General features: G+C 35.4%; 7 protein-coding genes and 1 pseudogene across 10 annotated transcripts; 3 read left to right on the top strand and 5 right to left on the bottom strand.

Moving 5' to 3' along the window:
- Window positions 1–15,952: 15,952 nt before the first annotated feature.
- LOC100117951 (crustapain) lies at window positions 15,953–58,525 on the bottom strand. 4 transcript variants are annotated; one of them, XR_004344407.1, is made up of 7 exons: window positions 58,390–58,525; window positions 57,973–58,060; window positions 57,746–57,898; window positions 57,604–57,654; window positions 57,234–57,374; window positions 25,115–25,543; window positions 15,953–16,005 (listed from the first exon to the last, which is right to left on the bottom strand). XR_004344407.1 is itself a non-coding variant. In XM_031923345.1 (5 exons), exons 2-5 carry the CDS (start codon window positions 58,051–58,053, stop codon window positions 57,324–57,326), a joined length of 336 nt encoding a protein of 111 aa, XP_031779205.1. In that variant the 5' UTR covers window positions 58,054–58,060; window positions 58,390–58,525; the 3' UTR covers window positions 56,893–57,323. The 4 variants fall into 4 exon arrangements, 2 of the variants coding, with proteins under 2 accessions (XP_031779205.1, XP_032451666.1); XR_004226678.2 differs by lacking the exon at window positions 25,115–25,543; XM_031923345.1 differs by lacking the exons at window positions 15,953–16,005; window positions 25,115–25,543 and having other exon boundaries at window positions 56,893–57,374.
- Window positions 21,472–23,208, top strand: LOC100116511 (cyclin-dependent kinase 9-like). Its single transcript, XM_031923325.1, has 4 exons — window positions 21,472–21,815; window positions 21,910–22,151; window positions 22,239–22,386; window positions 22,488–23,208. The coding sequence occupies exons 1-4, from the start codon at window positions 21,501–21,503 to the stop codon at window positions 22,764–22,766; spliced, it is 984 nt and encodes a 327-aa protein (XP_031779185.1). The 5' UTR covers window positions 21,472–21,500; the 3' UTR covers window positions 22,767–23,208.
- On the bottom strand, window positions 33,147–39,328 carry LOC100679273. Its single transcript, XM_031924903.1, has 8 exons — window positions 39,070–39,328; window positions 38,709–38,827; window positions 38,360–38,627; window positions 37,782–37,964; window positions 34,144–34,963; window positions 33,918–34,054; window positions 33,475–33,687; window positions 33,147–33,403 (listed from the first exon to the last, which is right to left on the bottom strand). Exons 1-5 carry the CDS (start codon window positions 39,326–39,328, stop codon window positions 34,731–34,733), a joined length of 1,062 nt encoding a protein of 353 aa, XP_031780763.1. The 3' UTR covers window positions 33,147–33,403; window positions 33,475–33,687; window positions 33,918–34,054; window positions 34,144–34,730.
- LOC107981965 lies at window positions 39,525–44,725 on the top strand. Its single transcript, XM_016988940.3, has 3 exons — window positions 39,525–40,283; window positions 40,382–40,477; window positions 42,344–44,725. The coding sequence occupies exon 3, from the start codon at window positions 42,564–42,566 to the stop codon at window positions 43,575–43,577; it is 1,014 nt and encodes a 337-aa protein (XP_016844429.1). The 5' UTR covers window positions 39,525–40,283; window positions 40,382–40,477; window positions 42,344–42,563; the 3' UTR covers window positions 43,578–44,725.
- Window positions 58,526–67,674: 9,149 nt separating the features above from the next.
- Window positions 67,675–69,583, top strand: LOC103315823 (venom metalloproteinase 3-like). Its single transcript, XM_008206499.1, has 11 exons — window positions 67,675–67,830; window positions 67,914–67,958; window positions 68,026–68,138; window positions 68,219–68,348; window positions 68,412–68,554; window positions 68,621–68,673; window positions 68,761–68,869; window positions 68,939–69,082; window positions 69,155–69,281; window positions 69,362–69,466; window positions 69,548–69,583. The coding sequence occupies exons 1-11, from the start codon at window positions 67,675–67,677 to the stop codon at window positions 69,581–69,583; spliced, it is 1,161 nt and encodes a 386-aa protein (XP_008204721.1).
- A 12,474-nt stretch (window positions 69,584–82,057) lies between these two features.
- On the bottom strand, window positions 82,058–89,649 carry LOC100114991 (annotated as a pseudogene).
- Window positions 89,650–102,669: 13,020 nt separating this feature from the next.
- CYP6AS33 (cytochrome P450 6AS33) lies at window positions 102,670–105,327 on the bottom strand. Its single transcript, NM_001172468.1, has 5 exons — window positions 105,221–105,327; window positions 103,603–104,560; window positions 103,296–103,517; window positions 102,942–103,193; window positions 102,670–102,858 (listed from the first exon to the last, which is right to left on the bottom strand). The coding sequence occupies exons 2-5, from the start codon at window positions 104,462–104,464 to the stop codon at window positions 102,695–102,697; spliced, it is 1,500 nt and encodes a 499-aa protein (NP_001165939.1). The 5' UTR covers window positions 104,465–104,560; window positions 105,221–105,327; the 3' UTR covers window positions 102,670–102,694.
- A 559-nt stretch (window positions 105,328–105,886) lies between these two features.
- LOC100119813 (cytochrome P450 6B1) lies at window positions 105,887–110,884 on the bottom strand. The gene is made up of 5 exons (XM_001603479.5): window positions 110,656–110,884; window positions 109,222–110,087; window positions 106,570–106,791; window positions 106,224–106,475; window positions 105,887–106,153 (listed from the first exon to the last, which is right to left on the bottom strand). Exons 1-5 carry the CDS (start codon window positions 110,706–110,708, stop codon window positions 105,987–105,989), a joined length of 1,560 nt encoding a protein of 519 aa, XP_001603529.3. The 5' UTR covers window positions 110,709–110,884; the 3' UTR covers window positions 105,887–105,986.
- Window positions 110,885–115,383: the final 4,499 nt, after the last annotated feature.

The raw sequence follows: 115,383 nt of genomic DNA, 5'->3' as shown, positions 1-115,383 counted from the left end.
TAGTATTATAATGCCAAATAAATAACAAAATTCATTTAAATTATAAAATTAACAAAAATCAAGGGGCCCGGTAGCGCCCCGATGGCAAGTATATGTTTTATACACTATGCCGTCAGGAACGCGCTACGATACTTTGAATTTGCTAATAACCTATTTGCGTTTTACGAATTCTGTATATATTTTATTCTATCTCCTGTTGATGTTTTTGTATGAGTATACAATTTCAAAGAATTTCATAACATCTTTCTAATTACCATATTATTTTGTTAAGAAAATCGCCCGTTTGTAAAATAATTAAGTTTGAAAACTAATTTTTCGCCTCTGCGATTCTCTTTTTTTTCTTTCAGTTAGTCATAGCTATAGATATACATACGATTCTTCAATTATTACAAAGGCTACTTGATAGATATTACAAATATAAAAGAATTTAAATCATATGTCCTGTTGACTCATCAGTTGTATTATAGACTTAAAGAAGCTTGATTGCTGTACACCCAACGGTAATAATTTTAAATGAAAAAACGGCTGCGCCATGTCTTATCAGGTTAGGTTAATTGATCAGCTAATGCGAGTAAACACTCTGAGCGGAGCGCAAGTGCTTTTTCATCTCACGGCTTGCAGTCATTTCTTTATCGCTGTAAGGGTCAAAAATGCGTATGGTATGCAGTTACTTGCAATTTTTGAAGCCCATGTTTAGTATCCGACACTGGCAGAAAACCACCTGTAGTTCCAAAATCTTTGAAAAAAATTAACTTTTGAAAAAGTAAAAGGTTAGGCGAGTTTGATATATTCTGGAACGAAATCACAAATAGAAAAGAACTGAGATCAATCAAACAAAGTCAAGTTTAATATATTTAATCGTAATAAAGCGAGGAACAACTCTCAAGATAATTACTACGTAACTTGCCATGCCCGTTTTATTGTACTTATGGTGTTTGTATGACGTTCTAATACATAAAAAGAAAATTTTAGTTGTTCTCCAATTAGGCAAGTTACGTAGTAATTATCTTGAGAGTTGTTCCTCGCTTTATTACGATTAAATATATTAAACTTGACTTTGTTTGATTGATCTCAGTTCTTTTGTATTTGTGATTTCGTTGCGAAATATATCAAACTCGCCTAACCTTTTACTTTTTCAAAAGTTAATTTTTTTCAGAGATTTCAATCCTTTTTAGTAAATTTTTTTGAGTATTTCATATTCGACGCCGTAAAAATAAAATACAAGTATCTTTAGCATCTTTCGACCACAGCTTTTTTCGTAACATTATTATCACTAACATGAAATCACTGATTGTTCTGATATACACCACCCTCGAATTATTTCTACACCCAGACACCAAAAACCACGGTGCGAACTACCCAGACCTCGTCATCGGCCACCCTGTACACCTAGACACCGCCCTTGAATGATTTGTATACCTAGACACCAAAAACCATGAGCGCTCCACCTAGACTTCGTCATCGGCCACCCTGTACACCTACACGGAAAAAAATGGTTGGTAACATTAACAAACCGCTTGGCAAAATACGCACCAACTATTTTTTTGGTTAACCTTACCAAGTTCTTAGTAAGTATAATAAAATAATTGGTAAGTTACCTGCTTTTCTGGTAACATTTATAAAGTTATTGGTAAGGTTAACCAAAAAAATAGTTGGTGCGTATTTTGCCAAGCGGTTTGTTACTGTAACTAACAATTTTTTTCCATGTAGACACCGCTCTCGAATGATGTATTTACCTAGACATAAAAAATCACGGAGTGCACCACCTAGACCTCAAAAACATAACCTTACATTCAAGCAGAGAATGTAAACACATTTGCTCTGCGGGAAAGCGATACCCAACTGTATTACACATATAGCTTACCGTGGGAAAGCGATACCCAACTGTGTTACACATAATAGCTTGTGCGGCCAACTTCACGCTCCTACCACTTTTCAGCTAGAAAGCCAACTTCACGGTCCTACTACCACACTGGAGAAAACTGTAGAGAAACTGTTCCGAGCATTCGCGATATATAGACTCGTTTATTATTAATAAAAACGGCTTATTTACACAAATTTTCGTTGGAAATCATAGTTCAGCTTAGTAAAGATACTAAAAGCCAAAAAAACTCACGAACATTAACGATAAGCATTTTTGTCTGTATCCTGAAAAATCCGAACATCAATATGGAAGTAAATAGTGTCACAAGCGCTGCGGCTCCGTCTGCTTCTCAAACTCGCCTTCGCGGCGCTACCACGCCACTTGATATTCTTATATTTCAGGAAGATAACCATTTAGCGCAAGCCCAGCTGAACTAATCGAGCAGCAGAATAGTCAATATCCCAACCGGGATTTGGCAGATATAGATAGAGAAGTCTTACTTATATACTAATTCAGACGCCAGCTTTAGTCTAGGCGCTGAGCACTTTTCGTCGGACTTGAATGGCCAGTAGATCACCAAGGTTATTTCTATGTATTTTTTCCTCCTGAACACGAATTTCGAGGGTGGAATGCCCAAAAGTGGTCAGGTAATTTGTTATTAAGGTGGGATTCTGGTGTTTTTCGACCAAAAAATCGAAAAAATGTTTATTTCTTTAAAGTGTTCTAAAGAATGCGTAGAATCTAGTATCAAGTTCCTTTTATGGGGATAAATTTTATATACATGAAAAGTAAGCTTAAATGTGTGAATTCTAGTGCATAAATTGCTACACATTTAATTTTAATATTGATTTTTAAACGACGAATAGGTAGTTTGAATGTAAAACGAAAACGTAAGTATCATTTTATCCAATCGGCCCAGTCTGTGAACCCTTCGATAGATGGCGGCACAAACGTTTATACGGTACAAATTTTTCTGCTGTGCGAGTCTATGTTTGTTACGTACTTATATACCATACATGTAAACAAAATATATGTATATGCTAAAGTTGTAGTTGCATAATTTATAATTTATTAATTTATAAATTGCAACAATGGATGCTATACATTCAAAATGGCGTAAACCGAAGCCAAAAAAAATCGTAAAAGTGCTACGAGTGCAGCTAACCTAATAAAAGCTCGAGCAAATATAAACAAGACTGATCAAAATAAAAATGCAACAAAAACTAGTGTTCCAAATCGTAATTCTCTCCGTGAAAAACCTTGCACTAGAAGTGTTTCTAACAATACAGTAAATGCTGTGCAAGCTAAACTGCAAGAGTTAGCAACAACAAGAAAATTGGCGTTTACTGATATGTTAAAAAGTTCAAGTGATGTTGTTGATGAGGAAGAAAACATGTTTATTAACATAAATGTTAATAAACATGGCGAAGATCTGTGAGTGATTGTGAAATGAGATATATGACAATGCTATCCGATGATGACGCTAAGATATTCAATTATTTATCCTCACTTAATATTTATTCGGATCCATTAGCGAAAGAAGAGTGCATCAATCATGTGGCTAAACGCTTGTCTACAGCTTTAAGAGAAATAGTAAAAAGTGCTAAAGCAAAGGGGATAACACTTGGTGGAAAGTCAGCTGGAGTGCTGACCAACAAAGTGATTGGCACGCTTGCTGGATATTATAGGAATGCTATTGTTCGCAATAAAAACAATGTACGGGACATGCAAAAACAAATTATGGCTACTTTATATCATTGTAGTTCCACAGATAAAAAGCACAATCATTCACTGTGTCCTCAAGGAAAGCAGTCTTAGTGCTTTTACAAGCGTGCTGTAGCAGAAAAAAAAGCCGCATAGTCATACAAGTATGCAAGTGTTTTTGAATCAGGTTGTTGTAGAAAATATTCTACCAATATATGAAAGATTGTCAAATGAAGAATTATTAGCTCGGCGCACCCAAAGACTTACTTAAAATGCCAACGAGGCTATACATTCAGTGCTGTGGAGAAAGTGCACCAAAAATAATTCTTCATCAAAAACTAGAGTAGAAATTGCTGCAGCTCATGCAGTTTCTGAGTACAACCTGGGTTTTTAAAGAAGTGCTGAGATACTTGCATCAATTACAAAGAGTAAGATGACAAGTCACGCAGAAAAAATTACGACTCAGAAGGATAAAAAAAGGAAACTCTCAAGTGACAAGAAACATGAACCAGAGTCTAAAGCTGCAAGAATTTCAAAAAAATATGGCAGTAAACGACAAGAGTCATTAAAAGTACAATCAGAAGGTGTTACATATGGTGCCGGATGTTTCTAAGTGAGTTCTAAAATTTCATATAAATTTTATGATAAGAGTATAAATATTAATCAAGAGAATTAATAATTTTATATAGTTTTACAGAATTACCGGATTTGAGATTATTATTATCTGATGACTGAGATCAGACTGATGCTTAGTGAGGTTATGTAAATATAAAATAAGAAGATATTAATGTTAACATTAAAAACCAAAGTATGGATGATTATGAAATCATTTTGTAAAGATTTATGTACAGTGAAATAGATTATTTATAAAATATTATGAATAACAGTACTTTTTTACAAAAACCTCATTTTCTCAGTCTCTATAAGTTTTGAAATATTCAAAATGCATCCTGCGCAATGCATTTCCATTTCATGATTCCAGCAAACTACGGTGAATTCTTTATTATTTTAACAGCAAATCATAGTGATTACATTTGTATTATAGCCCATATGATATTAATGGCAAATCCAGGTACATCAAAATTTATTGTAATTTAACTCACTTTATTATTAATTTTATGCATTCAAATGACTTTAAAATGATTTTAAAAATAAAAAAATTTATTTGAAAATCTAATCACTATAATTCTTTCACATCGGCTTAAAGATTACACTCAAATGTTCTGGAATCATGAGATGCAAATGGGTTGCGCAGGATACCTTAGCAATACAGCTAAATTATAATAAAAAATTCTGCTTCATTTGCATTATCCAACTAAATATTAGATAAATTGGGCTGAAAATTTACATAAAATCATATTTTTTTATATACATAATTACGTCAAAATCTTAGCTGACTAGATCTAACGGGGGAAAAAAGTGAAAACACCAGAACCCCACCTTAACAAATTAATTGTTAATATTCAACAAAATTATGTTATTTTCCAAAAATTTCAACCCAAAAACAGTTTTTTAGATTCTTTATATGATTCTAAATCGAAAATGTTCTTATAAGATTTTCTGAAAAAGGCTTTGTTTTTGAGTAAAAAATTGATTAAGTTTGATAAAATTGAGAAAAAAATCGCAATTTTGACCGGATTTTTTTGGTAATATGATTTATACAATATATTCAACAATAGTGTACCTAAAAAAGCATAAAATTGCCTATTTTTTCCGCAAGATTTTCCTGATTGACTGTTCCGTTCAATTTATATGATAAAAAAGGTGATTTAAAAAAAAATCATATCACTAAAAATAAATCGTTAAACGTTTTGAAAAAATTCATGACAATAAAAATCGACGAATACGATAAATAATTTACGGCTACTTGATGCACGAAAATGCGTGCTCCAGAATGCCTCGCATTCATGAAAAAAATAGTAAGTGCTACTCGTATGGGGTTGCACAATCTACTATTATATTTAAAACAAAATAACAAAAAGCGAAACAGGAGGAAGCTAACTGCCAAGGACTTAGCAGCGGTTTTCTAATAAAAGCGTAACATACAAAATTTTTTTCTTTTTTTTATTACTATTACAAAGTTTCCTCTAGAAGAAAACAAAAAAAATAATTACCTAATAAATAAATTCAAAATTATAGAAATTAAGTCTAGCAGCATAGATATATAGGAACATGAAAAGTAAAATATTTTAAAAAATGTTAGTTTATTTATTTATTTGAAAAATTGTTAATAGATCATTTTTTAAATATTAACTCCGTTATGTCCATTTTCTCTTTTACTACAAGCACAACATCTACATAAATCTCTTAATTTTATGAAAAATTCAAGATAACTTGAAAAAAAGTATTTAATATTTAAATTATTTATGTATAGTATTATTTAAAAAAAAACCGCTGCTAATTCTTTGGCACGTAGCTTCCTCCAACAAAATTTATAATTCCAATAGATACAATCTTGTTCAAATTTACAGTATATTAATGATTTTTGAAACACTTTCAATCTTAATTCTTTTACTGAAGGAGCACCCGTCACAATATCAAATCATATAATTTTCATGAAAAAATGTAAATCTCAATATTTTAAATACCATAGGGTCCTCATAACCTTATAAAATCATAAATTTTCTTAAAACATTCTAAACTTTAGTTAGCGGGTTAGAAGGTTTAACAAAAATAGTAATTTTCGGTTTCACAGGGTAGACAGGGTGAGAGACAAAGAATTTGAATCCTAATATATTTTGAACTATATAGTGTCATAAGCTGCCAAAGGAAACTAGCTGGAGTGATCAGAAGATCGATATTTTCCCAAAATTTCAACTTAAATAAAGCTTTTTTTCTTCCGAAATCGTACGACATAAAAAACCCATTTTTTAGTTTTCGATTTTTAGCTCGAAAACTAGTCATTAAAGAGGTTTAAACTTTTTACATCAAACATATATCGATTTTTATTGTCATAAATATTTTTAAAAGGTTTAACGATTTAGTTTTGAAATTTTATTTTATTTTTTTAAATCATCTTTTCTATCATAAAAATTGAACAGAACGGTCAATCTGGAAAATCTTGCGGGAAAAAATAGGCAATTTTATGCTTTTTTAGATACACTATTGTTGAATATATTGTATAAATCATATCACCAAAAAAGCTAAAATATTTTTTCAAAAATCAAAAAATGGTTATAATACGGCCGTATAATGGTGAGAATCATAAAAAAAAAATTTGCTCGAATTCAGAATTAAAAAACATATATTCATGATAAATTTTATAACGATCGATCACGTGGTTCTAGAATCATAACTGTATACGTACATACACATACATCCATCCGCACGGACATTTCCTAAAAATGCATGATTTGAACTCTAAACACCTCTAAATGCGTTTCTACGGAGTTTTAGCAAAACTGAAAATTTTACTATTACAAAGCTTCCTCTAGAAGAAAGCAATACTCAGGCACATCGCCGGAAGACGAGCAAAAGCGAGCAACAAATCTAAAACCGTGATGTGTAAACCCCACACTACGAATGGCGAGTTTAATAATAAAATACGGCAGCAAATAAGAGGAAGGCGAGCAAAAGCAAGAAGAAAATTGACATTGAAATAAAGGTTATGTTCAAAGCTTCAGGGGACAGATACACTTTAAATTGTCAAAAAATGAAAAGGTTATTGCTTCCTCCTAGAGGAATATTTATTTTCTTAGGATATCGCTCAAACTTTGTTTACATGATCAATAAAGTGTCCTCCACAACGTGTTTTTTTTTACCCCGCAAGCGACATTATTTATAGAGATATTGAACCTTGAAATTTTGTATTTTAACATGGAAAGCCTATACCGAGTATACCGAGTCCGAATTTTGAGGACGTTTAGTTTAATTGCAAAGCGAATTTTCTTAAAATATTTTTAAAAAACTAGCTTATGGTGTAAAATAGCAATACAAATTATAGAAAAAAAGTTGGATAGGGCAAACGAGGTTTTTTTTTAAGATACAATCATTCAAAGTTTTTATCCCATGCTACAGTATATCTATATAGGTGCGCAGTGTTTCTCCCTCTTACAAGTTTTGAGAGTATTTTGTACTCTAAACAATTTGTATCACCATTCTAATGTTTGATACTATGAATTATAAGGTTTTGGCATTAGATAACTCTAGCTCTGACATTAGATAATATCTTTTCTCATAAAAATCCTGATTGAGCACCACTGCAGCTGGTGAACTACCTTAATTACCTTCAGGTATATCCTGATGCAATTATAACGGTAGTCTATATTGCGTCGCTGTTCCGGTTTATCGTGTGAGCAGAGAAACGATAAGTAGGTTATAGGATTCGTGTAGTTTATTTTTCAATTTTACAACCTAAAATAGTTTTACTAAAGTGATAAAAATGACGCCGCTCGCGGCTCCCTTCAGATACCTGGGCCCTGCAGGCACCTGGCGCTCGCAAGCGGGAGCCGAAGGCACCTGTTGCAGGCTCACCAACCCGAACCATCTCGCGCACTGTGAACTCCTATTTCCGCCTATGCGATTGACCCGCGCTTCCAGCACCCAACGCTTTAACTCTTCTCGCTTAGAAAGAATCTTATTTATTATAGTCGCAATACATGTTTACATTTTTACATCAATGTATTCATTCGTACATTTCCTTGTATAAGTCTCATATACTTCATACATCGTAATTAGTCGCGACGATTTGTAAAATTTTCCGTCGGGCTGTCGGGTCGTCGAGACATTTTATACGGTACAGTAAAACCGAACGCTTCACAGTACATAGGCGGAGAGGATTAGAGCTGGTCCTTCTAAATAACGCATACCTGTGCCAGTGCTCCGCCCTCTTCAGTCTTGCCGTCGCGTCCCATTGTCTGCACTCTACGTACTATTCCTAAGCATTTTCTCGATTTTCCTGGAATCTAACCTTCGCTACCTAATCATATCCACAACAGTCACAGACATATAATGAAATTAAATTGAATACACAGGACATATATGAATTTTTTCCAAATATCAATAGTGGTCTGGTGCAATTTTAAATTATAATAAAGATTTTCTTCGTATAATTAAACTTGTCGAGACACAATCGCGCTAAAAGTCAAAAACATACACGACTTCAATCTCATCAGATGGAAGTGAATATAGATTCATAAATGCAGGTTTTGTAAAATTTTTAACAAAATTCGTCGAATGGACGTGTGCGTGTGTGTATGCATATGTGCGTGAGTATACGTGTGTATTCGTGTGTGAGTGTGTGTGTGTGTGTGTACGACACTGTTATGATTCTGGAATCCCGCGACTGATCCTAATAAAATTTAACTTGCATACATGTTTTCTGATTATGAATTCCAAAAATTTTGCTTCTTCCTAGAGGAAGCTTTGTAATAGTAAAATTTCGAGTTTCTTCAGAACTTCTAGAAAATACTTTTTGGTGTGTTAGAAGTTCAAATCAAGTGTTTTTAAAAAATGTGTCGATATTCTATAATAAAAAAACAGAGTGGTCAGCAAACTTTTGGACAATAAACCATCCAAAACTTATATTAAATTATGTATCAAAAACCGCCTCATACATTAGCAAGCAGATATATAGATATATTAAAACAATAACTACGAAGCTAGGTGCCAATTCATTGGCAGCGATTTTTTTTTTTTTGATTCTGACAATTTTATGGACATGTAGCCATTTTTTGATTTTTGAATATATATTTTTGCTTTTTTTTGATGATATGATTTATACAATATATTCAACAATAGTATATCTAAAAGAGCAAGAAATTGTGCTAGACAAAAATTAGGAATAGTACGTAGAGTGCAGACAATGGGACGCGACGGCAAGACTGAAGAGGGTGGAGCACTGGCATAGGTATGAGGTATTTAGAAGGGCCAGCTCTAATCCTCTCCGCCTATGTACGGTGAAGCGTTCGGTTTTACTGCACCGTATAAAATGTCTCGACGACCGACAGCCCGACGGAAAATTTTACAAATCGTCGCGACTAATTATGATGTATGAATAGTATATGAGACTTATACAAGGAAATGTACGAATGAATATATTGATGTAAAAATGTAAACATGTATTGCGACTATAATAAATAAGATTCTTTCTAAGCGAGAAGAGTTAAATCGTTGGGTGCCGGAAGCGCGGGTCGATCGCATAGGCGGAAATAGAATTGCACCAAACCTCTATGATATTTGGGAAAAATCCATGTATGTCCTGTGCATTCAATTTAATTTCATCATATGTCTGTGACTGTTGTGGATATGATTAGGTAGCGAATGTTAGATTCCAGGAAAATCAAGAAAATGCTTAGGAATAGTACGTAGAGTGCAGACAATGGGACGCGACGGCAAGACTGAAGAGGGTGGAGCACTGGCACAGGTATGAGTTATTTAGAAGGGCCAGCTCTAATCCTCTCCGCCTATGTACTGTGAAGCGTTCGGTTTTACTGTACCGTATAAAATGTCTCGACGACCGACAGCCCGACGGAAAATTTTACAAACCGTCGCGACTAATTACGATGTATGAATAGTATATGAGACTTATACAAGGAAATGTACGAATGAATACATTGATGTAAAAATGTAAACATGTATTGCGACTATAATAAATAAGATTCTTTCTAAGCGAGAAGAGTTAAATCGTTGGGTGCCGGAAGCGCGGGTCGATCGCATAGGCGGAAATAGAATTGCACCAAACCTCTATGATATTTGGGAAAAATCCATGTATGTCCTGTGCATTCAATTTAATTTCATCATATGTCTGTGACTGTTGTGGATATGATTAGGTAGCGAATGTTAGATTCCAGGAAAATCAAGAAAATGCTTAGGAATAGTACGTAGAGTGCAGACAATGGGACGCGACGGCAAGACTGAAGAGGGTGGAGCACTGGCACAGGTATGAGTTATTTAGAAGGGCCAGCTCTAATCCTCTCCGCCTATGTACTGTGAAGCGTTCGGTTTTACTGTACCGTATAAAATGTCTCGACGACCGACAGCCCGACGGAAAATTTTACAAACCGTCGCGACTAATTACGATGTATGAATAGTATATGAGACTTATACAAGGAAATGTACGAATGAATACATTGATGTAAAAATGTAAACATGTATTGCGACTATAATAAATAAGATTCTTTCTAAGCGAGAAGAGTTAAATCGTTGGGTGCTGGAAGCGTGGGTCGATCGCATAGGCGGAAATAGAATTGCACCAAACCTCTATTGATATTTGGGAAAAATCCATGTATGTCCTGTGCATTCAATTTAATTTCATCATATGTCTGTGACTGTTGTGGATATGATTAGGTAGCGAATGTTAGATTCCAGGAAAATCGAAAAAATGCTTAGGAATAGTACGTAGAGTGCAGACAATGGGACGCGACGGCAAGACTGAAGAGGGTGGAGCACTGGCACAGCTATGAGTTATTTAGAAGGGCCAGCTCTAATCCTCTCCGCCTATGTACTGTGAAGCGTTCGGTTTTACTGTACCGTATAAAATGTCTCGACGACCGACAGCCCGACGGAAAATTTTACAAACCGTCGCGACTAATTACGATGTATGAATAGTATATGAGACTTATACAAGGAAATGTACGAATGAATACATTGATGTAAAAATGTAAACATGTATTGCGACTATAATAAATAAGATTCTTTCTAAGCGAGAAGAGTTAAATCGTTGGGTGCTGGAAGCGTGGGTCGATCGCATAGGCGGAAATAGAATTGCACCAAACCTCTATTGATATTTGGGAAAAATCCATGTATGTCCTGTGCATTCAATTTAATTTCATCATATGTCTGTGACTGTTGTGGATATGATTAGGTAGCGAATGTTAGATTCCAGGAAAATCGAAAAAATGCTTAGGAATAGTACGTAGAGTGCAGACAATGGGACGCGACGGCAAGACTGAAGAGGGTGGAGCACTGGCACAGCTATGAGTTATTTAGAAGGGCCAGCTCTAATCCTCTCGCGTGGCTTCTCCAGGCTAATGGTCTCTCTACCGGAGGAACTCGTAACTATCCTCCCCACCCTTTCTACCGCTTTGATTGTTGATAGGAACGACTAGGTATAAAATACGTCGTCGCAACTCATCACTATCAGTTTCGACCTCGACGCAGAAACATCTCTGATTCAGGAAGTTCTGAACGCAAGTTCTCGTGAAGTGCTGTTCGTGAATAAATGTATATATGGGATCAGTCACGAATACCAAGATGTCTAAGGAGAAAAAACGCAAAATTTTCAAACCATACGATTTTGAAAATTGTAATTCGATTGGAAAATACCAAAAAATCGCAAAAGTAGGCCAAGGAACATATGGGTAATTATTACATTTTTATCTTTTAATTTTTTTAATTTTAGTTTTAGTTTTGTAAGCATAAAATGTGTGAGATGAAATTTTAGAAGGTGCGTGTGCAAACTCGAACTTTGCGCACGTAAGTAGATAAAAACTATTTTATTTCCATCTCGATCCTCTACGTTCTTTTAAAAATAGGGCACAATTTGTTTAATTTTTACGTGTATTTTTGGAAAAAATGTTGGTGTTACGATTATCCTTGAAAAACTTAGATCATTTTGGCAAAAAAAATTTGTGTGTAAACATCCCTTATCACTAGCACCTCGTGGTTCTATTTTGAGCTTAATTCCGGACATATACTCAGAATGAGATCACCTCGAACAATCGCTCAAAACGTGTTTTTGGCTCTAACACAAATTCTAAGCATTCTACAAAAAAAAAGTTTAATGAAAAGTTGTAGATACTTGAAAAGTACAACTTTATTTTCTGGTATCAAATCATGAAAACGCTTATTACTTAAGGGGCTGTCGGAGGAGCAGCCGAACAATGCCGCCGCAACGTCCAAGTGACGCTGCGGTCAGGTGGCAAAATTCCGATTGAACAATAAATACAACAGAACTGCGTATTTAAGAAAAAAATCGCTCTTTACCGCCCTTCCTTTTATCCTAAAGTAATAGTAACCCGTGCAAAACATCATATTAAGTGAATTTTTTCGATGTAGTATTGGAATTACGTTACAGCAACAGAGCAGCCGAACAAGCGGCCATCTTGAATTTATATACAGTTACCGTGCCTTGGTAGGTCATATCGTAATTCTAATACTACATCGAAAATATGCACTCAATTCCATATTTTGTACCAGTTACTATTACTTTAGGCTAAAAGAAAGGGCGGTAAAATGCGATTTTTTTTCTTAAGTACGCGGTTCTGTTGTATTTGTTGTTCAATTGGGATTTTGCCACCTGACCGCAGCGTGATTGACTTACTTTATCATCATAAATGGAGTTTCAGCACTTGCAATAAGTATAAGGGAATGTTTGAAAAAAAAATTAACCAATTAAAATTAAATAATAACGACGTATTTCGTCGGAAATAGAAAAATTGTAGTTGGAAAAATGGCCACTGCTTCTTAAAATTTGTCCGACGGAATAAAATGTTAATTTAAGCTTTTAGTTAAGAAACTTAATTCTGTAATATTCCTTGATACATACTACACGTGCTGAAATTCACTAACACCCCATTTTTTACTGTTAGGTTTGTTTAAATTATTAATGATTATTAAGACGTAACGTGGGGGCACTGCTAAAAATTCAAACTTCTAGCATAAACGTGAAGCACTCTTAAGGGGTCCGGCCTGGGTTATATCCTGCAAAAAAACAACAAAATATTTGTCCCACAAACATTTTTTCTTTTTACGTAAATTAAAAACAAAAAATATCTACTGTAAATATTTACACTATATACTATTTCTACTAAAAAATATAATTTATATACCATACAAAATCACTGACCAAAATTCATGACATTTTACTATATAAATAAGTGTTTTTAGTCTCTTGCCACGGTTTTGTGAAAGATCCGGATCGTCTTCATACTCTACCCGGGCTTAAAACGTACCTTAAACATGCCTCCCCAGACCTAATAAAAGACATTTCTAAAAAATATTAATTAAATTTATTAGCTACGTATACAACGAATGGATAATAATATTTAATTGATATTTTTTATAGCACTGCGTGACCTAAGTCCGCGTTTAAGTCACGGATAGTTGTGACATAGCGGACTTAGGGCAGGCAGATGCTATAAAATAGGATACGATACTTGTGACTCAAATCGACCCATTATTACACGGCGTGTAAATCGTCGTGTAATATACTATTAGAAATGTCTTTCATTAGGTCTGCGGAGGCATCTTTAAGGTACATTTTAAGCCCGGGTAAAGTAAAGAAGACGGTCCAGATCTTTTACAAAGCAGTGGCAAGTGACCAAAAACACTTATTTATATAGTAAATTGTCATGAATTTTGGTCAGTGATTTTGTATTGTATATATATGATATTTCTCGGTAGAAATAGTGCATAGTGTCAATATTTACAGTAGATATTTTTTGTTTTTTAATTTAGGTAAAAAGAAAAAATATTTATCGGACGTATATTTTGTTGTTTTTTTTTGTAGGATTTAACCCAGGCTGGACCCCTTAAGTTAACTGCCTAAAATCGTTTTCAAACAGCAAAAAATAAACTATTTACCATGAAGCTTTGCGGCTGTATGTTTTACATGAATATGTTAAATGTGAAAGTTGTAGATATTTTCAAAACAAAACTTTCTCTGACAAGTGCCTGTAAAGACCCGTTTTTATGCGAATCGAGTAAATGGTCAGTTGCGCATTTTGAGTCGTAAGCCACTCGCTTTAAAAAATTTTAGAAATTTTTTAAAATTTTAAAAAAATTATATTTATTTTGAGTGTTACGACAGAAAAATATTTCTTTGAAACGCTTTAACAAAGGACATGCGTAGCGAGGGTGATATGCACGGTGCAATAAAGGATTACTTATGCCACGTATAGGCGTGACATAAATGCGGATTTATTCCACGCAGTGCTATAAATTAATATTATTGTGTATACTAGCATGATAATAGTGCAAAGCGTCTTGCTTAACAAAAATAAACCTAAAATGAATTCATTCGAAGATTCATTTTGACTTCGAGTACATGAGATAAAAAGGAGGATGCTCATGAATATACATGATTCGTGCCCCCTTCGGGTAACCTATGAAACTTGTGTCATCGTGTAAAGCACAAAAAAACATGCATTAAAAAAAATTAACCCCCGTACCCCTGGGGAAGCTGAGATATTCAATAATCAAGTTGGCATCCCTTTTATCACTTAAAAAATTCAAATTTTACTTTAAAACGGATGAAAGGCATGCTTTGCAAAATTTGTTTGAGTGTCCTTTGGAGCTTCCAGCGCGCGTGACTTATGTGTCACTTACCGATAGCGCTGCCCGCTCTGTGGGTTTCCCTTTTATTGCACGTGCATCGCCTTCTGGTATGCGCGGTCCATGATGTACAGTAGACTTCTTATTTTTCTATCTACTTGTGCTGTGCTGTATTCGTTATATTTTGTAGCGGCTCGGTTTTAGTATCGGTGTGTTCTGCTTAGTCTCCTGCCGTAGAGTCGTAATGTATGCGTGCATATCGGTGTGCTTCGCTTGGTCTCTTGTCTCTGCTGTAGAACCGCAATGTGTGCGTGCGTATCGGTGTGCTTCGCTTGGTCTCTTGCATAGAGGTACTACTAGTAGTGCCTCGCTTGATCTTGTGCCTCTGCTGTAGAACCGCAATGTGTGTGTCTTTACATTATTATGTTTTTGCTCTAATTTATCATTATTGTCTTACGTGAGTCTACTATTATTATTGATTTCTTAACTGATTTTACTTGTCAACATTCGAATTTAATTTTGTTTTTTTCTTACTTTGCCTTACGTTGTCGTTCCTTGTTCTTATCTATTTCATTAATTATTAAATGTGTCGATTACTATCGGTTTCGTATTTAGGGTCTGTTTAATGATAATTTGATAGTATCCCGATGCCAAGTATAGTGTTATACTTTGTGCTATCAAGAGCGTATTTTACTATACGCTGCATTCTAGTGGGAAGGGTATCGATTGATTTGCTTATAATAACTAACCTTACTTGTTTTCAATATATCAAAATGCGAAAGAAAGTGAGCATTTCACATATTGAACAAGATACTTTCACTAAATTGTAATTTATTTATTTATTTTTATTTATTTATTAGAAAAATAAATAAATGTAATTTATGCATTGTATACATTAATTAAATTGTAACTAGATTATACATAGCAAATTATAACAATCATAAATAACAATTATTATTGCATTGAAAAATTAATAATAATAATAATAACAAAAATTAAAATAAGAACAATATTTTAATCATAATTTCAATTGTAAACAAATTTTGATGCAATTTGTGACTATAATGAAATATCAATGACATTATACTTTGCAATAAAATGCAACAAAATCATTTATATACAAGATAAATAATAATTTTAATAAATTAAAAATAATATACTTTACTAGTCAAGAGGTTGATAGAAAAATCCATCTGCTACAAACATCATAAACATTGAAGAACCTGCAACAATAAAATAAATTCCACAAAGTAAATGCTTAATAGAAAAAGTTTGAATCAATAATTTTTTTTTTAATTTATAATAAATCACTTGTCTAATAATTCTATTGAAGTACTTTATTGAAGGCAGGATACGCATACATGGAACACTTGTGCAATTCAACAAATTATATACATATACGCACATATATCACTAATAATTAGAGAGAAACAATAACTATCAAACAATATTGTTATGCACCAACAATATATGCAATATAATTTACAATTTAAAATTGAAAAGTCAAAACAAACTAAAATCTAAAATACTAACTAAATATGGAGTATAAACTTCAATATTAAAATTGGACAAACGATTCGAATCATAAACTAAATAAATATAACTATAGAATAACACTATTAGTAATTAAAGGCAACTTCACTCCTTACATAATTTGCTAGCATGACTCCATAGCTTTTACGGGAAATCTGAAAATTATTAATTTGCTAAAATACATTAGCTTATACTTTTAACGCACAGAATGATATAATTTGCTCCATAAATATAAATCTCATTTAACCTTATAGTAACAAAATAAAAATTATTTACATAAGAATACATCTATTTAAGAGAGAGCACACAGTGGCGCCGTCGTCGTTCAACAAGTCCAAAACTATAGGCCGCAACACCACGACATAAAACGTCATAAGTGTCATACAACATGTCGTAGATGGCGGGACTGTCGTACGTTGCAGTGTCGTACTGCCATTCTGGCTCCGGCATAGCCGTAGTCGCTAGACAGTTGGAAGTGCTGCCACTGTCGTGACTGAAGATTAGTTAGGCCCGTTACACGCAAAAAGGAACAGAAACAAATAAATACTGACCCACCATGTTAAATAAGTATTATCCCGTAGTGCAGCATTTATCAGGAATAGTTTAGTCTGTTTCCTTAGCTGAAATAATGCTATTGCGAAAAGGTCTCGTTGATTATTATTTTTTAATCGTATTATTAACTTATAAATTTTATATGTTATTATCATTACAATTCCTAAAATCTTTTATACATAAATCAATAGTCGTTAAAATTCAACATTACTTTTTGATGCAACAGATAAATATAAGTATTCAAATGAAACTAAGTAGTTTTATTTAGATTATGCAATTGACGAATCTGAAAAATTGATCTGTTTCATAAGAATACGAATTTCTTCTATAAAGCATGGTCAGTATATTGAAAATACGATCCGATAACACAACCGGTAATTAGAACAGGAAAAAAGACGATGTTTCCTCTCATCGTCAAGTCTTACCCCATTACAGTTTAATGAATTTATCAATATTTGAATATCTGCATACTTTGTGTGCGTGCATGTATGTGTGTTCATCAGCGAACCTTTAAATATCGGCGAATGCCTTATATGAAAAGCAAAGCGTTTCGCTTTTAGCGATGTTTTACATTTTACTTAGCCAGTTTTTGTCTGTGCGGCCATTTTAAATGGGTGCTTTTCTACCAGGGGTATACTAAAACTTAATATGAGTCTAGTTTGTCTTCTCATATACACAGTATAGTAATTTTTCATGAAAATTGTAATAATATTTAATGATACATTTCTCTCCGTGTAATCTTATTTTATTCATAATTTATTATGCATAGGTAAATTTATATTTATTGATTAAAATATTAACCTTCAGCAGAAATTTACAAACAAGGCGTTGATATTTACTTTCGAGGTTAGGTAAGAAGATGCTGTATGCTAGTTACGCGATCACTCTTTTCATAAGTGATTTGTCACCCCAAACCGATAGGTTCTATTTTTTCCGGACAATAGGAGTGATTTTTCACTCGATTCGAGTGATAAATCACCCCAACATATTTAGAGAGAAGATTTAACGAATATAGTAATTTTCAGTTATATAGGATATACAGGGTGAGAGACAAAGAATTTGAATCATAATATCTTTTAAACTAAACAGTCTCATAAGCTGCAAAAATAACTTAGCCGAGATAAGCAAGATCTATTTTTTCCAAAGTTTCAACTTAATTAAAGCGTTCATTCCTCACTCGACAGAAAAACATACCTTTCGCCCCTGATTAGAGGGCGAAAGTAGCATATTTTTCCCGTAAACTAGTTTTGCGAGGCGAAAGTAAATTTAGCGAGGCAAAAGTTGATTTTTTTCAAAAAAGTTTCTAAAAATCAAAAGGGGAATCGACTTATAATATTCATTACATACTATTAATGATATGTTAAAAAATTGAATTTACAAAATAAATTATCTTTATTTTAATTCTTTTCATTAAATTACATTTAGTGTACATAATGTATAGAAAATACTTTTTGGTGTGTTAGAAGTTCAAATCAAGTGTTTTTAGAAAATGTCTCTATGAATGTGTGTGTGTGTGTGTGTATGTATACCGTAATATTTCTGGAACTTCTCCGTCAATATCAATAAAATTTGACATGCATATATATTTTTGGATTCTGAATTCAGGAAAAACAGTTATTTTTTATTATCTCAACTATTTTTTTATGGCCATTTTTTTATTTTTGAAAAACACTATTTCGCGTTTTTTTTTAATTGTCCCATTGTTACAAACAATTTAGCTATAATGCATTTGAAAGAGAATAAAATTACCTACTTTTCCTTGTTTGGTCCTCGGGATCGACCGCTTTGTTCGTCAAATAAAATGAAAAAGGTGATTTTTTTTTAATTCATACCTCTGAAACTAAACATCATCACGAGAAAAATTATGTCGATGGGTCCAATGTCAAACTATATCTCATTAAAATTTCAAGTGATTTGACTACTTATTTTTTCAGTAATAAATCGAAAGCTGAAAAAAATGAGTTTTTTTCTGTGCCTTGATTACGGACGTAAAAAGGCCTAATTGCACTTGAGGTTTTGGAAAGAAGTAGATATTTTATTTGTTTCAGCTAAGTTCATTGCGTAGCTTTTAAACCTGTATGGTTCTTAAGCTATCAAGGTTTTAATTTTTTTGAAAATTCTTTGATTTCTTATATCTCTAAAACGATTTAGTCCAACGCTTCAAAATTTTATTTGGTAATTCACCTTAAAAAAAGCTATCTATAAAATATTTTGCTTCCTCTTATAGAGGTGTCGTTGCACGTTGTTAAAGTCCCTCCCAATGAATTCATGTCATACTGATATATTCTGTGAAAAAATGTGTCTGTCTCGGGGACAGCCGATAGAAGTGAATACTTAAATAGATGGTGTGAAATTTTGGAAAATTTTGAATAGTTTTGTTACCAGAGAATCAAACGTATACGAAGTGAGATGTACTAGTCTTCGCAGTGGGACTTCAAATGTACTCTGCAGTCTTCGACGCAAGAGTTCAAAATATATATACTACAGTCTTCGCGGCAAAACTAAAATGAATTAGTTTTCGACGCAAATTCAAATGCGTCTTCGTTGAGTGCCAGTAGTAATCTACAAGGATAAATTTAATTGTAACTTTTTTGATAAATTTTTATAATTTTTTGATTTAGTGATTTTGATGCGTAAATCGCCGCCATTTTCTTATTTTTCCAACCTAATCGCAACTTTGACAGAGGTGTAAAAAATCTTAGGTGAAGTAATCATTGATCAACTAGTAAATATAGGTTCGGCAATATATAATACGAATAAAGAAAATATAATAAGAATAATAGTATCGTACGATATTTTATGACACAACGTGTGTAAACCGAGATTTAGCGAGTGCATTTTTGCACAAGCATGCGGTAAATCGAGGTTTACGCCACGGCGTGTCATAAAGTAATGTTTACCGCAAGTCAATAATGTTTACCTGCAAACGTTTCGCGCATATTAAAAAAGTCACGTCGTCTAGTTGACGCAAAAAAAATGAAGCGCCATGAAAGGCACCGCTATACTAGCACGTCGAGGAGCCAGAAATCCGGCGGGAAGAATCGAGAAAACCCGATAATTGCTTGCAGCATGCACTCTAAACCCAAAGTTAAAAATCTGGAAGTAGAAAGTTTATAACCTACATTTTAAACTTTACAAAAGATTAAAAGCAAGAGATTAATTTATAATGCATTTTAATCTTTGTAAAAAGATTGGAATCAGGCAATTAAATCATGCAAAGTTTAAAATCTATAAATTAATTTCTTAGTAGTTAAAGTTTAAAGTTTGGCTTTTAATCTTTTATAAAGTTTAAAATGTAGGTTTTAAACTTTCTACTTCCAGATTTTCAACTTTGGGTTTAGAGTGTGTGTAAATAAGTGCGGCTGATATATAAGGGGAGAGCTGAGCTGTGTGAGCACGCCAATATGCACGGCGAAGAGGCGTTGTAAGGGGAGAGAGCTGACGCTGCTCTCGTGACGATCGGTCTGTCGCTCCGCCGTGACGGTCGTCGCTCGCCGATTCACTCCCCAGTAAAATGTGTACCCAGTGAGCCTATAGAAGTATTCACTAAAAAAAATGGCGGCAGCGTTCGTATTCTATAATAAAAAAACAGAGAGGTCTGCAAGCTATTGGACAATGAACCATCTAAAACTTCTACTTCTACTATCTACTTCTACTTCTATCTACTATTATATTAAAGTGCTTAATGTCCCCGTGTCCCGTGAAGCCTTTCACATCTTTTCCCAATAACTTAACAGCTAGGATATAATTTTGGGCCTTAAACAAATTTTTCCTGTTAACATCAAATCATAAATACGCTTATATTCCAAGCAAATATCCGAAAACAGTTTTTTGCAGCAAAAAATTAATTGTTTACCATAAAACTTTGCGGCTATACACGGAGAGAACGAACTAGCAATAGAAGCATGGACGCAGTGCATATAAAAATCGCAAGCGGCCCATCGGAAAATCCTATGAGCCTCATGCGTAGTCGCCATTATCATGTATATTTTGCAGGAGGTTCATCGGATTTTCCGATGGGTCGCTTGCGATTTTGTATAATGAGCGCTCAGACGTTTTCGTATATCTCACTTGCCTTAAACCTGTCTATTTCGTTCAAAAAAACCATGCGTTTGAGTTCAGGTATTATTTCTTAGTGCGGTTTCTCCGTGTACGTATTACATGAAAATGTTAAATATATAAGTTGTGAATATTTTCAAAACGCAAATTTTTTGTAACAATTATTTTTTTCAAAACGCATTAACAAAAAATAAATCCTCGTTTTTTAAAGTAAGTAACTAACACAAATGTGAGATAGTGAATAGGCAGCGCGAGCATCAGCGTGAAGCATTTTGCGTGCATTGCACTTCACTACATTTACTAACGTTCATTTTTAAACATAGAGGTAAACTTTTGTAAACTGCTAAAGCAGCATTAAAACAGATCAAATTATGTAATAGGAAAAATTCGAAAAACATTGTTAGGTTATCTAGCAGCATTAATTAGATTTTATAATTAATTTTTCGATTATATTTGCAGAGAGGTGTTCAAGGCCCAAGAAAAATCTGATCGAAGCATCATTGTGGCCTTGAAAAAAATTCTGATGGACAACGAAGTTGAAGGAGTAAGTTGATAACCTATATTCTTTTGTTCAATGTATATTCGTTTAAAACTTGAAGTTAACCACTGTATTTTTTTGCAGATGCCAGTGACGGCGTTCCGTGAAGTTACGATTTTAAAATATTTAAAGCATGAAAATATCGTTCGCCTCATCGAGGTGGTTAGATCACCTCCCATGCCAGGCAATAATAATAAGAGCATTCATCGATGCTTTTATTTAGCATTGGAGTATTGCGAGCACGATTTAGCTGGCTTGCTAAGCGCCAAGCATGTACGATTTCAAGTTGGAGACATAAAGAAAGTGCTCTACCAACTGCTTGACGGGGTACATTATTTGCATGTAAACAAGGTATGTACGTTAGCTTCTTGAAATACAAAACTTATATGCACTTTATTATAGAATAGTAGCAAACAGGAGCTAAAATTTAATGTATTTTTTACAGCTTATGCATCGGGACCTAAAACCGGCGAACATACTTATCAATAAAAAAGGAGTTCTGAAGATCACCGATTTTGGTCTAGCTCGGCCTTACAGGGTAAAGGATAACGGTGAGCCAAATACATACACCAATCGAGTGGTCACATTATGGTACCGGCCGCCGGAACTTCTACTCGGTGAGAGGAATTACGGACCAGAAATAGATATGTGGAGCATTGGTTGCATATTGGCAGAAATGTGGACAAGGTAAATCATTGTTTGTTAAATTGCTAATTATTATTTCATTGGTAACAGTGGCATATTTATGACACCATAATATACTTAACTTCACAGAACACCGATTCTCCCAGGCAAATCAGAACAGGCGCAGCTTAACTTCATCAGTTACCTCTGCGGAGCAATCACTCCTGTGGTCTGGCCTGGAGTCAGTAATCTGCCACTTTATGACAGCATAGAATTGTCAAAAATTCACAGAAGAAGGGTAAGAATAATGACAATGTCATCTCAGGATATTGTAAAATAATGTTACTGTATTAGTAGTAATAATTATATCATAATTTGTAATTTGTGTAATTTTTACAGGTTGTCGAACGTTTACAACCCTACATAAAGGATCGCTACGCCTGCGACATGCTAGACAAGTTGTTGGTTCTAGATCCAAAAAAACGCATCGACGCCAATGAAGCTCTGGACCACGACTTCTTCTGGAGAGGTGAAGAGCTCTCCGATTTGAAGTTGCTGATGTCCAAGTTTAACCAGAGCTTGTTTCAGTGGACGGCACTGCAGCGTCATCAGATACTTCAAAAGGCCCAGCTGACTGCAGTGCCTAAAAAGGATTGCTACGAAGAACGAATTTATTGAAGCGCTTATTAGAAAGCATTTCGTAGCACGGGAGAACAGTTATAAAATTTGATTTTTGCTCCAATTTTTAGGTAAGCTTTCACTCCCCTTGATCATTTATTATTCTAATATTTGTTATTTTATTTGTTGCAACACTGCCATTCGAGTCTTAGACGTGATCATCCAGAGTGAACAGGTGGGTACCCGCCACTACTACACAACGCGTCTTCACCCAGTTAAAAAAAAACTTGTGTTTTTAGTATATGTTATTAACATATACTAGAAACACATGATTTTAACATATGTTTTTGTATTTTTTATTAATTATAAAATTATGTATTTGCTTTATAATTTGAAATATAGAATACATTATATCGTCGCTCCCTACAAAGAATAGCACTGTTCAAATTTCCCGTCATAAGTAGCACAACTCATTTCACGCACGCTAGACTAGCACTACTCAAAATTTCCCGCGAAGACTAGCACAACTCACGATTTTTTAAACTTTAAACAACCAATTTCTATAAAAATTGCACGATTTTTGCGAAACTATCCCTAATGAACATTTTTAAATGTTCACAATTTAAAACTTTTTATCGAATTTAAAATTGTTTTCACAAATACAATAATTTTTTACAAACATTTTTTGAAATTATTCACTTTTTTTAGAAACCTTGTAATTTTTCCGAAACCTTTTTAAACTTTGAGGTTTGTCTGTCTTTGTCCAAGGTTTTCATGAACTCTATATTACTTAAAATGTGAGTATTTTACGTTTTTTTAGGTTTTTTTGTTGGTTGAGTTGCGAGTTGTGCTACTCTTGACCGAATTTCTGAACTGTGCTACTCTTCGCGGCAAATAGTGAGTTGTACTAGTTTTCGTTTGAAAATTTGAACTGTGCTAGTCTTTGTACGGAGCGACGATATAATGGATTTAAATAATATTTTTATTCAATAATATTTAATAATATTTCATTCCCAGTAGAGAAAAAAAGTAAAACATGTGTTTTTAGTATATTTTTGTAACGTATGTTTTTAATATATGATTTTACACATATGTTTAGCGCGACAACTTTTAATTATGAATTTTTTTTATTAATATTATGTTATACTTCATTTGGAATTACATAAAAGTAGAATACCTTGAATAGATTGTAATCAATTTTTTATTGATCATTGTTTTTTTATATTTGTAACGAGGAACAACGTCCCTTGCCACGCCGGTAATCGAGGCAGGATAGAGAGTGACGAAATAGGGCAGCGTTGGCTCAGTGGTAGCACGCGCGCCCAGAGATCTTGGAAGCGCCGGATCGATTCTTGGTCCCGGCGTCTCCTTTTGTGATCTTCTCCTCTCATCGTCATGTGTCACCCCGTTACATGGCGCCCAACTGAATCACCCACAGGCGTGGATAAGGAAAATTTCCACAGTTATCCAGGAGTTCCACGAAGGAGGAGGAGGAGACGAGGAAGAAACCCCCACCTACGAACCTGACTCTCCTAGGCGGCGGCCTTTTATAGGATGCAAGAGGGGTCGAGCAGATCAGCATTATAAACGACATTATAAACGAAATTTGATTAATCAAATATCACTTATTAAATAAACTTCATTTTTTAAACGTTATAAAATACGTTTCTTAGATAGCAAACGCTATTAATGATTGCATACAAAAATATTTATCAGTCTCAATAGAACGTAATTAATTATTACATAATAATCGTTTTCATAAAACCGTTTTTAAACTGAGATCATAAGCTTTGAAAGCTTGTAGATGTAATCACTACATCTTATTTTAGTCACTAGAAGTATTCTTTGTAGAAGATGCTGATAATGAACTAGAGGTGGAAGTCAATTTTCTGCTCTTAGCTGTTCTCATTAAATAGTTAATATAAAATCCTAAATCAATCCAATTATTTTTGAAATTTCTTTGATCATTTTCATCTTGGAGCTTTTCATTAATGAAGGTAATACAATAATACAATTCTAAAATACAAATATGGGAATCAGTAAAATAATACAGAAATGTGCAACAAAGTAAAAATAATTTACTTGAAATAAACGAAATCAAAAATTTCTTTACTTATTCCTTAACACAACTTTTTTAACTGGTGTCAGCGGTTTTTATGGAGAGCGTTTTAGAATAGACGAAGTACATTTTTTTTATATCGAATGCCCTATTAGCTAGATGATGATTGCTACATATAGTTTTACCGAGTTTCTTTAAAAATCTTATTGGTCTTTTTTCTTTTTTAACCAATTTCCAGTCTGAATAAGTAATAGATACGCCAAAACGTAAATGAATCATCTTGACCAGCAAGAAATACAAATTCAATGCTTTACACATTTTTATGTAATAATAAAATAGTAAAATTTACCTTTTGAGATCCAGTTTCTTTGACCCAAGTTGTCATATCTTCCATTTCTGTTTGATCAGCATACTTATCAGATTCATATTTCAAATCACTTTTTTGAAACTTTTTGTTTTTTCCTTTTTTCGATTTCTTATGTTTTTTTAGTCTTTTCCGCTTGTTTTGTGTTGTTCTCTTTTTGTATTTCCTCGTTTGTATGTTTATTTTCCTTCCTTTTATTTACATTGTATTTTTTATTTGACTTCTTGATATGACCTTTCTGAGCAGTTTTAGTATAAATAATACAATTTTTATCAATGTTTCTTTTCATTGCCGAAAGCATCGATGTTTTTGATGTTGAAGGTTGAGGACAAAAAGACTCTGGCTCTTCGAGTGGCGAAGATGCATCTTGTAGAGGTGATAGTAATTTTTCATCATTATACTCTAGCCGTTTCCCTATAACAACAGATTTTTATACAAATTAATATAGTCTTATCAGACAATGTTTAAACCTACTAGGAGGGTCCCCCCTGCTCGCTTCGCTCGCCAACCCCCCAAGTGCAAATTTTGAGTGATAATCGAAATTTTCTATGTAATTTGAAAATTAAGCTATAATGTTGATAAAATTTTAAATATAATATATAATATTGATGTCAAAATTCAAGCTTACAACTATTATATAAAATTTTTTAAATATTTTAAATTTTATATTTAAAATTTTTTTTAAATTTACATCATTAACTTCAACTCAATCAGTATCTCCATCTGTAACTTCATATTTGAATTACTTGTACCTTTATTCTGATGTCGGACTCAGACCTAATTCTGATTTTTATTAGCTATTACGCCTTATAATATTTGTATTCGTCTTTATCGCTGTCTCTATCACTGATCTCATTGCTATCATTATCTGTATCACCATCTCTATTCTTTCGTTAATATTAATCTGAATTTATATTATTTTTATGTCTAACTCTATCCAGATCATCGATCTCTATCCTAAATTTTATTTATATCTATCCTTTTATTAATCCTCTATCTCTATTTTAAACTTTAACTATGTATCTACCTCTTTATTAGTATTTTACTTCTTCGTTCATCTCTCTGACTATCCATTAACAACTCCAAAATCTATCCCATTCTTTTTCTTTATCCTTCTATTGTACTTTATATCTAAATTTCATATTTTACACTTATAATCTACACCAACTCTGTTCCTATCTTTATTGCTATCTCTACTTTTATCTCCGAGTCTTTCACGAATGCCATCGTTATCCCAAATTCTTATTGTATTTCTATCTTGAGCTTTTCATTTGATCTTTTCGCTTTATCATCCCTATTTCTTTCTCTATCTTTCTGTTCACAGATTGCATCTTCATTCTCGATTTTGTTTCTTTACCTATGTTGATCTCTATCACGATTTCTATTTCTGCTTGCTATACATTTTCAAACTAATTTGTCGCTCAGGGATAATCTATCGTTACCTTTATCTCTAGTTTAATTTCTAATGCCGTATCTATTGCGTTTCCAATTGTCTCTCTGTCTTTCTTTAACTTATCATGTAGATCTACATTTTTATAACTTTTAGCGACTTACCTGTATCTCTATCTTGAACTTTGCCTATGTACTTCTGTATCCGTCCTCTTTTTCATACGTATTTCTAATGTTATCATTATTTCTGACTACATCGATATCCCTATAAATTTAACTACAATTATGGATCTATCACGAATTTCATCGTTATCCTGATTTCTCTCGTAATCTTCTTATTCTCAGATTTCCCATCCATCTCCGATCATCTCTACCCATATTTGCGTCTTTACCCATATTCCCGTCCTCCCTTTTTTTTATGATGAATTATTCTTATCTTTAATATAATTCTAACATTTCTAGCTTGAACTTCATGTATATTGAAATCTATATTTTTATTATTTTGTTATCTTTTGAGACTTCTTCTCTATTACTATCTCTATGTAAATTCCAATTTTCGTCTTTATTTATTTATCTTCTTTTTTTTGACACCCGGTCCATTGCCTCTACATTTTTTAAAACTTTCTCTGTGGATCAACACGGAGAATTTCTGATCGCAGCTGTACCTACAACGTCATAAGTACGGAAGTGCAATGCTCTTCGTAGAGAGGGAGGAGCATAGGGCTCAGTGCCAGGTACAGCAGTTACCCCTGTATATGGCAGCTACGGACATTGATGGCAGGGAACGCTGCGGCCCGTAACGGGACGCTGCGGTCTAATAAAAGTTGATGCGTATAAGTCGAGTTGCTGGCTGCCACTAAGAAACAGACATCACCGTTTCCTGAGACTACGCTGCGTATCTTGTGAAACAGGAACTGCAGCCGTATCTTAAACGTAAGAGGTGCTCTGTCCTTGCTCAAAGACGGCTGATGTCAGAAATTTTTCTCGTGTATATTTCTACCCTTTTAGAAACCTAGCGATAAAGATAGCACTACATATGTAGCTCTATCTTTATTGCTACTCAAACCTCTGATTGGTCTAATTTATCTCTATCTGTAACCTAAACTTTTACGCGCACCTTCAGAAATATGGACGCCTTTTGTATTTCTTACTTTATAAGGACGCCTTTTGTATTTCTTACTTTATAAGGACGCCTTTTGTATTTCTTACTTTATAAGGACGCCTTTTGTATTTCTTACTTTATAAGGACGCCTTTTGTATTTCTTACTTTATAAGGACGCCTTTTGTATTGCATACTTTGTCCCTATTAATCATCTCCATCTCTACTTTTATCTCTGAGTCTATGACAAAAGCCATCGATATCCCGAAATCTGATTGTAATTCTATCTCAAACTTTTAATCTGATTCTTTTTCTTCATCTCTAATTATTTTCTTTATCACCATCTTGATCCCGAATTACATATCTATCTTTCTTTTCAGGTTTCATTTCAATATCCGATCTCTGAATTAGACAACGTGACACCGAGGCATACAGGTTATTGAGACGGCCAATTTAAACGCACACTACACACTCTATGAGATAAAATTACTTCTTAGTGTAATTATTCAAAGGATCATTTTGAACTAGTATGCAAACTTTGGAAGCTATCAGTGCTATAGTTTTATAAAAAAAATGCTCAAATCGGTGTCACATTGAAAATCTTTCAGCATTGAACAAGATTTTTCAATGTGAAACCTATTCAAGCATTTTTTTATAAAACTATAGCACTGACAGCTTATAAAATTTGCATACTAGTCTAAAATCACCTGCTCTAGCAGTATATGCATAACAATTAATGCAATTAAGGTTACTTTGTGTTTTGGTCATAAATAATTGGTGCGAGCTTAAACTTTTCTTCCAGCGTTAAACAAGATTTTTCAGTGTGATACTTATTAAGGGGACACAACACCTTTAACCTTCGGAAAAATCAATTGTTTTTTTATTGCTTATTTTGACAGAAAATTTTCCGTAGAATACGCTCCTGAAACCCGCTTGTCAAAAACAAATTTCCCGTAAAGTTATAAGCAAAATACTAAAACAAAATTTTTATCGCTTTTTCGTAAAATTGCGTATTTTTCATTTTTTGTCTAATACGACTAATAATTTTAATTTTAAGTTTGATAAATTCAATCTGGATAAAATTTTTACTGTGAATGTTGAAAATACTATTTTTTACCGTAGTATATACGTATATTATGTTCCACGTACACATTTCAGTAAATAAATTTTGAGCGTATTGATAACATTTTTTTGTGAAGAACAGAGAGACCGTTCTGCTGTTCTGCTAGCAGACAGCAAATATTTCAAAACACACCTGATATAGTCCCGAAATGTGTTTTATACTGAGTAAACACAGCTGATGTTTTAATACATAAAAAAACTGATATTTTTTAAAAGTGTGTTTAAATTAATCTTAGTAGTGTTTGTAGTGTTTTGGAGGTTATAGCTTATAGCTTATAACCTTAAAAAGTAAAAAAAAGTGAAGTGTTAGTCTAAAAGCAGAACAGTGAAGTTATTTAAAGAAGTGTGAAGTGTAGTGATTTTAAAAATATGTGTGAAAATCGAGATGCCAAGGGAAGGTTTGCGAGTACCCATCCAGAGAAGAAGTACTAGAGAGAGAGAGAGGCAAGAAGATTTCTAGGAGTCGTTACTCCTTAGTGAGGATGAACCTGCCAACAAGTCAAGACCTTCAAGATCAGCAAGAAAGATGCAAACTCCAACAGCGGAAGAAACCTCTGAGGTCAGGAATAGATTGAATGATATCAACATTCTATTTCCAGCGCTCGAGGAACTTTTGATTTGTTATCAATGCCATGAAAAAGTTCAACTTGGCGAATCAGAAGCTCAAGGATTAGGATTCAAGATTAAAGTAGCGCATTGAGTGTGGTCAGCTGGCAGCTATCAACTCATGCAGAAAAGTTAGCGTCAAGAACCATGCTTGGGAGAACAACAGAAGAACAGTGGTTACATTTCATGCTCTTGGACTTGGACACGCTGGTCTATCAACATTTTGTGGGTTGATGGACTGCTTAAAACCCATGGCTCAGTCTGCATATGTTTCAATCAATGAACAATTCAGTAAAGTGTGTAAAGAAATGGCCAAGGACACCATAAAGAATGCAGTGATAGAAGAAAAAGACGCTACAGAGACTGGAGCACCGGATGAAACATTTGGAGGTTAGACTGGTAATTTTCTATCAGTTTCAACTTGAATGTTCAGCACAGTAACCAAAAGAAAAGATAAGTATAAAGTGTTATCATTATCAAGGATAAAATAACCTTTTATCACATTTTTATAAAAATTCATGAAATGCCTTTTTTTGGTTGCAGGTAAGAAAAGCCGTACAGAACTCAGAGGTATAAGTGAATATACCTCATAATTGCTGAGAGTCAAGTTCTATGTGTGTGGAACATAGAAAACTTGGTTCCAAAGGTTTTGGTAAGCACTAATTTAAGTTACACTTTCAACAATTTTCATAAATTTTAAAGTTGATTTTCTCTAAATGTTCTTTTTACTGATTTCAGCTTACTGCCCGTAGGATTCCAAGTGAACGAATGTTTCTTTCGGGCTCAAACTTAAGGAGGATACTTTGTACACCTGTAGTTCTGGTATAAATGCAGGGATTTTGATTAGAATGTTTAGAAAATGTTTTATACATAAAAAGGTGCCAGAATAAGCAAAAATAAAAAAAATTTAGTTTTTTCATCGCCAAATCATTTCTAAACATTTAAATTAAAAACCCTGCATTCATACCAAAACTACAGGTGTACAAAGTATCCTCCTTGAGTTTGAGTCCAAAAGAATTATTCGTTCACTTGGAATCCTACAGACAGTGAAAAATCTCACAAATTCTTGCACCGAGTGCCACAACGGGCCAGCAGGGATAATGAAGGTTTTAGCATGGTAAAATTGAAGGTATTTATGCTAAATATTATTATAACAAATTTAAAATGATTTACTTTAATTTTGTCGTTTTTACTTATAATTCTTTTTTCAGGGTTTAAAGATGTTGTGTCCCCTTAAGGGGCTGTCGGAGGAGCAGCCGAAAAGCGTCGCCGCAACGTCCGAGTGGCGCTGCGATCAGGTGGCCAAATCCCAATTGAACAACAAATACAAAAGAACCGCGTACTTAAGAAAAAAAATCGCTTTTTACCGCCCTTCCTTTTATCTTTGAGTGATAGTAACTCGTGCAAAACATGGTATTAAGTGCATATTTTCGACATTGTATTAGAATTACGATATGACCTACCAAGGCACGGTGACTGTATATAATTTCAAGATGGCCGCTTGTTCGGCTGCTCTGTTGCTATAACGTAATTCCAATACTACGTCGAAAAGATGTACTTAATGCGATGTTTTGCACGAGTTACTATTACTTTAGGATAAAAGGAAGGGCGGTAAAGAGCGTTTTTTTTTCTAAAGTACGCGGTTTTGTTGTATTTATTGTTTAATCGGGATTTTGCCACCTGACCGCAGCGCCACTTGGACTTTGCGGCGGCACCGTTCGACTGCTGCTCCAACAGCCCCTTAAGGGGCGATCGGAGGTGTTAGTTCGGAGGGCGCTGCAGTCAGGTGACGAATTCATGGTTAATTTCATTACCCAAAAAAAAAACTTTTCAAAAATGAAAATCATATATTATCATATAAAATTAAAGTTAAAATTATGTTTTCCCAAAAAATGATTTTAATGCGTAAAGCAAAAAAACATTTACTTGACATTTTTATATTTAGAGATTTCACTACGTTTATTAGTCTTTTTCTTGCCAAGATTTTCACTTTTGAAAAAAGTTTTTTTTTGGGATATTCCACATCTTATACAAAGCATATTCTTCTTGCTATTGCACTTCATTAAATCTTGATCTATTCGATAGACAACAAGCTACTATTGGTTCAGACATTGACCGCATCGCGCATATAATCGTATAGCAATATATGCATATATATATATATATATATATATATATATATATATATATATATATATATATATATATATATATATTGTAATAAATTTGAGGTTTAGTAGTAATATTATTTATTTCTTTATTATTTATAATTGTAAGAGTCACTAACTCGCGGATCTTGGCCGTGTGACGCGTATGGCACTATTTCGCTAAAATTAATAATAAATTCGGGGTGCGATCGCGGGACCCCTAGTCACAATAAATTACTCACACACACTTCCAATCACTCATCCACTCGCTCATACACTCGATGCTTTCTTCGCTCGAAACCTTTTCTATAATTTTTTCACCGCGAGGCTTACTTTCTTTGGCCATTATCTCGCCGTGTAGTGTTCCGTTGTTGGGGCTGTCCTTTTTTCGAATGAGCGGCGTATTGATGCTCGGAGCCGGGAGGTCGCCTTCTTTCGCTGGTGATGATTTTCAAAGCGTTGCGTAGATTTTACTCCCTCAATCGAAGATATTGCGTGATGTCGCGTCCGACCTTCCTCTCCCTAGGTCTCCGCGCTCTCGATCGTCCGCAGCCCAACAAATAAACTGGATAGTCTTCGATTAGATTCTCCGCGGCTGTACAATTACAACTTCAAATTTTCGGTAACTTACCCCTTTTGGGATTGTGTCTACGCTCGCCGGCAGATATACAATATGCGCAGGAGCCTACTTGTCGCTTGGTCTCCTCGCCTCTATCTCACCGCACACCGCGATCTCGTCAGCTCATCACCTCGCCTCACTCACACTCTCACATCCATACTCTCACGCATTCTTACTCACGCATCTCACGCATCACTCTCCTTCGCTCGCGAAATGACGATTTGGCGACTCATACTCGCTCGGGATTTTCGACTTACTTTCGCCATTCGCCCGATCCGTTACAACGTATAGCATTACATGCATATTATAATCGCGTGTCGCCGAGTTGCAGACGAATGTCGGTAAAGTAGATTAACTACTGTAACCATTGATGTATAATACCAAATATACTCACCGGAAGTTACGTGACCGGAGGAGACGAAAAATATCGGGAGAGGATGGAAACTCTGAACGAAATGAAATAGAACCGAGAAAATTTTCAACTTGCAATATTAAGTTAATAACTTAATATTTTTGAATGAACTTTTTATACATGAAAAATTAGGATAATATACCCTACTGATAAAACTCACTTGAGAATCAAGTGAGAATCATCGAAAATCTCAAGTGATTCTCAAGTGATTCTCAAGTGACTCTCAAGTGATTCTCAAGTGATTCTCAAGTGATTCTCAAGTGACTATCAAGTTGAATTGTAAATAAAAATGTATTTTATAAATCTTCAGTATCCTGAATTAAAAAAATTTTCTAAATGCATCGCGACATGCTGTAACATTTATTTTAAGTTTTGACTGGCTGTTTTTTCGCGCACGACCTCTACGAATACATGAATATCTAACAAATAAGCAAGTATTTTATTTTATAAAACGTTTTGTTCCCATGAAAATGAATTACACGCATCACGTTCTACTATTTGTTTATAGTGCTTTGACATTCGTCGCATGAAAAGGAAAAATTAAAAATTCTAGGGCAATAAAAACGGGTTAAGCTTACCTGAAGTCGCTAGTTTTATAGACAAAGAAGAATAACTGCAAAAAATTAAGCAAGTAGAAAAATATGTATTTTATTGAAGTTTTATATAACAAGTAATTTTAACTGAATTTTTTGATTTATAGATCAGTTTTACATTAAGTACAACATAATATCAAATTATGCATCTGGTGGAGTTTGATTTTTTCTCTCATCTCTAGAATGAAAGCTCAAACTTTCGGTGGAATTGTATATAAAAATATCCTTTGTTTCTTGCGGTAACTCTTTGTATCTATTAGATTCATCCAAGTAATCGCTGTACAAATCTGCATTAAAGATACGTATTAAATATTGTAAATGCGATAGAATGAATATGGAGTATATCTATTTAGCTTACTTAGATACAGATTTAATTTTCTTGGAGAATATAATTGGATGGGTTGTGTTCCAAATGTTTGGTTCTTCAATTTCGATAAATCTAAACATCTCAAAGCTAAGATTTTCTTCGTCCGTAAAACCGTCGCAAATCTCTCAAAAATCCACTTCTACGATTATATTTTATAATTCGCCATGATTTTTGCCCTACAGTCGATTTTTCACCCAAATATACCTTTAAAATCAAAAAATTTCGTTAAAAATATTTATTAGTAATTATTTGGAAATGGAAGATGATCTTCATAGAACAAATGGATACATTTTTTATCCAAATTTGTTGTAAATTCTTAAAAATATTAACAAATATGGAATTAGCTCCAAGCTTCAATATATTTGTTATAACTAAGCAGAGCTCGTAAACCATTTGTTATATGAAATAAAGAAGCATTACAGTTTTGTATATACCTTGTTTTTAACAATCTCGTATCGGTTGTGTCTGTCAGGAATCACAGATTCTAAATCATAATTTAATTTTCTATATTTTCGGTATAATTTTGGTTTATATTGCTCGAGCATCGGGACAGCAGAGGAATCTGATTCTTCTGATAAAAATTATACATTTTTCATAGCATACATTTTTTTTATTTAGTTAACACAATAATTAGAATCATTAATTACAAAATTGCTTTACCACCACTAGCTGCAGGTACTTCAGAACTTTGATTGGCATCTTCTTGAAAACTAGTACGTTCATCTCGCTGGCTCGATGAAGTGCCAGTTGACGACACTTGTTGGGTCCGAGAACGTGGACCTGGCCGTCTTGATGGTTTTTGAGTAGACGGTACTTGTTGCGATTCTGAAAGTTGACCGGCTGTCTCTCTGACAGTGAAATGACCGAGTTTGGTTGTGTTAAAGAACGTGAACCTGGCTTTTTCGTTTGACAATTTTTAGCGAATTGTTTTTGAATAGTTTTATCGTGCCCCAAACCTCCTGAAGACGTTACTGGTGAACGCGACAGATTTCTCAAGTGCGACAGGTTTTGTGGAATTGAACCTCCTGGAGATGATAGGGGCGAATTTAAAGGAGTTCTCAAAGGCAACCGATTTCTCGAGAGCAACTGACTTTTCGAACGCGAACCTTCTTCTGGAGATTCTCGTGGCAAATTGAAAGAAGTTCTCGAACGCGACCGATTTCTACAAATCGACTGGTTTATCGAATCCCCTGGAGACCCCAGTGGTAAATCCAAAGTAGTCTTCGAACGTGATTTCCTTCCAGACCTTAGTGAAGAAGGCGAAGAAGAACTCGCGAACTACGAATTTCTGAATCTACCGAAATTTGTAAATCAGAACGTCGCGTTGTCTGGTATTCTGATCTCCGTAGTCTTTGGGATTGCATTAGTTGAGACCCTGCTATTACCGGCGATAGCTGCGAGATGGCTAAATCTAAATTTGTATCTCTTGCTACCAATGAAATATGCTGACGGTCTTTCAGTTTCTGTGGTCTTGAGATCTCTGAAAATGGTTTTAGGTAATTGATGAATATAACAGAATATGAAAGAAAATGAAACTCGCTCCGTGCAAGCTCAGACTTACATCGTACATTAATAGTTCGTGTGCATGTGTATTTACATGTGCATATACGTCTTACTTGAAATTTCCATATATAATATGTCACGTAACATTATGACACCTAATGTCGCCGCAAATAAAAGTTGTAGCAACAAAAAAGAATGTTAACGCGTGATATAGTACAAAAGTCTATCACATGATATATTGGAGCAAAAATAAAATGATTTTAGATATATATATATATATATATATATATATATATTTTTTAAAGATTTATAGTTATATATAAAGTGGTACCCTGGCGCGAAAAATCACGTGATTTATCACACGATTAATAATGCGATGAATCGCTTGAATTCTCACGTGAGTAATCACGCTAAATAGTCACGTGATTTATGACGTGAGAATTACAGTGATCTATTACGTGATTAATTATGTGATAAATCAAGTGGTTTTTCGCGCAAAAGTGCATGACTTTTCTGTAGGTAATATACACAGTAAAAGACAACATATTATGGATATATCATGACGTAAATTACTTTTTTATTGATTGAACGTACGGCTAAAACAGCCACGTGATGAGCCATTACATAATGGGCCACCAAACTGAATACGGAAGTGTCTTTTATGACATGTGGCAAAATATAACGTGAAATATCACATACACGCACACACACCCTAATAACACGAAGATCTAGACTAATTAAAATGAATAACAACAATTAAAACGAAGCAAATTAGGAAAAAGACATGATATTGAAAACGCTCTTGATTTTTTTCCATATTGTAGTTTATCGCTAAATAAAGTATTTTGTGATAAAATGATGATTATTTCATGTTTCTACGATTTTTATAATCAATTTAGACCATTAAGTCTCAAATGTCCTTGATTTTCACGTAATATTCAAACTCTATTTTCTCATATTATTAACAAAAATAAAAAAATTTATCATCATAATATCCGAGGTAGAATTTAATGCTCTTTAAAAATTCAGCTAGTATTGATTGTTAACAAGTTATAAACAATTTGTTTGATAAAATGCATTATTTTTAACTCAAAAAAATCTTAAATTGAAAATTTTTTATGAAAACAGTAATATACACATACGTTTATTAATAAAAAAGTTTCCTTGATTTCTGTACTTAAAGATAGGTAGGATGCGGAATACAAATTTCAATATGGCGGTCCCCGAAATGTTCCCTACTAAAAAAATCACGTGATTATTACGGAATTATGACGTGATTATCACATGATTATCGCTTGATTAATAATAACATTCTGAAATGTTATTAAAAATACTAAAAACGTATCAATTAATTAACGAAATGGACTAATTTTGACAATAAATAAAGGGTTACATTAAAAAAAATTTCTCCTACTAAAATTTGAACTTAGAACCTTCATTTTTATCATCATTCTTTCACGTACAAATAAATTTTCTTTCTGAAATATAAATAATAGTAAAAAATAAATTTATTGTTATTAAAAACGTAATTGGTTTTAATTTCATTAATTGATTTCATGATTGGATTTTGTGTATTTTCAAACTGATCAATATAAGCAATTATGATTTTAATAACAATAAATTTATTTTTTATCCTTTATTTCTTTTTCAAAAAGAAAATTTATTTATATTTACTTCGTTAATTAATAGATTACGATTTTTACAATTTTTAATAACATTTTAATATTTCAATAGTTATCACCCAAAATTCACAAAATAATCACGTGATAATCACGTGATTTTATCGGTAGGAATGTCTAAAATGAAAAATTTTTATTTTAACGTTAAGACGCTGTAGCTAAAAATGTATAAGCTTTTTTGAGAAAGTGCAGAGTACAAAATTCTTAGAATTTATCGTTAAATACACTAGAATTTAAAAAAAAATCTTTTGGGGATATTTTGAATAATTTGTTATTTAATTTTTTAGACAATGTGAAAAAATGTGGAAAAATTTATAAAAAAATTATATTTTATATTCTTTGGTAAATTCAAAAACATTTTTTGTTTTCTGAATTTTTTCTTAAAATTTCAAAGTTTCAGAAAATTTATTGCATAAACTGTAATTCAAGATAAACATTTATTAATATAAAATTTCAACTTTTTTACTTGAAGTCAGTCCCTTAACTTCTGAGAAAAATTGCAAATAACAAAAAATGCTTTGAATTCACCAAAGAATGATAGAATTTTTTCTAAATCTTTTAAATAAATAATTATTCAAAAATTTATTTGACGAATAAATATTAAATTTCAAAACCTCAGAATAAATAATAAATCTTAATACACAAAATATACTAAACCATTTTGCAATAAAATATTGGCCAAACTACAGTTATAACAAATAATATGATTTTAAATAAAGAAATTGAACTATTTATATTAACAAAATTTCAATACAGACATCATTTAATTTTTTTTTTTTTTGAGGTTAATGCATATATTTTTAATTAGAATAATTAATAATGTTTAGTGGTGACTTATTGAGTGTAGCAATATAACAAATGTTATGGTCTTACTATACTTTGACATAATTCTAGAGCTTGAACAGCACTCTAACTTAAAAAGCTTATAGACTTCCTGATTTAGACGCATGTGCACTATATGAGCCAATCATATAACGTCTATCTTGGCTTCACAATATCTGGTCATGACTTTTTATATGCGGAAAGTTATGTTTAATTAGATCTTTGAAAGGTATTTATTTCCTTTAATTACTTACACGGAGCGAATTTTAAGCATATATTAATTTATGAAGTAACCTGCTTGCAAAGTCCGATGCATGTAAGGATAGGAGTGACGTAAGAAATTTATAGAATGATGTTCTTGAAATGAATAAAACTTTTCCATTTTACGTTTTGGGGTCGAACAAGCAGGTAATGACATGCAATATTCTAAATTATGTTTGGTTTCGTCTATGATCTTAACATTAAGATATCGCATTTCTGTAAAATTTTGAATGAGAAAGATTTAAAATGTTTGTTTTGAATTATTTACTTTTGGCAGTAATAAAAAGTACTACTTTTTTTATCCCCACTGAAAAAAAAATGTATTTTTTATTTTTATCTTTTAAATGATCGTATTAATTTAATGTTAAATACAGATAACAGTTTTAAATAACCTAATTCTGATATTATTATCCGCACGATACTTCTATTAATAGCCAAAATATAAATTAATTAATACATTTTAAATAAAGTTCAAGTTTTTAATACGTATTTAGATAAATGCAAATAAAATACATATTTATTGTCAACAAGGAAATCGTAAAATGTGATGTAGCAGGCTTCTCAAAATCATAAAATTAAAGGCATTATTTAAATAGAAAAAAATAACAAACCTCTATTTTCTTTTTCTTTTAAACAATCTTGTAAAACCACTCTTCGTTCTCGTTGGCTAGTTATTTGCATTGTTTGCATCTTTTTTGCATTGTTATCAACTGTAGAATCATTTTCAATATCCTGTGCATCATCTTCACTCATACAGTCATTCCTAAGGCTATCAAGACTTTCTTCTCTATTCTTCAGGAGAGTTGACTGTTTAAACTTGTCAATCGTTCTCTGAGAATTAACTCTTTGTACGATATTTTTGATGATTTTATTAGTTTGCTGCAGAAAATAAAAACATTTATTATTACGTTAAAAATTGAAACGAAGTAAAAAAATATTCAATAAATAAAATAGACTCACAGGCTTAACTTTATTAGTTTCAGATTCATGTTCATTAGAATCGCTAGAAGTTAATAATTTTGGTACAACTAATCTCTTTGGTTTGTTTATTGCTCTTATCCTGGCATCATTTTCTGATACTAATAGACGATAAAAAAAAATTTTAAAATATTAACTCTGTAGAAAATTCCCTGTGAAAAATAGTCGATAGACATCAATTAAATTTCTAATCGACTTGTAAGTTTCATATCAATTCTACTTTCTAATGAACTTTTTATACAAAAATTAAGATTAAGATATTCAATTAATAATTGAATCGATTGCTATTGACCTTTTCAGCAGGATGATTATTTAAAAATTGTTATTATTAATAATAACTTACCTCCTAGACATACTATATATCCTGGATAAAATACTGGTTGTTTGTTCTCTATTTTACTACGAGTAGATAGTACTTGAACTTTATATATTGGTTGCCATAAAACATAATATTTATGGTTCTTTTCAAAATTAGATAAATCTTTTGGCCTGATATGACTCTTGTCATTCTTTTTATAAAATATTGATTCTATCGGCTCATAGTAGTATCTAATCTGATCATCTAAATATTTAAAGCATGCATAAGACACTGCTTTTGCCATTTCTTTTTTAAATTTAATAATAATAGAGTATGTTTTACACGTCTTTTAAGTTACTTTTAAATACTTTTAAGTACGTTGAACTTTTTATTATATGTACTTGTGTCAAAGAATCTTTGCGTTATTTTAAACTAATAAACTTATACAAGTATATCATTTGGTGTAATCACAAACAGTTATAATTTTACTATACCCACTACATTATAAACTAAATACAATAGTCGAATATTTAACTATCCCATTGTGTCTTGAAGCTTTTTGGTTCTTTGTAAATTTGAATATAAATGAAGATGTACGTATGCCCCGATAACCACACATTAGATTGAACCCAGTTAACATTCACATACTACAGTGACCTAACTCACGCGTTCGTGAGCACATATATATATATATATATATATATGTCAACATTCGAAAGTTTTCCCCACCGTTCCTTGGTCTACTTTACAGATGTGTGACAAAGGAACGATATATATAGCTTAGAACGCACATGTCAAACAACGGCAATAATGCTATTCTATAACGTAAATATAACCTATACAAAAAATCTTGTACATTGTATATTTACAGTTTACATTGTAATTTAAAAAGCTATTAAAAATAAGAAGATTGAAAAAAGTTTTATTATTTTCAAAACAAATGTGAAAAGTAGATAAATTTTATCCTCAGAAACAGTAATTTTATAATAAAGATTTTGTAAATATATAAAAAAAAATCGCATGAGATAAATAAGAATAAATTGAAAACGTATTTTATATAGTTAATATGAAAAATAAATAGATGATAATTATTGTTGGGATATGAGCGATTATTATCACAGGATATTGTGATAAAGTTTTTGAGAAGATTTATAAAATGAACAGATACAAAAGAAATTTAGAGATTGGAGATGACGAAGCAATAACAAAAAGAACAGCGAAAAGATATAAGGCTACCATTAATCAAGAATTTAGACGAGGTAAAACATGAATAATATTAATCAATGTAATTACAATTTGTAAAGTGAATTATATTTTATAATAAAACGTTATTTAACCAATGTTATATTGTTTATAGGTTCAAAGTAGCGAAAGTTCATTTTTCGAGGATGTGGTGGATGCACATATGACAAATAAAGAAATCTTATGTGCAGAAAACAGTAATGATGTTACGGTCAGTATAATACAACAATTAAAATATTTTTTGTAATAGGGGAACATTATTTTATGCAAACTATGTTTACTGACTCGCATTTATGCTAATTTACTAATTAATTCATTAGCACGCAGCTTTGATCAATGTGTTAGGTATAAACTACGCATACAAATTATGTTACTTAATTGATGTCATTTTTATAAGTCTGTATTATGATTAAGCAATAAGACTAACAAAATTGATATGCGTGGCTTATATTTAGCTTTAATACTGAAAAATGCTGACAAATGACTAGTAACATTAATTAATTTTCTGACCTATAGCCATGTTCATTAAATAGTTGAAAAATGCGAAAAGTAAGTTCAGAAAATTAATTAATGGTACAATTAACTATTAACCGTCAAAGAAAGCGAATAGCTTAAATGGTAGAGCAATGGAGTTTCACGCCAACGTTTTGGATCTAAATCTCGATCAAAGAAAATTTTTATTATTTTGATTCTTATTTATTGCTAATTATTCATTTTCCTAATTTATAAATAGAAATTTTTTCGAAATATTCACGTGATTTTCTCAACATTTTCCCGTGGTTATCACATGGTTTTTTAGTAGGGCATAAAGTAGCCATAAAACGGCCAAAATTATAAAAAACAATTTTCCCGAATTTAGAATCAGAAAACATATATGCATGACAAATTCTACTACGATTGGTCACGTAATTCCAGAATTATGATTGTGTACGTACATACACTCGACCTATCAAACACCTGGGAAGACCGATTTGAAAATGTGCAAGTGTAATGCGGTCTTTGCGTAAATTAGGTTAGGCTGCAATCGGTTCCTGTTAGCGTAACTTTCGACAGTCTAACCTAATCTGCGCAAAGGCCGCATTACCCTTACAAATTTGCAAATCGTTCTTCCCAGATGTTTTTTCCGTTGATTGTACATACACACACACACACAACCATCCGTACGGACATTTTCTAAAACACGTAATTTAAGGTGGTTAGTTCCCCTTAATGTATCATTTATTCCGCATTTACATGCAGACCACATACATGACATTCAAGACAGGTACTCCCTACTAAAAAACTCACGTGAGTACTCACGTGATTACTTAAGATTAATCACATTATTAATCTTGAGATAAATTGTTTTATTACATAATCACGTGAATACTTACGTGATTCTTTACGCGATAACTCACGTGACTTTTGTCAGTAAGTATGCCATTTTGAATGAAATGACAAATCTAATGAAACCTCACATGATTAATTATCTGATTTTTTTATTTTTGGCTGGGATTAATTTCTTGATTATATAATTGCATGATATTTTTGTAGAGTAAGGCTACCTTCTAACAGCTGCAGAATATAAGTGATTAAAATAATTAAAATGATCAAATGAAACAATTAAAATTGCCGATTAAAATAGATTAATTATTCCACTTTCATCGGGAATTTCGCTTCACGTTAATAATTTTTAATCGACTTTAATCTCCAAGTGTTATTAGAGTAATGTAATTTTTCATGCGAGTTATTCACATGATTTATCTATGGATAATGTTGGCCATTAATTACGCAATTATTCTAGTAGGATGGGCGTACAAGACCAATTAAAGGGCTATTTTCGCGTGTAGGTGGACATGTCTTAGAATGTCTGCGTTTGTGTGGGCGCGCGTGTTTTTGTGTGTGTATAAGTGGATATATATAAATTGAAGCTAGGTGCCTATGAATTAATAGCAGTAGTTGTATTTAAAAGTAATGTGTTGCGTGATTTTTAAAATCGCGTATGATGTACTTCAGACATACTATTCATCTATATGTAAATTTGTTCACATAATATCTATAATTAAATGAAATCAACATATTTTAATTGGTTTTTCAGAATCGCATGACCTAGATTTGAGTAGTTACCTACGCAGTTCTTTATTAGAAGATGATAACGAATATCTTCACCAATCATACAGTAACCCTAAAAATTTGGATGAGATGTTACATAATGTAGATTTTCTTCAATCCATTACGACTCCTGTTGATGTTAAGAAAGGAGAATTATTTTTAATGATACTTAAATTTGTGTTACGAATAAGTTAGCAGTTTCGGCTATGACCAATCTTTTTAAGTTATTTAATGTTATTTTTAAGTCACCAGTTATGCCTGATTCGCGATATTGTGTGGATAAATTGTTGAACCCAAAAGAGAGTGCCGAATTTCATGCGGTATATCATAATTGTTCAGCGTATATAGGTAAATTAGGCGAAATAGCGTCTGTCAAAGTTTGCCAAATATGTCAAGAAGAGCTAAAAGACCACCCAAGTAACACAAGTTTTTTTGTTATTATTGATCCATCGACACAAATAAAAGATTTAGTTAATTTCTATGAAGATCATTATGACTATGTGATCAGTAAAAGGATTTCGAAACCTGGCTTTATAGAAGATGTATATGATGGAAAGGAGTATCGCGCATTTGTTAATTCACTACCGCAGGAAGATAAGTATAGTTACTTAACTGCTGTTTTTAACACAGATGGAGCTCCAAAATTCAAAAGTTCGCAGTATTCTATTTGGCCTCTGTACCTTATGTTAAACGAATTGCCTAAACAAGAGCGAATGAATAAGTTAATCACATGTGGACTATGGTTTAACAAGAAAAAGCCTGATATGAGTGTGTTTTTATCGACGTTTGTTGATGCTATGAATAAATTAACGAATGAAGGAATTTCATGTAATGTAAAAAATGAAAACAAACTTGTAAAACTCTGCGTAGTCACATGCTGTGTTGATTCTGTAGCCCGTGCTCCTATTCAGGGTCTTAAACAATTTAATGGTAAATGCGCATGCAATTGGTGTTTGCATCCAGGAGAATGGGCTGAAGGTAGTATGAGGTACCCTTTATTAACATATTCTGTAGATTGTCGAGAACATGAAAAAACTGTTAGTGATATGATGATTGCAACTCCTGATAACCCAATTGATGGTATTAAATATCCATCACCTCTTATAAATTTGGCAAACTTTAATATTATATCAGGTTTCATAGTTGACTACCTTCATTGTTCCTTAGAAGGTGTTGCAAGTCAATTTACAGAATATCACTTGATGTCAATGATCACTTGATCTAAAAATAAATAAGATTACTGCTCCTCATCAAATTTCATGTTTAAGCCGACCTTTAAGCTCCAGAAACGATTGGAAAGCACGCGAATGGGAAAACTATGTCTTGTTTTATAGTGTTCCAGTTTTGGTGGATCACTTAAGCAGAAATCATCTTTTTCATTGGATTCTCTTTGTTGAAAGTATGTATATACTATTATAAAGTAGTATTGATATTAAGGATTTAGATCGAGACGATCAGATGTTGCACGAATTTGTTACTAACTCGGAAGAATATTACGGAATAAAATCAATGACGTATAATGTCCACCAGCTACTACATATCTCTAAAAGCGTATTAAATTGGGGACCCTTGTGGTGTAATTCCACATTTTCTTTTGAATCAGCCAACTACAATTTATTAAAAGCCATCCAATGTTCAAAGGGAGTCACGTTACAAATCGTAAGATTTATTAATATTAACCATTTAATTTCTGTTGTACAAGAATATGTATATCCACATGCGGATGTTTTAGTCAAAATGTACTGTGATGATTTTCTCAATTCAAAAGTACAAAATTACTGCAAAATAACAAATATTACATACTTTGGCCTAGGCAATTACGTACCGAATAATTTATTAGAAAAATTACAGTTGTCTGTAAATTCTGCGAAGCTCTTTTTGAAAATGGTTAAAAGTGGATGCTTGTACGAATCTTCTATTAGAAGTAAAAGAAGATCAAATAATTCATATGCACAATTAAAGGATACAAGATTTGTGCAAATTGTTAGTTTTATTGCTGATGACGAAACTAAGCAAGAATTTACTATTTGTAATATCATAAGTACAAGACATCGCTTCAGTAATCTTTACAAAAACCTCAGAGTGATAGAGAATATTAACACGGAATCAATAATTATTAAAACTGATGAAATCATGATTATTTGTATTTTCATGCAAGTTCTTGAAGTCATGTATATTTGCCCTTTACCTAATCTACTTCATTATTAAATATAGAAGCTATTTTCAAAGTGTGCATAAGCAATTAAATTAATGTGTCTACTGTAAATTAATATCATATTATATTGTTAATTAACGTATTTGATAACATTAAACTTGATCTGTATTATTACAATTGTAATTTGTATATTATTTACACTTTCGTAATAAGTTACTTTTAATATGTATTATGTTGTAGCTATTAGCCGGTAGGCAATTCTGCTTCTTACAGGGATTTATATGTAAATTTAAATTTATTACGGTTAACAATGAATAAATAAATATTTTAACAAACAAAAGCCTGTCTTTCTGTAATATTCTAAAAAATATTTTTATCATTAGAATTAATAATAATAATGATATTTGCATTTTCACTAATGATTCAACTTGAGAATCACTTGAGAATCACTTGAGAATCACTTGAGAATCACTTGAGATCTCACTTGATTCTCAAGTGAGTTTTATCAGTAGGGTATTTAAGTAGATACCAACAGATTGCGCATACGCGCAATAATGATGATTTAAATGCAATCGAGATTTTTTTAGGGTTAGGAACACCTAATTTCAAAGTATATAGGGTCGCGCCGTTGACAAATCGTACTTCGTACTTTTTCTTACCAAAGCGGCGCTATCGCGCCCCTTGAATACAAAAAATGTTTGGACTTTTTGGCTAAAAACGCTCTTTACCGCTCTATAGCTATGACTTTAAGCTAGTGGGCGAGCATGGTCAGGTGATCATTAAAAGTGTATATTTTGTACTAGATTGGAATTACAAACATGACGTAGCAGAAGAATTTTTCAGCTATTGATGGTTGCATGTTGCGTGGTACGTCGTGTTTGTAATTCCAATCTAGTACAAAATATACACTTTTAATGATCACCTGACCATGCTCGCCCACTAGCTTAAAGTCATAGCTATAGAGCGGTAAAGAGCGTTTTTAGCCAAAAAGTTCAAACATTTTTTGTAATAATGAAATTAACTATGAATTCTTCACTTGCCTGCAGCGCTAACGGTTACACTAGGAACTATCAGCTCCGACCGCCCCTTAAGGGGACCTCACCATCTTAAATTAAAAAACTGCTGCCAATTCATTGGCATGTAGCTTCCTCCTATTGAAAAAAAAAAGTGGTCAAATCACTTGAAATTTTATTGGGATATAGTTTGACATATGACCCATCGACATGATTTTTTCGTAAGGTTATCATGTTTAGTTTGAAATTTGAATTAATAAAAAACACCTTTTTCATTTTATCTGCCGAACAAAGCGGTCGATCCCGAGGACCGCACGAGGAAAAGTAGATAATTTTATTCTCTATCAAATGAATTTAGCTGAATTGTTTGTAACAATGGGATGATTGAAAAAAACGCAAAATAGTGTTTTTCAAAAATCAAAAAATGGCCATAAAAAAGTAATTGAGAAAATAAAAAATAACTGTTTTTCCCGAATTCAGAATCCAAAAATAGATATACATGTCAAATTTTATTGATATTAACGGAGTAGTTCCAGAAATATTACGGTATACACACACATCTACACGGATATTTTCTAAAAACACTTGATTTGAACTTCTAACACGCCAAAAAGTATTTTCTAGAAGTTTTGACGAAACTCAAAATTTTACTATTACAAAGCTTCTCCTAGGAGGAAGCAAAAAAATATTGATTTTTTGTGTAAAAGTACCTTAAATTGTTTAAATAATCAATTGAACAATTATAATAACTCAGGCATACTGTAAAAATTATCAAACAATGTTTATAAATACCATATGTCAGGTACAATAGGTTTTCGAAGGCCAAAAATCACAATTTTCATTATTTCAGCTACCGCAGACTTCAAAGGGCACTTTTTTCTTAATGGATCTACTTTAAACACATATGTTTATGGAATGAATGTGGGAATTAAAAAAAAAATTTAATTTAAAAAAGTTGTCTACTGGTTAAGCATAATTTTTGTCATTTTCTAAATATTTGAACAAATTTTTTTATCAAATTGTAATTTCTCTTTTCTGTGGGTTCGTAAATAATTATAAAGTCCTTTATTATGAAGAACACCATCATAAAGCAATCTTGAAATTTTTTACTTCTAGTATGCGATAAATCACCTACTCAACACTGGTTGAATTTATGTTAAGGATCACAATATCATTATCAATAATCACCAGTTTTGTTTATTTGGATTTTATAGCACTGCGTTGCTTAAATTTACGTTTAGGACACGCTTATCCGTGACGTAAGTATTTTTTTTTGGCATCGTGTTTATCACCCTCACTGCGCTCGGGTGTTAACTTCACCATACCAGAAAGAAGTAATTACGCCAAGGATAAGTGTGTCTTAACGGATTTAAGGCAGTCAATGCTATAAAATATTTTACGATATACGCATGTCTACAGTGACATTTTCTGGCGTAGTAAGGGTGCTCAACTCGGCATGCCAGAAAGCGTCACTTACGCCTTTTGTATCGTAATTTACGGTTTCATTTATTTATTTGCCAGAGTACACGACATGTAAATTTACATCAAATCATACATAATATGTAATCAGTAAAACCTACATCTTAAAGAGGTAATCAAAGTTAGATGTACATAGGTCTGGCCTTATAAACTAAAATTTATTTGAAACCTCAATTATGCGTACGAACTTATCTATACAAAAATTCACTTTTACAAAGTAAAAGGTTTGGTGAGTTTGATGCATTCTGTACTACCGTACATGCCAATAACATAGTTTCGTTTAGAACGCAATTACGCATTAAAAAAACTGAGATCAATCAAAAAGTGAAGTTTATTGCTATTTTCTTTTAATCATAATATAGCAAACACAAAATAATATAGTAAATTATGTTATTAAACTTAAACGAAATTATGTTTATACCACTCTAACCTCAAAATCACAACTTAAAATATCATATGCAACCCTAGTGGAAAAAAATGTAATAAATTGTAATAAAACGTAAAAAAATGTAAGAAACTGTACTTTTTTGTTGGATTTCGGACCTTTTTTCTCATACGTTTTTGTACACTTTCTTACATTTTCAGATTTGTTAACTTTTTTTTATATTTTATTACATGTTATTACATATGTTATTTTACCGCCTAATATAGTCAATATATTTTTTTTAATATTAATTTTATAATAAAAAAGGATGTAAGCAGAAGTAAGAAAATAAAAAAGTCGCCATTTTCTTATATAATATTACGCTTACAGACGATTTTTTAACTTTTTGTTATACTTTCTTACATATTGTTACATTTGTCGTTTCAAAGAAGAGACCCCCATGAAATCTTGAATCGATGGATTTGTAATAAATTGTAATAAAATGTAACAAAATGTAATAAAATGTAGCAAACTGTAATAAAACGTAAAAAAGGTCCGAAATCCAACAAAAACGTACAAAATTGTACGATTTGTTACATTTTCTTATATTTTATTACACCTTATTACATTTTTTATTTCCACTAAGGAACGTGTGCATAAAGACTGCATTCTCAAAACGAGAGTTTACAGCACAGCCGAAGGCTCGTGCTGTAAACTCTCGTTTTGGAAATGCAGTCTCTCTGTAACTGTTGCATAATATACTATGTTTACATGTACAGTAGTTCAGAATGCATCAAACACGCCAAACCTTTTACTTTGTAAGAGTGAGTTTTTTTATAGATTTTGTAATACTCACGCAATCGAAGAAAGGCTGTTAGATACGTAGCAAGCGTTTTCCCGAACCAACAGGACCGATCATCGTTCATCAGCCGTAAGTTTATCATCGACCGCTACCGCCTTCGCCTTGTTACTTTTTCCTCGAAGAATTCGCGGAGGCACGAAACGCGCGTATTGGCCGCGCTCCAATTACAACCGATGAAAGTCGTAAAGCCGCGATTTATGCATCTTATACCGCCCGAGGGCGAGATTGATCTATACATCTTCTTATATCTTCGTATAATGATGATATGGCAGATCTTAAGCTCTTTGTGGGAGCAACGAGCTTTTTCGTTGCTATTTAATGCAACAGCTTTTTTATTTCGAGTCCGACTTGGAACAAAAGGAATGAAAATTTGTGTTGCTGAAGACAGTTAATCTATGGAAGGATTGAGACAATAAATTTTTGTCGGCTGACCTACTGTCAAATAAGCAATGAGATTCCATTTTCCAAAATTTCTCGAAATGACGATATACCAGTTTGCATTTTAACTTCTTATAACGTTGGCGCAGATATTATGAGTGATATTAAAATTAAGTTCAATTAGGTGTACTTGATTGGATTTGTAACAAGGTTCAGTAATCTTCAAACTTTAAAAATATATAGTGTGTTTTCAGATGCGATTCACCTAGAATTAAAAATCACATCACGTTTTTCAATACCCAACGATACGCAGAGCTACCAATATTTATGTAAAATTTCAATTTCACATTACGTCGCCATACCCACGGAGCTGATGCACCTCATACGAAATAATACCACACCGTCCCATTGCTCCTCTGCCATTTAATTCGAACAATACACGCCCGCGTCCGAAAAGTCGTAAAGCAGTCTGAGGATTTACAAGTTCGAGCGGAAGCCCCGCGCGTGTGTCTTTTTCGCACGCGAAGAAAGTGTGTCTATACGTACGCGACCGTTACGTGCTCACCTTAGCCCGCGGTAGCTTTCGGCTGCTTTCGAGAGAAAACGCTGGGCGAGACGAAGTTTTACATACGCGAGAGGGATTTCGGAGAACAAGCTGCGTTGTTTTCCACTGCTTTATGGCAGTTTTTACGGCGCTGCATCGGTGCGGTGTACAGTACGATTAATCAAGCGCCGAAATAGGGATATTTGTTCCGCGCGAAAGGACTTTTATTCGGTCTCGATTTGGCCTCGTGTACGAAATGGCGAATCGAAATTTCAGTCACCAAAAAGAAATGATTATCTCTTTTGGGAGGAAGAGAAGCGAATGAAGTGATATACCTTTACGACCGCAAATATCTGCTGCACCTTAACTCCGGGAGCGTAAATTTTGAATATTATTTTCGATGCTCGCATTGACGTCATCGATTAGCACTTAACACCCCAAATATTCAACGGAGTAGAATATGCCCGACGGTTTATACGTCTTTAGGAAGCCATTTGAGATAATGGTCGCATGATTTCAATAAGCGAGAAACAAATACTCGAGCATAACTGCGCACAGCATGACTTGTAATGAGAAACATGTTAATTCTTTCAAACGGAAATTAAATTTTTTTCAATCGTATTATTATTTTTACAAGTTAAAAACATAAATTCAACATCGATTTTCCCGTGTACATGAGTTATTAAAAAAAAATTAACTTACGCAATTTTAACACTTTCGAAGTAAATCGTTTTCGGTGATAAATCAATTATATAGTAATTACAGAGCTCGAAATTTCATCGACATGTAAATATGCCTGCTCAGCGCATATACCCACGAGTATAAACGCGAAATTCACGGAGCATTTACATATCGAATTTTCGGAAACGCCGCGCGGCGACCGGGTTATTTTTAATTCGCGACGAGCGCAAAAATAACCACGTATAGCATACATCGGCTAAGTGTATTTACGAGGCGTCACGCGCCCGAAGAATCGTTTAAAGACGGCGGAGGTTATGCAGATGAGGCTCCATATATCAGGAGATAATCACGCGAGTGTAAATGCGCGCAACAATTATTTCGCGTGAAAAAAGTGCAATTACGCATCGGCGGTGGCACGAAATTTCGCGCGGCGGCTCGTTTAATCGCTTAAAAATTGAATCGCAGCGCGGCGGCTATCTCGCCTGTGCGCGCAAGAGGATTTTTTTTCGGCCGACTTCGTGCGCATAAGCGTGAGTGCGCGAATTGATAAAATTGTAAATAAGGGAAGAGGCGCCGCGCTGCTTATCAATGCAAATAAAACCGCTTATTTTAGGCTTTTTCGAATATTTATTGCGCTTATGCGGGAATTTTATATAGAGATGCGAGTGTGGCTTGAATAAATATAGGTGCATAACGAGAAGAAAAAATCACCCGTGGTGTCGTACGTTACAGAATCAGCATCAGGACCTGCAGTGCAAGTAATTTGTAAAGTATATTCAAAACACGAAGAGAAAATTTAAAAAAGCCACATTCCATCTTCCTGTCAATTTTCTGCAAGCTGCATGACAGAGATCACTTGTATATGATCTATTATCGTTTGGCAATGAAAAATATAATGCATAGTAAAGCCTCACAAGGGATCATAAAGGCATAATTATTTACTATACGTTCCTCTCCGAAAAATGCACGAAACACATCAAGTGAGCGCGACCTTTCAAAACGATACATTGCAATAAATCTATAAATCAATCAAGCCGTGCAAAAATCAAATCCAATTTAGCATCAATTATCACCCGACCACTTTCACTCCAGCGGAATGCTAATCAATCCGGAAACGCTCCGCACAAGAATTCAAGTTCAAGCTCGAGGATAGGTCGAGGCCGCGCGTATTCAGCTGTCCTACACTTCAGGTGCACGTATACATATACGTTCGTTCGTCGAACCTTCCAGTCCACGCTCAAAAGGACGATCAATCTTCCGCGGCGCACGCGTAATCGCTGACGTTTCATTAGGGAGACGCGCAATCGCTCTTTCTCTTTAAAATATACGCGCACCTATAGATATATGTATACGTGTATACGTATATAAGAGTTGCTATTGAGACGCGCGCGCGCGATAGAGAGAAAAAAGGGGGGCTCGAGTTTCGGGAAGGCGCGCGAATCAAGTTGATTTTGCACAGATACGATGAGCCATTAACGCGGTTTCCATTAGCCTTTTACGCTCGGATGATCTTTGCTCGATGGAGTAATGAATTTTTTTGATTCGTGTTGAATGGAGCCATGTGGAAGAGATTCAATGACGCGGTTGTAAGAACAGACAGCGATTCCGGGTGTAATTTATCGGAAGAAAAAATCGACTTCCAAGAATTTCAAGGAATCTTAAGATCAACTTCTAGCGATACAAATGAAATTATTGTACAGGTGCTTCTCTAACGAATTTTCGCCCAGGACCTCACCCCCCACTCGAAAAACCCCCTCGAATACCAATAATCATCGCAGCGCCGGCGTAATATCTCTCCAAAAGCGTATCACTCATCCGAAAATTCCGGCCACCTTCGTATTATATATACACATCCTCTTTGCCTCTTAGCTCGCTCTCTCCCCTCGGCTGCAATTACCCCTCCGCGAACCTACCCACTTCCTCAGCCGCGCAACGCCCGAGGTAATAATCGCACTCGCAAATGAAAGAGCAGAAGCAGCCTCGTACCGGGCGCGAGGAGCAACCTGTTGCTTCTGCCGCCGCCCCAGCGGTGTATGATTTGTCGGTTATTGATGGGGTCGCGGGTCAAAGCGATCGTTCGCTTCGGGTGTTGCTGCCGTTGCTGCTTTTGCCGTGTATACACGCGTGCATCTAGCTATATGGGGAAAATACTCGAGAGAGATTTTAATGCTCGTGTGCAGGAGTGTACTCGCCGTGGCAGGTTCGAGCGCAGGCACGATATTTCGCCGAGGGGCAGGCGGGCACGTGGCAGAGGATGAACCTCGTGCCGCACATGCACCAGCTTCTAGCTCCAAAGTATTGGGAGTTTCATGAGTGTTGAGGCACGAGTTTTTCTGTGCTAATTTTTTGAGCGTGGATGGTAAGTGAATACCACAAAATAGGTGTGTAGAATGCATCGATTAATGATTCCTCCCTGATATGCCGAGAACGCGTTAATAACTATTAGAAATATAGCAACCCAACGCAGGCGAGCAATTGCCAGTCATTAGCAATTATAGCATATTACGCCTAATAGACCCTCAATCGTGTGAGAGCACACACAGAGCGCAACGGTAGCAACGCGCATAAACATCGGGCATACTTTCTCGCTAGTGATAAGTGAATATACTTAAAGGGCGTATATGCAAAATGAGTTGCGAGATTCACGCTCGCGCATACAGCGTAGCTTCGGGGCGCGGTGCTTTTCTATACTGATCAGCCGGCAATTTAACGTACACGTGAGCGCATCGCAACGATGCATTCGTGATTCGCGTGACTAATGACTATTGATTTGCGCCACGTTCTTCTTACGAGGCTGCTACTCGATGATTGGAGAGAGCAATTATTCGGTGCAGCGGTGTAAATTACTCATTAACATATTTGCTTTATGCGCAAAGTTTTTGTTTTGCGAAGTATTCCTTTTTTTGTAAGTAATTTGCGAATTGAAAGATTTTATAATTCTTACATATACAAATCGTTTAATAATTCTCATTCGTAATACCAAAGAATCTAAAAGTCTGATTGACAATTTTTTTCGGTTGAATTATTCATTTTTAACGGTATTGTCAGAAGCTTTGGCTTACGTATGGCATATTTTGTGAATCTTCACAGTAACTTTTCAAGTACAAAAAAATAATCACTCAAGTTACAACTTAATTTATAACTTAATAGTTATAATTTTAATTTAAAAATTTTAAGTATTAACTCAAGTCATAATTTGGGTAGTAACTCTTTTTTAAATAATATTTAAGTCATGACTTAAGTTGCAACTTAAGGGGATGTCGACTCAAAAGATTCGCAAATCCGCCACGGGGTATTTTGTATTTCCAAACCTCTAGACCAAGACCTCGATTTTTCGAACGTAAAGTTTCCGACTCTGTTACAATGCCGCTACCCTAAGCAGGTCTTGGGCGTTGTCGTCCAGATCGGACGGGTGGGTGCCTATCACCACTACACAGCGCGTCCTTAGGTTGCGAATAGAGGAACAGCCCCTGAGAAAGCTGCGAATAAATTGAATAAGCAGCCGCGGACAGCCGATAGGAACAGGCGTGGGTGTGATGAGCCCACACTGTCGAACGCATTCATCTAGAAACACTACGCAAGCACCACAACAAAAAAAAACACTTCACATTATCTCTTATCTCTCAATCTATCTCTTTCATCAAATATTACAAAAATGGGCAAAAATCCTGCTGCCGAGGAGGATGCGGGAGCGATGACAACTGCCCCGAAAGGGGATGTGTAGAATGATTCGTCACCTGGTCTTACGCGGTAACGATGCCAGCGAAGGCGCGCTGCCTTGCAGGGGGGCGTTAGGATGCGAGAATGAAACCGTAGTGTGTCTGACGACGAGTTGACACTGTCCTTGTCAAAGTCGGAAAGCTCTCATACTTAGTTCTAGAGAGGTATGGGGGTTATCACCTCTAGAACGGTGGACTCACCTGCGATCGGAACAGGATCCGAAGCGCGCAGGTTTAACATAACATCATGGCTCAAAAAAATCAAATCCGAACCAAAAGGGACTTAAGGGTCGGAACTTGGAATGTTCGCAGTCTATACAGAGCAGGTGCGTTTAAAGAACTCGTAAAGGAAGCTGATAGGTACAATCTAGATTTGGTAGCAATACAGGAATCGCGGTGGCCAGATGGCGGAGTACTAGCATCGGGTAACTTCACGTACCTGTATGGGGCCGGGAGTGGGGGATCTCTAGGCACCGGATTTCTCGTAAGCAAAAGCATCATACATTCGGTTAAAAGTTTCAAATCCGTCAATGATAGGCTCTCGTACATCATTATCGAAGGTGAATGGTATAGATATGTATTTATTAATGTACACTGTCCTACGGAGGACAAAGAAGAAGAAGCTAAGGATCTCTATTACGAAACTTTAGAGCAGGTAATCGACCAGTTCGCGTCTTACGACACAAGAATAGTATTAGGCGCTTTCAATGCTAAAATAGGTAGGGAGGAAATGTTTAGGCCTACTATAGGTAAGGAAAGCCTGCACGAAGCCAGCAATGATAACGGTATTAGGGTCATAAATTTCGCGGCGGCAAAAGATCTTATAATCAAAACTACGTGTTTTAAGCACAAGAACATACACAAGGCAACGTGGACATCACCGGACGGGGCCACACAGAACCAAATTGATCATTTCCTCATTGAAAAAAGACGTCATACTAATGTTCTTGACATAAGGGCTTACAGAGGGGCAGATAGCGACTCGGACCACTTCCTAGTAGTAGCCAACTTAAGAGCTAGACTAGTAGCGAATCAAAATAGTAAGCGAGCAAACAAGGTAGAAAGCTTCGATATTGAGAAACTACGAGATAGAACAGAGCGAATTAGGTACCAGATAGAAATTAATAACAGGTTTCAGGCACTTGAAGAAGCAAACACATCGCCGGAGGGGAATGACGAACCGAATAGCTTATGGGGGGACATCGAGAAAACGGTAAAAGAGGTCGCGAACAAAGTACTGGGTAAAAAGAAAAAGCCAAAGAGCAAACTATGGTTTGACGAAGAGTGCGAACTCTGGTTTGAAAGGCGTAAAAAGGCTAAATTAGATAGCTTACAAAATAGAAGCGATAGGACCGTAGAAGAGTATTCTAACGCAAGGAAACAGACGAGCGCGATCTACAGAATTAAGAAGCGGGAGTACCAAAAGAATCTTATTAGGAGAATAGAAACTAACAGTAAGGAAAATAACCCCCACAAAATGTACAGAGGGATTAACGCCATCAGAAAGGGTTTTAGGAGTAGAGCGCAATTGATGAAGGACGAAAACGGGGACCTCGTAACAAATGACAACGAATTACTGTCGCTGTGGAAAAATTATTTCGATAAATTATTAAACGTGCACGAAAATAGCGAAGAATTAGGGGAGGAAATTTACACTGCTGAACTCCACGTGGAGGAACCGAGCTACCAAGAAGTAGAGGCCGCGATTAAAAAACTAAAAAACAACAAAGCCGCGGGAAATGACTCTATACCAGCTGAGTTACTCAAATATGGGGGCGTCGAGCTCACTTTCAAAATCTATAAACTAGTATGTGCCATCTGGAAAAATGTAACAATACCCGAAAATTGGAAGGAATCTATCATTATACCGATTTTTAAAAAGGGGGATAAGACAGACTGGATTAACTATAGGGGTATCTCACTTTTAGCAACGTGCTACAAAATTCTGTCAAACGTAATACAAGCTAGACTCACTCCATTCGTGGAAGATATAGTAGGAGATTATCAGTGCGGATTTCGGCGCAACAGATCGACGAGCGATCAAATGTTTACCATAAGACAGTTGTTAGAGAAAAAGTGGGAATTTTGCGAAACCATACACCAACTATTTATAGATTTTAAAAAAGCGTACGACTCTATTAAGCGAAGCAAAATGTATCAAATTCTAGTACTTCTCGGTGTACCGAAAAAACTCGTGAGATTAATTTAAATAGGTCTGAACGCAAGCACGGGAAAGGTCCGAGTAGGCGGTAATGTATCAGAACTCTTCATGATACGCGATGGTTTAAAACAAGTGGATGGGCTCTCTACGGTGCTGTTCAACTTAACGTTAGAGTATGCCGTTAGAAAAATGCAAGTTAGCCAGCTGGGCGCAACGCTTAATGGAACAACGCAGATACTAGGCTACGCAGATGATTTGGATATACTGGGGGATTGTAGGGAAACGGTAGCAAGAAACGCGGAAATCCTCATAAAAGCGGTGGAGTATACAGGGTTAGAAGTGAGTGAATCAAAAACGGGGAGGAAGATCTCAGAGTTGGGAATTTTACTTTTGAAAAGGTTAGCGAATTCAGGTATCTGGGTACGACCATAAATGATAGAAACGAGATTAATGTCGAAATAAATAAGAGACTCCATTCGTGTAATGCTTGCTTCTACGCCGTGAGTTATTTACTTAAGTCGCGGCTGTTATCTAAAAACGTTAAAATAAGAATATACAGGACAATAATACTGCCGGTGGTTCTATACGGGTGCGAAACGTGGGCTCTCACTAAGCAGGCGGACAACCGTTTTAGGGTATTTGAAAATAAAGTCTTGCGAAAAATATACGGGCCGAAGAAAGATGAGGAAACCGGGGAATGGAGGAGACTACACAATGATGAGTTACACAATCTGTACGTGTCACCAAATATTAACAGAATAATAAAATCGCGCAGATTGGGATGGGCAGGACACGTAGCGAGAATGGGAGACGACCGTACGGCAGCGCGTGTCATGAAGGGCAGGCCGATGGTAACGCGACCTCTAGGTAAACCTAGAGGTAGGTGGGAGGACAACGTAAAAGCGGATCTAGTAGAAATAGGACGGGTGGGTGTCGATCGGAGAGGTGCATCTTGGGTGGGGGTTGACACAAGATAGGGCAGCGTGGAAGGCTTGCGTAGATGAGGCGATGAACTTTCGAGTTCCAAATGCCACTTAAAAAAAAAAAAAAGTTTCCGACTTATTGTAGAATGGCTGATGCACACGCGCGCGCGCACGCACATACATATACGGATGAACAGGAATTAAAAATCAGGATGGGTTTACAGTGGAAATAATGATTATTTTTAGAACGCGTGGATTTATCAAGTATTTTGTACTTTATTTCGTTTTAAAACTATACGATGATAAACGAGTGGTCACCAGAATCACGCACAACCATCGATCAATTATTCCAGATTTGAAGTGACTATTTATGTTGGATCACTTTAAAAAAGGTTGAGTGACCGGTACACGGCGGCCTCTTACATCTTCCACAACTCAGGACAAATCTGACTACCCTAATTAGTCCGCGGCTTGCGCTGACTAATTCTCGCTATTAAGATTGCGCACGGCAGCCGGTTTATTCAAGCGATGAGAGGCGCGACTCATCTGAATGATCATGCGAACGAAAATGCGCGAGTAGCAACAAATAGGTCTTACCCGCCAGAGTAGATTAATCGACGCACTGGAGGAATCGATGGAATATAAGTATGAAAATGAGCGATTTTCTGGAGTTTGGTTTTGCTGTTCTTAGTCTGGCCTTATGAAGGCTTCGGCTTTCTGCTTGTGTTCGGATTTAGACTGAAAAATAAATATTACACGGATTAAGGATTTGTCCTTTGCATCGATGGTAGGGAAGAAACAAAGCTTAATTGAATATATATCATATGAAAGCTTTTATTGTTCAACTCGAAAATTATTTAAATATCAGCTTGGTTGTATTCGAATAGATCATTTTAACGTTTTATAGATACAAATCTTTGGTAACACAGATAACGATTACTTTAACGATAAACTATTCAGTCTATACCTTCTGCTCCGGAAGTCTGAGCCCGTGCATGCTCTTCAATTCTTCGGGGGTCTAAATAAGTACACAAAAAAATTAAATTGTATCTGTTACCCACTCGTACACCTTTTTCAATTGGTTCGTAGTAATGCAACACAAAACTTACCCTGTCAGCGAAATGGTTGATACCAAGCGAGAAAGACACTTCTCCATTGTTGTACTTAACATTGTGTTCTTCTACTTTTTTTTTGGTATCTAAGTAAATTTTGTATCTACGTTGTTCTTCTTCCGGGTTCGCGTATTTTTTGTTAAACTTTATCTGTAACGAAGAACGATAGTATTATAAATTATATTTTTAGAGGCTACTCGATGATACTTTTATTCGAAAATTACTTTGTATTGCTCCCATTCGTCATCTGCGAGTACTTGAACCACCACGACGGCCATCAACAGTGCAACAATTAGGAACTTCATGTTAATTCTGTAAATGTTTATGATTTTTAATAATTTTTTCAGGAAGTGTAATATTTATAATAATCAATTTATTACTATGTAATAATTGACGTTCTGAAACAACTGATTCGAAAACGCATACGCCGGTCCAAGATTACATTAAACAAAGCTAGCACATTTATATAATGCAAACAAGAGTAAAAAACTTATTTCATATAATACACAATCGAAATTTATAGAAATGATTTATTTTCAGATTTACTTCGTGTTTTACATTTTGGTGATGTAACGTTATTCTCTATATTTCAGCACGATTTTTAGCACAAAAGTTAATTATTCGATTACGTAGTTTCCTACCTTTTGTTTGGACTTGAAAATTATAACAGCTACGTTATTTGAAGCCTGCTTAGTTGTTCCTCGACAGCGGAACCGTGACTGACGAAGAATCACGAAAACTCTGAGCTTTAAGTCGTCGGCTACTGCGTAAATGTGATAGTGCAAGCTGATTTAGGAGTGTTCGTATTCACCAACACAACTTGCAGTAGAACGATAAGCAATACAGCAGTGATCAAAAGTTTAGGAAAATCCCAGACCATATAACTATATACACTGGTTACTCATCTAATTGGCAACTATAATTGATCGTTAAAAATGTCGGCGGCATAACAAAAATTATCTGATAAAATTTAGCTAACCATGTACTATATAACACTGTAGATCATCGCGAAGTGATTAAAAATATGTGCTTCATTTGCAATAAATTTGCATTCGAATATCTTATTGTAGACTCTTCGCACAAATCATGAAGATCTACCTACTTGACAATTAGTTTTGCTTTCTAAAAATGAAAAACTCTTTACATCTCTATTAACGTATCTACCTGAAATCAATAAAAAATAATCATATTTCCTACTTTTCCATCTAAATATAGGCCCCAACAAACCCAGCTCATTAGCACAGAATATGTAATCTCTCCCACGACTGATTTCTCAATACCTCTACTCGATCAATAACACCACCTATCTCCCAAAGGATCCCCCGCAAGACTAATGACGTCCATCGCGCGTATCCTCTAATTCCATCTAATTGCCATTAAACTCGTCCACGTAATAAAGAAGGATCGCCTAATTAAAAAACAAACGAGCCTCGCCGTGAGGAAGAAAGCAAAAACTAAAAAAAGTAGAGGACCTCCCTATCCGCGCACAGATAACATCCATAATCGGAGCCTCGCGATCTTATCTGCTGATTTATGAATCGCGCGCGCGAACGGGAAGCCCGCGATATTCGAACGAGCGGCACTACTACGCGGTCCGGGGGACAATTTGTTGCACGTCCCCTCAAGTGTGGGAGAACGCGAAATTTCCGTCGCGCGCTGCTCCCGGGGTTATAAAGAGGGACGCCGCAAGCGCAAAAGTCAAAAGTTAATTATATGCGTCCAAGCAGGGGCTGTAAAACAAATGGCTGCACACGAGTGTCTCGTGCTTTAAAATTTCATTAAACCCGTGCTTTACGGTAGTTTTTTTGTTATTAATTACGCCGCTGATTAATTTGCGCTGCTGCGGTGACACTGATAAATTGTTTGTATACGCTTACGTACCGAGTTGCTATGATGTAACGACGGGAGACGATATCTGGTATTTTACTGGTGCCGATGGAGTTTGTATTTGGAGGAAAAAGTCGGAGTTTGTTATTGGTAGCGGGATTACTCTTACGGAGCATTGATGACACTTACGCTTATCGACATTGATACCGATTTGAATATTTATACTCTAGCTCCCTGACATCAATACTCGATAGCTTCACTATCTCTTGTAGAAATAGACTCTGACGAAACTGCCTTTTTAAGTCCTACACTGTGTCAAAATTATCGACTTCAAACAAGGAAAGTTCAATGAGTCTCTTAAAATAAGATAAATTCGAAAAAATCTCCGAATCCAGAAAACGATATTTCTATACTTTCATGAAATTTTCTCGAATCCCCGAATTAATAGACGTTCGCACGAAACCATCCTTTCAGTATATATTACAGCTATACCTGCGAATAAGCCTGTTAAGCTTCGCCACTGCATTTCGCAGGACACCGCAACAATCAACACCTCAATATACGCCACCGCAAAGACAAAAAGCGTACAACTCAGCGAGCCGCGCAACTCCCCCTAATCTTTAGCGAATCCATTCAATTATAAGCGGCAAGATTTCCCCGATAAAGCGCTGCAGCGCGCAATTCGCCGCCGCGGTCACCGCAGTCAACCGCAAAAATCTCCCCCCAATCCTATACACTCAAACATGCACACATACACAGATACGCGCATCAGAGACACACAAATATAGAAACTCGGGAGAGAAAGACGGAGTCGCGCAGATAGGCCTTTGGCCGGCGGACGGCCGCTAATCCGGCGTAATCAATTTCGTCCTAATTGGGGATTACGCGGAGGCCCAGCGCTAATAGATTAATTTATTAGGCGAAAGCCCTCAAAGGAGCCGACGCCGCCAACGCGACGTACCTGTCCGCGCGACGTATTAAGCATCCGATGCTGATCGTTAAGACGGCGATTCCTTGTGTGCGAACCTCCTCCCGGGGGAATTTTAATACCACTGGCGGAAGAGACTTTTTTCGTGGGGACGATAGGCCTCTTTCCCTGATTAATTCGCATTGTTTCGGTGTCGAGGACGGGACACCACGTATTTTTAGCCGCGACTACATGTATCTCGGAGAAATTTTGTAAAAAACGACTGCCACAAGACTCTTTCTATCTTATACTGCGCTAGTTGGACATAAACAATTCTTGCTTCAGCAGCAGCAGCGGTCCGGGTCTACAACACACGCGTAGGGACAACTACATCGGCGGCACTTGCGGTGCAATTGTATGCGCGAGTTCCAGTTGTTCCACGTGAAGATAAGCCCCGATGTTTACAGAGCGAGGGAAGCATGTCTACGAGTCGCGGCAGGAGATAACGCTCGCGCGCGCGAGATTAATCTACGACCTTCCTCGTGGCCTTTTATCCTCTTTCTTCTTCTCTGTCTTTTTCTTCTTTCTCTTTGGTTTATCCTTGTCTACATAAAGCGGTTTGTATGAGACAAGTTTATGCTTTGGAAATGATGTGCCGTATGTGCCGAAAATTAAGAGGGAGGCTACTTACCTGTACGTGTGAGACAATTCATACAATTTCATGCGAGAAACTGCGTTAGAATTTTAACGATATTTTAAAAGAAAGAACTAAACGATGATTTTTTAATACGTGAAACCACTATAAATTTATCCTACCCTGACACGGTATCATTAGCGCTGAATAACGAAGCGGTATTGCGTGCTCCAGCTCCGAAATAACGGCGGCGGCACATAACCCTTACTTTATTTTCCACACGTCGCGTCTTCTTTCCCTAGTTGAAAAGCCATATATCCCACACGGACTGAGATACGCCGGCGTTAGCGCGTTTTCGTAGAAATATATAAATATATACTCGATTTACGCCGCTTTACATTAGCCAAGTATAGACTCTCGTACAGTTGAGCTGTGCAGAGGAGAATGAAAATCGACGCGATGAGACAGAAACTTGAACTCTCTTTTTTCTAATTATAGTTTGCGATTCATAAAATAAGTGTCAAAATTATTCAGTTCTCGAATCAATAAGCTATTGTTGAACATTGCGCATAAAGAAAAGCTCTGCTTCGCAACGTGCATTGCATGCAGTCATGCAGTCGGTTAAATTTACTGCGAGGAAGTTATTCGCAGCGCTGACGCTTTTAATACCAAGATCAAATTTTATATCCCTACATGCTCTTGACTATTACTTCATTTTCTTGCTCTAAACTTTGCTCTAAAACTCAGTATGATTATAAAAATCTCGTTCAAAGTATTCGTATTACACGTGGAACCCACTGCCGTACCCGTGCCTACCTGTTACCACTTACAATATATCTCTAATAACAAACAGCCAGCATCTCCTCCACGCCAGAATCCAAATATCGAAAAAAAAGAAATCCTTTATCTCCTGTTCTGCACGAGCGATCCCGTGAGAAGATAACAGCCATCTCGAGAGGACCGCAGCGATTTATAAATCAGCCGACAACTCTTACTTACAACGGCGCGGCGAAAAAAAGTATAGAGAGCTGAGGGAGAGGTTGATCAGATTAAAGCCTCGCGAAAATTCGACCCAAGAATACATCGCTTTCGGCGCATTATAAAAGCGAGTGTACGGCGGCAGCCGTGTCGCGGGTACCGTTATAAACATACACGCCCGGTCATTTGTCCTTATCGTGCGAGGAGATTGTCAGGTGTATTAGTATGAAGTCGCGGGATTGTGCGTGGGCCTCTCCGGAGACGATCGAGAGCGCGATTTTGACTCTGTGGGCGTTTCTTTGGCGGTGCATGATATTCAATTTCGAGAGTGCTTGGGCACTGAATTGCGATAAATATTTTATTACAGTAGCGTTCTACCTCGAAGTTCTCGAGGGTGATAAAAGTTTGATTTTTTGCTCCACTTTGAAGAGCGAGTTTTGGCTGCTCTAATTGACGCACGATTTTTTCGTCGACTCCCGAAAAAAAATTGCATCAAACGCAATCATCCCTTGGCATCAACCTTTCGCCTTGAAGAAAAAATACGAGACCATCCCACAATCTTAATACGCGCATAGCTCTTCTGGAGACTCGGATCCCGTCGAACTTACACGCATGCGCCGCCACTACGCATCAGGCGCATTAGCGTTTTTAGCCTCCGTACACTCATTTCTGGCGGTGTCGGTCGTTTACGCGCCGTAAAAGCCGTCATCCCCTTTTTTTCCTTCCCTCTCTCCACGGGCGTACAAAAAGCGTAGCCGAAATAATTATCGGGCAATTACTCTCTCTCTCGTAAAAGCCGAGGATGACGCGCACGACTGCGCTGCTCCGCAAAAACTGTATCGACGACGATTGCAGCGAGCGCCAATCGTAAAGCCGCTCTCGCGCGCACATATGCATGACAATAAACGATCTCTTTAACGGCGTTCCTATAAAGCGCTCGCTTTTTATTATCGCGTACACTCGCGCTGCTGCCCCCGAGTGACATTGTTTATTGCGCGGACGGGGCGCTTTTTCGGAGGCTCGCGAACGGTACGCTTAATTTCGCGAGGGCTCACTGAGCTGTTTTTTCTCCGGACGCTGCGCGCTGGGCTATATCGAGGAAGACATAACTCGAGCGGAGTTACGCGGCTGATTTTGTGTTTATGCAAATTCGAGGCCCTGACATACTGTGAGAAAGACGACTATGCGCTTTCTTTCTTTCAGATGCGCTGGATGTATAAGGATTAAGTTTTGCGGGAGAAAAAGTTGCGTGCACTTTGAGAAGAAATCGTTCGGTTGGCTGACGGATTTAAGATCGAGGAAAATCGTCGATTCAGCGTGCGTGTGAATAAACGAACGTCGTACAAGCCTTTAATCTTGCCATCTTTCCCACAGGGTTGTGAAGCGTAGGCGATCGATTCAATTTGTCATAATTACAAGGCGACAAACGGCCTCGCTTGTGCGCTACAACAGGCGGCTTAGTCGACTTGAAAAATTTAATGACATCGGCACGCGATGATACCGATCGACTGCTTTATATTGTTCCTTTCCAAACAATCGACGCCAACAGATTTACTTTATTATCGTTATCTTCATCGATCCGATCCAACACCGCTCAAACTAGTATCAAACCGACTCGAGATTTATCAATTTCCGCGAGTTTATATGATACACCCGTAAAAAGGCGAATTTTCCAAAAGACATCAATAAGCAATCAATAACCACACAGACAATCATAGCCATCATATTCCCATAGACCGAGCGCTTCTCTCTATCGCACAATACCCCGCATCTCGTCGTCTCTCGCTCGCAAAATCTCCGTTCCTCTCTCGTCGTCGGTGAATTCCCGATTTTTCCTAGCTCGACCTCCCGCTTTTGAAAGTCAGCTGAGGCATTGAATCACGTACGCGCGTGTGTCCGTGAGTACACGCGCTTCCCCGAGCTGGCTCAGAAAAGCATAATTCATCATTTATATGCCGCGGGAGTCTCTGTGCGCGGGTGACGCGCTTTTTCTCTTTCCGCCGCGCGGCGAACAGGACACATTGTTAGGGAAGGCGCGAGAGAGGAGCGACACAGGTGGTCCCTGCGTAGGCATTTCCACGATAATCCAGCGTCTGTCTCGCGAGCGCGCGCCGTGACCTATTCGAAGGCGTGAAATATCGCCGGGTCTCGAGTGCTGACCCTAGGCCGCCAATTAATTTTGCAAAGCGAGAGAGAGAGAGAGAGAGAGAGAGAGAGAGAGAGAGAGAGAGAGAGAGAGAGGATTCGAAGCGCACGCTGTGCCATGTGCACTGATGCGCCTCGGTACGGACTATTGTGCGAGAGTTTTGCTGGATATGGGAAATATTTGCGTTCGCTGTGGTTTATAATTTCGAGGTCAAGTTTGGCTGCCTGCGATTTATGTGGCCTAAAGGAGGCTTCTTGTCTATTTTCACATAATTCTGTTGTGATTTTCTCTGCTCAATCCGTGATTATGAAATCGAATCGAGTGCGACTGACAGTTTCAGCACACGGATCGAAATTGAAATTTTCTGCCCGTGTAGTGTGAATGAAAATATTTACATTACGAATGAGCCAGAAGAACAGAAATGAAAAATCAAGAAATTCCGCGATTTCTTGTCTTAAAGAGGATAAAGCCTATCCTATATAAGGCTTTATCCTATAATCCCCCACGGCACAGCATCATCGCCGCAGTGAATCATCCAATAACCGTCGACAAATCTTCCGATCCGTAGAGGCATTTGTCGCTGCGCGTCCTCCTAATAGCCTCCTAAAACAGCGAAGCCACTCGTAAATTGCCCCCCCCCCCCCTCCCCTTTGCCGTCTTGCGAACCTCACCGTCATCACATCGCCTACTCGCGCGCGGCGCACAGTTCAGTTCCGCAAGCCTGCGAGATGCGCGGGAAGTAAAAAAATCATCTTCGCCGCATTCCCGTCGCACGCAACTACAGCACACGCGTGGGTGAAGCCCACACGCGCTTTGTGCGATCGCGGACAATCCGCGCAGGCCTGAGCTTTGGGATTTATGTCTGCGCGCTAGCGCAAATGAGATCGAGATTTATCGTCGTGGGAGTCGGCGTTTATGTGTTTTTGTGTCTGATACTCGGGAATGCCGCGTGTCGTGGGAGAGCGCTTACTGAACTTTTCAGTCGAGTATATAAGTATACTTATATACGTGTGTTTGGTTAATGGCGCTGTGGAGCGGTGCAATCTCAAAGTGCGCTGCGGCTGTTGTAGGAGACACCTATAAATCATCGAGAGATGTTGTATAAATCCAGATGACAATATGGGAAATCGGATTTGTGGCGTTATGTCTGTTTCGATGAGGCTTTGCATGGATTGTGCAGCAACGTCTTTATTTCGTTACACTAGTACATATTATGATGTCATAGGTATACGATAATACTATAACTATCGTTGAATTTCATTTACAAATAACTAATGCTCTGCTATATAACAGTAGATCAAGGCAACAATAGATTTCTTCCCTTCTTTTAATTTTTCATTAGAAAACAATAGTCATTACAATTTCCATAGCATCGGCTATCAGAGCTAAACAACAACTGAAGCATGCGCGTCCCAAGAAGGCAGTGCTAGGACAAGAGGGATAGAAAAGTATTCAAGCCTCACCTATACTTTCGCTGATCGGAGACTCATACAGTTTACGTGATGGGACAAGGCTGAACCAGTTCAAAATTACATTGTTTCATATTCTATATCTCTGTATGAGGTGATTTTGATACTGCACAATCTCACAAAATTATCCTTCATCCAATTTGTCTGTTCTACATACCCACACTCACATCGCCAAAACATATGCAGTAATCAAACTTCACGATCAAACTCGTCTTTATAGAAGTCTCTGTCCGCGTTTACAACTCCCCCGACAAAGCCCATAAGCACGCGCGCGCCGCCCACCCAAGCGCCACTTGTTTGCGCACTCGCTCTCTCCCCCTGCGTAATTTCAGTCAGAGACCACCGTGAATATTCATAGGCGGTAATGATGCGGATAATTGCGATCGCGCGTGCGCGAGCCGCGGCTTTTTCACGGTCGGAGAGGAGGCGTGCACGCCTAGAAGAGGCGGCGCTCGATTTTTTCCCGCTCCAAGGCTCGTTCGGCGTCTACCAGTACAGAGACGTAATACGGGTAGCGAGTGCTGCTGGATGCAGGAATTTTATTATGCTCCTCTGGTTCTTAATGGATCTAGGTTTTTCCTCGTGTAGTTAAACGTTGTGGGAAGTTTTTAATGCGTGCGGTATTCGTACATGTGTATGGAATGAAAAATCGTCACGGATCGAAGCCGAACAAAAAGGCCAGCTATAGAAAATGTGCTCGAATGAATTCGAGTTGCGCGCGCGCACGTATCGCCATAAATAATGCTGACTCCAAAAATCCAGATATCAAATTTATTCCACTCGCTAATTACCCTCACTATTCCTGTGCATACCGCGAGAGAGCTCTCTGCTCCATACCTTCTCCCCCACCGAACGATGATCCATTATACGAACTAACCGCGGCGAAAAGATACACGACAAAGGCAAAAATCGCGGCGCCTGAATTATCTCAAAAGCTTAAATAATTCGCGTTTCGCAATCAAAAACGCATAAATTCCTGCTCGCTCGCTCCCGCTGAAACTTTATTGCAGAAATTATAAATTCAATTTTCTCTCAATTGGCGCTCTCTCTCTCTCTCTCTCTCTCTCTCTCTCTCGCGAATTCGCGGCTGCCTCCCGCACACGATGTAAATTAGCGTGACTTACGGTGCCGCGCTGCGTTCATTTATTTATTCGCTCGCGCGCGCGGGGGACGAGCCACCGCCGCATATATGAAGCTCTCGGCTCTCTCCAACTATATTTATGTGTATGAATGCGCTGCGCGAATTCGCACTATGCAGGCGTATTTATTACGCGCGCGTACGAATATGAAACCCGAGATTTCAGCGGCGGAGGTAGAGGCCAGAAGGGGGCAAATGAATCAGCGTGATGAAATTCTCGAGGCTGAGCTCGAAATGACGTATAATGCCGTTTAAGCCTAGGAGAGCTAGTTTGTCTAGTGAGAGAGAGAGAAGGTTTTTTTGGATTTTGAGAGATATGGCGCGCGTCGGATGGCTTGTCGTTTCGCAATCAGTTTTTTTTTTCCAAGTGGTGGAATGATTTCAGGCGTGCGGTATTCCGTATTACAGCGAGATGACGTGCGAGGGCACGAGAGCGTTTTAGCACGGAAATACGTTCATATTTTACGAAATCTTTTTTAGTGCTTCTAGCGGGAAGGAGAACGTGTAACTTTCGCTGCATATTTCATCACTTAAGCCCATTAAAGTGAAGCAAGCTACTGTTTGTCCTTTGAAAATATCTGTACACCTGTTACAATCGAATTTCATAACGAATCAGGATAAATGATTTATAAACGTCACAATATTATGCATCGCATCGCAGAGTTTATGTTGATACAGCTGCACTTCCCACTTGGACGCCACTGAAGTTGACTACTCTAATTCTTCGATATGTAATTATCGACTCAGTCTCTTCTCGATTGCCTGATTGTAACTACGCGAATGATTGTTTTTTTTTAAGTTTTGATTTTTAATGTATTTCTTTCATCATGAATAAACGCAGTCTGTTAATACTGTTTGTACTTGGATTAGCTGTGTCTGTACTTAGCAGCACTGAATTTTTTATTGGATCGAATACACCAGTGTGGTTTTTAGAATCTAATTCGGCAGATTCTGAAAGCCCTCGACTCAGTATAATTCCAAATGTAATAAGTTAATTTATAGATTTCAATTTGGGAAATTGCGACGGGTACACCGTTCATATATTTTACAATATTTTATTTTTTAGGCTCTAGAAGAAGCCGGCTTGTCAGAAAATAATGCAACCTTGCATGTGAGTATTTTATATTCAATATATTTTACAATCAATAATCTGCGTAAAATGCGATCTTTATATTCAGTTTCTAGATAACAGGAATGATGAAGGTAACCATAAACTTCCGAAAAAACAAACAAAAGGGTTAGACGAACTTTTTCTAGAAATATTAGTAGTGGTCGATCATAGATTATATAGGTAAGTTGTTTGCAAACCTTTGAGTTTCTCAAAAAATGATCCAAACAACAATTTATAAATAATTCATCATAAATTCTGAGAAAACTTGGCGAAAACATCGCAGATGCTCTCAATTACGTGGTCAGTTTCTGGAACGGAGTGAATTTACGTTACGAGTTAATCACGTCACCCACAGTTTACGTCAACATTGCTGGAATAATCTTATCTAAGGTAAATACACATAAATTATGACTCGATTAAAACGTTTGATGAATCATTGTCTTTTTTAAATAGGATCCAAATGCCTTGTACTATGTTCAACAAAGTAAAAATAGTAGAGGAAATGTTAATGCAAACAAAGTCCTCTTCGAAGGAGGAAAATATTTCCTTTACGAGAAACGTTTCAAAAATTATGATATAGCAGTGACAATGACTACGTAAGTAAGTTTAATTATAACTGTTCCTACAATCTCATCGAGTTAACGATCTTTTTTTTTATTCAGAGAAGATATTTGCTCTGTTGGTGCTGCAGATATTTGTTATTCGAATATTGTAGGTAAGATAATGTACACTATATTATTTTCATTCCTGTACACCGTATTGCATTAAACAACCCTGTTAAATTACAAATTTTCTTCTAAAGGACTTTCTTTACTTGGAAAAGCTTGTCATTCGCATCTCAATACAGTGATCATCGAGGACAACGGTGGATTTGGAGGAATTATCGTTGCTACTCATGAAATAGCTCACCTGTAATGAAACTTTTATCTTAATAAGTCTAATACTTACATATGAATAATATTATTATATGATAAATTTAGATTAGGCGTACCACACGATGGAACTGGTGAAGCCATACGTTGCTCAATAAGCGACGGCTATATTATGACACCTTCTGCGAGCGTAGAAGAAAATAATTTCAAGTGGTCCACTTGCAGTCAGAAAATTTTGCACAAATTTTCATTGTAAGACTGCCACGTATTAAAAACGGGAAAAATTTTATTTTCCGTTTATTCAAAGTGAATTAAATTTTGTAGAGGTAGTGGTGCTAGTTGTTTAAAAAATGCACCCAACGTTGGCTCAACTATCATACCGGGACTTCCAGGAAAATTGTTGAGCGCGAATCAACAATGTGCACGAGCTGGATACAGTACACCATGTTTTGTGAGTATTCTACTAGATTACACGGCTATATAATAATATAGTTATTCAGCATCGTTCTTAGAAAAATTATTCTTGCATAGAATGGTAAAAGAATTTGCAACGCACTATCTTGCTTCCGAACTGACTACAAATATTGCGATGCTGACGGTCCTGCTGCTGAAGGCACAACTTGCGGAGAAAATTTGGTTTGTAATATTGATAACTGAATGTTTCGAGTTTTAGTTATAAAATGAAATATGGATCATAATTATCTCCTTTGTGTACAGTACTGTCGAGATGGGAAGTGCGTACCAGAAAATTAAGCACTTTGTTTACAATAATTAATAAATGCAACAATCTAAGACGTACAAATGGATTATTTCATCAGATTCAATATAGCCTTTCTATAAACGACAGAATATAGAAATTTTCGCAAGACAAACTGTTACCTTTTCAGCCAGCGATTTCACATGAAACAGCATCGGGGACGTTGATGCATGTCCACGATCATTACACGTCTTGACCGGCAGCCGGACTCATCATCACCGAATGAACTGCCAACATCTACTCTATAGACGTAGTCACCACTCCAACGCAGGCTGACTCTCTGTTTATAATCTCAATTGCGTCGCACATGTATATACATTCTCAGGGGAAGAATTTATAGTCAGTCTACATGTGGGCGACTGTTGTCAAAATTTGAAATGGGAAAATCGTGTTTGCGTGATGCATTAAAGTGGCTTTGAGATTTAGCAACGTTTTATTTTTCAAAAGCGCAGTTTAGTCTACGCTCATCATAAGCGTTGCGTGTAATACATTTTTGTGGACGCACACGGCGCGCCATGAAAGATAAATTTCGATTGTTTCTCCGAAACCTGTAACGCTATGTTTTAAAAACTCAACTAAGCAATCAAAATTTATCTTGATTTTCACATCAAAGCTTCAGTTCATTGTGAGAAAGCACGCGTTTAATTACAGATCGGGCCCACACAGACCGGTAGCTTGTATAAAAAATCGCTCAATTATGCTAAAGTCCGCGCACGCATCAGCCTTCGTTGAAATTGATTGTCTCGAGTGCGTATCTCGATCGCTCGGTTTAATATTACGCAGCGCAGAGATCCGCGAGAGTCAACAGTTGCGTCGCGGTTCCGCTCTTCACGAAGTATATAAAAATTCATGGAGTCTTCGTGATCGCTCGACATAATTTTTTATCGCGCTTCTGCGTCGGTGCCGATATACTGCTCGCAGGCTTGGCGTATCGTGAACATTAATCGCTGCTTTGAAGAATTTTTATAAATTTTTTATGAGATCGAACGTTTACGAGCCGGTATCGTGGTGGCAGCTCGAGAGTAGCACGTTGCCATAGCTTTGGCTCGGGAGACAAACACCTGTTGCGTGGTCGATAGTTTCGGAGTCTTCCACGGCGCGACAGCACCAGTAAGGTATTTTATTTTCTTATTCGCGTACGTTTTGGAATGAAAATGCAGTATCATTTACTAAAGTAAGGTAATGCGCAATCTAGCCAATCAACAATTTTAAAACTTTTAATCGAAAATTGCATCGAGCGATGGATTAGATCGAGCTCTGTTCTTAGAATTAGATTTAAGAATAATTGGCTTTTCTAGTTACTGATATTTTCAAATTCAAATAAATTAATTGATATGGATGCCTTTTAAAACTAGAAATTTCAATCCAAAACACTTTAAAGCACTCAATAAACATATTTTCGTCCTTGATCAGCACAAAAACAACGTTTCCTAAATAAAAATACATCTCATCAAAAAATTCTCCTGCAAGGATTTCAACCAAGGCCCTTTCCAGCCATATCACGCAGCTTCTCGCTTTTTCAGCAAACCTGAAAAAGGCATCCCGCTGATCTTGAGTCGCGCGTATTTTCGGGCTGCGTCACAGTAGTACCTACGCGCGGCTTCGCGATAATTGAAATTAACGGTAATGAGCATCGCGCCGACAGAAATGGGAAGCCTCCCGCGTATACGCATGCCAGCGCCAATTAAGGAAACTCTATAAATGTGTGCCGCAACTTTTTGGTTGGTGCAAGACAAGTGTCGCCGCAGTGGGTCCGAGAGTTTAATGCTTCGTCGGAGGAGGCTAAGCTTAGCTTGACGATGATAATGATGATGGTCTTGTTCGTTGGGCTGATAAGAGTGCGAGTCGGGTGAACGTTTTTCTTCTCTCAAGTTGGAGGAGGGGAATTATACAATTTAAGACGAAAATACAGCGATTTCAACAAAAATTATTTGTCTTTGCGGTCATCGCGCCTTGTAATTTGATGGAATATTGTGAGCTTTTCGGGTAATGATGCGTGTTATTTTATTTTACGTCTCACTCTGCGAATAAAGTATTCGCGTATTCGTAAAAGCAGTTCCACTTCCAATTACCGAAGATTGTACTTGTACGTACTTGTTGTAATCATGTTTCTATTACTTTATCGCGCTTGATCAAACGATTTGCAGAAATAGGATCAAATAAAACAATTCTCAATCGAACAGCTACAATTTATAAACTTGCTGGTGTGCGAATGACCAATAAGATACAAAACAGCGATTCTATTAATTTCTTTGCTGCGAACAGCAAACAGCTACTCCGCATCAAAACAAAAGTTCTTTCCAGCAAACTACTCGATGTCGTAGCCTCGTGAGAAAGCGCTCAAGTTGGCGAAATCTCGACTCCCGCAGGACGGAACACCCGCGGCGCGCGCGCGCGCGCGCAAAAAGAAAGACACGGAGAGCAGCTTGTCGCGCCTTTGTGAGTACACGCACGCGCGGGATCTCGCGCCGCCGATCTCTTGAGCCACATAAGAGGCGCGACCCCCCACGAGGATCAACGAGGACGCGCGAGATTCTACGTGCGTAAGTGACTTTCGGTGATGCCCGCTTGCCACCTGCGGGTCAAAACTTGAAGAGACCGGGTATTTCATGCTTTTTGATATGGTGTAAGCTTTCGACGTTCGTTTTTGTTTCATTGCTGAAGCAAAGTTTGGTACTAATTTAGGCAATTTACTTACTCGCTGAATGTCATTATTCGTGATTTTGAGTACTCGTGAAATCACGGGAATTACAAGATTCTTTTCAAGCTCTACCGCGTGTCCGTGTCGAAGGATCAATTAAAAGAACAAACCCAGAAATTTCAGTATTCAGTCACGATCAATCTTCCCCTCTTCGTAACCTCCAGCTACATAAATCATCGACCCCACGAAGTAACATTCTTTTTCCACTGCAATTTATATTTTTTTCCCGACTACAATGACTGTGTTTTCGCACACATGCACTACAATTGGTCAGTCGCTTTTGTTTCTGGCTTTTTTGACCTCCCCAACTCGACAAGGTACCAATATCCCCCCGTCGAACCCTCTTCATTGCTCGATAATGGCTCTGATGAATTTGTGCGGGAGGACTCTTACCTGTTGATACGAAGTTTTTTACGGGTATAATCCTACAATGCAAATGATTTAATAAAAATAGATGCTTGCGTAAAAAAACCTTGTTTATAAAGCATCACTTATACCCTTGGAAGTAACGAACCAAAAATAAAACGCAGCATTCTCAGCGTGCAACATTCTCGAAGATTTAATCAAAATCTACGACCAGCAGCCATAAGGCACTCCCCCTCGAGAGCGCAACGGCTGCGAAGAACCGTTTTTTATGAATCTTCTAGCGCGCGATATCACCTCGAGCAACGCATCCCCTCGCCGCAACCGATGATATATACGCGAGAGGATCCAAAGCCGAACTCTTTCTGGCGTAATAACCACCCTCGCATTGCCCTGAGCCAAGTGCAATGACGCGCGATAGACATAGCTCGATCATTATCGCGGGGGCCAATAATCAACGGGGGGGGGGGGGGGGAGACAGGCACGCATATTCGCCTATAAGTGGTCCCTGTCCGGCTGTCTCTTTCGCCGCGAGTTCGTTGATCTCCCGGATATTTTGGCAAAGAGAGACGAGGGTACAGCTCTCGTGAAAAATGCCCGAGGAGACTATAAAATTTCAGGAATGCTATATGCGCTATATACTTTGCTAAGCTCAAAAAGCATATTTCTTCAAAAGGTGCAAAGTACAATAGCTCGTAATTTTATAGTTTATTGTGTGAGATAGTTTTTATAATATTTTGCAAACAGTGAATTATATTGTACTGAAAATTTCTATTGAAAATCTGTTGCTAGACCAATCTAATTAATTCGTTTGTAAGTTATGCAAACGTATGATTCGCGATACGTCAATGCAAAGCAGATTTGAGCAAATCCCTCACTCACAATCTTCGTGTCTGTGGGTCAACTAAGATAGGTGGCGCATAGGCACTTTTTTGTGCCCCTCACCGTTATATATTATATAGTGGTTTGTTAGCACCTATATCGAAACTGCTTTTTGGTTTTTCACTTATTCTTATCGATATTTTCTCATTTTTTTAGTTATTGTAATGCTCAATTATATAAAATGGGGTGAAATCCTAGAAGTTCAGTTAAACCGCCTGTGGATTTTGATCTCTTAATTTGATTTTTCGAGTTTTAGCTTTTTTAGTGCTGAAAGTGTCATTATCTTTTCCCTGAGGATAGACGTTAAACTAAAACATTTGTTTACGATCATCGACCTATCAGCTAACCAAGTATATAAAAATGTACGTGCAGTAACTTAGTTCTCTCATTCTTGTTTTAACCAACACATCGTTAATTGATAGTCCGATTTAAAAAAAAAAAAACAAGAGAACCATCTTACCGTACACACTCCGCACCTCAGCCCGCGCTACTCTTACAACACTTAGGCTCCACATCCGAGCCGTAAATCATTCTAACGTGCAAGTAGTATAAGTAGTAGTGTACAGCCGAGCGATTCGCGTTTATACGACTGTGCGGCGGTATATTAGCTATTCCAGAGAGTTATGACGGGTCCTGCGACTGCGCTGGGTGATCGCGCGATCGCGCTTTGTACTTGCGCTGCTAGTTATATGGATTACGCGCGCGAGCACGCGGCAACCTGGTCGTTTTAGACTGAGTGCGAATTAGGAATGCCGTGATGGACGGCGCGTCCGACTTCAAGGCAAAAAGAAGTTGGATTTGCTCGTGGCCTTGGAGAGCCCGAGATCTCGCGTGTAATTGCTCGAGGGAATGAACATTAGTAGTCGATCTTTGGTGCGGCTGTATGTGCTCGAAAACACTTATATGTGCAAATCCAGAAAAAAAACCGGACACTTTTGGGGTCTGGATGAACAAAATTGAAATTTGTACACTTTCTACCAGACCAACTTTTAAGAGTATAAGTAAAAGAAAAGAGATTTAATTTGAGGGCCGGGTGGTTAAAATTGACGGCTCAGATCGAAAGTTGTAAAAATTTTAAAAATGAGAAAAATCGCTAATTTTCGTAAAAAATCAAAATTTTCACAATTTTTTGCTATTTTCACCTTTTATACCATTTTACCCAGGTAACCATTTTTAAATCATCAGCCCTTAAATTAAAGCTCTTTTCTAATACCTCGATCCTAGTAATACACATTTTCGGATTGCGCTTTCAGACACTGAGTGGGTACAGTTGAACCGTGGCTAATTTTCGTTTATTTTCCCCATTTAGAAGAGATTTAAAGTGCCCAGCAAAAAAATAGGTATTTCGAAATCGCGAGAACCCAAGGTTTTTCGAGTTCTGGGTGGCCTAAGGAACCCAAAAAGGTTGATCTGGTAGGTGTGCCCTCAAATTTCAATTTTGTTCACCCAGACATCCAAAAGTGTCCGGTTTTTTCTGGATTTGCACATATTATATAGTTGTGCGTATAGATATTTGACGCAACCCTCATTAGGGTTTGACAAATTTTTAATCAATGCTTATGTTCTTGATATTGATCAGCCAATAACGTGCAGATGAAAATTAGTCAACTTTAAAGCTGGCAGTGCTTTTTATCAAAACTGCGCATTTTTTGCACCACCACTCTTTACAAATAAGATACAAACTGCGCTCTCAAGATGATGATATAATTACTGATCACACTGAAAATGTCTCTTTCCCCCCCTTCGATAGAATATTAACGTCCCATTTAAAGTGTCAACCAAGCTCCAGCGTGATAAATATTTCATGCGCTTCTTAATTGTTTAAGTACCCGCCTAGTAATTTCGAGCCCGCATAAACACAATGATTTTCTAATTTAAAAATCACCATATTCGGCTAAAAATCAGCCGACCCGCCTGGATTATACTAATCGCGCATTAAGCTTTAACATAATTACGGCTATTAGAAACGCGCGAACGGCAGCAATCCTGTCGTTGTCAAAAGCGACGCTTAACAAATTAACGAGCCACTTGCTCGATTCTTCGAAACTTCCCTATAGATACAAGGAAACAAGCTGAGAGCATGCGCCTGTCGTCCGTGCGTCGTTTAATGCAAATATTCTCGCGCAAATGCCCATAACGTTCTCGAGGAAAATAACGAGAAATTATAGAGGCTAATGATCGTTGTTTCCCGAAAAGCATTTTTTGCGCGGCCTGGAACGCCCACTTTTGGCCCGGGGCAAAATGCATCGAGTTTTTGCTCGTCGAGGTGAATAATGCTTCTTTTTTTACAACGATTTTTGTTTATGATGTATCCTGTCACGCGATGCCACCTTAAAGACGTAGATGCTGTTTTGAGCGCCATGTGGTTTTGGCGCAAAGACAACAAGCGACAAATAAAATTTTTGTGTGAGTGCTGAGTCAGTTATTTTACGTATTTTTCGGCATCGATTTTTTTTTTGTACACGAATCTTCGAAAAATCATCCATAGACACAATGCACGTCAATTATGGTAACAGAAATATTCTTGTAAGGTTAATCAGTTGTCTAAACTCATTCCTTATAATTTATTAAACCTTCTTATTAAGCCTACTTTATCTTTATAAAATTCGCTTCTTTTCACGCGCTTATCGCATCGATACGGAAACAAAAATTGACAGAATTGAAAACAAAAATATGGAATAACTACTTAAGGAGATGTCTGTGCAAACACTTCGCAAATCCGCCACGGGGTATTTTGTATTTCCAAACTTCTAGAAAAACAGAAAGTCCGATTGAATTTTTCTATCGGTAGAACGATTCTCTCTCTCTTAAAAAAAATGATGGCCTTTGTTGTGAAGCATTTAATACGAGATTCTGATTGGTTGCTGGTTGGTTGCCTAGGCAACGAGATCAGAACCGCGCTTTAAATTCATAACCCTCAAAACAGTCATAACTCATAACCCTGGTAGAAATGCTTAAGGTGTTTAAAATGAAATGTGGAAACCTTGATAACAGATAAAATATATGTAATATAACTATTTTTTAATTGAGCAGGTCAATTTTTACTTATAGCCAGTTACCCAGAAACTACTATCTCTAGCACATTGTATTTCTGGTTTCTAGCATATTTTTACATGGAGAAAGTGATAAATGTTTTGGCTTTTTTGTCAAGGTTTTAGGTAATTAGAATTTTTACTTTTAAGAGTTGTGAGAGATTTTGAGACCGATACCTGTTTCTCCATTTTTGCATTTTTTCTCATTCGAAAACTAACAGGTCTAGAAAGCTCATATTTTGCATATAGATTTCTTTTGTGATTGTGAAAAGATATTTAAAGTTGAATTGACCTTAACTGAAAAACTTCTGATTTCGACTCCGACACTGATGTGAATGCAAACTCATGCTATACGACTAAATAATTATCATGGGTGTTGTAGTCGAACACAAAAGTATTTCAGTTAACGTTAATTTAACTTTAAATATCTTTCCACAATCACAAAAGAAACTGTTAGTTTTCGAATGAGAAAAAATGCAAAAATGGAGAAACAGGTATCGGTCTCAAAATCTCTCACAACTGTTAAAAGTAAAAATTCTAATTAATGCCTTGACAAAAAAGCTAAAATACTTATCACTTCCTGCATGTAAAAAACACTGGAAACCAGAAATACAATGTTCTAGAGATAGTAGTTTCTGTGTAACTGTCTACAAGCAAAAATTGATACGCTAAATTAAAAAATTCATATGGGCCTCGATGTGAAAATATGAATGAAAACAGTTAAATCATAATCATGTAGGTTACATGTTTTCGAGGTAGCATAGTAAGATAGACAAACCCACTGACTCTTATACTGAACGTTTCTTCAAATTCACTATTCAAACCAATGTCAAAAAATAGTTTTGAGGGATTTAGTAACATGTTACATGCTTATAATATATTAGCAGACGTTAGTGTACCGCCCAATAATTATAATAGATTTTCTACCAGTGTTATTAGACAGAGATAGAATCAAGAGCGCGCGATGCGCGCCTTCGTTCCTAGTTCATTAAACTTAACACTACGGCGCTACAGACTCAGTTTTTCATTTGCAAACTTTATTCAAAAAGTTTTATGTGATAGAAAAACAGTATTTTTTGGGACGACCTCCCCTTAAAGAATGAATATCAAGTTAATTACATTGTATACATTTAAATTTTAGTGGATATATACAGATGCATGTGTTTTAAAAAAGTTCCCTACATTTATTCCATTAAATTCAAATTTACCACATCAAAAATAATCGAAAGCATTTATCCACGCACAATTCGACCAATTTACTTTTCTCGACCTTCAAATTTCATAAATTTCCAGCTCTAATTTCAAGCCACGCCGTTCCGTCCATAATAAGGTATTTTTCAAAATGCAGTTAATACCACCTTAAAACCACTCGAGATCTCCACGAAATGTACTCATAACGTAGGCACGGTCTTATTTATTTAATATCACGTGGTTTACTGCTGCTGTGCAACCACGTTCTGCTTTGCTGCACAGCGAATAATCATTCTCCAGGGGCCGTTTAATTTGAGCTAGAAAGTCGAGAAAGGTCTCAGTCAATATTATGCACGTTTATATATGCTAATTGGTGGAGTTCGGAATTATTATGACATCGAGGAAGAAGGGCATGACGTGTGGCCGTTTTTGTCTGGATTAATTATACATTCTGTATTGTAAGTAGCTAGAACACTCGTTGAAGATTTCTAGAACTAATGATTCTAATAGTCCTATCGAGCAAATAATTTTTATTAAGAGGTCTAACACTGCATTTTCCTCTAGATCTTAAGGAGAGATATTGAATGCAGGTTAGAAAAATATCCTAGAAAAATACTTACGGTATTTCGTGCTAGTTATCAGAGTAGACTCATCCACAACTCGTTTATTATAAACTCAAGATGAGGGATGACATTTTTAAGATTATAATTATATGGCTTACATTTAAATCTAATTCAGTCCAGTAAAAGGTGATAATTACATTGTTCTTGTACTTTTAATACTTCCAGCTGACAAACCATATATATATATATATATATATATATATATCAACCCTCGCCGTAAAAAGCCGAAACAGCACCCGCGCAATTAGAGTGCAGCTTGAATTTTGACGGAATGCGCAGCCAGCTTCAAAAGGAATGGAATTTCGTGGGTGGATCTACCGGAGAGATGAAGGAGAAGAATGAGAAGAAGAAATGTCCTCGGGCTGCCAGACCGACACAAAACTGCACGGCGCATTTAACTGCGACGCGTTAGACTCGGGGCATAGTCGACGAGCTGGTTCCTGGCCTCCGCTCAGAACGCGATCATTGTAATTAAGCACTTCCCTCTGTCTCTGTCTGTTCCATTGCTCTTCAGGCGCCTCTTTCCTCCTTTATATAGTCGCATATAATACGCGTTGAATTTTCGAGACTTGCAGAAAAGGACGAAACACGGAATGTCCCAGTCCCGAGGCGTCGACTGTCTGACTGCGGCGCAGCTCTGGAATTCGACGAAGAGACGTTGACAACCGAAGGCGATCGGGGGTGGATTGTTTTCAGTATTTTTAGTTTTCAGAATTCGATTTGAAAATATTTTTTTAGAATATTTTGCTCTTTGTCATATCAATCATGACGCGATATACACTATTGATCACCCACTCTCTCCGTTTAAAATAGTGAAATTTCACTGATTGATAGTGCATATGCGCTAATTTATACAGTAAAAAGTATGCAACTGCCAAATAGTGACTATTCACTGAATGAATTAGTGAAATGGTCACTACTTAAAGTGAAAATATCGGATTTTAAATCGATTAGAAATGTACACTGAGGAACAACAAAATTAATTTCTTTGTTTGTTTATTTATATTAGACGTATTATTATCAATTTTTGTTAATTTCGTATGAAAATTATATTATTTAGAAACAAAGAAATGAAATTAAATTTTTTGTTGGCGGCGAGAATCGATCCTGGGTCATCAGCGTGGTAGTCGTGCGTGCTATCCGTTTACCTAAACTGAACTATTACGTTCAAAATTTCATATCTAATATATTAATCACTTTAACGTGTACAAACTAAAATTAATAATAAATAACGGTAATCTATAAATAATAGCATAGTATATCTCGAGCTTTGATTTTTATGCGCATAGCACATAGAAGGAAAGCAAGCGGAGGTGATAATTTTTCATCTAAAAAAACCTCAAATCCACCTACCCTATAAGCACCGAGAGCTCTTCAATTAGAGGTCATATTTTCGAACGATTGCTTCACGAATAAATAAATGCCTCAAGTATGCAGCTATCTAGTACGCTACATAGTTTTTCGTGTCTAGGTGTTCAGGGTCGGCGATGACGGACTCTAGGTAGTGCGCTCCGTAAATTTTTGTAAAAGGCTCACTTGTAGACGTCATTCTCTAGCTTTATGGAGTTGTAAGAAGGACGCATCGTTTCGAAAGCAAAAAACGGATTCCTAACCTCAAAATTAAAAAAAATTTAATTACTAACTACTCGAATGGCGATGTTCGAGCCCCATATATGGGGCGAAAATTTCGTCTGTTTTTCACGAAAAGCCTCCCTTTACGAGATATCGACGAAAAATGCATTTTTATATACCGGCCCTGAATTCCGACATCGGTGACCCTCTGGACATCATCTATTTGCGTAATCTTACTTTCTCCTGGCCAGGGATCAGTTTCAAGATAACTCCCTTAATAAATATTATATTCTTGCCCTCGCTTTCCCCCAATGTTCAAACGTATTAACAAAAAATTTTTTCCTATTAAAACTTTACTGCAGGGGGTGAATCGGATATGTGGGTTTAAGAGTTTCATTTTTAGGATCGCTCCTCTCATTTGTTTACTGTTGAATAAGTGAAATCAGATTCACTTATTCAAAAGTGAAATTTTCACTTGACAAAATAGTATTTATGTTAGCGTTTCACTGATTATAATAGTCATATTTTCAATGTTCTAAAAGTTAAACCGAATTTTGGTGTCAAAATAGTGATTTTTTCACTATTTCAACAGTGAAAAATGCGTTCACTGCATAAATAGTGAAATTTTTCACTGTTTTACGTGGAGAGAGCATACACTGAGAAAAATAGAGATTATTATACGCCATGGTAATTTTAAATATGGTAGTAATCACAAAATTTATAGTAAATGTAACAATATTTTAGTAAAATTTTTGGCCTTTTTAATCAGATCGATGGTACAATTTTTATAGTCAAGTTTACTATAAATTGTCTAGTTATATTTTCTATTAGAGCATAGTAGCGTACTAAATGATTTAGTATTTTTTACTATAAAAATTGTAATAGGTACTTAATATTTATTAAGTATTTAATATACTTAATATGTTATAGTAAAACTTGTAATGGGGAACAACGTCCCTCGCCACGCCGGTAATCGAGGCAGGATAGAGTGACGAAATAGGGCGGTGTTGGCTCAAGCGGTAGCACGCGCGCCTAGAAATCTCGGGAGCGCCGGATCGATTCTCGGTCCCGGCGTCTCCTTTTGTGATTTTCTCCTCTCACGTCAAGTCTCACCCCGTTACAAACTAACTATTCGAATAAAGTAAATTTTACTATTCGGATATAGTAAAATAATCATCGATTTCAAACCGATTTTTTAAAAAATGTTTACTATAAATTTATGAGTAATAATTACTATAAAATATTGTTGTATACTTATGCTGCTAGGGTTTATAGTTTAATTCTGCTAATGGTCACTATATATTTTTCTCGGTGTATGCATACTATATACATAAGCTTATGATTTTTACAGTAACTAGCAAGATCAATACACGCTCCGCGCGCTTTGCTTTCTATTAAACATTTTTATAGGTTAGAAACAAACTATCATGCGCGTCCCGCCATCTATCCTGTAATCTTATTGGCCAATCGACGACCAATCAGAGAACGAATAGAATGATGATTCCTATCTTTTTTGGAGTAGGAAACATAACTTATATGCGCCCTGAAATATAATCATTGATGTAGTTAGATGTTCACGCGCTTGTACAGAAGCACATACGAAATACTAATACTGTAATATGCAAATTGTTAAAACTAAATTTATTGTATACTCATAAAATTTTATAGATACATAAAACTTTCAAGTCTGCTACAATTAAAAGTATGAGATGCGTGCGATAAAACGTAAACGTATTTATATGTAGAAATAGTTTTAATATAGATTCACACACGAACAAATAGTTTTAATATTCATAACAATCCGTTAATAATATACTGTAGAGTACATAATATAAGTATACAGTATACCTATATTATGTACTCTAAATCACATATATTGCTTAATTTTATAAAATACAATACGAAGCACAGCCGCATAAATCTTGATCAATCAATTCTTTTTTAACAAGTCATTTTTTCAATAAAAGGTTACTCTGAAAATAATATAGTGTTACATTTAAATTTAAAAAAAAATATCCGATTGCAGGTACCAATTAATTAAAGAAATCAAAGTATGATATATTTTTTTAATTAACTTAGGTATACTATACGAAAAATATTGTTACTTTAATTTCTTTAAAGATGCGAAATTTTTTCAGACTAGATGTTTACAATTTTGAAATTTCCAAATATATTCCGTTCATAGGAGCAGGAACAAATGATCTTGGGATAATTTTGTACGGAATACAAGTTTTATCACACACATCGACTCTAAAATTATTTATAAGCGTAGCAATCCCAATTTTAGTTTTGTATTGTGCAAATCTTAATCCTACAAATAAATTATTGATGAATTATTATTTAATCATAAACAGGCATAAGTTTACTCTTCGTACACGGAAAAAAGTGAGCCTGGGAGGACACCTGCACTCGTGTGCAGAATCAGGAAAGCTGAATTACCTATGCCGATACAGCGCATACGCGTGCCATTAGGGAAAATAAGCGTGCCGAATGAGAGCGGTCTGAGCGAAGCCAATGCAGCACAGACCCGGTGCTGTTTTGGAACCAGTTCTTGTGCTGCGCGCTGCCTCGTTCGCAGCACGCTCTCTCCGAAGCATGCGCGCGCATAGTGTCACAGTGGCATTTTTCCCCATTCGGTTCGGCGTGTAGCATCAGAGTTCTAGTTGTGGCTTATTATATATTTGTTATAATTTTGTTCAAAGGTGTATCAGTGATACACCTTTAAAAAAAATTATAACAAATATAACAACCGTCGTAGAAAATACGCCATAAGATATGGCCGGTTAATAACTACTGGCCATATTTTTCTTAGCATAATATGTCAACAAAATATGCCCACATTATGTTTAGTACTTGACTCCACCAATGGGTTTATAACCTAAAATCCATAAACTTAATAATCAAATTTCTTTTAACGCCGTAAATTCTAAAATCATTTACGTTTAAAAAAGGATTTTGGCTACAAACATTGTAGGTTCACCGTCCCATAAGAAGTTATCACTTCAAAACATGCATGCCAGAATAGTATACATATATGTTAGTGAGTTTTGAGGTTACTGCTCTTAACACATTGCCTTGTATTTTCAAAATTTATTGTAAATCCTACGGGTAAGATCAGGGCCGGATCAGGAGAGTTAGGGTACTGATCCGGACCAAGCTAGGAATCGGGTATGGGCCGTAGCACGGGTGTAATGATGCGCAAATCCGGCCCGAGAAAAAAAATATGAAGAGAAAAAAATTGACAAATCAGACAATGTTACGGGCTTTATCATGCATAGTTTACCCTACCTGAAGTTTACCTGTATAGACTACTACAGTACCGGATCCGGGCCGGATAAAATCCTGAAGTATACTAAATCATTTTCTTATTATCATCTTACTCTAATATAATAAATGCCAAATAATGTTGTACAAACGTTAAAATATTTATTTGTTAATTTATTTATTAAGTACGTCATGAGCAATTTATAGAACATAAATTACATTAAAACGTATATGTAACTGAAATATATAAAAATAGTCAAATTTTAATTATTAATATTTTAAACGTCATTGCCATCACTATCTTGATCCCGAGTTCTTTTTCTGCTGTCACGATCTCGATCCCAATCAGCAGCATTGTTTATAACAGTTCCAATCAGTCCCAGTAAATCAGCATTTGTCACTGTTTGTCCCTTCTTACTATATGCATTCTGCATTGCATCTGAAAAATATTATACTTATTTATGAAGAATATTTTTATATAAATACATGAGTCAAAATAATTCTTTTATTTCCTTTCTTACTAAACAAGCAGTCGTAAAACTTAGAATCTTTAAAAATGTACTTGTCTTTACTTTTTTTTGAGCAGTAAATTTTCTAACAAGATCTTTAGAAAAGAAAGTTTTGAAAATAGAAGTTATAACTTTGGCAGCTACATTTTTCTCTTGAGTATTTATATTGCAGCCAAAATAAGTTTTCTGAAATGAATAAAAATAGATTAAATTTCAATTTTTTAACATTCATTGTCATGACAGCATTAATAATACTAATATACACTATACTCACTAAGCTAATGTAATTATCGTGCACAATTTTTGAATTAAAATTGCAGAACTCTGTAGAAGTTTCCATAGGAAGGGTAACGTCATAAATTTCTTTTAGCTTCTCCAATGATAGAACATGTTCACTATCTCCGAATGGTCTTTTATCTTGCACCAGTGTTTTCAATTGAACCATCTCTAGTTGAATGTTCGCAATTTTTCTGTCCAAACCAACTCTGTACGCTTTCGGATTTTTTTCAGCTTATATAATAACAATATAATACAAAAGAGTTTTGAATGCTAAAACATGAATATTATTTTAAAAGTATACTGATAATAATTTGGAGAAATGTAAATATTCAAAAGTTCTTACTCGCCAAATCTTCTTTTGTTATCAATGATGATGGTATCAAGAATTCTCCAGTATCATTTTGTTCTACAGTTTCTAAAAAATAAATAAGCTTATTTATAGCAAAGGAAACTAATGTTTGTTTCGATTGTAATTACCTGATTCAATTTCTTCTTCATGCACAATATCAGGTGGATCTTCATGAATCTCTGCTAGAACCTCTGCTATTTCTTCATGAATCACTGACTATACTAATGGTGACTGAACAGTTCCAACCTTTGACATTTCTTTTGCAGCAATAATATGACCGGTTACTGGATCAATGTTGGTGGATCCATTGGTATTTGGGAATTGTGGAACCTCGTAGAGCAACTTCATCTTTTTTTCCTTTGCTCATCAACAGTTTCCTCAACTACTGTAGTCGGTACATCCATTTTTTTTCAGCTTCATGATACGTATCTAAAAAATTTGAAAAAAAAACAGTAAATAACTGATAAAAATAATATTGATAACAAAAAACCATTTCTTTAATACACACAAAAAGCTTCAATAATTTCAGCTTCAAAAAGTGGCCAATCGGCAGGTGGAGGCAATTCATTTGATCGAGTGAGATCAAATATGAGTTTGTCATCATCTGCAGATGCTGATTCCAAATATGCTATCAATATCTTCTTTGTAGCTTGATTCATACGCAGGAACTTAACAGGAACAATCACAACCCTGTCATGTAAAGCATTGCATTTCATGTCTGTTATCTTAGCTATAATAAAGTTTAACAGCTTCTTCTCTGCAGGAGCCATCTGTTTTGAAAAAATGTTAAGTATTTTTTACTCATGATTGTGCATGTGTATATAAAGCTAGTTTATTACCTTTAATAATACAAATGACTACTATAAACCTCAAAATGAATCAGCTCTACAAAAAACGTGTGCACCACTCGACAAGCAAAACACTAATGAGGCCATTATTAAAAGCAAACTAATAGTTTACCTGAACATTGTGAATTTCAAACAAGCGCCAATGTTGTGGGACAGTTATAGACGACAAAGTTGCGCGCGCACCTACGGCTGATGTGCCAAACATCAGACCCGGATTTTCGTCCGTAAATACTGTAATACACTTCATACCTTGGATAGTTGATATTTACACGTAAATTTATATATATTTCAGAATAGTTAACTTAACATTTATTCTTGTAACCATTTACAATTATTTTTTTTCTACAAAACTGAATTTAAAAAAATGTCAACCATAACCTAAAAGTGCATATCAAAACAAATTAAAAGTGGCGGATATTCAAATTCAAAGTTTTGTATTTAATGAAGAACAAAAATAAATAAACCTTTTAAACTCGAAATTATACATTTATTTATTAATGGCATTGAAAAGTATAGAGAAAATCACTACATATGAAGTAACAGTACTACATATAACAATTTTTTATCATGTGTTAATTCATAAATAGACAAGAAAACTAACTTACACTCAATATCATTTAAGGAAATTTCAACTAATTCCATATCATCTGATTCTTCAACTTGAAAAATGTTCAACAAACTTGAATCCAGTGGATAATTGAAGCCAGGTTCGACAATATTAAGTTGTTTACCAAGTATAACAATCTTCTTTACATCTTCTGTCTCTCGGCATATGTGCATATTACATGTATTAATAATAGATTTTTTCTTCAACAAAACACAATTGTTTGGATGATTCGTTGTCAGTTGCGAGTTACAAAACTGCAAATGTTTAACATTGATCCCTTCTTTACATTTCTGTTTCTTCAAGATTTTGCACAATCCTATTTGAAGAACTGTTGGCTTTTTGTACAGTCTCTCTTGTTCAAGTCTTGAACACAGTTGTTCAAGTGGTTTGTTGCCACTTCTAACACATTTTTTGACTTGCGCTAATTTATTTTCAAATGGAAATGCTGTTAGGTCACTTAAGCAGCAATTCAAATACTTTACGTTATCAGCTAGATGTACTAAGCTGTGCATATTTAATACTAGAGTTTCTTCGCCATACAACTCTTTAGCTAACAAAACAAAACGTTCCAAGTATGTCTGCGCAATGTCTGCATATTGTTATTGTTTACATGATTTTTGACAACTTAGTAAACGACAAGCTGTGGCAAGGAGTAAAAAATGCTGATACTGGTCATCAGCCAGGATGTTCTTCATGATAAATATGCCACAATAAAGAAGGAAAAAGCGAAATTCGGTTGCCTTCCACATACTTATTTCTCCAAGTGATCGAGTTGTTCGCTGGAATTCACTTGGAACATCTTTTGAAAGGTTTAGCATTCTTTGGGACACTCGCAGCATGTCTTGTCTTTTTATTTGTGATTTTGATGGTTTCATCCAATAATCCACAAAAAGCTTTTTCATTATACCTAAACACCCTAGATGCATAACATCAAGTACAAAGTCCTTTATCATGTTAACTGGAGGTTGTATACGTGTCAAGGGAGATACACTGTGATAATGTTCTGGTTGTTCTTGTAATCTAAACGAATTATCACTTCTGTTCACATTATCTTCTACGCCATACAGAAGGCGATTACTTTGTCTATAACCCATTACAGTACAACTCTCACAGGCGTAATACCCTGTGTGTCCTTTTATGCACTTTAAAAAAGCTCTTGCAGGTCTATTGCAAATAAAGCACATGACTTCAACATTGAATTTCTGACCACTTATTTCAATTCCATTTTTTAAGAGTGAATCCAATTCTTCAATAAACTTCTGCAAATAAGTATCTACATTAGAAGGTTTACACTTTCCACTGTGAACGGCTATTATGAATGGCTCATAAATTACTTCTTTATCATAAATCCTCCCCAATAGTGGCCAAAATTCATGATTGCTTTATTTAAAAAGTGGTAAACCATCTAAACTAAACTGCAAGATAATTTTTTTTCTTTGTGTAATTTAACATCTATAGTTCTTCTAAGGTTTGTAGCAATACCTATGTAAACAAATTTGGCTTTATCTTCAGGATCATTTTCTTTAAAATTCTTAATTTCAAATAGTTTTTTTTTTACCTGTTTTTAAAAATGTTTTTGCACATGCAGGAAGTTCAGAATGATACGGTTTCAACGTTTTCAATAAAGCATCTAGATGAGTATTAGGAATGGTAAACGTAAAAAACCATTTCTTCAAGTCTTTTACAAAATCTGTCTCAATAAATTGTTCAGCTGCATCTGAATAATCCTCATCACTATCACCAGAATCAGTCTCTTCATCCGATGAAAATCTTCTAAGATTCGCTATTATACTTCTTTGCTATAACAGGTGCATCTGTATCTGATTCTTTATTCTTAACAATGTTTTCTATGTCTTCTACTTCCTGAACTTGCTTTACTAGAATTTTACTACTCTCTACATGCAAAATCTTCTTTGGCACTACTGCATTATCTGAAGCTTCTTTTTCAAGCATGTCTTTTTTCAACTTTTGCTTTATTCGATAATTGCGAACTCTCAACTTGTTTCGTTCACTCATTTTTTCACATACAACAAATTATTTTGGAGTTAACACACAAAATATATTTCCTAACAAAACCAAAGCTATTGTAATCACATATAGGTTAGGACTACTTTTATATTCTCATAAGATTTACGTTACTTCAGGTGTCCTCTACTGTACCCTTAATATTACATTAAACCTATAAATTGTATCGTAGGAGTCTGCTACAGTTTACATGTTTTCTAAATCTAGGCAAGCAAATCCGGGCCGGGTTAGCGCATCATTACAAGCTTGATCAGGAGCCTGAAGTTTCCCCTGATCAGGACCGGATTTCAAGTACGGCGTGCCGTACCCAATTTCCACTCGGGGCGGTGTCCTCCCAGGCCCACTTTTTTTCCGTGTACCTATGCAATTGTGCGGTCCATCGCCAAACGGGAAATAATTCATTGGGTGCCAATTCTTTTCGTTTTCTACAGTATACCTCTCGGGGTCAAACAATTCTGGATTAGGAAAAATTTCTGGATCGTGATGTATTGCCCACACAGGTATAATTACTAAAGTTCCTTTTGGTATTGAGACGCTTAATTTAGCAAAAGTATGCGGAGCTACTGAACATGGTTGCAAGATACTTCCTGGTGGGTATTTCCGTATTGTTTCTAAACAAAAATTTATTTATTTACGACCTAATTGTGGGCAATTGTTTATCAACAAAAACATACTGATTAAGTTCCATGCAGTTAAAATAAAATATTTCAATTTATATACATGTATTATTTGAATTTCCAGTTTTATATCTTACCTTTGATTGAGTGCTAACTCGTATAACGCATTGCTCATAGTCGCCGATGAAGTTTCAAATCCAGCAAGAAAGAAAATAAATGCTTGTGATGTCAATAATTCATTGGTGAATTCTAGAATTAGTTGCCATTAAAATTCGATACAAAGAAACTACTTTGAATTTTACGAGGAAAACAGTTTTTAATGGCAATTTGGTTACCAAAATCACTAAGCGAATCCGGTTGATCTTTTAGATCCATAAGCAAGTCAAGGAAATCGTTCCTTGTGGAAATGTTATTCTTTTTCCCGTACTCCATGGTCTCTTTCAACGATCCAATAAAGTAGTCAATGGCCCTATTATAGACATACGGCCTCAACAGTTCATACAGTCTTGGCAGCCATTCTTTCCATATCCCTCTTAAAGTGTTCGAGAAACTACTCGCCATCAAATCTCTTCCCGCTTTTCGAAACTGGCTATCTGTATCGCTGACTGAATTGGTATTCAATACAAACACGCAAACGCCTATGACGTCGGTTGTATACTTAGCTGTCAATTCGCGACACTCGACCGGCCCGCCCCTGTCGGCCAGCTTCTCCACATACTTCTCTAAGTGATCAGCACATTCGGAAATTAAGTAAAACATGTCTTTTAACTTACCCGAAGTAAAGACAGGCGTCAGTTTGTGTCTTAATGACTTCCATCTCTCATACTCTAGCTCAAATATGTTTTGGCTGAACGGATCATTCTTTGGGGGAACGATACGGTCCCGGTTTGGAAAGACATTGAAGTCCTTTATCAGCACGTCTTTGATAAGGTCTGGGTTACGAAGAATTAGTATCGCCGAACTTTTTCTGTAGATACCGACGAAGGGCTCCCCCTTGTAATCATCGTAGTATAGTTTTATCAGTAGGGCAAGATTTATTTTGCCAAAAACTACGTCTTTAATGTTGCCAAAGATCGGAACTGGTTTTGGACCCTTTACATTGCGTTTCTTCCAGAAATCAAAGCCGTACATAAGATAGTAGTGGCATGCGAGAAATAGTATACCTATTCCAGCCAAAAGTTCAACTACGCCAAATTCCATCTTATTACTGTAATAAACAAAGTATAATAGAGTTAGTTGAGTAACGTAAATGTAGTCTTTAATAATTTATATTCTATAAAAAATACAAATGCAATTATCTAGTAATTAAACTATAATTTATTTTTCATTTTATTGTATCATGTGATGTCACAAATAAGGTAAGCAAACCTCTAACTATTGTGTCAATAGTTTAATAAAAATAAAAACTTTAAATGTCAAAAAAATTTAGTTTTGAAGATAGAGATCCTATATTAAATTAGAACATTTTTGCAACTCTGTAATGCATTGACAGTTTATGTGTTTTATCAAACTAAGTATCACGCTCTTATCCTCTCATCAGTATATTAATGTTATTTAGATACGATAATGACTGATTGCATTGATGGTACAGTACGAAACTTCTTTACCATCTTTTTGGTTATAATATTGTTGTGACCGAGCCTGAACGTTGCGCGATTCGAACACCAAGAATCGCGCATAGCGACCTTAGCAACGAGATCAACGACGTCACGGATGTTATTGTTTATGTTCAGTCTGGTTCTGTCAGCTGTTGAGAACAGTTGTGTTTACGTTTGAATAAAGAGTCCGAGTTCGAGTGATTTTCTATAAATAACGTGTTGTTATTTTTATTATCCGAACCCGGTCATAACATTTTGGGGGCTCGTCCGGGATACTAGTGTTTTTGAGTGACTATTTTATGCATCTTCGATCTGGCAAGATGCTTCCAAGAACACCACACAAACCGGACGCACCAGCACAATCCATTGATGATTCACGAGAAGTGGATTTATTGAATCTTGAACAGACGAATTTGGAGGATACAACTGTTTTCGGACACACACAATCTTCACAAACCTCAATCCTCACTACACACACTAATGTTCCAAATCCAACATTGGTGACTGCTATTAAGGAAATAAACAACTTAAAGATACAACTAGAAAACGAACATGCTCAAAGAAAAGATTTAGAAGTCCGCTTATCTCAACGTTCTGTGGAAGAAGTAAACCTTTCCGATGAGCTTCGACGACGGGAACAGGATTTTCTGTCCGAGAGACGGCTTCGCGAGAACTATGAGGAGAAAGTGAAACACCTGGTTGAAGACAACGAGAGATTACAACGGTCAAACGAGGCATTACTCGCAGAACGGTCAGAGTGGACAAGGAAACAACAGGATCTCGAACGTCGATTAACTGAGCTAAGTCGTTCAAATATTTCTAACACAAACATGAACACAAATTCTGCTATAGCGGCTGGCACATCCGATAGGTTAAGGTCTAATAACGTACACCCACTGGACACTACACAATCAACACAAAGTATTAATTTAGGTTATAATCTCAAACCGGATACTTATGATGGTACCACACCACTGCGTGAGTTTTTGAATCAATTTCAATTAATTGCTAGAGCAAATAATTGGGATAGTGCTAGAATGATGGTTGCTTTAGCTGCTTCTTTACGGGGAAAAGCTAAATCTGTTCTTGATAGCTATAAAGATACTGATCCAATAGATTTTGATAAGTTAAAATCAAGTTTAGAGTTACGTTTTGGTGATGTACATTTTGCACCAATGTATTATTTCCAATTTCAGAACAGGCGTCAACAACGGGGTGAAGATTTTCCAACATTAGCTGTTGATCTTATGAGATTAGCTGGTTTAATTTATCCTGATTGTCCTTTTAAAACTCAAGATAAAATCGCCTGTGCTCAATTTGTAATTGCTATTTTCGACAATTCAATTCGGAAAATTCTTCAATTAGAAATAATTGATTCACTTCAAATTGCTCTGGCAAGAGCTATGGAAGTTAAAGTTATCGAAGATCAGGACAAGCGACTTCAACATCTAGCTCAGAGAAATAATTATACCTCTTCATCATTTACAAAGAGTGTTAGTTCATCTAAAAAAGGAATAGAGTGTTGGAATTGTGGTAAAAAGGATATTTCAAGTCTAATTGTCCGACTTGTCAACCTATCAGGGAAACTAGGTTATGTTAAACTTTCTGGAGCTAGTTTAACTGAACTTGACAAGACTCCAACAAACTCTCACTCTTATCGGATTGATTGCCATGTTGGAAGAATTAATAGAAACTCTAATAAATTTTATTTTGATGGTTTAATTAATGACAAAGCTTGTATTTTTAAAGTAGATTCTGGTTCTGATGTGACTATTATAAATCCAAAATTTGTTGAATCAAAAGATATGAGAATTCCTATTAATTTTACAACACTTAAGTATCCAACTGGAGAAAAGGTACCAGTTGAATTTTTAATTTCAGCGTCGTTAAAATTGGGTGATCGTGTAGCTAATTTAGATGTTTTTGTCGGAAATATTATTGATGATTGTATACTTGGAAGTGATTTTCTTGATGCAACTGATATTACAGATTTAATTACTAAAATTATTTTAAATACTCCAAGTTCAATCATTAATAAACAAATTTCAAGAATAGTCGATTCTAGTAAGGTTGTACCAGACTCATTATAAGAAATTTTTGACAAGAACTCAGAGAACTTGGATCAAGATCAACGTCGGGAGTTTGCGGATCTTCTACACGAATTTGAAGAAATTTTTCAAGACGATGACGTTACTGGAAAATGTAATTTATTAAATTACTCCATAATCAACCAATTAAACAACCTATTCGAAGACCCCCTATTCATCAAATTAAGGAATTAGATGAATGTATTACTGAGATGCATTTTCAAGGAGTCATTGAAGAATCAGATAGTTCGTATTGCTCACCTGTAGTTCCCAAGAAGAAGAAAGATGGAAAAATTCGTTTTTGTATTAACTTCCAAAAAATTAATGCAATTACGATTAAAGATTCGTACCCTTTACCAAGAGTTGATGATACTCTTGATAAACTTGCAGGATATTCGTGGTTTTGTACATTGGACTTAAAGAGTGGATACTGACAGGTCAAGATTCGGGAAGAGGATAGGAAAATCATGGCTTTCTCAATTGGAAAAGGTTTATGGCAATTTAAGGTTATGCCATTCGGATTATGCAATGCACCGGCGACTTTTCAACGTTTGATGGAAAAATTACTCAGAGATTATCTCTCAAAATTCTGTTTAGTTTATTTAGATGATGTCATGGTATTAGGAAAGTCATTTAATGAGATGATATCCAATTTAAAAAAGGTATTTGTTCGTTTTCAAGAAGCAGGTTTACGTCTAAATAAGAAGAAATGTGTTTTCTTCAGCAGGCAAGTCGAATATTTAGGATACATTGTTTCTGAAAAAGGAAAATCAGCTGATCCAAAGAAAATTCAATCTGTTGTAAATTGGCCAATTCCTCATAACAAAAAGACTGTGTTAAGTTTTGTGAATTTCTGTGGTTATTATAGGCGTCTCATTAAAGGATTTGCTGATATAGCAAAACCTTTGTATAAATTAACTGAAAAATCGACTAAGTTCTTATGGTCAGAAGATTGTCAAAAAGCCTTTTCAAAATTAAAAGAGGTTCTTACAAAACCTCCAATTTTGGCATTTCCTTCTCTTTCTTCGGAATTTATGTTAGATACTGACGCTTCTGATCATGGAATTGGGTCGGTTCTTTCTCAGAAACAAGATGGAATCGAACGAGTCATAGGTTATTATAGTAGAGTCCTTTCTAAACCGGAGAGAAATTATTGTGTCACTCGACGTGAACTCCTCGCTATTATAGAATCGTTAAAACATTTTCATCATTACCTTATCGGTAAACCTTTCATCATTAGGACTGATCATTCCTCTTTGACTTGGTTATTATCGTTTAAAGAAGTAGATAGACAATTAGCTCGTTGGTTAGGGAAATTAGATCAGTATGACTACAAAATTATTCACAGGAAAGGTAATTTACATGGAAATTTCAAGACGCCCTTGTCAAGATTTTTCATGTAAATATTGTTCCAGAGTAGAAGAACAATTCAATGAAGAGACTATTTGCCGTATTATTTTTTAAGAAAATACATCGGAAGATTGGAAGCAGAGTCAAGCTAAAAATGAGGCTATTTCTATTATTTGTCAAACGAAGGAATTACAGAAAAAACCAGCATGGCAAGAAATTTCTTCGATGGATGAATTCACTAAAATCTATTGTTCACAATGGGATTCATTAGTGTTAATTTCTGGAATTTTGTATAGAGAATGGGTTTCAACAAATTTAGATCATAAAATTCGTCAATTGGTTGTTCCTATAGATAAAATCAAAGATATTTTAGAAGAAGCTCATGATTCACCATCTGGAGGACATTTCGGAGTAAACAAAACTTTAGATAAAATTAGAAAAAGATTTTATTGGGCTACTTGCAAGAGAGATGTAGAAAATTGGTGTAAATCCTCTGAAGTTTGTATTGCAAAGAAAGGTCCTCCAGATAAAGGCCATGGTGAGATGAAGATTTACAATTCAGGAGTTCCATTCGAACGACTTCAAATGGATATTTTAGGTCCCGTTCCACTTTCTTCTTTAGGCAATAAATACCTCTTAGTTGTGACAGACTGTTTCTCGAAGTGGGTTGAAGCTTTTCCTCTCTCTCTAATATGAGAACAAAAACAATTGCTGAGATTTTCGTTGATCAGATTGTCTGTAGGTATGGGGTATCTTTAGAAGTAAATACTGATCAAGGAACAAATTTCGATTCGAAATTGATTAAAAATTTGTCTGAGTTGTTAGGAATTAAAAAGACAAGAACATCACCATTACACCCACAATCAAACGGACAAGTAGAAAGACAACACCAAACACTACTTCACTATCTCACAAAATACATACACGACAATCAGAAAGACTGGGATCGCTGGGTTTCACTATTTCTGTTAGCTTACAGGTCCTCCAAACATGCGACGACCGGAGCTACTCCAGCTGAGATGTACACCGGTTTTGATCTGAGGCTTCCTTTGGACTTAATTCGAGGGTGTCTACCACAGGAGGTCGAGATTAAAGAAGACGGAGACTACGTACACAGGCTTCGGAGAAAACTCAGCGAGATCCATAAAATAATACGAGACTGAATTAACGTACAATCAGAAAAGACGAAGTCGTGGTACGACAAACGAGCTCTCAACGTTGAATATTCCCAAGGACAAAAAGTTTGGTTCTTCAACCGTCGAAGAACTAAAGGAAAAGCACCAAAACTACAGTCGAATTGGGAAGGACCTTGGGAGGTTGTGAGAAAAATCAATGACGTCGTATACTGTATTCGTCGTTCACCAAGACATAAATCCAAGATATTCAACATCAATCGTCTTGGAACTTACACTGAGAGAGATACCCATCTATGAAGACTGCTCTGCTCGCGGTTCTTTTGAGCTGTGGTTTTTTTCCCGTGGGCGTGAAGGTAAATACCGGAGCAGGGACTTGAGGTGAGGTTCCACGGCATGTCAAGCTTCCACGGCATGTCAAGCTTCCCCCTCTTGTCTGAAGACCGATTTCGACCGACCCTATGATGAGAAAATAAGAAGGATGATTGAAGTAGATTGTTCAAGAGACGGGTCCGTCTTAGTCCTGTTAAGTGATGATTGGAATGACGTCTGTAAGCACCGCTCGGTAACTTGATGCCTAGGATGGGTCAAGGTAAAGGATGTTGATGTCAGTTCCTGTAAGTCATCATTGGATTGTAAGAGGATCAACCCGCTTGAAGGATGGATGATTATGATTGTCGGGACGACAATCTGAAAAGAATAGGGCAATGTTGTGACCGAGCCTGAACGTTGCGCGATTCGAACACCAAGAATCGCGCATAGCGACCTTAGCAACGAGATCAACGACGTCGCGGATGTTATTGTTTATGTTCAGTCTGGTTCTGTCAGCTGTTGAGAACAGTTGTGTTTACGTTTGAATAAAGAGTCCGAGTTCAAGTGATTTTCTATAAATAACGTGTTGTTATTTTTATTATCCGAACCCGGTCATAACAATATAAATGACTTTGAAACAAATGATATTTGTACTAATAAATAGACGAATTCGAAAAATACTGCTGACCAATCTATTGATTGTAAGTGATAGAGGTAGCAGAGCTATATAAAAAATGTACCGGTAAATGTATATCAAAATAACTAATTCAATTTCAAATTTTCTTAGCTAATATTAAAATTGAAAATCTTTAAGGAGAATAAAACTAAGAATTTTCAGATTACGTAACACTGCAATTTTAGATTATGGAGCGATCAAAAACTATAATCAACTATCTTGCGTACAAAATTGCAACATCATTTACAATTGCAAAACTATCAGTTATTATAACTGCATACACAAACAATTCAAACAAGCCCCGATAAGCACACTTTGAAAAAAAAGCATTCATAAAGTATTTTCGAATGTCCGCATTAAATAAAGACTTATAGTATTAAAAAAATATTCATAAAGTAATCTATAAACAAATTTATGAAATGTAAAATGTTATCAACTGAAAGTATAGTATTTCATAGTTGTGTGAAAAGTATTTATAAAGTATTCTTTATAAATGAATATTTATATCATGAATATCAAGAACTAGTAGACTTTCTACAGACTTAACACTCGGTCTCAGAAAACGCCACTTTACTTTTATTTATACCGAATAATTATATATTTTTCTCTGCAATCATTCATTGGTTGTCATTTATTTATTTATTATTAAATAAAATAAAAGTAAATGTAATTTACCAAGTAAGAATCAGCTACTGCACGATACGCGCCGCACACGCGTACGATTGCAGCGCCACGTCGACTCCGGTGCTATATAGCTGTCACCAAAGCAAACTGCTTTATCCGGCGTGGTCGGTTCGAGGCTGTACATAGAAGTCTGAAAAAATTACCGGTTATAGTTTTTGATTCCGCTTTTGCGCCGAAGCGAGATGGATAACAGCCGTCAACGTGATCCTGGAGAAAAAGATACTTTTCTCAACACGCGCATGAAATGGGCCTTTTTTCATGCCTAAAAGTAGCGTAGATAATCGTTCATTCCAAGTGTTTTAGAAAAAGTTTGAGCTCAAACGGGGAGAAAAATTTTTTCTTCCCTCTGTTAATACCCGTTTTTCAAATCTCTCAAATTTCTCAAATTTTTCAAATTTCTCAAATTTTTCAAATTTCTCAAATTTTTCAAATTTCTCAAATTTTTCAAATTTCTCAAATTTTTCAAATTTCTCAAATTTTTCAAATTTCTCAAATTTTTCAAATTTCTCAAATTTTTCAAATTTCTCAAATTTTTCAAATTTCTCAAATTTTTCAAATTTTTCAAATTTCTCAAATTTTTCAATTTTTTCAAGTTTCTCAAATTTTTCAATTTTTTCAAATTTTTCAAATTTTTCAATTTTTTCTAATTTTTCAAATTTTTCAATTTTTTCAAATTTTTCAAATTTTTCTAATTTTTCAAATTTTTCAAATTTTTCAATTTTTTCTAATTTTTCAAATTTTTCAATTTTTTCAATTTTTTCTAATTTTTCAAATTTTTCAAATTTTTCAATTTTTTCAATTTTTTCAAATTTTTCAATTTTTTCAAATTTTTCAATTTTTTCAAATTTTTCAAATTTTTCAAATTTTTCAATTTTTTCAATTTTTTCAAATTTTTCAATTTTTTCAAATTTTTCAATTTTTTCAAATTTTTCAATTTTTTCAAATTTCTCAAATTTTTCAATTGTTTCAAATTTCTCAAACTTTTCAATTTTTTCAAATTTTTTATGCGGCACTTGAAATGCACGATCTCCTACCCAAATTCACGCATAAAAAAAGTCCCTTTCATGCGCTTGTTGGAAGAAACAAAGTGTACAACACGGGAATAAAAGCTATGTCAAGCGTGGGTGAGGTGTTTTCAACAATCGTCTACGTCTCGGGCGCCCTCGACTCCTATTCGTGCTGAACACCTCACCCACGCTTGACATTACTTATTTTCTCCCCTTGTTGCACAATGTACTATTAAAGTACGCTTTCCTTTCGAGCGCCTAACGTCAGCCAAAATAAACAATAAACGATCGATCTGATCTAACCCAAAATATTTGACATATCTGGAAAGTATATCTTAAGTATCCTTTTCCCCTGGGAGTCTGTTGATAAATGCTGTCCAGCTCACTTGCGCGCAAAGATTGTACCGACAAATAGGTCCTGTAATTTTTTGAGAGTCATAAGAGCTCTCGTTTTTCCAGAAGTTGAGAGCATAAATTAACATTGGTAGTATATCTATATAATTGGTGTGGTGGCCCCTTAATCATGAATGTGTGGCGTGCATGTTTCCCGTATCTGCGGGGCCTGGTAGAGAGCGTTTACAACGCTCTCGAGTTTTCGCCAAGCGGTCCCTCGCTTTATTGCTCCACCGCAATAAAGCGATCCGCCGCGCGCGCTCAATAATCTTCGAAATTCTCAAAAAAGCACGCGCGACACTCATCCGCTAAAGTGCCCAAGCTATCCCTTCCCTTCGGGCCTCATGAGCGAGACCAACGTCTTCCCTCCGAGGTCTGAACGGTGGCTTCGCTGGGGGCACTCGTCACTCTCGCTCGAACCAGAGACTCGCACAGACCTAGGCCCTCCTACCTGTCCCTCAGTCTGCGTTCTGCCGAGTCAAGCAAAGTTTGATAGTAGTAATTCCAAGCTCTCTAAATAAATACAAAGTTCAATCGAACACACGTGTCCAATTTCTCCCTACCTCACCTCTACAAGCGCTTGGAGACTAAAAATGTTTCTATTAATCTATTGTAGGTCAACGATATAATTCGAATAATAAAGTGCATTTATGATAAAGTAATTGCTTCCTTCCTAAGAAAGCCTTGTAATAGTAATTTTTGGAATTTGTGTAAAAACACGTGGGAAGTGTGTTTTGATGCATTTTTAGTCGAAAAATAGTGTTTTTGGAAAATGTCCGTACGGATGTATGTGTGCGTATGTAGACGCTTGTATCTCAGCTTCTCTTTTTTGGTTTTGATATTTCAGTATTTTCTAATAAAGTTATTGGAAAAGTTAATGAAAGTAAATTGCTTAACATGCGCATGAAAGAGAATAAAATTACATATCTTTTTACCGCGGAAAATTGATATTATCATTCGTCGTTCTTTTATTATACACCATAAAGTGCAATTTTTTAAAATTGTTTTAACTTGAAAACTAAATGTTAAATCTTTTTAAAGAATAACATGATTATTGAAAGTTATTACGACTATATTCCACTTAAATTTTAAGTTATTTCATGGGACAGATCCTGAGAAAAACATCAAAAACGGAAAAACAGCACCTTGGTCCCTTTCTTTGGGCTGTTTATGAAAACAATTAGTTTCAAAGCTTACCCTGTATACTCTATATAACTGAAAACTGCATCGATTGGATCTCAGCTTCAATTTAATGGATTTTAATCTTTATTGTTGTGACCGAGCCTGTACGTTGTGCGATTCGAACGCCAAGAATCGCGCATGGCGACCCAACGCAGCGAGATCAACGACGTCGCGGATGTTATTTATTGTTTATGATGTCTGATCGTGACAGCTGATGAGCTGAGTCGTGTTGATTACAATAAAGAGAGTTCGAGTTTGAGTTACGCATTTATAAATAACGTGTTGTTATTTACATTAACCCGTACCCGGTCATAACAATATATAGACTCGTTTTTTTCTGTTTTTGTTTTACCAATTCGTTAGCAACAAGATTTTCAGTTACGCATGTGTGTGTTTTCACGGCGATTTTTAAATCACTAGTGATTTTACATGCGTTCCGCGAACTATCCTTACCATTATAACTCGGAAACCAAATGTTGAACTTTTCTTCAAAACATCATGATTATCGAATGTTATTATAACTATAGACTACTTTAATTTTAAGTTATTTCATGAAGCATATCCGGAGAAAAACGAGGAGGAATTAAAAAGGAATTAAAAAAGAAGGAGGAGTTAAAACTCCAACGTGCAGAGTTTCTTTTTCTGTTTGTTGCTCTTTGGCAATCGGCGCACGTTATCGTGACGAATGTCAATTCTCGAGTAAGGCACCCACGCATTCCTCCCGTCAAATGGCAGTATGTAAGCCTATTTATAATAGTGTGATTGCACAGTAGAAAAATACTTAAAGCTAAATAAATAAATAAAATAAATACAATAAATGAATAAGAAATTTAATAATAAATAAAAAGTTTACAAATTTTCTGTTCATGCCGATGACATGCCATCAACTATATATCATAATATAATATAAACAATTATAGCTATGCGAGAAAAAGAGAGAGAAAATTATAATTGATTATGTATATACAGGGTGAGTCATTTTAATCTTTAATCTCAATTATCTTGTTGGCAAAGCATGCCAACGAAAAAAGTTTCGGATAAAAGTTTTAGGATTTTTCCCTGGCTATCTGATGATGACCTTGACAATGTCATTGAGCGTGACCTTCAAGGTCATTTGAAGGTCAAGTCGATTTTTTCAAATAGAAACCCCTACTTTTGGCACCAGAAATGGAAAGAGCGGGAAATTTTACGATTGAATATGACCTTGCCTTGACCTTGAATTCAATGGTCAAGGTCATTGGTCATGCCGATAACAGTACAACTGGTTAGCTGAACTCGAATGCATTCAAGGAGAAAATGTTACCCACAAAAGTTTTCAGTTTTCTCCCCGGCTGACGAATGGTCATCTTGACCCTGTCGTTAAACAGGATCTTCAAGGGCATTTCAAGGTCAAGTTGATTTTTTGAAATGGAAACCCCTACTTTTAGCCCCATAAATGAAAAGAGAGTGACATGCGTTCAAAAATGAAAAAATTTTCAATATTTCCAGAAATTTTCAATATTTTCTAAAATTTTTGTAATTTTTTCAGTTTTCAAAAATTTTCAAAGTCATTCCATTATTTTGTATTAGTGTCAATTTTCAAAATTCTTGATGTAGTTAAGTCATTCCATTATTTTGTATTAGTGTCAATTTTTGAGAGTGAACTACTCTTAACAGTTATGTAGATAGCAAATTAGTGCAGAAAAGCTTAATCGTGTTTTTTACTTCTTGTAAATCGATAATTATTATTGAAAAAAATCTGTTTCCCTGTTTACTGGTCTGTAATAAATTATTTTGATTTTGATCATGGCTGATTATGGTCCCAACGAAATCGTTGATATGATCATGATTTTGGGAGAAAGTCGAAATAATTATGCAGCAGCTGCCAGACTTTATGCTGAACGCTATCCCAATAGGAGACACCCAAGTAATGTTACTATTCAAACCTTAACTCAGAGAGCTCGAAATGGAGCTTTTGTTCGTCAACGCCGTCATCATGAATACGACGAAAACGATCCTCGTGTTATTACCATTCTAGCGATTATTCATCTTGATCCTCACATAAGTACTCGACAAATAGAAAGAGAAACAGGTATACCTCAATCAACAGCATCCCGAATATTGAGAGCGAGAAGATATCATCCTTATCACATAACATTAACACAACAGTTAACTCCAAATGATATGATTTTGCGAGTACGTTTTTGTCGATGGGCAATACGAATGATTCAACAAGATCAAGACTTTTTTAGGCACGTTCTTTTTTCAGATGAATCAACATTCAGAAACACTGGAGAATTGAATAGACATAATTGCCATTATTGGTCAGATGAAAATCCTCATTGGTTCAGGCCCATAGACAATCAACACCGCTGGAGTGTTATGGTCTGGTGTGGAATCATCAATGGCTATTTGATTGGTCCTTATTTCTTTGAAGAGAACGTGAATGGGGTAAACTTTTTGAGATTACTTCGAGACATTTTACCTGAATTACTAGAAAATGTAGACCTAGCCACAAGGCTAAGAATGTGGATCCAATTAGATGGAGCACCACCACATTATGCACGCATTGTACGTGATTATTTAAACACCCGCTACAATGGCAGGTGGATTGGGCGAGGTGGCCCAGTTGCCTGGCCCCCTCGTTCACCTGATTTAACCCCTCCCGATTTTTACTTATGGGGATATCTTAAGAATGTTGTTTATGCTCAACGGCCAACAACGCGAGATAATATGATCGAACGCATTCGTACAGCTTGTGCAGCAATCCCTCGAGATGTTCTACTTAAAACCATAAGACAATTCAGAGCTCGACTTGATCTTTGCACCAACAAAACGGCGGTAATTTCGAACAATTAATCAATGGTTAACTCCAGTTAACATTCCATAAAAATACCAAAAAAATAACAAAAAGGGAAAAAACAAAAAAAAAACAAATAAAAAAAAATACAAAAAAAAATAAAACAAAAAACAAAAAATGGGATGCTAAATCCTTTTGACAACCTCCTCGATGGTGCATCCTGGGTTCGGCTGATGTCAAAGGTAATTTCCGCACAAAAGATGATTTGTTTCCAAAATCACATGTTCGAACGTAAAATTTCCCGCTTTTTCCATTTCTGGTGCCAAAAGTAGGGGTTTCTATTTGAAAAAATCGACTTGACCTTCAAATGACCTTGAAGGTCATGCTCAATGACATTGTCAAGGTCATCATCAGATAGCCAGGGAAAAATCCTAAAACTTTTACCCGAAACTTTTTTCGCTGGCATGCTTTGCCAACGAGATAATTGAGATTAAAGATTAAAATGACTCACCCTGTATAATTGATTCGAAATAATTTTATCTATCAAACGAAAAAGTACAAAAACTTTATAGAATTATATATGAAGTCAAAGCAATTCAGATATTAAAGCGATACATAATGTTAAAGGAAGCTACGTGCCAAAGAATTGGCAGCGGTTTTTATTTTTGTAACACCAGCACGATTTTCGCATTTTTCTGACCACATTCACATTAAACGGGACTAAATTAACTTTTTTCAGAGCGGCGGGCAAAAAAAATTTTAGCAGGCGTTTTTCATTTTTTTTTAAATGGCCACAAGAAAATGGCCAATAGTTCACATCAAATATACGTATATATGTGTGTATCTGTATAGGAGTATGTACATGTGTGTGTGCGTGTGTGTGTGTGTGTGTGTAAACCTTAGTACACAATATACTATTTATAATCAGTACATAATATTCTACTGATAACTATAATATTTGTGCACAATTATTTGCGACAGTTATTTTCTTATACATTGTTGTGTAAATAAAAGTTTTATCGGCTTTTTATATATCGAACTTAGTTACAATTTCGTAATTTTCAAATGTATTCCACCTACAGGTGTAGGAATAATCGATCGATTCTCAATAAAATAAGTGCGACACGTCTTATCGCATACATCTACTTTAAACTTATTTATTATTGCAACGATGCCAATTTTAGTTTGATATTTGGCAAATCTAGCTCCTAAAATCATGAAAAAAATGTAATCATGCTTGACTTACTAATTTTGAATTTGAATAATCATTAATACTGCTCTTTAATAATACCTATACAATTGTGTGGACCGTCACCAAATGGCAAGTAATGCATTGGGTGTCTACTTTTTTCATTTTCTTCACTAAATCGTTCAGGGTCGAATTCACCCGGATTAGGATAAATTTCAGGATCACGATGTATTGCCCAAACTGGAATTAAAACTGGAGTGTGCTTAGGAATCGTTACTTTTGATCCATAAAAAGTGTAAGGAGCCAGTGATGTTCGTCGTAAAATACTTCCAGGCGGATATTTTCTTAGAGATTCTGAAAAAATTCAATTATGATTATATAACGATACTTACCGATAACTCCATAGGATTAAAGAGTAATTTTGATTCTTTAGCATTGATGAAAAGCAAAATTCACCTTTGACAACCTTATCTAAGTACTTCATGCTTTTAATACTTTCATAAGTTAATTTATTCTCATTTTTTTTAAGTTCACTTATTATTTCCTCCCTTAACTTATCTTGTTCATCTTGATGAAAAGCTAGTTCATATAATGCATTACTGATAGTAGTAGACGAAGTTTCAAATCCAGCAATAAAAAATACTAAAGCTTGAGCAGTTAATAAACTATCTGTGAATTCTGGAACGATGCATATTATTAAAGATTAAATATGAAAAAAACGCATGGAAAGTATATACTCCTAGAATACTGATATAATACATACCAAAAGTACTTAACTTTTCCGGTTGATTTTGTAAATCCATTAGCAAGTCCACAAAATCATTCCTCCTTACTTTATTCTTTTTTCTATATTCTGTAGTTTCTTTAATAGATCTTATAAAGAAAAGAGTCGCATCATTTTGCAACCATTGACCAGATATCGCATAGAGCTTTGGAAACAACTCACGTAATAATCTTCTGAATTTATTTTTTAGTGTTGATGCAAACAAGTCTCTACCGAATCTTCGAAATTCACTATTTTCATCATGAAGTGCGTTAGTGTTTAGCCCAAACGCACATGCTCCAATCGAATCAGTTGTAAATTTTGCAGATAGTTCACGACATTCGACTGGCTGATCTTTTTTGACTAACTCATTAACGTACTCTTCAAGATTTTGGGCACAATCGACCATCAAATAAAACATATCTTTTAGTTTGCCGGAGGTGAATATCGGCGATAATCTGTTTCTCAAAGGCCGCCAACGTTCATGTTCTAAATTGAGAAGATTTTCACTAAATGGATCGTTTTTCGGAATCGAAGCGACAGCACGATCAGCAAACACATTAAAATCTTTTATTAATACATCTCTAATGAGATCAGGATCTTTAATCATAAGGGAGGGAGAACTTCTGCTAAACAATCCTATAAACTGCTCATTTTTGAATTCATCGTAAAACTTCTGAACTAATAATGCTGGGTTAATATTTCCAAGTATTACGTCTTTAAAGTTGCCAAAAATAGGAATTGGCTTTGGTCCTAGAACTTGTCTCTTCTTCCAAAAGTCAAAATTGGACGTGAGGTAATAATAAAAGCCCAGGAACAATAGAGCCATGCCTATCAAAATTTCGACGACTCCAAGCTCCATTGTTTTGTTTAAGAAAGAAAAATGAAGAAAATACGAATTGCTGACTAATCTCAAGAATCTAATGCCTAATCGTCGGCAGATAATATACGGAGCGATCTAAAAAAATGCGATTATCATTATCTTTATTCTATGAAATACATATTCTGTTTAAGGTTATATATATTTAACAAAAATCAATATATTACTTGACATATATTTACTATTTTTGCAATAATAATTAAAAATACTTATATACATGTTGAAATACAAAAAATAGTTTGCATAAAACAAGTTGTATTGAACAAAATCTTATTTATGAAAAAATATCTGAAATCAATGAAAAAATAGTATAGCGTGTACCAAGGGTGTAAGGTGGGTTTTTTTAGACCGAGTGCGGAGATTGCCGTACGAGTCGAGGCAAGTAGCCCGAGCCGAAAGCGTGTAGCGTCACTAAAGTGACTTTTCTTTGACACGGTACTTCAAAGTATTTAGTTCTATACATGATACATATACCTATATATGTGCCAGTAAATGCTTTAATCATTTTTCAAATTTTTGAAGAATTTTTAGGTCTAAAAAACGTGGAAACCGAATATGCATTGCAAAAAGAGATTTCTATTTTTTATATTTAGTCATACTGACACTAATGCACCAACACGCCGATATTTCTTTTTTCGGTTTTTTTCTGTATTTAAAGTGATCTTTAATAATAAATATTTTATACTTAAAGTTCAAATTAGCTTGAAAATGGAAATATTCAGTTACACGGTGTAATACCTTTATAATTTAATAAACTTTACTTGATAAGATGCACTCATCAAATTCGTCCGCTCCGGAGAAACGTGAACACAACTTGGTGTAGTCAAGGTTCTCTTATCACTGGCAACCAGACGCACTCTTGCTTGCTTTGTGTGATTTGTATTCCTTCTCACTTAAGCTTCAGCTAGGTTAATAAATGACGTATCACAAGTCATTAATGCTGACTTTAATTCGTGGCGGGCTTGAAAATATCAGTTTTTATTACTACTTTTGTAAATATACTATATACATTTTTTATCAGTGGAAAAAATTCTAGCTTTGTTATAATATGCTTCATAGTAAATAAACATTACCAAGTTTAATCGTACAACTTAATTACTGATATTTATAAAATGAAATTAAAAAACAAATTTGGTGTATCATCATTATCATGAATAATTTTTTGTTTATATTATGTATTAAGATGTTTAAATATTATCGTCTCACTGCTACGTTGATAAAGAGCCAAAGTGAGCAAGAGCGTTACAGTATGTACATAAATGTGAAGTGAAATATGTATGTGTGAAGAACTCGTGGCGTCGTCGTATAGCTGCGCGAGCGACTGGGTGTTAGTCCGGCGCCTGATTCCAAGCAGTAAGCAGACTTATTGAACTCAGTTGCTTATATTTGAATAAACGACATTCATACCAAAGACCAACTTTTATTGTTCGCTGCTTCTTCAATTACACAACATTTTTATTATATATATGAAATAAAAAGCACGGGTATTTATATGAGTAACGAACTACAAGACTTTCGATATTTTTAAATAAATTCCTCCTACTGGAGCAGTAAAAATTGCGCGGGGCTCAACTTGATACGATATACATGTTTTATCGCAGACATTGACTTTGAATTTATTGATTGCGGCAATAAGCCCTACTTTCGTTTGGTAGTTTGAATACCGTACCGCTGGAAAAAAAACAGCAATTATTCATTGTAAATATTAAAATGTGTAATGCGACTAATATTAGATATTTACCAATGCAGTTATGAGGGCCATCACCAAAGGGTAAATAGTTCATTGGATGTCTAGAGCTTTCATTATCTTCGTTAAACCTTTCAGGGTCAAATATGTCGGGATCTGGATAAAGATCCGGATCACGATGAATAGCCCACACAGGTATTATAAGGGTTGTATTTGCTGGTATGGTCACCTTCGTTCCGGTAAAGGTATACTGCGCATTTGATCTTCTTTGAATAATACTTCCAGGTGGATACTTTCTTAAGGTTTCTATAAACAATTTGATAATTTTAATTTATTTTAAAAAATGTTTAAAGAGACTTCAATCAATTAACAGCATTATTCTTTGATGGGCAACTTTTACCTTTGTATATTTTATCTAGATACTTCATTCTTTTAATGCTATCGTACGTCAACTGTCCATTATTTCTTTCGATTTCTTCCCTTATTTCATTTCGTAGTTTATCTTGAATATTTTGATTGAATGCCAGCTCATAAAGTGCATTACTGACTGTTGTAGAAGAAGTTTCAAATCCTGCAGCAAAAAATGCTAAAATTTGTCCAGCAAGAAACTCATCACTGAAATCTACAGATTAAAAAACTATACTTAGTATACTTATATAGTATACAAGGAATGGATATGAGCCATTCTACGAGAAGTAGGACACATAACGGTCGAAAAATGAAATTAAAAAACCGCTGCCAATTCATTGGCACGTAGCTTCCTCCAACTAAATTTATAGGTCCAATAAATAAAATATTGTGTTGATATACAGTATATCTGCCTGCTAATGTACGAGGCGGTTTTTCATACACAATTTAAGGGGGCCACCATCTTTGAAATTAAAATCAAAATTTTTCATTAAAAATTTCTAAATACTTATATAAATAAACCAAATTTTTTTACTATTCTTAGACATAATTACCTTTATTTTGATAGTTTTAGACCTTCTATGTACCTCTATAATACTTACGTATAGTAGGGAGTTCATAATTCACTGACCGTAAGATTCCAAAGGAACGAATGGCCCAAAGGAGCTCAAACTCCAGGATATTGTTTAAAAGTACATTAGTTATGGTATGAATAAGGGGATTTGGTTTCAATTCCATAGAAAAAGTTTTATAAGTATATTACTGATTTTTTATCAATTTTTGATTAATTTTAACATGATTATTATGTAACTTTTTTTCTATGGAATTGAAACCAAATCCCCTTATTCATACCATAACTAATGTATTTTTAAACAATATCCTGGAGTTTGAGCTCCTTTGGGCCATTCATTCCTTTGGAATCTTACGGTCAGTGAATTATGAACTCCCTACTATACGTAAGTATTATAGAGGTACATAGAAGGTCTAAAACTATCAAAATAAAGGTAATTATGTCTAAGAATAGAAAAAAATTTGGTTTATTTATATAAGTATTTAGACATTTTTAATGAAAAATTTTGATTTTAATTTCAAACGTGGTGTGTCCCCTTAATATATAAGTTTTGGATGGTTCATTGTCCAAAAGTTTGCAGACTCCTCTGTTTTTTTATTATAGAATACGAACACTGCTGTCAATTTTTTTTCACAGAAATTCGCGCATGTTTACATGTGTTTCTAACCAACCTAACCATCAAAACAACTAGCTATTCATTAGATAGGTTGCTCGCGCAATTTTCGAGAAAACGATTTTAGCTCTTTACTTGAAAACCACTTGATGAAATCGTTTAAAATTTTAGCATCAGTTAGCCACTTTTATAGTGAATCACCAAATAAAATTTTGAAGCATTTGACTACTTATCTTACGAACCATAGGGGTTTGAAAGCTGTGCGATGAACTTAGCCAAAACACATAAAATATCTACTTTTTCCCAAAATCTCAAGTGTAATAAAGCCTTTTTACGTCCGTAATCAAGGCACAAAAAAAACTCATTTTTTTCAGTTTTCGATTTATTACTGGAAAAATAAGTCATCAAATGAAATTTTTATGGGATATAGTTTGACACGTGATCCATTGACATGGTTTTTTGCGAGGTTATGATATTTAGTTTCAGAGATATCAATTTAAAAAAAATCACCTTTTTCATTTTATCTGCCGAACAAAGCGGTCGATCCCGAGGACCAAACGAGGAAAAGTAAGTAATTTTATTCTCATTCAAATGCATTATAGGTAAATTATTTGTAACAATGGGATAATTGAAAAAAACGCGAAATAGTGTTTTTCAAAAAACAAAAAATGGCCATAAAAAATAATTGAAAAAATAACTGTTTTTCCCGAATTCAGAATCCAAAAATATATTTGCATGTTAAATTTTATTGATATCGACGGAGTAGTTCCAGAAATATTACGGTACACACACACATCCATACGGACATTTTCTAAAAACACTTTCTAGTCAAAAGTACTTTCTAGAAGTTTTGCCAAAACTCAAAATTTTACTATTACAAAGCTTTGTCTAGAAGGAAGCAAAAAATCGTTGAAAATTACCATCCCTATCAAAAGTTGTGAACAATTTGAAATAGGGCAAAAATCATCGAAAATGAGAAAAAATTTCTGAAAAGCCAGAATTTTCACTATTTAGTCAGATTTTTCCATTTTCGACAGTTTTTACCCTTTTTCAAATTGCTTGCAAGTTTTGATAGGGGCGGTCATTTTCGGCGATTAAGTTTTTTAAATTTAAGATTTCAGGCCTCGCTGTCCATTAATTCTGGAAATAATAATGTTCGCTCGGCCAGGTAATAAATTATCCGGGGCGCAACAAAGGCTATTTTTTTGCAATTAGTAATAAGCCCGTAACTTCTTGTTGGCATATGATTTGAAGGTGGCACCCATGTTTTTTACATATTGTATGTCCAAACGTATGTAAAAGCTTGATCTGGTGAGTGTGCCCTCAAAATTGCAAGAGCTCAATTTTTTTACAGTAAAGTGTCCGACTTCTCGTAGAATTACTCATATGCATCAGAAAAATGAAAAAAAAACACTAAAAAAGTCATATTGAATTAATTATAAACCTTCACGAATATTTACCAATGTTGCTTAGTGTATTTGGTTGATCCTGTAAATCCATTAATAAACCAACAAAATCATTTCTTCTGATCTTATTTTTCCTCCGATATTCGACTATCTCCTTTGTTGATTTAGCGAAAAATCTAACGGGTTCGCTTGTTTTGAAAGGTCCTAAACTTTCATAAATCCATGGAGCTAACTGTTGTAACAAAATCCTACCTACATTTACAATAGTCGGAACAAATAGAGCTCGACCATACGTTCTGAATTGGCTATTTTCTTCGAGCGCCTTCGTATCTAATCCTAAAACGCAAACTCCAATCGCCTGTATTGTAAATTTAGATGTCAGTTCACGAACTTCCACTGGTTCATCTTTTTCAATTAATTTCTCCACGTATTTTTCGAAACTATTAGCACATTCAACAAGCAAGTAGAACATTTCTTTGAGTTTACCAGACGTAAAGATCGGAGTAAGTTTCGTTCTGAGTGGACGCCATCTGGCATGTTCCAAATTAGCAAGATTTTGATTTACAGGATCAGCTTTAGCGTTTACGTAGAATCCACGATCAGGAAATACATTAAAGTCCCTTATCATAACATCTTTGATAAGACTAGGATCTTTTAAAATTAATGACGGAGTTCTATTCCCATAAATTCCAATCATTGGTTCTGATTTATACTGATCATAATATCTTTTCATAAGCAAACCTGCGTGAATTTCGCCAAATAAAATCTCCTTCACGTTGCCAAAAAATGGTATAGGCTTCGGTCCAACAACATTTTGTTTTTTCCAGAAATCAAAATGGTATGTAAGATAATAGTGGAAAATAAATGATAGTACGCTGAGCCCTATTATGATCTCAAGCGTTCCGACTTCCATTGCGTTACTGCAATATATTAATATTATTATTCTCTTATGAAAAAGTAGATAAATCATCGATTGAAACTCGATTGTTAATTATTTTATAATTTATTGCAAAGAGCATAAAATATTACTAAAATTCACTACTTATTTTCAAAGATCTTTATCATTATTATCGAGAGTTCGAAGTGTAAAAAATTGCAATCTGAACGTATTAAACAATTTTAAAAAATACTATAAAATCTTTTTCATAAACTCAAAAGCGAGTTATTCTTTTTTCAAAGTTATGATCTGAAATGGTTACTTAGTATACTGCACATCAGAGTGTTACCATATCTCAAACAAAGATACAACTAAATAGATAATATCTTTACAATGGCAGATGACAATTAATAGGACATCACACAACTAGAGGGGGCCGCAAGCGTCGAAATTAAAAATTACATCTAGCGTGATAAAATTGCAACCTCTAAAAGTGTTTATCAAATATCGTTTATCTTCATCAGATCCATATCTGAATTTGTAATGTAAGTCAAATAATATATATATATATTTTTTTTTTATTGTTAAAGAGAAAAATTCTATAGACATACCTCGACTTTATTTTTAAAACTCTTTTGATTAATTTATTGTTAACATGTAACATTAATTCACTGTTTTAACATGTTGCCTCCGAAACGCAATAGTCGACGTGGCAACTAAAATGAAATATGTTAGTCTTCGCGGAAAAAACGTGAAATTTATTAGTCTTCGTGGCTAAAAGGTGAAGTAAGCTATTTTTCGCGGCAACTGTTAAAATGTGAAGTTCTTTGTGGCGAGATTTGAAATATAAAGCTCTTCGTCGCGTGAAAATGAAATCTCATACTATTCGTAGGGGGCAACGATATATGTATATATGTGTGTTAGAGTGTGTTTATATCGTCGGTCCCTACGAAGAGTAGTACGGTTCAGATTTGCAACAAAGACTAGTACGGTTCCGATTTCCCGCGAAGACTAGTACATTTCATCAAATCTTTTTCACATGAAAAAATCTAATTGTTTTGGAGTAAAACAAATAGTTATTTTGGTTAAAACTAATAGAAGTGCAATATTTTTAAAGTTACCAAAATTTTTTTTAAATTTCAAAATTTTAAAAGTTATGAGATTTCATATTAATTTTTTTCTTCTAATTAAAGTTTTGAATAAATATTTTTAAATTTTGAAAATTTTCAAAAATTGTTTGGTAACTTTAAAAATATTGCAATTTTATTAATTTTAACCAAAATAACTATTTGTTTATCTCCAAAACAATTGAATTTTTTCATGAGGGAAAGATCTGAAATGTACTAGTCTTCGCGGCAAATCTGAACCGTAGTGACTACTCTTCGTAGTGACCGACGATATGTACATATACATACAAAAACACTAAAAAGGCCTTTCGCCCAGACTTGAAAAACTCGACTTTCGCTCCACTTTTTCGTAGCCGAAAAGCGCGCTTTCGATGCACGTGTTATGAAAAATATTTTTTGTAACACATGCACGATTTTCGCTTTTTTTTGACCTAAAATTAGGAACAAAAGTAGTCGTTTTCCGACCAGCAAAATACTTTTGCGCACGCTACACAATTCATTGGCAAATCTTCTAAACTCGCAAGAAATTCAACAAGTGCAGTTTGGAACGCGAAATTCAATAAATGCGTTACAATAGTACATTGTACAACAAGGGGCGAAAATGGGCTTTTCAAGCGAGGATGATGTTTGAGCACGAGTGGTAGTCGAGGGCGCCGTAGGCGCCCGAGACGGACACGAGTGTTCAAACATCATCCGAGTCTGGAAAAGCACATTCGCCCCTCGTTGTTCACCGTGCTTTTTATAACAAATGTATAAGGAAGACCATTTGGGTCGCCTATGAAGTGGATCGAGAATGGAGTTGTTCGAGTCGTCCACTACGGTGGGCGTGTATAGATTCATATATATATATATATATATATATATATATATATATATATATATATATATATATATATATATATATATATTATTTAATTATTTTATTTATTTAAATATATTTTTAGTAAAGCTTTTCAAATTTAGTAAATCAAAATTTTAATAAACTGCAAATTTTGAAAAATTATGAGAATTTTGAAAATTTTCCATAATTTTGGAAAATTTTGATATTTTGGAAATTGTTTCAACAGTTTTTAACGATTTAAAGCTTTAGTAAGGAGTTTAGGAGGAGACTAAGCGGGCTTTTTGGCCTCGTGTGGTTGCAGTAAGTACTCGTTTGCGACTCGTAAACGCCCTCGCCTTCGGCTCGGGCTAACTCGCCTTGACTCGTTCTGCAAACTCCACACTCGGCCTAAAAAAGCCCACTTTACGCCCTTGGTACACAATATACTATTATGTAAAACGCGAACGATTTTCGCGTTTTTCGTACCTATTAATAGGGACTAGAGTGACTTTTTTGACCGGCGGGCAAAAAAGTTATTTTAGCGGGCAATAAAAACCTTTATTGCCCGCATATTCAAACAGCGGGCAATAATGGCCTTTATTGCCCGCAAAATTTTTTTTTGTAATTTAAAAAAAAAAGTTGATTTTTATAAATTTGTATTATTTATTTAGTTTATATAATGTTTGAACAAGACAAGAGCACGGTTGCCGTGTCAAAAAATAGTCCATCAGTCCCTCTTAACACGTACGAAAAAACGCGAAAATACGTCCGCGCGTTACATAAAATATGGTGTGCACCAAGGGCTAAGTGGGCTTTTTGGCCTCGTGAATTTTGCAGTACGAGTCAAGGCGAGTTAGCCCAAGCCGAAGGCGAGGGCGTTTACGAGCCGCAGACGACTAAAAAAGCCCACTTTACGCCCTTGGTACACAATATACTATTATTTACGGCTTAACTATAATAGCTACTTTATTCCCTGAAAAGCGGAACTAAAGTAGCTTTTTATTCCCTCATATATTTTTCCCCCGTATTTACGGGAATGATGTTACTTTATTTCCGCATTCCCGGATTAGCCAGAATAAAATTTTTATATGCAACACGGGACTAAAGTCGATCATTCCCTCAGGTGATTACTGCCCTCGCTTTGCTCGGGCAGTAAACTTACCAGCGGGGATGATCTACGGCATCTGTCAAGATTTCTACCAGGGAACTTACTGCGCAAAATGCCTATGTGCAACTGAATAATTAAACTTATTTCAAAATTCAGAAATACAATCGATAGCACCCGCTTGCAGATATACTTGTAGGTTATACGAACTTACTGTGTGAAGAGCACAAAAGCAACTGAGAAGACGAAGAAGAGCGACCGATCAAGTAAATAACACCTTTCACTTTTTAGAATTATACAAAAAAAATATTGCATGATTCATCGTTTTAGTTATTTTCCTGATACTGGCACACTTACACGTGTAAACATTCCTATGAATGACGATCTCGTCCAACGGAAAAAACCGCGTTTACGAACGTCCCGATAGATTTCACTATCACATTGAAATGAACTAGAAATTTGCTTAGCACGCGTGCCTCGCGCGTGGATTTTGTAGTTGTTGTTGGGCTCTCTAAGGTTGCTCCCCCCTAGTTCCTACTAATGAAATTTTTTGATAACGGTCGGAATTGGCTCTATAGCTTCAATTCGATACTAACCGTTATCTCCTTTTTGTAGATAGATGAATGCTTTAACATATTTTATGTAACACGCGAACGATTTTCGCGTTTTTCGTACCTATTAATAGGGACTAAAGTGACTCTTTTTTGACCGGCGGGCAAAAAAGTTATTTTAGCGGGCAATAAAAACCTTTATTGCCCGCATATTCAAACAGCGGGCAATAATGGCCTTTATTGCCCGCTAAAAAGTCTTTATTGCCCGCAAAATTTTTTTTTTGTAATTTAAAAAAAAAGTTGATTTTGATAAATTTGCATTATTTATTATTAAATAAAAAATGCAAACAAACTGTTATGTTCTTGAACAATATATAATTTATAACTAAATATAAATTAACATTGTCGAAATTTCTTATTTTTTTCATTAAAACCCTTTACATAATACTTTATTTCATTTTTTTCCAATTTTCTCATTATAAATTCGGTACTGTTAAAATCAATTATTTATTTACAAAAAAAAATAAAAATGAATTTGACTTTTATATAATGTTTGAACAAGACAAGAGCACGGTTGCCGTGTCAAAAAATAGTCACATCAGTCCCTCTTAACACGTACGAAAAAACGCGAAAATACGTCCGCGCGTTACATAAAATATGGTGTGCACCAAGGGCTAAGTGGGCTTTTTGGCCTCGTGGATTTTGCAGTACTCGTCTGCGGCTCGTAAACGCCCTCGCCTTCGGCTCGGGCTAACTCGCCTTGACTCGTACTGCAGAATCCACACTCGGCCTAAAAAAGCCCACTTTACGCCCTTGGTACACAATATACTATTATGACCTCAACATTGTCAGGACCTCCTGGAACCCCTGAGTTATTTCAGGGATGCGGTATTTTTGTTTTGAACGCGATGACAAAAAATTTGTTGTGTTGAATTCATTGAATAAACGTCTATTTATAGTCCTATTGAACTCCACTTTCCGTCGGTTTTAAACCTGTATTTCTCGGTGATGGTGCTTTTATATTTCCGCATATTATGCTTTATCAGCAACACGCAGAGAGTGTTTTTTTATCTAGATTGTTTAAACAGTGTGACATAAAAGTAGGTCCGACAAGATATTTTTATCTTTTCATCTTTTTATTAAAGCATGTCCGACAAGATACAATTACACAAGCAGGCCAGATTTCTTCTTGATCCTAAGTAAAATAAAAATTAAGATTGACCAGAATTGATTTCACTTAAATATCTTGAATGTTTGGTTGGAAGCATGGTCATATTTTATATGGTTTAATGTAATGCCACCTCAAATCTTGTATGCTATTACATTGAGACTAAATAAAAAATCGTACTTATCACATACATGATATGTATAAGTAGCATCACTGGCCTAAACAACAGTAAAAATCAGAATCTATGATTTTAAAGTTATCTTTCGCAGATTCATCAATTTTTGGATGAATTATAGGTACCCTACACTCCAATCGTTCGTTACATGACAGTAAAATTGCCCTATTTTTCGTCAAACGCTAACTTTACGTCACTGTAAATAATTTCGGCGTTTAGCAATTTTAAGCTTACTTTGTCTAAAAGCTAGCTTGAACATAGTAAATAAACACCAAGCATTGTTCTACCCCTAGTTTTTGTTTCGGAGCTGTGACTAATTTCTAATGTATAATGTAAAAGTTAAGAAGTACTAGATGAGTTAAAAAATTCGTATGTAAGATCGATCTAATTAAT

This window comes from Nasonia vitripennis, chromosome 1 (assembly GCF_009193385.2).
Source record: "Nasonia vitripennis strain AsymCx chromosome 1, Nvit_psr_1.1, whole genome shotgun sequence".
Lineage (NCBI taxonomy): Eukaryota > Metazoa > Arthropoda > Insecta > Hymenoptera > Pteromalidae > Nasonia > Nasonia vitripennis.
Note: the sequence above shows the minus strand (reverse complement) of the source record. Positions and strands in the feature narration are given on the sequence as shown.

Excerpts from the sequence above, each read along its gene's own strand:
- LOC100679273 (XM_031924903.1), bottom strand. The coding sequence starts at position 39,328 with ATGGCAAAAGCAGTGTCTTATGCATGCTTTAAATATTTAGATGATCAG. Across the intron at positions 37,965-38,359 it reads AAAAGAAAAAGAAAATAGAG|AAATGCGATATCTTAATGTT; the intron begins GTTTGTTATTTT and ends AAAATTTTACAG. Across the intron at positions 34,964-37,781 it reads GCATCGGACTTTGCAAGCAG|AGATCTCAAGACCACAGAAA; the intron begins GTTACTTCATAA and ends AACCATTTTCAG.
- CYP6AS33 (NM_001172468.1), bottom strand. The coding sequence starts at position 104,464 with ATGGAGCTTGGAGTCGTCGAAATTTTGATAGGCATGGCTCTATTGTTC. Across the intron at positions 103,518-103,602 it reads GGAAAAGTTAAGTACTTTTG|AATTCACAGATAGTTTATTA; the intron begins GTATGTATTATA and ends GCATCGTTCCAG. Across the intron at positions 102,859-102,941 it reads CGGTCCACACAATTGTATAG|GAGCTAGATTTGCCAAATAT; the intron begins GTATTATTAAAG and ends TCATGATTTTAG.
- LOC107981965 (XM_016988940.3), top strand. The coding sequence starts at position 42,564 with ATGACCAATCTTTTTAAGTTATTTAATGTTATTTTTAAGTCACCAGTT.
- LOC100119813 (XM_001603479.5), bottom strand. The coding sequence starts at position 110,708 with ATGTTACATGTTAACAATAAATTAATCAAAAGAGTTTTAAAAATAAAG. Across the intron at positions 110,088-110,655 it reads GTTTTAAAAATAAAGTCGAG|TAACGCAATGGAAGTCGGAA; the intron begins GTATGTCTATAG and ends AATATATTGCAG. Across the intron at positions 106,476-106,569 it reads TCTAGATAAAATATACAAAG|AAACCTTAAGAAAGTATCCA; the intron begins GTAAAAGTTGCC and ends AATTGTTTATAG.
- LOC103315823 (XM_008206499.1), top strand. The coding sequence starts at position 67,675 with ATGAATAAACGCAGTCTGTTAATACTGTTTGTACTTGGATTAGCTGTG. Across the intron at positions 67,831-67,913 it reads GACTCAGTATAATTCCAAAT|GCTCTAGAAGAAGCCGGCTT; the intron begins GTAATAAGTTAA and ends TTTATTTTTTAG. Across the intron at positions 68,555-68,620 it reads ATAGCAGTGACAATGACTAC|AGAAGATATTTGCTCTGTTG; the intron begins GTAAGTAAGTTT and ends TTTTTTATTCAG.
- LOC100116511 (XM_031923325.1), top strand. The coding sequence starts at position 21,501 with ATGTATATTCGTTTAAAACTTGAAGTTAACCACTGTATTTTTTTGCAG. Across the intron at positions 21,816-21,909 it reads ATTATTTGCATGTAAACAAG|CTTATGCATCGGGACCTAAA; the intron begins GTATGTACGTTA and ends TATTTTTTACAG. Across the intron at positions 22,152-22,238 it reads TTGGCAGAAATGTGGACAAG|AACACCGATTCTCCCAGGCA; the intron begins GTAAATCATTGT and ends TTAACTTCACAG.
- LOC100117951 (XM_031923345.1), bottom strand. The coding sequence starts at position 58,053 with ATGAAGTTCCTAATTGTTGCACTGTTGATGGCCGTCGTGGTGGTTCAA. Across the intron at positions 57,899-57,972 it reads ACGAATGGGAGCAATACAAA|ATAAAGTTTAACAAAAAATA; the intron begins GTAATTTTCGAA and ends TCTTCGTTACAG. Across the intron at positions 57,655-57,745 it reads TCAACCATTTCGCTGACAGG|ACCCCCGAAGAATTGAAGAG; the intron begins GTAAGTTTTGTG and ends GTACTTATTTAG.